This window comes from Brachypodium distachyon, chromosome 5, assembly GCF_000005505.3.
Source record: "Brachypodium distachyon strain Bd21 chromosome 5, Brachypodium_distachyon_v3.0, whole genome shotgun sequence".
NCBI classification, from domain to species: domain Eukaryota; kingdom Viridiplantae; phylum Streptophyta; class Magnoliopsida; order Poales; family Poaceae; genus Brachypodium; species Brachypodium distachyon.
This window is the reverse complement of record NC_016135.3, coordinates 3186575-3328931: the sequence shown is the minus strand read 5'-3', so window position 1 is coordinate 3328931 and position 142357 is coordinate 3186575. Positions and strand designations below refer to the sequence as shown.

At 44.9% G+C, this 142357-nt stretch overlaps 10 protein-coding genes, 4 long non-coding RNA genes and 1 pseudogene across 16 annotated transcripts; 5 read left to right on the top strand and 10 right to left on the bottom strand.

Moving 5' to 3' along the window:
- Positions 1–8180: 8180 nt before the first annotated feature.
- On the bottom strand, positions 8181–8576 carry LOC100825883 (putative cysteine proteinase inhibitor 7). Its single transcript, XM_003580977.1, has one exon. The coding sequence runs from the start codon at positions 8574–8576 to the stop codon at positions 8181–8183; it is 396 nt and encodes a 131-aa protein (XP_003581025.1).
- A 648-nt stretch (positions 8577–9224) lies between these two features.
- Positions 9225–9623, bottom strand: LOC100825568 (putative cysteine proteinase inhibitor 7). Its single transcript, XM_003580976.1, has one exon. It carries the CDS (start codon positions 9621–9623, stop codon positions 9225–9227), a length of 399 nt encoding a protein of 132 aa, XP_003581024.1.
- A 2926-nt stretch (positions 9624–12549) lies between these two features.
- Positions 12550–12906, bottom strand: LOC100825261 (cysteine proteinase inhibitor 8). Its single transcript, XM_003580975.2, has one exon. It carries the CDS (start codon positions 12904–12906, stop codon positions 12550–12552), a length of 357 nt encoding a protein of 118 aa, XP_003581023.2.
- A 1594-nt stretch (positions 12907–14500) lies between these two features.
- On the bottom strand, positions 14501–17393 carry LOC100837042 (peptidyl-prolyl cis-trans isomerase FKBP19, chloroplastic). Of its 2 annotated transcripts, none has more exons than XM_014895855.2 (10): positions 17165–17393; positions 16726–16836; positions 16228–16313; positions 16092–16142; positions 15859–15939; positions 15677–15721; positions 15220–15275; positions 15062–15137; positions 14859–14980; positions 14501–14787 (listed from the first exon to the last, which is right to left on the bottom strand). In XM_014895855.2, exons 1-9 carry the CDS (start codon positions 17367–17369, stop codon positions 14882–14884), a joined length of 810 nt encoding a protein of 269 aa, XP_014751341.2. In that variant the 5' UTR covers positions 17370–17393; the 3' UTR covers positions 14501–14787; positions 14859–14881. The 2 variants fall into 2 exon arrangements, with proteins under 2 accessions (XP_014751341.2, XP_003581090.2); XM_003581042.3 differs by having other exon boundaries at positions 14522–14769.
- Positions 17394–26110: 8717 nt separating this feature from the next.
- On the top strand, positions 26111–29179 carry LOC100835184 (G-type lectin S-receptor-like serine/threonine-protein kinase LECRK2). The gene has a single exon (XM_003581039.4). It carries the CDS (start codon positions 26519–26521, stop codon positions 29048–29050), a length of 2532 nt encoding a protein of 843 aa, XP_003581087.4. The 5' UTR covers positions 26111–26518; the 3' UTR covers positions 29051–29179.
- Positions 29180–29444: 265 nt separating this feature from the next.
- On the bottom strand, positions 29445–30108 carry LOC112269417. Its single transcript, XR_002961265.1, has 2 exons — positions 29874–30108; positions 29445–29781 (listed from the first exon to the last, which is right to left on the bottom strand). It is a non-coding gene; the product is annotated as an uncharacterized LOC112269417 (long non-coding RNA).
- Positions 30109–51391: 21283 nt separating this feature from the next.
- LOC112269477 lies at positions 51392–55206 on the bottom strand. Its single transcript, XR_002961321.1, has 3 exons — positions 55047–55206; positions 52703–52782; positions 51392–51445 (listed from the first exon to the last, which is right to left on the bottom strand). It is a non-coding gene; the product is annotated as an uncharacterized LOC112269477 (long non-coding RNA).
- Positions 55207–58098: 2892 nt separating this feature from the next.
- On the top strand, positions 58099–59661 carry LOC100824657 (berberine bridge enzyme-like 27). Its single transcript, XM_003580974.1, has one exon. The coding sequence runs from the start codon at positions 58099–58101 to the stop codon at positions 59659–59661; it is 1563 nt and encodes a 520-aa protein (XP_003581022.1).
- A 2330-nt stretch (positions 59662–61991) lies between these two features.
- LOC112269224 lies at positions 61992–63407 on the bottom strand. The gene is made up of 2 exons (XR_002960736.1): positions 62694–63407; positions 61992–62385 (listed from the first exon to the last, which is right to left on the bottom strand). It is a non-coding gene; the product is annotated as an uncharacterized LOC112269224 (long non-coding RNA).
- Positions 63408–66335: 2928 nt separating this feature from the next.
- Positions 66336–69989, bottom strand: LOC112269223. Its single transcript, XR_002960735.1, has 2 exons — positions 68840–69989; positions 66336–68253 (listed from the first exon to the last, which is right to left on the bottom strand). It is a non-coding gene; the product is annotated as an uncharacterized LOC112269223 (long non-coding RNA).
- Positions 69990–71975: 1986 nt separating this feature from the next.
- LOC100828162 lies at positions 71976–73556 on the bottom strand (annotated as a pseudogene).
- Positions 73557–76754: 3198 nt separating this feature from the next.
- LOC100826316 (NAD-dependent protein deacetylase SRT1) lies at positions 76755–89511 on the top strand. 2 transcript variants are annotated; one of them, XR_002961262.1, is made up of 16 exons: positions 76755–76942; positions 79050–79159; positions 80041–80070; positions 80161–80253; positions 80643–80762; positions 81254–81354; positions 81577–81685; positions 83489–83568; positions 83931–84009; positions 84479–84532; positions 84607–84700; positions 85729–85808; positions 86855–86922; positions 87059–87161; positions 87322–87509; positions 88841–88978. XR_002961262.1 is itself a non-coding variant. In XM_003581030.4 (15 exons), the coding sequence occupies exons 2-15, from the start codon at positions 79061–79063 to the stop codon at positions 89126–89128; spliced, it is 1398 nt and encodes a 465-aa protein (XP_003581078.1). In that variant the 5' UTR covers positions 76755–76942; positions 79050–79060; the 3' UTR covers positions 89129–89511. The 2 variants fall into 2 exon arrangements, 1 of the variants encoding a protein (XP_003581078.1); XM_003581030.4 differs by lacking the exon at positions 87322–87509 and having other exon boundaries at positions 88841–89511.
- Positions 89512–90774: 1263 nt separating this feature from the next.
- LOC100824042 (flavin-containing monooxygenase FMO GS-OX-like 9) lies at positions 90775–92535 on the bottom strand. The gene has a single exon (XM_003580972.2). It carries the CDS (start codon positions 92392–92394, stop codon positions 90775–90777), a length of 1620 nt encoding a protein of 539 aa, XP_003581020.2. The 5' UTR covers positions 92395–92535.
- A 9150-nt stretch (positions 92536–101685) lies between these two features.
- Positions 101686–107048, top strand: LOC100823848 (amino acid transporter AVT1B). The gene is made up of 11 exons (XM_003581026.3): positions 101686–101964; positions 102957–103327; positions 104306–104520; positions 104624–104647; positions 104955–105135; positions 105221–105443; positions 105528–105663; positions 105835–105997; positions 106107–106150; positions 106227–106289; positions 106593–107048. The coding sequence occupies exons 1-11, from the start codon at positions 101774–101776 to the stop codon at positions 106686–106688; spliced, it is 1707 nt and encodes a 568-aa protein (XP_003581074.2). The 5' UTR covers positions 101686–101773; the 3' UTR covers positions 106689–107048.
- A 1237-nt stretch (positions 107049–108285) lies between these two features.
- LOC100822613 (pumilio homolog 2) lies at positions 108286–115876 on the top strand. The gene is made up of 9 exons (XM_003581022.4): positions 108286–108811; positions 110792–111828; positions 111906–112047; positions 112144–112251; positions 113447–113659; positions 113746–113856; positions 114597–114782; positions 115237–115411; positions 115491–115876. The coding sequence occupies exons 1-9, from the start codon at positions 108572–108574 to the stop codon at positions 115571–115573; spliced, it is 2295 nt and encodes a 764-aa protein (XP_003581070.1). The 5' UTR covers positions 108286–108571; the 3' UTR covers positions 115574–115876.
- The last annotated feature ends 26481 nt before the right edge of the window (positions 115877–142357 follow it).

Below are 142357 nucleotides of genomic sequence, written 5' to 3'. Positions count from 1 at the left end.
TGGCATGAAGTTTCATGACTGCCACGTGATTCTCACGCAGCTACTTCCGGTTGCAATAAGAGGCTACATGGAGCCATGGGTGAGAGAGACGGTCATGAAGCTCTGTGACTTCTTCGACACGATCGGCCAGAAGTCCATCACGGTGGACCATTGCCTGCAACTGAGGGACGCAATGATACAGATATTGTGCGAATGTGAGATGTTCTTTCCCCCATCGTTCTTCGACATTATGGTCCATCTGATGGTCCACGTCACCGATGAGATCTTGTTGTTACGGCCATCGTTCCTGCACAACATGTTTGGGCCTGAACCATACAACGGGGTGCTGAAGCGATATGTTCGTAACAGAGGGCGTCCCGAAGAAAGCATCATGGAAGGCTATCCCATAGGGTGGCGTTGAGTTCTGCACTGATTTGTTGGCAGACCGCAAACCCATAGGGGTCCCCGAATCACGACATAAGGGGAAGCTAGAAGGTGAAGGTTGGCTTGGCCGGAAGGATCTTGATGTGCATGCCCGCCAAAGAATGGACGACTTTATAAGAGCACACACAACACGCCAGAGGTCGAGCCGTTCATCGACATGCACATCGAAGAACTTCGAAACCTCAACCCTAACAGGAATGATGATTGGATCCAGCGAAAACACACTTCTACATTTGCCATGTGGCTCAAGGATCTTTGGTATCCGAGGGCTGCGACGAATGAAGATGAGAAGATTGTCCAGAAGTTGTCACGGCTTCCCGACCGCAACGTCGTGACATACCAGCCGTACGCAATGAATGGGTATACGTACTACACCAAGGCTCAAGACCGTAAGAGTACGTACCAAAACAGTAGTATAGTTCTCGTAGCTGAGACGGGGACCGACAGCGAAGGCCAGACTAAAGCGTACTACGGCGTGGTTGAAGAGATCTGGGAGCTTGACTAAACCTTCACCGCCATCGCAATGTTTCGCATCAGATGGGCACGCGATGTCAGGCATGAAGATAATAGGTTCACAACAATGATTCTGCCAAAAGAGGTTCCCCGTCATCAGGTGAACGTCAAAAGAATCTCGGCACTCCAAATGCAAACAAGTCTTCTTCATAGAAGACCCGATAGCGAAAAACCGCGTAGTCGTGAGGAGAGGTAAAAGGAGCATTGTTGGGGTCGACGGAGTAACTTCACAACAAGACTATGAAGGTTTCCCCGATCCCACGACCAGGCAAGAAGAAGAGGTGGCAAGACGGATGATCCAGACAAGAAAGAAGTCAAAATTACCCACACAAGACGGGGCCTACGCCAGAAGCAGCCACGATGAGCTCCAAACGTATAAGAGGAAAGAGAAGACAACTAAGAAAAAAGACAAGATTGTCCAATAGTACACTATTTGTGTAATTTTGATCAATTATGCTCGTTGATGATTTTCAATGTAATTTGAATTCTAACGAGGTTTGAATTTTAACTTGTTCAAATTTGAAAACAAATGCGTAAATTTGTTCGAAATATTTTTCTAGTGTGAATGCATATTTTATTTGCTTGTTTCGATTTCGAAAACAATTAAGAGATATGGATTTTTTTTTAAATCTTATTACATGTTATTTTCATTATAAAGGAGAAAACAAAAAAGTTTTTAAGCCCGTTCGGGTCAACTGAGCGTTTCGAGTTCGGGCCCAGCCAGGAGAACCTGGGAGCAGCCTACTAGCTACTAGGCTAGAGCAGACCCGGGCCCACGAGACTGCAATCCGAGCCCACAAAGAACAGTACAGGTACCCAGCCCACGGGCCAGGCGAGGAGCAAAGGAGACAGGCCAGTGAATATTCGTAGCTGATGGGAGAAGGGAGGAATGCCTTATATGCTGGTTGAATCGCCTGTAAACTAGCGAGGTGGGACTAAACTCCCACCTCGCCTCGAGCGGCAGCCCGTAAAAGGCCACCAGTGGCGGTGATTCCCTGAAACCCGCCACTGGTTCCAGTGGCGGTGATTTTCCTGAAACCCGCCACTGGTGAGTGCTAGAGGACTTAGGGATTTTCCAAATCTTGTCCAACTCACGAGTGGCGGTGAGTTGTATGAAACCCGCCACTGGTAATGATTTCAGAATGCACTATTGTTTGTTCTCTGCGTTCCTAAAAAATATAGCAGTTGTACCTTTGGGTGTATAATAATATTGTTTGTTCCCAATACAAGTTTTAGATATTAATTCATAATATTTCATACAAATTTCTGTGATAATGTGTGGCTTTGGTGCTAATTTAATTCCATAAAATTCAATTTTCATCAAAATGAGCTGAAACTTGGCATGGGAACACCTCTCGGTCTAATGAAGCCACATGGAAAAAATCAAGCCCAAAGTTGTTATAATGTTACAATTTAGATGTTGGCTTAGAGGTATCAGAGATATCTACCTAGATGATCCCAATATGGTATTCTTATGGGTTTTATTTGGAATTTTGACACCAAACTTCATATACAGGCATATTGTTGTGTGAGAAGCCTCCATGCCAAATATCAGACTGTTCTAAGCAATTTTGTAATTTATAACAATTTTTAATGACAGTAAACACTACAAAAGCATAAATATTTCATTTTCAGCAATATATTTAGCATTGAAATCTTTAGTGAGACAAGAAATAATTATTATGCACTTGAAAGTACAGGTGCTATAATTTTCAGAGAGACACAGAATATAATTAGAATATAATACTAGAACCAAAATATTAACCAGTGGCGGGTATATACAATATCACCGCCACGGGTGCGTGGAACAGGCATGTGGTGAACCCTCACTGTTGTTCCAATTACCAGTGGCGGGTTTTTCATATACCCGCCACTGGTGGGTCACCAATGGCGGGTATCCGGATATCCCCGCCACCGGTGGTCTCTTGTACCAGTAATCCTAGGAGGGGTCGCCAGTGACGGGTATCCACGAAATACCCGCCACTGGTGATGTTCCTTATATATATTACAGAGCGGGACTTGGCGAAAAATTTCGTATCCGAAGCGCGCGTCTTCTCGACCCGCAGCGCTTCCTCGAGCTCCCCGACGGCGAAGCGCTGCCCAACTCGCGCCGTCGCCGCCCTTCTCCCTCGCCTCCCAAACCCTAACCCTAGCCGCCGCCGCCATGTCATCGCAGGACCCGAGCGGGGGGTCGCAACGGACGACGAGGAGCGGGAAGCCCCTCGCCCCGCAGGCCCCGCCGCCGGCCGCCGGATCCGGATCCGGCGGCCCCGCCTTGCCGCCGCCCGGCCCGCATCGTCAGGGGCGCGGCCGGGCCTCCTCAACGCCGCCGCCTCCGCCGGCCGCCCCGGCCGTTGCCACCCCGACCGCCGTGGCCGCCCCAACCCTGTCCACGACCCCGACCCCCGCCGCCGCCGCCCCGACTCCGGCGACGGTATGGCCTCTCTCTCCCTTGCTATTAATTAAATTAGGTTTAATTAGGGTCAAATTAGGTTCAATTATGGTTAAATTAGGTTTAATTAGGGTCCAATTAGATTGTTGTGTAGTGTTAGGGTTTATAATTTTTGAATTTTGAAGTTAATTAGGCTTTTTAATGTTTAGTTCTAGCTATTTAGGGTTTAAATCTTGTTGTTTATGTTTAGTTCTAGTTACTTAGGCTTTTTAATGTTTAGTTCTAGCTATTTAGGTTTAAATCTTGATGTTTATGTTTAGTTCTAGTTACTTAGGCTTTTTAATGTTTAGTTCTAGCTATGTGGTTGCTGTTTATGTTCGTTGTTGCTGCTCTTGGTGGAAAGATTGATACATGCATGTGATCCCGACCATCGTGTCGGTTGATATGAGGAATGTGGGCCCGGCAATCGTGTCGGGTCGTTGAGAAGGGTCCGGCCATTGTGCCGAGGGGGTATATGTGGGTGGGAATATTTTTTATGCGGGTATAAAATTCGGGTAGACTCATTTGTTGTTTTACAGCAATGGTCATGCCGAAATTTTCTTGTTTTACAGCATAGGTCATGCCGAATTTTTTTGTTTTTTAAATTACTTTCATAAGTGTTGGATAGGAACCTCAGGCTCGCGTTGAAGAGGTGCCTGAGCAGCCACCGGTTGTGGAGGGAGAAGTCGAAGAAGAAGCGGGGGCATCTTCCTCGGGCTCAGAAATTGCCATGAGCGATGGCTTCGAGCATGGCGAAGGAGTCGAGGAGTAGTTGTTCCTTGAAGGAGCCGAGGAGTAGCTGCTCCTTGAAGGAGCAGCTAACGAGGAAGAAGCCCAGGGTGCGACGTCTCAGGCTACGGAGTCGACTACTCAGTTGAAGTCCAAGTGGGGTGCGAACAAGGTGCCGACGGAGTCGTGGGTCGTCACCAAGCTCAATAAAGAAAGCTACCCGGAGGAACCAGTGGAGACTGCAGAAAGATTCTCGAACACATGCAACACCATCGTACGGGTACGCGCTCGGATCTATCAAAGATAGAGCGACGTCCTGGAAGCTGTGAAGCAGGACTGTTACGAGGCGGCATGGAAGCGGTTCGTGCCTGCCAATGATGAGATCAGGAGATGCTTGGAGTGGCGGATGCACCAAGTCATGAGGAAGGGGCCAGAGCACGTGGCAATATAATGCAGGAAGCTCATTGGCAAAGACTGGAAGACAGTGGTTAACAAGCACTGGAAGGGGATCTCGGAGGAGGACTGGGAGAGGTTCAAGGTGTGGGTTAGGTCAGATGAATTCAAGGCCAGCCAAAAATGGTACAAGGAGCTTCGTGAGAAAAGGACCTTCGACCACCGCCTCGGCAGTCGTGGACGCCCCGGAAATGAGAAGGTGTGGGCGAAAGAGGACGCCACATTGGACCAAGCCGGTATATAGTCGAGGGTCCCAACTTTGCTTCGTGGTGAGCGCTCCAGCAAATGATTGCGGTCGTCCATGACCGCAAATCAGTGGACGGGCCTGGAGCCTATGTCAGAGAAGCAAGAGGCTGCACTCGTAAGGCCTCGTCCAGACATCTTCTTTTATCGGTTGGGCTTCTTATACTCACATATCAGATTAACACCGAGCATGTTGCTTTTTGTATACAGGGTGCAATGGCAGAGTGGGAATCGGATGGCTCACACTTGTCTATCAACCAACAGCGGGATGATGCCATCAGCTACGCTCTGCAATGAAATGAGCACGGGGGCCATATGCGAGGTGTTGGTTCCGGGCCCTTTCGCAGGCAGATGGCGAAAGAGCAAGGTTCCCGGAAACGCAAAAGGGCGTCCAGCAAAGAACAGAGCTCAGATGAATTAGATGAGAAGATCTGAGTGTTGGCTAGGGAGGAGCTCAGGAAGCTCATGCGGCATGCAAGGGACCAGCGTGACGTTGACAACTTCATTGATCACGGTGTTTTCCCGCCGGCGCCCATCCAACCAACCCCACCCACACCGGATCTGTCCCCACTACCCAATAAGAACACCTCATGCTCCGGCACCGAGTGCCAGCTTGACCCTCTTGGGCCACCCGACGAGAACCTCACGGTAAGCGTCTTCCCGCGCTACGAAAAATAGTGAAATACCACTATCATGCTCCAATTTATTAATGATGTTGCCATGTTTGTCATGCGCAGAAGGGCGTCAAATGCCGGCTACCCATATTGACGGTGGGGAATCCTCTGGGCGCGTACGGCCGTGGTGCACCACGTGACCCTGCGAGACGACCTGGTCAGGGTGCAGGTGGACTCCGTGCTCAAGGGCTTCGAGATGAACCGGTCCGTTATCCTCCGCACGAAAAGGCGACGACCCTAAGGGATTGCGTCAACTCCTACCTCATCTGGCCTAGGAGGTTGGTGGTCCTCGCTACGGAGCCTTCTCCGTCTCCATCTCCGTCGCCCCGCCTCGGTCCGTCTCCACCCGCCCGGCGCCTGACGTCTCCGTCACCGCTTGGCGCCTCACTCGGTCCTTTGGACTACGAGCCCGCGGAACGAGACTTCTCACCTGCGGCGGAGTGCAGTGTCGACAATGCAGGCCAAAATCCTCCGTCGCCCCCAAACCCGAAGCCTCGAAGCCATCCGCACCAAGACCCGTCCCCCGGAGAGCCGCAGCACAATCGGCCCCGTTGGAGCCCCGTCGAAGTGCCCCATCTGGGATGCAGGTCCCCCATAAACTGGACAGTTCCGATTTCCTGAGATGCAAGAAAAACACGAGGGGGATAGGCGGCAAGGCAAGCAAGGGCTCTTCCAAGGAGGGGAAAGAGTCGTCTTCTACGGGAAGAAAACCAAAGACCGCACCGCAGATAGAAGGGATTTGGAAAGAGTGACCAGACATTCTGAAGATGCCCACCCACCCCCGTGTTGGAGATAGATTGCCTGATGGATCTTATTTCGTGGTCAAGCGATTCTCCCAATTTTTGTTTTTCCACCCCGGACAACCGATGGTGTCCCCGGATGACCTGTATCGCCTGCCACAGGAGATGCAAGAGCTCCATGAAAAATGCATGAATGTGTCATCATCAGGCACAGACCTAACAAATTTGGAAATTAGGGTTCGAGTGCCAAAGCATTATGGCTTCTTCAACTCCAATACGGGGGAAATCAAGAGAGAAAACGACGTTACCTTCGGCATTGACTTCCTCGACTTGTTTCACCTCTTCAACCACAAGTGCCTCGACAACACCATATTAAGACTGTGGTGTGTACACTACACGAGGGATGCCTATAGGGTGAAGCAATATGGGATGGCCGTCGCCGACCCCCTTCTCTTCAACGCCACTTTGCTTGGTCCAGACCCATTGTTGGCCGAAAGTAGAAGGTTGGCCATTGAATACCTCATTCAATTCATGTTGAAGCACAAAGACCGCCGTTTTGTATTGATATTGTACCATCTACAGTAAGTTGTTTTCAATTCGCGTGAATACATAAATCTTTTTCCGTCGGAAGACTTGCTTGTTATATTATTTGGCTAATACAATGTGCGTCCTTTTGTGAAACAGTGGCCATTGGGTGACAATCGTCATCTGCCTTGATCTTGGAGGGGTCACATATTTTGATCCACTACGACGCATGGAGAATGAACCACAATGCGACTTTGAGCCGATCAAATATGTCATTGACGCAGCCTATCGCGACGCGGTGAAATGGTACGGGATGGCAAGCTTCAGCCGCAATCATGACGCTCCCCTCAGGCACACTTTCAAGTTCCCCTGCGAGCAATAGCCTGAAGGATACGTCTACTGTGGTTACTACTGCGCGCACACTATTCAGCAGTTCATCAACGACTTCCAGCCGAAGGGGAAGAAGACCTTCGAAGAAGTGAGGAATTGGTTTTTAGCCAACGCCGGGTTAGGGCACAACTCAGAAATTCTCGTGTACGAGATCCAGAAGGACATCGGCGAAATCCTCAATAAGGAGGTCCTCAAATCGAGCAGGGATTACTACAGCGGCGGGATTGTCGCCAAAAGTGGCTAAATTGTGTGGAACACTTCTATTTGTGGCTCATTCTTTCAAACACTTTGTATACATGCATTTGACTTGAATGTTTAGTTCATGTGGAACTTTGTAATATATTTGTTGCTATTCTGTCTCTTTGGTGATGTATACTGTGCTGCTGTATTCCTGCTATGTGTTGTATTCCTACTATTTCTGTGCTACGGGAATATTTATTTTTATAAATAATTCATTTATTTATTTTCGGGAAAAAACAGTACCCGTGGTGGTTATACACCACCGCCACCGGAAAAGGTTACAGTGGCGGTGGTCAAAGACCGCCACTGGAAATGTCCAGTGGCGGGTAATTTGCCCGCCACTGATGTACTCTACGCACTTTTCTGGTGGTGCCGAAGCGATTTACAGTGGCGGTTTGTAGGTCTTCGGTGGCGGGTATTTTACCCGCCACCGGTGCTAAAACCTCCAATGACACAGAGTTGGTGGCGGGCGTGATCACCGCCACCAACCCCATTTTTTAACCGCCACTGGAGGGGATATCTATATAGATATACATCTATATTTTTGTTAGCCAGTCGTGTCTTTTTACCATATACAGTAATAGATAAAGATTCATGTATAAAAGATTCACATAGTTCACATATTTGTTTTTAATTATGTTATGCCATTATGCAATAATCACTTTCGAATTAATGAAGACTTGTAACTACTAGCTATCGTTTCCACAAGACATATGACAATACCAAAGGATGGGTCAATTTTGTTTGACAGCAATATATTATTATTGGATTAAACAGCCAAAGAGATTACCCATAATCTTCAAAACACAATTATCACTCCTAGGCCCTGCTGAAGGAGACGAGGTTGCGAACGTTGGACCAGCCCTGCTCATAAACCACGACCTTGTACCTGCCCTCTTTCCCTCCTCCCAGCTCCGGCGACGCATCGATGATGAGCTCGTGGTCCGCCCCGGACACGTACTGCTGCCTGCCCCTCACCACCCTGTGGAACTTCAGCCTGCAGTTGGCGCCGTTGCCGTATTCCAACACCGCCCAGCCGCCCAGCATCTGGATGTGTGGATCATTCACGTTCCCAATTGGCTCCCATGCGCTGACAGTCCCAGCTGTCCTAAATTGGTCCCTAAATGGGACAACGCAGCCTGTGGCGGCTGGAGCAGCAGCAATGGCGTAGATGATCCCGGCAGCGGCGACGAGGAAGAAGCTAGAGATCCTCATCTTTGTTTCTTTGGATCGGTTTGAGGTAGTCAAGGTCAGGTGTCCAACACAAGTGGGATGATGGCTCTAAATTTTTTTTTGTCTGGGTCGCTTGTTGTTCAAAAGAATATCCAAATCATATGCGTACGCAAATAGGCATTTAGAAGGGTATTAGTTTTTTTTTTACAGTGAAGGCAATGTGGCGGTGTCCATTACGTTGATGCCGGCTACCAAGCAACCTAGGAAGGTGAATGGTCTTGGACTTCTGGCTATGAGAGTTGGGTGTTTCTTGGATTTGGGGAACCGAGCTCTCTCTCTCGCTTTCTCTCTCTCTCAGCTGCTTTTGGGGTCGTTTTGACGAGTACTGAGGTGTTAGGCTAGGAGGAATATGTTTTATTCTCATCTTATATGTTGTCACTTTGAGTTGTAATAACTGAGATCTCTTCAATTTTTGAGACTTCAATAATATTATGGCTGTGTGCAGCTATTGATGCAAGGACAAAAAACGTCCTCTTTTTAGAGAGAAAAAATAGTGAAAGACGGGTAGCTACAAGCTAGCCAGCGTTTCCACAAAACACATGACAAACGAAAGGATGGATCAATTATTATTGTCATTGGACTAAACATCAAAAGAGATTATTCATAATTTCCAGAACACAATTATAACTCCTAGGCCCTGCTGAATGAAACGAGGTTGCGAACATTGGACCAGCCCTGCTCATAAACCACCGCCTTGTACCTACCATCTTTCCCTCCTCCCAGCTCCGGCGACGCATCGATGATGAGCTCATAGTTCGTCCCAGACACGACCTGCCGCCTGCCGCTCACCACCCTGTGGAACTTCAGCCTGCAGTTGGCGCGGTTGCCGTACTCCGACACCGCCCAGCCGCCCAGCATCTGGATGTGTGGATCATTCACGTTCCCGATTGGCACCCATGCGCCTACAAGCCCAGCTGTCCTAGATTGGTCCTCAAATGGGACGTCGCAGCCTGTGGCGGCTGGCACGGCAGCAATGGCGTAGATGATCCCGGCAGCGGCGACGAGGAGGAAGCTAGTAGAGATCCTCATCTTTCTTTGGGTCAGTTTGAGGTAGGCAAGGTCAGTTGGTTTATGTGGGGATGTCTGGTGTCCAACGAAAATGAGATGAGGGCGCTTAAATAGATGCATAGCACTATGACTTTTGTCACCATGATTAGAAGGACATTGATTGCAACCTTCTTTTTCCGGGTCATCTGTTACTCTGCAGTTAATTGCATACCTATCTAAATTGGCATTTTAGAAGGAAATTATTCAACAGTTATTGACTGGGTGCAAGAATTAATTGTATGCAGTATCCAAATATAGTAGGCATTGAGCAGGTCCCGGCAATTGAATTATTATTTTTGCGGAGAAATTAACATCGAAAGTTCTGGAATTGAAAGATCTAGAGAGTTTTCGAAGATAGAAGTCAGTCGAAGGAACCGTAAAGGGAATACATAATATTTCATCGGCTTGAGAAACTTTCAACTGAAACATGCCCTACAAGGTTGTGGAATTGCAATACCCGAAGAGCTTTCAATTTTTTTTTCGAAAAAGAGGGAGACCCCCCGGCCTCTGTATCAATCGATGCAAACAACCATACCCGAAGAGCTTTCATGTATGGTAGTCAGTGGAAGGAGAAGAAATAATGTTTCCTCAGCTTGAGAAGTTGTTTATTATTGACTGCAGAAAATTGACAGCGTTGTCAATCGACCTTCCCTAACCTCCACAATGCTTTCGTTTTGGGGGTGCTTGGGTGTCTGCACATGTAAAGGTTTTTCCATTTGCTAAAATTTCAAAGAGAAACATTTGATTCTTCAAATGAGTCACACATGAGGTATTTCAATGCTTTCGTTTTGGGGGTGCTTGGGTGTCTGCACTGCATCTAGTCCACACCCGCAATGCAAATTTGGAGGTGTTTGATTTCCTGAGCCTTGGCAAGCAGGGGCGGAACCACACCTAGGGTAACTAGGGATAGCTAATACATGTACAAATCATTAGTGATTTGGCAAAAAAAATTTAGCTAGCAAAGGATTAGCCCTAGGTTTTCATGCTTGATCTAGTTTAGCCCCACGCATTGGACAATCCTAGATCTGCCACTGTTAGCTAGTACCTGCAGCCCAGAGGTAAAAAGAGGCCACTCAGCCTGCATGGCTGATGTGACCGTTTTTCTTGTGCAACCTCTTTCACTTCGTTGATTCTTCTTCCCTCCCCATTGTTCTCCTCAGCTGCCACATCCACATTCCGCCCCAGCCCCACCGCCGCCTCTACATCCCACCCAGCCGGCCTAGTACCTCCGTTTGTAAATATAAGATGCCGTTGCTTTGTCCTAAGTCAAACATTTTAAAGATTGGTCAAATATATAAAAAAAAGGTACTAATATTTACAATATCAGATACGTATACTATGAAGATATACACCATATAATAGATTTAATAAAACTAATTTAGAGTTGCAGGTGTTGACAGATTTTCTATAAAACTTGGGCAAACTTTAAGAAAATTGACTTTAGAATAAAGATAGAGCAACTTATATTTACAAACAGATGAATATTATACGAATGATCATATATTCAATGCTTACAGCTGTAAACCTAAACTTAATTAGGCCCTGCCTGTTTGAAAGCCCAGTTTTGACTCTTAGCCGAAACAACCCTCTTTTGCATCACCTTCCTGCCCAATTGCTCTAGCTCTCTCCTCCATACGACTACCGAGGTACGGCTCCATTTATGCACCCGCATTTCTTGCATTGTTCTTTATCATCGCTATATATCGCTTGCTCCTGCATCGCCTATATATGTTTCACGGTGAACGGTTCGGATCTCAAGCGATTTAGACCGGTGACAGGCGAATGGCACGCGGCTAATTCGGTATTTTTGACATTCATCCATGATCCATGCGCTTGACAAGTTTGTTATTCTCAGCATTTTTTGGTCGATGTAGAATCACCTTTGTATGTATACCGCGATTGGGCAGATCAATAGGTTTGATTCGTGCAATTCAGGTAGCTAACGGGTTGTGGTGGGTTTGGTGATGATTTATGTTGGTTTTGTTCGCAACTTCTACTGAATTTCGGTGGCATATTTGGTCTGGTTAATTGATGTTTTTTGGTGGATTGGTAGATTTCGGATGTGATTTTTGTTATTATTTTGTGTGCGATTCCGGTGGTATTTTTGTTTCAGTTTGGTTGTTGATTCCCATCGAAATGCGGTGGCTATTTTGGTTGATTTTGGGACGGGACTTTTAGAACTCGTTTGGCACTCATCATTTGGAACTAGAATTCTTGATTCATTTTAAATTCCAGAAACGAACTTGTTTGGTTAGCACAGAATTGGCCAGAGAAATTCAATCTCAAATTCCATACAATTGCACCATAACTAACTCCAATTCCTCTTCAAAAGCCATCATTTTTCTGGAATTGTCTATCACTCTACAAATTCATGTGGTAGACAAACATGATTTCTGAACAGGGAATTCAAATTCAACCAAATGAAGTCCTCCTATCAAGAATTGGATTTCATTTCATTTATGGTGGTGGCCAAACGGGCTGGTAGTGCTTTTGGTTGGCAAATTTGCTGCTATTAGGGCAGATTTTCTACGTGTTTGTGGTGGAAGCTAAGTGATTCCCGATTGAGAGCAACGTTTGTGTTAGGGCAGGTGATTGGGTGCCCAATTTTCGCCCTTTGGGTGATCGGTTTTTTGGTTTATTTGGTTGCACGGTGTCCCCTTTTTTGGTCATTTTGTGCCCCTTTTGTGGATATCTTTTTTTAACCCATCGTATGTTTTTAGCATATAATAGATAAAAGATTCACATAGTTCCCATATTTGTTTTTTTAATTATATTTCACTTTCTAAAGACTTGTAGCCACTAGCTAGCGTTTCCACAGAACATGTGACAAACGAAAGGATCGATCAATTATTATTATTATTGTTATTGGATTAAACAGCCAAAGAGATCCAAAACACAATTATCATTCCTAGGCCCTGCTGAAGGAGACGAGGTGGCGAACGTTGGACCAACCCTGCTCATAAACCACCGCCTTGTACCAGCCCTCTTTCCTTCCTACCAGCTCCGGCGACGCATCGATGATGAGCTCGTATTCCGCCCCGGACACGTACTGCTGCCTGCCCCTCACCACCCTGTGGAACTTCAGCCTGCAGTTGGCGTGGTTGCCATACTCCGACACCGCCCAGCCGCCTAGCATCTGGATGTGTGGGTCATTCACGTTCTTGATTGGCTCCCATGCGCCGACAATCCCGGCTGTCCTAGATTGGTCCCCAAATGGGACATCACAGCCTGTGGCGGCTGGCGTGGCAGCAATGGCGTAGATCATCCCAACAGCGGCAACGAGGAAGAAGCTAGTAGAGATCCTCATATTTATTTCTTTGGATTGGTTTTAGATAGTCAAGATAAGGTGTCCAAGACAAGTGGGATGAGGGCGCTTAAATAGATGTTGCACTCTCACTTTTGGCAACATGGGCAGGAAAGTATTAATTGGAATGATGCTTATCCAAATTATACGCATTTAGTAGGACATTGATTAAACCTTTTTTTTGTCCGGGTCACCTGTTGTTCAAAAGTATATCAAAATCATATGCCTATCCAAATAGGTATTTAGAAGGATATTAGTTTTTTTTTTTTGCGGGTTAGAAGGATATTAGTTAATACTCTACTAACTGGGTGCAACCTTGCAAGAATTCATTGGACGCAGTATCCAAATATAATAGGGATTAGGTGTTCCCTCAGTTGAAGGTTTTGGAATTGAAATATCTTGAGAGTTTTCAAATAGGCGAAGTATCCGGTGAAAACCTCATTCGGTGCAAACCGTTCAAACTCCATAAAAACCACGTTTAGAAGTTTCAAAAAAATTCTAAAAAAATACTATATGTTGGGACTGTGATGTTCTACGAAACCCGAAGTGAATTCATGATATTTCCTCGGCTTGAGAAGCTTTCAATTGAAACGTACCCCACGAGGTTATCGATTTGCAATACCCGAAGAGCTTTCAGGCATGGGAGTCAAAATCTCTAGCTTAGTAAAAATGCTGCTAAACTCGAGCTATTTTGGTCCATTTTCTTCTGTATCTCGTACTCCCTCCGTCCTGAATTAACTGACGTGGATTTGTATAAGTTCATTCGGGACGGAGGGAGTATGTTAGAATGAACGGACAACTCAGTTCTTTTTAGGGAAACACAGTAGATCAATTGATCTCCTGACAGCCCTATACAAATCCACGTCAGTTCATTCTGGACGGAGGGAGTATGTTAAAATGCATGGACAGCTCAGTTTTTTTTGAAGGGAAAGACAGTAGATCAAGTAGATCAATTGATCTACTGACAGCTCAGTTATTACACGAGCGGAATAACATTACAAGGTGGTCAAGCTAAGGTTCCTTTATTTACTCAAATAGTTCAATTCTTGCTTAACATTGGTGTTAACGACATTATCTTAATGTTTCTTTATCACTCCCAATACTTATTGGAGTCCGATACTTATTTAGGAGATCTGGAGACACTATTATTCCTCATGCAGGCTTTGCAGCCTGGGATTAGATAGACTGGTTTAATTGCACCTTCATCCTGTTTTACCAAACACTGGACAGAAGGTCGTGTAGTAAATTTTACAAGAGAGTTATCGGGTTTCTTTTTTTTTTGCAGATGAGTTGTCGGATAATTATAGGGCGTATGTACAGTCCTGTATAACGATAAGCTACAAAAGCTCAAGTTATATTATACGGCGCTAGGTATAATACATCTTCCTTATTCCAATATCTACTACTCCGTACTCAACATTAGATATACTGTGGCACTGAAAAAAAGCAGCTTGTACTTTACAAGAAGAGAGTTATCACCACTATAGTTAGCATTCAAAATACAATAAAAAAAAGCAGGAATTGCCACATCAGTTTCAGAAGAGAATTGTTACTGTGATGAAACCTGCGCAGAATAAGTATTAAGCCAATTGGCTCCACTTATAAACGATTCATTCAAAATATGCTTTTATTAGTGTAGAAAAATGCTACAAAGAGAAAGATGAAACTGTGGATATCCTAGAAAAAAAATCGCAGTTGGATGTACATATGTTTTTTTTGGTACTAAAATAAATGGTATATATTTACATATCGGTCGATGTTCCAAAGATTTCTTTCGATTCTGAAAAGTTGTACTCCTCTCCTCGAAATATTCATCAAAATACCCTGCAACAATACATGCTCCTGACAATTTATTGAGTTGAACAGGACAAACGAGAGAATAAAAATTGCACATTTGTGCAACACATACTCACTTTCCAAGGAAGGAACCTTGTATTTATTGTGTTGGAATTATCCTGATAAGCTCGATGTCAAACAGGAGAGTTTTATCTATTAACCCTTGATTTCTCAGAACAAAATCAAGTGCCCTTTGTCCCTGTAAAAAAGAAAAGAACTGTTATGTGATCTAATCATCAAAATTATAGAAAAACTAGTATATTCAGGGATAAACTATTACCGAGAATGTTGTTGGTTTTGGTCCTAACTTGTTCAAGTCATTATCTGGGTAACCGATATCCGGTGGTACTATTATCCTGAAGTGTGAACCATCCATAGTACGTTTAGAAGTGTGTTAATACATCGAAATTGTGGTTACAGAAATTGGGGACAGCTTACCTTCTAACTCCACCTGGACGCATGCCTGTCATAGCCTCCTCAAAAGCTGGTATGACCTAATTGACGTTGTTAAGAATGCTATTTGTCAGAAAGTAACTAAGTCAAACGGTGTAGCTCAGCGTACACAGTACCGCAGCAAAGAATGGAAACATCCTCCGATCCTAAATTCTTGTCGTTGTTACGACGAGAATTTAGGATTGGAGGAATAAATTGTAATTACAGGTAGGAACGTTTGTCAGTGAATAAGAATTACTTACTATGCACAAGCATGGTAATGTTATTCAAGAACCAGTATCAGTCAGACAACATGGATATGGAAACACAAATATGGATTATGAACATGGCAATAAAGCATTCTACCAAAAATTATATTATGAAGTACCAGAATTTGCCTAGTGGGAGCATAAGAAAACTAGTTGAGTACTTGAGTGCTACCAGTGCCTAATTAGAAAATCACCTGTCCTGATCCAACCTTAAACTTGAAGAATTCCTTATCACCGCCCTGTAATTTGAATACAAAATGCGGGCGTTGGTCAAACTGAAGGAATAACTCAGTTTATATTTAAAAGGATGTCTATTTTATAGTTCTAAGGGAGCTGAGGACTCATCTTTTTATCATCTAAAGGCAGCATTTTGTACCTCAAAAGAACCCCCTTTTGTCTTGTTTCGAGCTTCGAAAATGCGACCATAGTATCCAATTGTATACCCGTCCCAATCAATCTGATGCGCATTCAAAAACCCAAATCCACATCATGGTTGGCACACCTCAACAAATAACAAAAAAAGAACATGCTACATAAAGTACAGATGAAACAAAATAAAACTAGCTACAGGTCCAGTGCAAAGGCCATGCTTGACTGCTTGTAACTCACCACTACTGTCTCTCCCTTCTTTGGGGATGGGCCATCCCCTACCCGCAAATCCTGTAATTTGTTATGAGAATTATGAACTTAACAAGTCTGATCATGTGAACATTGTGTCCAAATCATTGAATGGCCGTGTAAGCACCTTGTACTGGAGGCCTGATTCTGTTTCAGTGTAATCTGGATAACTCATTTTCGTCTTCCCATAATCCTTCCCACGAAGCGCTGGCACTAAAATTGTAATACCAAAGAGTAAGGCATGATTGCATTTTTTAAAGTGCTTCTATGAGTTCTGATTGGAAATTTTGATATACTTAAACACAATTCACCGAGCAGCAGTTAGGTATATATACCAGCCTCGCTGTTGCTGTTACACTTGAAAGATTTTTCTGTTCTGCAAAGAGACCAACTAAAAAATTGTATACAAATATGCAAAGAAAAGATTTGAGGATGAGATCCTTGAGGTAAAATCATTTTAGTCTAACAACTGGCCTCTCTTCTACAATGTCAACATGGCAGATCGGAATCCAACATTAATTATGTCAGCAGAGCATTCGGGATAACTATAGCTTCAAAGCATATCTGTTATGGTAGAGAAGAACCTGTCTATATTAAACAGGGTGGATACTGGTTGAAGACTTACTATCAGTAAATTCAGCTTTTGCTGACCCCTTCTCAAGACTGTACTGAAAGGAACCAATGGCGATACTAATTGCAGGAACCAACAGCAGTCTCCTTCTTTTTGCCATACCACCTGTACGCATGTAATAAACGTGTCAAACATCTTTGGTACTGCATCCATTGTCCTAGCCGGCCTAGTTGTAAGAAAGTAGTAATCCATTAGTTTTGTATTTCCAACATTCAGACAAACTGCATTCTACTTCTAAATCCTACCACCTGAATGCATTATCACATCTTGCGTGGACAATGTGTTTCAGTTGGACGCCCAATTTTCTGGAAGGAAAAATGCTACTCCCTCCGACCCATACTGTACAAGTTTATACTAAATCAACAAGAAGTAATATGGGTCGGAGCAAGGGCGGAGGACCCGGTAGGGCAAGGTAGGGCGACGAGATAGATACCTGCGGTGGAGGCGCTCGCACGAGGAGGAAGACGAGAGACGGAGCGAGGGGGCTGGGGCGCTGCTCGGCAGCGGGATGGGAAGGCAGGGGCGGCGGCGCTCGCTCGAAGACGAATACAAGCGACGGGGTTCATGCTTCCAAGTCTGTCTGACCTCTCGTCCGAAGGGCACATTTCGAATTCCACGTTATCCTCTTCCTTTCCCATTTCACGTCTTTTTTTTTAGCGAAAATTTCCCATTTCACATCTTGTTCGGTTGTTCCCCACTGATCCTGGCCAACGGACCGACCCGGCACGGCCCGGGCACGAGACGGAGACGGCCCGGTACGGTGGGACGAAATGAAATCGTGCCGTGTCATGGTCCACGAGTTTGATAAAAAAATAAGGCCTGGTATGTAGTCATTTCGGATCTGGCCTACAGCCTGAAAGCACGAAGGCCTGAGCTGTGTACGTTCGGGCTGTTTCGGCCCGTTCGGGGCATTTTTAAACGAAAAATTCTGTAAAGATTAAAAAAACACTTGAAAACACATATAAAATATTTTAAAAAATTAAAATCGGCTTGTTTTCGTGTCGTGCTTTTCGTGCCGTGCCAGGCTCGTCTCGGTGCTTTGCGTACCGTGCTCGTGCCGGCCCATGGGCTGGAATCCCTAAAAAATGCCTGGCACGTGGTAGGCTTCGTGCCTGGCCCGGCACGATTTGGTCCGGGCCGTGCTTTTTTCACGTGCCTCGGGCCGGCCTAAAAAAACTCGGCCTAATGGCCATGACTATTCCCCACACCCACCCCAAATCATCTATGTGGCGACGGTTCTCTCGCTGGCCATGTTCTTCTCCCCTCTAGTGCCGTCACTGCCAGCAATCACGAGCCAACGTCGTTTCTTTTTCCTCTATGAACCTCACATCTCTCTCCCTCTCTACTAGTGTGGCTGCCGCTAGCAACCGCCGTCGTCGACGATCACCTCTCCAAGCATGTCCCACCCTCTCAGCGTGTGGCGCGCCAACAAGTAGAGGAGGAGGTAGAAGGCGCCGCCAGCAAAGATCGTCTGAGGTCTCGGAGTCTTCACCGATCCCCTCGGGCCTGACCCCTCCTCGTTCGCTCGACCTGGTGACTAGGGTGCCAAATATCTATGGGTGTGTCCATATCTGAAGTGCCTGATTTTTTAAGCAACATGTTTTCTTCTTAGTCGATAGTATCGGAGCCACTCCCTTCTGTTTGTTATGAATCTTAACGATCAATGTACATCCAACGGGTGAACAATCAACTTATCCCTAACTATAGTGATGTGATTTAGATACAGCAAATCCAAATATCTTTTTTTTAAGTATTTAAGTATGGAGATGTTTCTGGAAACAAAAAATATAAATATATATTTACTCTTATAAAGAACTAATTTGATAATCCATTTCCATGTGTTCTATCATTCCGTGAAACATTGGATTATTAGAAAGATATATATAGCATTAAGATTATTACACATTTGACGGTCTATACTTATATGAGTTCGGATACTACAAATATTAAATGTAAAATTAGTTCAATATTAAAGTGGATAAAAAAAAGCACCCATACAAATATTGAATGTAAAATACAAAACATTATAAGAATTATTAAAATATAGAAACTAAACACATTAGAATACATTTTTGCAATCATAAAATATACATTTAGTGTTATATGTCTTATATACGAATTCGCCCTACCTCGACGTATTTTTGTGCTTCGCTTATGAGTCGGAGGGAGGTAGGACGCCCAAATGAAGGCAGAAGGCACACCCAGAGCAAAAGGAAACGCTTGTATTGGTGGCTCCGTGTGCGGGAAGTGACCTTAGCGAGCCAAAAAAATCATTGGAAGGTAGATCTGCTTATGAAGGCAAGAAGAGATGAGACGAGAATGATGACGGCGGAGAAGAACTGGAAGGTGAGGCGCGCAGATCTTGTTCGATGAATCGCTGGCTTCAAGACCGACGGGGGAGCCGCCGGGAGGAGGAGGTTCGCCTGGTGGTGATGTGTCAGGAGGCCGGGATGGCATGCCGGGGATGACATGGGGACGGACGGACGGACAGCGGGAAATCACGGGTTTGGGTTGCGGATAAGGTGTCAGGCTTGCCTACAAGAAACCATTTGCAAAGCATCCGTCTATCCGCGCGGGCATCCGACGGTGCTAGTACATGCTACATCGCGGCATCACCTTGGAGTTCAAACCAGCCTAGCGCTCGCAAAGTGGTCTCTTGTATGTATTGCCTCCCTCCAACAATAAGAGGCATATTAGCTTTCCTTTAATCTATGGTTTGATCACAAATTGCTCTAATAATATATAATTATAGGACATAAGTTGATATCCATTATATTCCTATTCAATGATATTTGCTTATGGTTATGATTTTGATCACATTAATCACATATTATGAAGTAATTTTTGGTCAAAGGATTGGTCAACGCAAACCTAATATGCTTCTTGTTGTTGGACGGAGGGAGTACTAGCTGACAAATTTTATCAAATTTGACGACATTTATGAGGTTTTTCCATTCTTTAAAATTCCAAAGAGAAACTTAATGTTGATTTTTCAAATGAATCACTCATGAGTTATTTAAATGCTTTCGCTTTAGGGGTCTTTGGTTGTCTGCAGTCACTGCATCTGGTCCGCTGTCCGCGCCATGATGCCAATTTTGAGGTGTTTGGTTTCCTGAGCTTTGGCTTGTACTTGCAGCCCAGACGTGAAAAAGAGGCCACTCAGCCTGCATTTGTCGATTCTTCTTCCCTCCCTATCGTTCTCGAGCGACCGGCCCTCGCCGCCTACACATCCCCAGTGCCACGCCCCTCCCTCAGCGGAGATGCAAGGCTCGGCGAGGCGACGGCTACATGTGGTGAGCGACGGCCACCCATGGATCGATGAGGGTGAATGCGAGACGCTGACCCGTGGTAACAACGCACGGGCTCGGATATGGGCGGCGGCAGGCGTGGTTAGCACCGACGAGCGGGGCTGGAGGCGGAAAAAAATTGAAATGGGCTACATGCAAAACATTGAAACCGTCAACTTATATCCCAGGTTCAAGCTCCCTCGTATGATGTAAACCAGATACCTGCACGCAACCAAACACACCATTTGTTCCACTCAGTCAATAGGTTTGAGCGAACGGTTCGGCCGAACGACCATGAATCTTTAAATGAAATCATAGTAACAATGCTACTTTTATAACTATTAAAATTGCATGGTTGGTACATGAACTTGATCTATGGGTAGGCTTAGCCATAAAGCTCGAGTTCGTCGAGATTTAATGAGCACTCGTTTGCTCAACTAGTTTAACTTCGGTGTTCGTTTTTCAATGAGCAACAAATTTATCTCATTAACACTAACAAATGAGTATTGTGTGTTGCTTGTTAGGGCATCTCCAAGGGAGAATAGCCAAATGGACAAGCCATCCGTCCGTTTGTCCATTGTCCGCACAATTTGGCAAATATCCATTTACCACATCACTCAATGGACACAAACTAAATGTCTACCTTTTAAATTGTCCACACATATTTCTCAATGAATTCTACTATCAAACAATCATGTGTTCAACAATATCAATTCAAAAATAAATAGTAGAGTGCAAATTAATTAAAATGACAAAGTTCAAATATCTCAAATCACAAAGTTCAAATATCTCAAATGACATAGTACCAAAATAAGCACAAATCATGCGGTACATCATCACAAGATCAAATGCCATTTCGTGCCAAGATTTTGTCACGAAGATTTTCATGCCACAATTTTGTCTTAGCATCCATCAAGCTTGTGTTGGCCATCATGATCCTCGACTCCTCGTTGAATTTAGTGAGCCCAACTTGTTCGGCCTCGGTCGCCACCCTCATTGCTTCAACATTAAGCCTCTTCTCCTCCCTCTTTGCTTCAATGTCAAGCCTCTTTGGCTCCCTCATTGCTTCAATGTCAAGCCACTTTGGCTCCCTCGTTGCTTCAATTTCAAGCCTCTTCGCCTCAAGTGCCACCTTGTCCTTCTCAATCGCAAGCTTCTCATTTGTCATCTCCATGAACCACTTGTGGTGTTCATCCTTCTTTTCTTCCTTCTTTTCATCCCCCTTCTCAATTACTTGACTTTTGTTGGCCATAATCTCCGTCCAAATATCTTTCAACGTACTCGCACTAGCACGCTTTGCCTTCTCTTTTTCCCACTTCCTTCCCCTCGGCCTTGTTGTGGTTGACGCGGGCCCAAAACCCTCCCCATTCTCATCCATTTGGCTTTCATGTGAACTTAAACTCGTTCATATTGTCAGCAGAAGCAGGAAGTAGTCAAAAAAAAAATCAAGCTTCCATCATGTTAACCTAGCTGGAACAGGAAATGATATGGTAGCTGGACGGGATGAGGCGGCGGTGGTCTAGCGGTGGAGACGGGTCCGGTGTGAAAGCTAAGGCGGTCGCCGTCCGGCCGCCGTGGCCAACCTTGGCGAGTCTGATTCCCGCCGCAGTCGCAGCCCGCGCAGAACATAGAGCACGTGAGCCCCAACGACGGGTAGCAGGACCGTGCCCTAGAAGCTGCAGTCCCTCACGCAGAAAGAATCGAGCCGCCACGCTGTGTTTCACCGGCGCTGTGCTTGTCTTCTCCAAGTCCGGCGGGACCGCTCTGGCGCACCGATCTCCTCCAACGGCGAGCTCCGGTCTTCTTTGTCGAGGTCGGGAGCTCCACGCCACCGAGAGGAGCGCGCCAGTGCCCTCCTCACGTGGCCGTCCCCTCGTCGACGCTCAGCTTTGGCCGCCGCCGGCCACCGTTGAGCTCCACACATCGCCGAGCTTCTATGCCTTCCATGACCTCCTCTGTGAACTCACGGCGAGTCCCCAGTTTTTTTGCCCCTGGTCTCGAGATTCGTCAGACCCTGTAGCCCTTCTAGCCGCCGCCGCGTGTACCACCAGCTGGTTTGGGAAGTATAAAAGGCAAGAGATTGTCCAGGTGGCAGCCACATTGGATCCGACATGTGGGTCATATCGTCAAGTTTGCCGTCAATTTGTACTCAGTCCAGAGATTAGTGGTCGGAGTAACCAGTACTAGATGTGTACGCGCACGTTGCTGCGTGTTTGTACCATTCAAGCGGAACTTAGTTATTGCTAAATATATCGTATAAATGTTTTTTTGTCGAATTATTTAGTGAGAGACAAAATTGATGATGTGGCTTGAGCTGGGCTGCATTTTTTTTTCTGTCCGTGTTATCAGCCTTGTACCTACACTAATTAAGTTTGGTTAGTTTAGATTTATAGTTTTCTCAAAAGAGAACAAAAATTTGTAGTTACCTAAACTGTGATAATTGTATTTCGCGTTGCGATATTGATGGTCTCGTTTGAATTACATATTTAATTATAGTTGGGCTGGGCCGGATGTATACTTTGTTTATATTTACAAAAGATAGGCATCTGTTGATTTCCTAGAAGAAAGGAAACCAACATTCATGTTTCGGCCCGTTTAAATTTACGCCCGGCTGGGCCGTGGCTTGTATCGTCTGGTGATCATTTGTAGTTGTCTACCAGTGAAACTTTCTTTGGGTTATTAGCAAGTAAAAAAATAAAGTTCCTGGAAGGATGGATAGTCCAAGAGGGAACTATTAACCACGTGGTAGTTTACAGCAGCGAGGCCCACGGATGGATAGTTCTGGACTGAGCAAACTTGGGCCGGAGCCCGTAGCTAGAGTTGGCCCGTTTACGTCCCGACGGCCCGTCTGCTTCCCTCTGTGCTCCAAGCCGTCGGATTGAATGAAAATAAGGGAGCCTGAACCCTAACTCCCTCATTCCCTTCCCTTGTCCAGCATACATGGCGGCACCAGCGCGCGGGTGATGCTCGAAGGGGTGAGCATCTGTCGAAGGGGCGAGCATCTCTGTCCAGCATCCATGGTGGCGCGGGGGCTGCGCTCGCCGGAGCAGAGACTCTGTCCCCCGCGCTGCTTCGTCAAGTGTGGCGGCCGACGCCTCGACTTCATGCGCATCCATTTGTATGGGTGGTGCAACGGCGGGGACCGGCGCTGGAGTTCATGATCAGGCAACGGCGGCGCGCACGGCATGAGGCCATGCTCTTTGTCGTCTGAAGTGCGGCGCCGGCCGTGTAAGTACCAAAATTCCTTCTTTACGGTTCATCAAGATTGTGGATTTTTAGGGTTCGTCAAAATTGGGGATTTTTTTCAGGGTTTCGAAGTTGACTCCCCTCCTTCTACTCCTTCTATCTTGCTGCCCTGAGACATTTTGGCCCATTATACCCACGGCATTGAATAGACTTCATCACCGAATTCACGAAAGAAACTAAACAAAAATGTGGGTAAAACTTACGTTTCGGAAATATGCTTATTTAGTTCTAACAAAGCACGTCCAACATCAGGAGAAACCACCTCGTCCCATGTCTCTCAGAAGGCACGTCCATGAGGACGACCCAACCAAGCAAACAACAACAAAAGAACGAAACCTGACAGACCGCAAATCAGGAATCAAAGATAAAAAAAACAAAAAAATAATGGTACACACAAAAGAGAAAACGAAAAGAAAAAAACATCAGCGAAAACCAAACGCGAAAAAGAAGACAGCAAAATAAAAATCAAAAAAGAAAAAGATAAACGCAACAACGACGGAATGAACAAACCAAAAAGTAGAGACAAAAACTAACAGAACAAACCACGCAGCAGCACCCGAAGCAGAACACCACAGCAGCACCAACCCCACCTTAACGAAAGCGAGCAAACGGAAAGCAGGCGCACGGAAAACCACGACCAGCAGCTACACCGCAGAGCCAAGAGCCAGACGTAACGCTCGAATTTATAGTAACGAGAAGAATTCTCCAGAACATAGTCCAACGACACGTCATAGGGACACCTCAGGCTCTCCAGAGGACACCCGCCAGCCTGCATGTAGCACTTCTCAACCACTCTCGCTGACGGTGGGCCATATCAACCGACCAAAAATAAATCGTGAAACCATAAAGTCCTTCATGGAGCAACCAGGAGCCGAATAAGTCTTCGGCTTTAAGTTTGTAGAGTTATACTGAAAACTAGTGGTACTTTGTAAAAAATAAAAAATAAAAGGTAGTTTTCCTAGAAGGTTGCATCAATTGTGGTGGTTTTGCGTAATTTTCTCAAGTAAACCAACATGTGCCATTCTTATCTGTTAAATCATCACAGCAAAAACATGTCCATAGGCTTCCTGCAAATCAGAAGTAAAAAACAGCAACACATATGGAATTTCAAAATGATTAGCCATGCAGCAGTTTATAAAAAATAACATGATTTGTACAAAAAGAAATAAAAGAAAAGCATGATTGGCATAAAAAAGAGTATAGTGGAGTACTTCAGCTAAGAGCCTTACTACTAGAGCTCTTTTACGGTACCCCGGAATAGATATGGACCGTTGATTGATCCTAATCTAATGGTTGACCTTAAATAGTACTCCAACATAGATGGATAGGAGTACGACCTTCAAATACTATGGAGTACCTTGGTTTTAGGGGTAAAACCGTAATCAGCATGTACTAATTCCTCCCGTAGGCGTATTTTGTAATCTGCAACCAGCACGTGATTAAACAAACTGGTTAATTTAGAAATTATTTGCTCGTATATGAACGAATCCAGATTGATTTGGAGATGCAGCGATCTAATAGAATTACTTTAGACTTCTCTAGAACCCTAATCCCCAAATTCAGAGATGCAGTGTCTACGAATGCCTCTTAGGGTAGGCTCTACACGCCCCCACACGCCCACAATCTGCTTATTTTCGCAACGCTTGCCGGCAGGGAGGGTCACACATCAAGGACGCGACGCCTCCTCTGAATGGCAGCACGGGATACGTACGAACTCATCACGGATTCTGAGAAGAAATACTTCATCCCCGTACAACACCCATCTTGATACGTACTACTTAGATTGAATCTGTAGTTGATCTGGATTTACACAGATAGCACATAGCAGCACAAATTGGTATGTGCGTTGCTGTCGTAAGAAAACTCGATGCCATTTGTGTGATTGAATTCACTAGGAGGTCGGACCGCCGTTGGGGAAGTAACAGTTGCGCGATGGCCGCCGCATGATACGCAATCACGGTCAAATTCCAACCGAAACACAAGACAAAATTGGTTTATACGGACTACAAAAAGTCTAATCTACCCCTAAAGATGTATGGTCAGATTTGATTGGTACTCCACTTCTCATTTGGGAGTACCGGGTACCGTAAAAACTCTCTACTAACAGAGCAAATTAATAACACAACAATTTGTGCTCTAGGACATAATGATTCCCTAGAAGTACACATGTCGCCGTAATCAAGGCTCGAGTATAAGTACAAGAGAGCAGATTCCACGAAACTCATTTCTTAACAAAAGCTACTCGTTTTGAACTTATGTCCATTAGAAAAGAGAGGAGAGAAAATAAAAAAAAGAGAGGAGAGAAAATGGCTGGGTCCTTCCTCGGATAAAATCCAAATAAGCATGAAGTAAACTTAATTTATAAAGTAATTCAAATTAAACCCTTCCTGTATAAATTCAGTGGTTGACATTGTCGTAGTATCTGTAGCGTTGTTTACTCCAACCATAAGTCCATAGTCATTCTTTGGCCAGACCAATGGATTGAAGCTATCCTCCCACAAAAAAGGTCCCAAGTTTCTGATGTACTACTGGTCACGGTTGACTAGTCCAAAGATGCTAACCTGTTGCTGGGATCAAAATTTCGAGTGGATGATAGCAAGGACAGCTAAGGCATTAGCTGACTGTTACTGGTCCCCATGAAGTGTTTGATGGGTGACCAATTGTGCCAGGTCAAGTCAAGTCAACGAAAACTGTTGAACGTAAGGATCTGCATAAAGTGAGCAGCCATAACTCATTCTAGAAAGCTCACAACACTAGCAGCAACTTGTGCCGTGTGAAAATCAAAGCACGTTTCTCACTTGCCAGAAAGAGGCTATGCGGATCAGTTAATCAGAGTTTAACCAATCAAGCTTTATTAATACAACACCGCAAGAGAATGTCATGCACATATCCAGGCTGCTTTAACAGCTAATGGCTATTTTTCTGAACAATGATTTAATAGGCAAGCAGGATAGAGAGGAAACAGTAAATTAAAAGGATGGGAATATATACCTTTTTCATGCTTCAAATTCAACAGTCAACATATCAAAAGCATGTCTTTCCCTGAAGTGAAGGCTAACGATTGAACTGTACATATGCGTGTTAAAAGCAATTGACCAATTCAATCTCAGCCTCACAAGCTGCTCCACACAAAATTCAATTCACAGGCAAACATTTTCCGCGTACAGTATTGGCACCATAAGATGGGTCCTCCTAGAAGTTGCAGTGTGCCTAACTGCCTATACTCCAAGGCAAGGGCGAGCGTAGACTGTTAAATGCCTTCTCCAATGGGCAATAAGGCATATAAGCTTGTCATCATCAGTAGGAGGAACAAGGAACAAGCAAAAGCAATGGCACCTCTCCTCCTATTGTGCTTCCTCCAATTCTTGCTGCTACTGGGCACATCATCAGCTCAGGCAGAAATAAACATTACGTTGGGCTCCTCTTTGACACCCCAGGGACCAAACACCTCGTGGCTCTCGCCCTCCGGCGACTTCGCGTTCGGTTTCCGACCACTAGAAGGTAACCCCTCCTCCTACCTCCTTGCCGTCTGGTTCAACAAGATCCCTGACAAGACCGTCGCTTGGTACGCCAAGACCAGCTCTGTTGGAGAAGATACACCAACACCAGTCGAAGTCCCATCCAGCTCTGTGCTCCGGCTCACTGCTGGGCTGCTTTCGCTCCGGGACTCCTCAGGAGATGAGGTCTGGAGTCCCCGAGTCCCTGCTGTGGCCTACGCCAGAATGCTCGACACTGGTGACTTTGTGCTTGTTGGTGCAGATGGTGCAAAAAAGTGGGAGACCTTTGGTGACCCGGCTGATACCATCCTGCCAACACAGGTGCTCCCTCTGGGGACGGCACTCAGCAGTCGCCTCATATCCACGGACTACTCTAATGGCCGGTTTCTCCTAGCTGTGCAACGTGATGGTAATCTCGTGATGTATCCGATTGCCGTGCCTTCCACACATCAGTATGATGCATACTGGGCCAGTGGTACAGTTGGCAACGGCTCACAGTTGGTGTTCAATGAAACCGGCAGGGTATACTTCACTCTGAAAAACGGGACACAGATCAATATCACTTCAGCAGAGGTGAGCCCAATTGGTGAATTCTTCTACCGTGCCACCCTTGATCCAGACGGTATGTTTCGTCAATATGTTTACCCGAAGAGCACGAAGACGAGAAATCTGTGGGAATCGCAATGGACATTGGTGGGCTCAATTCCCCAGAACATCTGCAATGCAATAAACAATGCAAAAGGTGCACAGGCAGGCAGTGGCGCATGCGGCTTCAACAGTTACTGTTCCTTCGATGGCACCCACAACCAGACAACAAAATGCGAATGCCCGCAGCATTACAAGTTCTTTGACGAGAAGAGAACATACAAAGGGTGCAAGCCAGACTTTGAACCACAGAGTTGTGACCTTGATGAGGCAGCCGCAATGGCACAGTTTGAGATGAGTTCCATTGATCGTGTCGATTGGCCTCAATCTGACTATGAGGAGTACAGCCCCATAGACTTGACAGAGTGCCGGAGGCTGTGTGTGATTGATTGCTTCTGTGCCACAGCCGTCTTTCACGCAGATACAAGAACCTGCTGGAAGAAAAAGCTCCCTTTATCATATGGGAATATGGCAGAAAGTGTCCAGAGGACAGTTCTTATCAAGGTGCCTAGGAGCAACAATTCCCAGTCCCAGCTCAGCAACGACTCCAGCAAATGGAAGAAGGACAAGAAGTATTGGATTCTTGGGAGTTCCATACTTTTTGGAAGTTCAGTATTGGTAAATGTTCTTTTTATCTCCATTCTGCTCTGTGGCACTTATTGTGGTGTCTGGATCATCTCCAAGAAGAAACTCCAGTCATCACAATCATCGGGTAGTTCTGTATTGCCCCCGAAGATTTTCACTTACAACGATCTGGATAAGGCAACCTGTGGTTTCCGTGAGGTGCTCGGCAGCGGTGCCTCTGGTACAGTGTACAAAGGACAGCTGCAAGATGAGCATGCGACCAGCATTGCAGTCAAGAAAATTGAAAAGCTCCAGCAAGAGACTGAGAAGGAGTTTATGGTGGAAGTGCAAACAATCGGGCAGACGTTTCACAAGAACTTGGTCAGGCTGCTTGGTATCTGCAATGAGGGTACTGACAGACTGCTAGTGTATGAGTTCATGACCAATGGCTCCCTAAATGAATTCCTCTTCAGTGATACTCGGCCACATTGGAGCCTACGTGTTCAAGTAGCACTTGGAGTAGCACGAGGGCTGCTCTACTTGCACGAGGAGTGTAGCACACAGATTATCCACTGCGACATAAAACCACCGAACATTCTTCTCGACGAAAACTTTGTGGCGAAGATTGCAGACTTTGGCCTAGCGAAGCTTCTTCGTGCCAATCAGACACAGACAAACACCGGCATTCGGGGTACTCGAGGTTATGTTGCCCCGGAGTGGTTCAAGAACATAGCGATCACTTCCAAAGTTGATGTTTACAGCTTTGGGGTGATCCTGCTGGAGCTTGTGTGCTGCAGGCGGAATGTGGAGCTCGAGATCGCTGACGAAGAGCAGTCAATACTCACTTACTGGGCAAATGATTGTTACAGGTGTGGGAGGATCGACTTGCTAGTGGAGGGCGATGACGAGGCAAACTTCAACATTAAAAAGGTGGAGCGCTTTGTGGCTGTAGCACTGTGGTGCCTCCAGGAGGAGCCGACGATGCGGCCAACCATGCTTAAAGTGACACAAATGCTTGATGGAGCAGTCCAAATCCCCACGCCTCCAGATCCCTCTTCCTTCATCAGTTCACTTCAGTAGTGCCCTGCTTCAGTATGAAGCAATAAGTTCCAGTATGAAGCAATATTATGCCATAGTGCCATACACTGAGGATATGATACAGTTGTCTATTAGAGCTTTAAGAATAATGACAACATGGTATTTCAAGCACATTATAGGGCTAGCAGCAACAAATAGCACAACTAATGCATTTGTATCTCTTTTTTTTTCAGATAACAGATCGGTATCTGTATAACTGTATTCATATACCTATTTACATTTAACTCTGAATCCATTTGTCAAACATTTTCTAGAATACCCAAAGAAAAAAAAGGCATTCCCAACACTAGAGAAGAGGCAGAGGTGAAAACATGGGCTACTAACTAATATCAATTTTCTGCAAGTACAAGGTTTTCGCAATCGGCATAAAAAATTCCTTAAAAGTGGCGTTAATATGTAGTCAGTGCAAGGAAATTGTTCTTGACTTCTTGCCAGCATAGGTTACCACCTTCAAGAGTTACACCGACAGAAAACAACCAGCTCACGGTAAAAAACAACTCAAGCAGTAACTTGGCCACTGATGCATTTCGACAGTGAACAAACTAAAAACCTCCTTTCAGACCAATTTAGTACTACTTCCATTCCACTAGTAAATAAATTTACATAAAAGCGAGATGGGGAATCCCTCCACCGCCAAGATTGACAGGCCCTCTACATCCCAGGTTCCCCCAATAGTGGGGGTAAAACGAACCAAGATGAGACAGCAGCTTCACCTACATCGACACAGGCATTCGATTTGACACTGGGAAAAGTGGAATCTAGCCCTCAGAACTCAGAATGGGAGCGGAAAGATTTGGGAGCGTACGGATTTGGGGAGAAGCACCAGGAGATGACAATCCGGCGACGCGCCGCCGCCTGCGCGGGGATAGTGTTCCCACTTTGACGCTGTGTGTACGTGAACAACAAATCGCGGTGGATCCACCCACCGGAAGCGGAGAGCGCGAGAAATCGCGGTCCTGAGAGCAAACATCGGTGTCTTTCAGGATTTTCAGATATGTTTCTCTCGTTTGCCAGGGAAATGGTTTCCTAACCCTCCGTCTCTTTACAGTCGGCACATAGGCATTCTAATTACAGTAGTTTATATTCAAAAAATTACAATGACATAATTTCTATTCACATTTATATTGCTGAATTGATGATTAAAGTGAAAATTTGAAATGTCGAGTACATTTTTATGATAATTCAGAGTTATGGCGGACGACCGCCCATATCAAAGGTAGCGAACGAATTCCAACAGCCCATGTTTGGACCGTCGGAATTTTTTATTTTTGCCTTTTTTGGAAACATTTTAATAAAAAGTTAGCTTATAATATTTTTGAATTTTCATTTTTATATTTTGCTTTCCGGCTTTGAGAATCTTTGAGCTTTTTATTTTTATTTCTTTATTTAGCTTCTTATTTTTATTTATAGAGAAAAAAAACTCACCTTGCTTCTGCCACGCGGTGCGAGTGGCGCGGCCGGATCCGGCCGTAGGAGGACGTGGTGGCCCGGATCCGGACGCGGCGGCAGTGCGCGTGAGAGGCGGAAGCGGCGTCGGCGAGCGGAGGAGGAAGGGGGAGGAGGCGGCGGCGGCGCGCGAGGAGGATAAGGTGGGGGCGGCAGGGGTACGTGGGGGACGCGCGGGATGGGGGAGAAGACGAAGGGGATCGGGATAATCTAAGAGGAAAGTGAGCGAAAGAGGGAACCACCTCCTCGCTCATTTACTCCCTCCTTTTTCGGAAAAATAGATATTGGTAGTTTTTTTATGACTTTTTCAAAAAAAAATGATGGACAGCTTGGTCAAATTTTAAGAATTTTGACTTACGACAATGATAGAACACCTTTATCTAGGAACGAAGGGAATAAATGAGAGTTATTTATTCCATAATTCTTGTCTCAAATTTACCTAAAAATGGATGTGTCTATTCTTAGAAAACATTTAGATACATGTAATATTTCGACAAAAATTGTGAAACGGATGTTGTAGTACACAAACACTCAGCATGGGAAAATATAAGTAAAAGATATTTCTGCTTTTCTTTTCTTGTCCTGGATTTTAGATTTGAAAACGCTTGTCCCTTTGTGCTCCGCAAGCCAATCACAAGGTCACACCAACTGGCCAGTCAGGCTTGCCTAGTGCCTACTTCGAGAAATTTCTTATTAGTCAGTCATCCCGATGGTGCACTAACTTGTGATTTTGACATGACAAATTCCCGTGTACGCGTGGAAAACCTCAGGCAAACACATGATTTGTCTGGAGTGGCATAACTACATAATTAAGTTGGGCATCACTCATCACTTCATCAGCGATAGGAAGAATTTGTGTTTGGCTTCCGTACCGTTGAGGGCAATACCTGCGTACCACCGTCTGGTTCAACGAGACGAGTGACAGGACAGTCGATTGATATGCCAAGGCAACGGACCAGCAAGTGTGTGGGACCAATCGATGGAAACCAGATATAAATCACCACGACAAACTAGAAATTCTTCTTTTTCAGTTCAGGTTGAAGTTACATACTCCCTCTGTGACGAATTAACTGACATGGATTTGTATAAGAACCTATACAAATTCACGTCAGTTAATTTGGAACGACGGAGTATTAGTTTTTCTTCGGAAGGAGATTGAACCACTGAGTTTTGATGCACACAGCCATTTTGAATGTATTGTTCAACAAAAGCAAAGAACACATATTAGTGCTTATTGTGTAGGACTTGACGGAAAGATCAAACCCCAACGAACCTAACAAAAGTTCGTTCGCTCGGTTTATCGAATCGAACTGGACAAGCACTTCAGATCGTTAAGCATAACGATCTTAGATCCTTTGAAAAAAAAAACAAGATTGAGGAGTGGATTGATCTTATTAAAGTTTGTGAGTGCAACTTTGAAAACAAAAGGATGATATATATATATATATATATATGTATATATATATATATAAAGATCAACCCACTCCTTAATATATATATATATACAGAGGGAGAGCGCGCTGCGATGATGAGCAGTGTTAATCATAATTAAAGCAAAAGCAGGCAAAAAGATTGCAGGAAATGAGCACTGCCCCATCAAGCTATGCTGCTTTATTATGCCGCGGAGAGAGCTTCTTGTGAACTAATAATAGCAGCAGCTCCGATCAAGATATAGAGGCAGGGTTGGATCCGTCGCCGCAGTTCCTGGAGCAGATGCACGTAAAGTACGATCTGCAGGTGCCGTTGTCGAAGCCCTCCTTCCTGCAGGGCACGTTGCAGGTACCGCGGTTGATACACGTTTCGTTTAACCATGTGCTGCTCCTCTGGTGTTCGCAGCCGTACGATCCCAAATCTTCTGCATCCAACCGCAAACATTTTAGACAAATCAACTAAATTATTAACTTGGATTTGAGTCTGATCTAGAGAGATGACAAGAGACATCATACCAGATGACAAGAGAAGCATCGTCACCAGCCACAAGCATATCAAAGCCGTGCAGCTGGTTCCCAGTAGTCCTTTCCCGGTCCTTTCCATGTCGATGAGGTGAGTGTATGAGTACATCCACGATTTGTATTTATAGTGAAGACATGACATGGTTATTTTAGAAGATATTAATGTTTTGCATCATACAATCGCTTGTCCTAACGTCTTGTTTTAATTCCATTTCTAAACGGGCTGATGCCTTATCCTTATCCTAACGCCTAATTTAGCCTAATTTTAATGCCTGCTAGACATGGTTGATATGGCCTATGTTTAATGAATCAGTAGCTAAACATACCTTATGCTGATGTTTAAGTTTAGGCGAAGATAATGATTTGCTGGTTTATTACTATATGGGCAATTCTTTTATCCTTTTTCCGTTAGATTTGTTTTAAGCATTTATTCCATTCCTCGGTTGGTATAGGAAAATTTAAAAATTGCCTCCCGAACCTTTCAGGATAACCAAAGACTTCAAAGGATATAAATTACTTATGAATGGATGACAGACAAATTTTTTTTTAGAGAACAATTTTTTTGTTAGGTGTTAAGATCGAAATTGCTTCCCTCTATGGGCCGGTTCTAGGTAATTGAGGCCCCGAGGCAAAATGCAAAACAAGGCCCAATTTTTTAAAAAAAAAATCATATAACTACATCATACTTTCATAGACATAGACAAATGGGTCACGAGCAACAAGGGTCTGTTTATCTGGAGCATGTAAATGGGCATGAACGATCAGAGATATGGCCCAACCCCATACTAAGAAAAATGAGAAATTAAAAAAATGCGCAATGTTGGCCCATCTATACGATTCCATATGCTGGGCCAATTCAAACTGTCCCCAGATGAACCCCACAAACTAGCCTCAAACCTCAAAGATAATGAGCTTCGTAAATCTTAAGATTTTTTTTTAGCGCAAGAATTGTAGTTTTCTTTTGTGTTACTTTTGGGTTACCGGCGGAATGCCCGTGCATTGCAACGGAATGATATACTCAAAAGACATATGAATCAAACTATTTTGTTTATTTTTTTATTTTTTTATGACCACCAAACATCACTTTCAAAAAGGTAACAAAAGCAATGGTAGTGATCGATAATAAGTAAATACTATAGTCTACATCTCGACAATATATGAACATAGGCCATTCACCGCGGCACATTCATAAAATTTCTTGTGAATATGTATTAAAAAAAAGAAAAAAGCACAAAAAATACTCGAGTTATGTATAATAGAATCATGCTATCAAATCCACCTCATTGGAGATGATGGGCTTGAGTAGCTCGCACCGTTTTTTCCATGAACCTGATAGCACAATACATTTGCATGTGCTCATTAATTGTAGTACTCTTCTTCCTGCTTCTCACATAATGAATTGATTGTATAGCTGGTTCATGCTTTATATCATACATCAACTTGTGCAAGATCATACATTTTCTCAATGTAAAATCTAAATAACTTCCACACTCCATGCTCTTGTGAATTTATTTCAAATACAAGTTCAACTGATGTCCCCATATTTCACAGAAACCTAAATATTCTGGAGTTTGTTTTCAGATATGTACGAAAAGACAACTTCAAATACTGTTGCGGCAAGTCTGAGCCTTCTCACTCCTGCAACCCATCCTCCAGATCCTTGTGTGGGTTGCTGCCTTGATCCAAAGCCTACAGCAACGCTGTTGAAATCCTCTCCCCCGCCTAGATCAGCTTATCTTGATGCGACATCTTTCTGAAAACACATCGTCCTTCCAAGTAGCAGCATACCCTCTCTGTTACCCGTTGACTTCCACGTATGGAAAAACAAAGGCATCAATTGCAATAAGCATATCTCGATTCGAGTATTCTCTAGTTGCAATTGCAGAATCCAGCTCCGAGGTCTCCTCTGAAACTTCAAATTGTACGAACATATCAGAACTATCAGGCAAAATCTTGTCAGAACTCTTTGCAACATAATTGATCATATTTTCTTTTCACAGCAAATCTTATCAAGAATATTTTTCCTCGTATAGAAACAATAACAAGCTTCTATAATAACAATCACAGGCTCCAAGTGAAAGACGTATCCTTTTCATGAATCCTAAACATTTCTAAGCTAGAAACAATGCACTGGTTATTTATAGATTGATAAAATATCTTAACCTGTCATGAAATGAGTGAGAGATACCAGCACTAACCTCCTGATGAAAACAGCGACCCAGATTGAATTTAAGCTCCGTGCAATCTCCAAAAAACTTCTTGACATGTTTATCCAAATGGCACTTTTGGAACTCTTCAATAATTTAGAACAATCCTGGATGTCCTTTTTATTTGATTCTGGATGTCCTTTTCATTTGAACTTGTAGTGAGCAATCAAGATGATGTATAATATACAGAAAACTACTTTAGCCAAAGGACTCTTTGAAAATTATCAGTGTGTTCTATATTGAAAATTGTCCTAGTCCAATCAAAAATTGTTGAATCAATATTGAGACATCCTAATAGTTCTAAACTATCAAAAGTAACTCAAGGCGAGATCTTGCAGTGCAGCACCACGCTCTCGGGAGAACTCGCCTTAGAACATGGCGCCTGTATCCAGCCCCTTGCCAAAGAAGCACCGACGACAACACGGCTGCGCGGAGCACGAGAGCCGCTGGCGTTGTAGCCACCACTCCCCGCAGCAGCAGCATCCCTTCCTTCTTCCGCCTCCTCCCCTGGAGTCCGCCACGTCCGCAGGCCACCGCAGCAGCAGCATCCCTTCCTTCTAGGTTGTGCAATTCCTTTAGCCACGGGCACAGGAGAAGTCGACGGCATGGAGTGCGAGATCTCATAGCGATGGATGGCCAGATCCCTTTCCTGGAGGTGGTCAAGCAGTCAAGCGGGGGCAGAAGCGGCGGAATCAGGAGGGAGAGAAGGAGGGGGCAGGGGCGCATCGCTAGCGGCAGCGTCGATGGGGGGAGGATACGGAGGTGTGGTGGGGGGTTCGATTCGGTACGGTGTCTCAGGAACGCGTGGAGTGTGGGTTAATGCCAGAAAATTCATGGGTGAAAATGAAAAAAGGCCGACAACGCGTGGGTCGGGTTGGGACGACGTATGATGGACTAAGTAACTCTAAATTAAGGAATAGTAAAGATTTTGAATCGTGGTGGGCCATCTCAGGAATGAAAATCGTGTAAATGCACAATACAGACCCATGGAAATTCAAGTTCAGCCCAAGACTTCAGTTAGTTTCTCGCTTCCCCATGGAAACTCAGGTTCAGCCCATAGAGGGTCTAGGAGCAGGGACTTGTGGCCCAAGAGCGACGCGCAATGTGTGGTCAACATGGGCCGATTCGAAAACAAAAACTTCAGTCAGTCTCTCGCTTCCCAAAATAATCCCCGTTCGTGCCTTTCTCGTCCACCTTCGGTCGCCGGAGCTCCGGCACCGACGAATTTGCTGATGTCAAGTGATCTTGCTTTCATCTTCCACCTCCACCGCACAGATCTGATCCACAAATTCGCGTAGCTCATAGTGTCCCTGGAGAAGGCGCTGGACCTCGAGCAGAGCTTCGATCTCATCTCCCCGATTTGGTTTCAGGTGGACCAAGGTGGAAATATATTAATCAACCGCCACAGTTATTACACTCCAACTCAAGAATTCGCCCCACGCAGGGGGAATAGCACCACCTAACACCTCGCCTCTAGAATGACTTAAACAGAACTTTGCTAATTCATGAGCAACACAACTGTTCGAACGTCTGTTAGACTAAACTGAACATGCTTAGATTAAAAACTAATGATAGGATCTTATAACCTTAGTCTAAAACATGATCACAGATGCGGAATTCAACTAACCATTCGTTGGAGCAGCCATGGACGCCTCTGGTGTTGTCGTAGGAGATGATGTTGTAGACGTCGGTGTTCGTGCAGGGTAGCGGCGACCCTCGGGGTGCCACCTGCACTAGCCGGGAATGGGATCGATCCTTCAGTTGCCCTCCAGCGCCGCTAAGTGATCGGGTAGTATTTCGGTGGAACGTTGGGAATGAACCCGTGGGGGGTCCCTTTATATTGGCGCTGTGGGTCCAGGGCCGATCTCAAATCGCTGAGATTGTGCTACCGATCATTGCACGTTTATGGCTAATTGCTTAATTAGGGGCGTGATTAGCGGCCGGCTAATTAGGCATGTTTATGGCTAATTGCATAATTAGCGTCGTGATTAGCAACTGCCTAATTAGCGCTGTTATTAGATGAGATCATTTCTAACATTCTTCCACCTGATCGAACGACTAATAACTGATAACTAATGTTCATCTTATACTTAAAACTATTGAACAACTAATGCTTACGTTCGTACTTAAACTTATGTTCACACTCAATACAACAATAAGACTAGACCAATGCGTCGTCGGCAGCACATATCGCTACTGGGACCCCATTGCCCATAGTTCACTGTAGTACCGTGTTAGAACGCTTATTCTTAAACTTATTGGGAGTTAAATGGCCCTATTGCCAGAATCAAGTTTGAAGACTGTTCACCAAACCCATACTTACTGCATGCATACTAAATAGGTTAGGTGGTAAGCCTTTGGTAAGTGGATCCGCGAGCATAGACTTAATACTTATGTGCTCAATCTTAATTGTTTGATCCTGGACTCTTTCTTTCACAACAAGATACTTAATGTCGATGTGCTTGGCAGCACCACTTGTTTTGTTGTTACTCGAAAGGAATACTGCAGCTTGATTATCACAGTATATAGTAATTGGCTTAGAAATGCTGTCAATAATTCTTAGGCCTGGGACAAAATTCTTTAGCCACACAGCCTGCGCTGTTGCCTCAAAACATGCTACAAACTCAGCTTGCATTGTCGACGATGCAACTAAACTTTTTTTGGAGCTTTTTCATGATATTGCTCCTCCTGCGAGGGTGAATACATAACCTGATGTGGATTTTCTAGTGTCCACACACCCTGCAAAATCAGCGTCTGAATAACCAACAATTGTGAGATTATCCGACTTCTTATATGTGAGCATGATTTCTTTGGTGCCTTGCACATAGCGTAAAGCTTTCTTAGCACCTCTCCAGTGGACCTTTCCTGGATTAGACTGATATCTGCCAAGCATCCCGGTCACGAATGCCAAGTCAGGACGCGTATTGACTTGTGCATACATGAGACTTCCAACGACGGAAGCATATGGAATTGATTCCATCTCTTCTGATTATAACTTATTCTTAGGACAATCTTTTAAACTGAACTTGTCACCTTTTGCAAATGGCACAGGTGTGGCAGCACACTTATCCATATTATATCTCTTAAGCATTTTCTCAAGATATGTCTTTTGAGATAATCCTAATACTCCTTCGGTCCTATCTCGGTGTATCTCGATGCCCAAAACATAAGAGGCTTCACCAAGATCTTTCATATCAAAGTGAGATGATAAAAAAGCTTTTATCTCATGCAGTATGTTCTTATCACTGCTTGCTAATAATATATCATCCACATAGAGTACTAGGATAATAACTTTTCCACCTTTAATCTTAATATAGATACAATTAGCCACCTCATTTTCTATGAACCCAAATTTCTTAATTACTTCATCAAATTTAAGGTTCCATTGCCTAGACGCATGTTTAAGTCCATAAATAGATTTCTTAAGTCTGCAAGCCATATGCTCCTTGCCTTTTATGACAAAACCTTCCGGTTGCACCACGTATACAGCCTCATGCAAGTCGCCATTTAGGAATGCAGTTTTAACATCCATCTGATGAAGATCTAAATCATAATGAGCCACAAGTGCAATGACAATTCTAAATGAATCTTTCTTTGACACCGGGGAAAATGTCTCATTATAGTCAACCCCTTCCTTTTGCGTAAAGCATTTTGCTACCAGTCTTGCCTTAACTCTTTCAACTTTCCCTTTGGAGTCACGCTTAGTTTTGTAGACCCACATACAGCCTACTGGCTTGACTCCGCTAGGAATTTCAACTAACTCCCATACATCATTTGTGCTCATAGACTTAAGCTCATCCTCCATAGCCTCAAACCACTTAGTGGAATTATTATTTGATACTGCCTCTTTAAAGGAGGAAGGATCATCTAATTTTCCAACATCATAGAGATCTTCACTTAAATAAGTTTCATAATAATCTGGAATAGCAGATCTCCTTTGCCGCTGTGATCTTCTTAGTGAATCATCAGGAACCACGGCAGGTTGAGGAATGGGTTGAGCCACTTCTTCTTGTGCCTGATCATCTGTTGCCACAGGTTCCTGCTGAGACTCATTAGATGATTCATTAGGATTTTCAGCAGGAATTGTAGCTCCAGAAGTCTGAGGTGGAGGTACTATTATTTCAGGCACAAACTGAGGTGTAATGGGAATTGTCTCTTGGATCACTGGTACAGGTATATTAGCCTGTATCCCTCAAGATTAATTTCTTTTCTTGGTAAGCTCCCACTGATGTCTGCATTCTCTAAAAACACGGCGTGTCTTGTCTCAACAAATTTAGTGAGACAATCAGGACAATAAAAACGATATCCTTAGACTTATCAGGGTATCCAATAAAGTGGCAGCTCACCGTCTTAGGATCTAATATCTTTTGTTGTGGATTAAATAACTTAGCTTCAGCTGGACAGCCCCACACTCGTAAATAATTAAGTGTAGGCTTTCTCCCGGTCCACAATTCATACGGTGTTTTGGGCACCGATTTACTGGGAACCTTATTAAGTATGTGGGCAGCTGTCTTTAATGCTTCCAACCACAACTTCACCGGCAGACTAGAATAACTGAGCATACTGCGCACCATATCCATAAGTGAGCGATTACGCCGCTCAGCCACTCCATTCTGTTGTGGTTCGCCCGGCATTGAATATTGGGCAATTATACCACTTTCCTCAAGGTACTTAGCAAATGGACCAGGAATTTGGCCACATGGAGCGTGCCTCCCATAATATTCACCACCGCGGTCTGATCTTACAACTTTGATCTTAGCATTATGCTGATTTTCAACTTCAGCCTTATATATCTTAAATTTATCTAATGATTCTGAGCGATCGCGAATGGGATAAATAAGTCCGTAATGGGAGAAATCATCGGTGAACGTAATGAATGAATCAAAACCATCCACTGATGTTATCGGAAAGGGTCCACAAATATCTGTGTGAATTATTTCTAAGAGACCCGTGCTCCTAGTAGCTCCTTTCTTAATTTTCTTAGGGCGTGTACAATGGGGTGACGTTAGCCTTCTCTTAGCGATGCCACATAGGATAAAATCTGATGTGGATACAGCTCAAAGAGCATCATTGTAAGAGCTTGCCTATCTCGGCTAATACAACAAAACAGGAGTAGGAGTCTTACCTCGGCAAGAGGGCTCCGAACCTGGGTAAATCCGTGTGTGCTTATGTGTTTGTGCGTGTTTCCCTTCACGTCCTCCCTCCTCCGGATCCTCCATCGTCCATCGGCCCCAAGTTAAGCCATCCCATGGCATCTGCCGTGACACCACCACGACACTTTTCTTAGCATTTATTTAGTTAATTTTATTCATCTAAGTAATAATTTTAAGATATAACAATAACATATAACCTATTGTGCAACATGTTTTGTTGTCTTTTCTAATTGGCGTGTCACACCTAAGATAAGGCAGTCTTATTAACCATTGTACATGACTTAGTAAATTTTCCCTTAATACAGTCGATGCACTGTTCTAATTCTGAGAAATCTAATGGTTGGATTATCTCTTCTCTAATGAGACGTTCCATTCTCCCCTTCTAAATGTGGCCTAAACGACAACGCCACAATTTCGACGAGGTCTCATTATCACGCTTACGTTTATTCACATTATCGCATACATGCATCACAGGATTTGAATCAAGAGAGAGCATATAAAGTTTTCCTTGCCGACCAGCAAGGCCAACATCAACATTATTATACTTAATGATGCACTTCTTATTCCCAAAAATACATAAATATTCGGAATCATCTAATGAAGAAACAAAAATTAAGTTCCTCTTTAAACCGGGTACATAAAGAACATCATTAAGTAAAAGTTTGAAGCCTCCATCAAGATCTAATGGGAAGCTCTCGATGCCTTGGACTTCAACTTCTGAGCCATCAGCCACTCTTAGGCTTCGCTCCCCCTTTCTTAAAGTTCTCTTCCACTGAACACCTGTAATGAATTTGAAATGTGCACAGTTGCACCTGAGTCAATCCACCAAGTATTAGGGGGAAAATTTGCTAAGAATGATTCATCAACAAATGAGACAAAATCCTTACCCCTTTTCTTGGACCAATCCTTAAAACCAGGACAATCATACTGACGGTGCTGAGGTGACTTGCAAAATTTGCAGAGCCTGGCCGCAGGAAGACCATTATTCTGAGCATTGTTATTATCAGCATGGAACTTAGGAGCATTATTCTTAGGCTCTTGCTTAGTGAACTTAAGCTTCTTCCTTGGCTGCTTTGAACTTCCAGACTCAGCCTGATGCTTACCCTTGCCAAAATTAACAAAGTTGGCAGGGTCCTACATTTTCTCCGCCTTATGCCTTTCTTCCTCCTCAACACAATGACTTATGAGGTCAGAAATAGTCCAAGTCTCCTTCCTAATATTGTAACTAATTTGAAGGGACTATACTGAGCAGGCAGTGAAGTCATAATAAAATGCACAAGAAAGCCATCAGAAATTGACATCTCAAGTGCCTTAAGTTTTGCAGCCATATCACATGTGCCCATTATGTGCTCTCTAATGCCACTCTACCCATCATAATGTGAGGTAAGCATCTTCATGATCAGGGTGCTTGCATAAGTTTTGGAAGAGCTCTTGAAATTCTCCACTACAGCCATAAGATATTCCTTAGCATCAAGATCCCTGCCATCTTTCTTTTCTGGGATTGCTCCCCTTATGCCAACAGAAATTGAATTCTTAATGACCATGGTGGACATTCTGTTGGACTTCTCCCACTTAGCGGAATGGGTGGTGTATTCCTTATGCTTACGCTGATGATTTTCCACACCTTCCTCGGGAGCCTCACGCTTATCCTCACGCAGGGCATAGTCCAAGTCAAGGACTCCAAGGACCATAAGCACCTTCTCTTTCCATGCTGGAAAGTTGGTGCCGTTCAGGGGATCAATGGAATTAAGGTAGCCCGCAATATTGCTAACTGAAATTATGCCAAAAAATAAATAAATGTCTCAATTAGTCATAGTACAACAAGGTAAATAATAAAACATGAAATTAACCCTCACTACTACAAAACGGTCTATATGCAACGGAACATCAGAAACGGGTCCGGCGCGACCGTTACTGATGAACAGAGTGGGCTTTGCCCATCCCCGCCCAGCCACACATCAGCGGCGGTCACGCGAGGCGACCGCCCCTAATCAATAATCATAGCTTGCGAGTTACATCAGTGGCGGTCGGCTAAGAAGCGACCGCCACTGATGAACAATTCATCAGTAACGATCGGCCTAGCGCGACCGTTACTGATGTGCCAACGATTATCAGTAACGGTCGCGCAAACCCCGACCGACACTGATAATCGACGCGGTTTAAAACGCTGGTCGCGCCGCGCGTCGTAACGGACCAGCTGCGGCGAGGTGCTGCCCGACGGCGCCATGGCCGCCGGCGAGCCCCCCAGGTAGCCCCTCCTCCCTACCCCTTCCTCCTCTCCCCCCCCCCCCCCCCCCGCCGGCGGCGTCGCCTCCATCGCCGGCGGGCGGCCGGCGAGCTCCGATTCTCGACCCCGAACTTCCCTCTCCCTCCCGATCTCTCTCGCCGGCCTCCAATTTCTCTCCGAAGTTTAGCAATTTCAAATTTTTGAGCTCCGCGGCCGCCGGCCAAAATGCGGCCTCCTCGTCGTCGCCCGGAGCTTTCCTCTCGCTTGCGAGCTCTCTCTCCCTCCCGATCTTTCTCGCCGGCCTCCAATTTCTCTCCGAATGTCTCTAATTTCAAACTATTAGTTAGCTCCGGTTAATTAACACCTTAATCCTCTTGTCAATGATTAGGCTAACTATTTTGCTTTGTTTGTTTTCTTGTGTATTGTGTTGTAGATCGAAGGACCGTTCTTGGATGAACGCCAAGGAAAGAATCAATGATCGATGGATAACCGAATGGACGGTCTTTTTTGGAGTCGCGAAAGGTGATATGGAAGGAAAAGGATTTTTGATGATGCGTTGTCCATGTCGCAAATGTGGAAACACATGCATGATGAAGCCTGAAGATGTTCAGATGCACGTGCTAGCATCGGGTTTTGTGGAAGGTTATTCTCGCTGGACTTGTCACGGGGAGGATGCGGTTGATGTCGGTAGCGGTAGCGAAGATGATGATGTCCTGCGGTATGATCTGGCGAATGATTCCGAGGAAGAAACAAGGGTCGATGAGGAGGCTAATGTGGAAGGTGAAGGAGCTCCATGTGGCAGGATTGCCGAAATGCTAGATGACCCGTACCTACGGGACCAGCTGGAGGACCCCGAATATGAGGCAGAGTCTACTCAATTCAAAAAATTGTTGGAGGACGCAAACACACCCTTGTATGATGGAGCTGGCGAAGAAAACAACGTGTTCGAAGTGACGCTCGAACTTTTGAGGCTGAAGGCAGCATCATGCTGGTCAGACAAGGGCTTCACGACTTGTTGAGTTACCTTGCTTCGGTTTTTCCAAAGCCAAACAAGTTGCCCAAGAGCACATACGAGGCAAAAAAGATTACATGCCCGCTCGGATTAAATTGCATGAAACATCATTCATGTCCAAACGACTGCATTGAGCACATAACAGTATACATTGGAGAGTACTAGAACCATGAGAGCTGCCACATATGCGGTGCATCGAGATACAAGAAGAAAAACACCAAAGCTGGCGAAGACGATGGGGAAGAAGTGATGAAGGGCAGGCCGGGAAAGACTATCTGGTATCTTACGGCAGGTGGCCGAGTTGAACGTTGGATGCAGAACGTTAAGGATGCGAGGTATCTCGTCCATCACGATCCGGCGCAGGCTGCATTCAATCCTGACGGGCACTACCGTGTGGAGGAACCTAGGGTCCGAAGACACCCTGCCGATGGGACTCAGTGGAGGAACTTCGACATAGCATTCCGGGTTTTGGGGCAGAGCCCAGAAACCTGAGGCTGGGTCTCAGCACTGACGGGATAAATCCTTTCGGAAACATGAACAACAAGCACAGCACATGGCCAGTGATCTTGTTTGTCTACAACCTTTCTCCATGGTTCATTATGAAGATAAAGTACATCCACATGTGCATGCTCATACAGGGTCCAAAGCAGCCGGGAGCTGATCTAAATGTGTATCTGCAGCTAGTGAAGGATGAGCTGAAGCAGCTTTGGAACCCTGGAAGAGTGGTTTGGGACGCAAACAGGAGGGAGTACTTCACGATGAGAGCAGCGCTTCTAACCTGCGTGCATGACTACCCCGCGAATGGAAATACTTCATGCCAGGTGACACATGGGTACAAGGCATGTACAAAGTGCGGGGAAAACACGACATCGGAGAAGTTGCCCGCTTCATCCAAAATTGTTTACATGGGCCACCGGAAGTGGTTGGATGCTAAAGACCCTTGGAGTGATGACAAGGAAAGGTTCAATGGGAAGACGGAGCACGGGACAGCGCCGAAGGAGAAGTCTGGTATGCAAATCCTCGAAATTGTGAACGATCTTGAGGTTGTCCCCGGAAAGATTGTTGCAAAAAAATATAAGGAACCTGAAGGCGTCGTGTGGAAAAGGAGGTCCGTATTCTGGGACCTGGAGCACTGAGCACATTTAGAATGTCGCCACAGCATAGATGTCATGCACGTGGAGAAAAATGTATGCGACAGCGTGCTGGGGTTGCTAATGAACATTCCAAAGAAGACGAAAGATGGACCCAATGCACGGAAGGACCTGGAACTCATGTCTATCAGAAAAGAGTTGTGGGGCAAAGATCAAGTGTCGGCAGCCAACAAGAATGGTTTCGTGACGCTGACCACGCGGTGTCGTCTTGCATGTTACAACCTGTACAAAGACGAGTTGCACAGGATGTGCCAGTGCCTGCAGGGCATTAAAAGTCCCATCGAACTACTCGTCGAGCATCAAGCATCTAGTTGACATGAAGAGTCACAAGCTATCTGGCATGAAGTCTCACGACAACCATGTCATACTCACTCAGTTACTTCCAGTCGCAATCAGAGGTATCATGGAGCCGCACGTAAGGGAGACAATCATGAAGCTTTCTGACTTCTTTGACAGCATCTCGCAGAAGTCAATCACCGTTAGACGATGCTAGACACTGAAGGATAGTATGATACAGATTCTGTGCGAGGTCGAGATGTTCTTCCCTCCATCATTCTTCGATATCATGGTCCATCTAATGATCCTCCTCTGCTGCCCCGAGCCCGACGCCGCCGAGCCGCGACGCCCCCGAGCCCGACACCCCTGACCCGACTTCCTCCGGCCGCCGCTGCCGCCAAGCCCGATGCCCCCACGTCGTCACTGAGCCCGCGCCCGCGCCGTCTCCGTCCTCCCCACAGGTGCGCGCATCCTCTGCCTCCTGTGCCTCCTTCTCCTCTGCCTCCCTCCCTCTCCTCTGATTTAGCTTGATTTAGGGTTAGGGTTAGGGTTAGGATTTGTTCCTGTTAATTTAGGGTTAGGATTTGTTCCTGTTAATTTAGGGTTAGGGTTAGGATTTGTGAATTTGATAATTGAGTTAGATGGGCATGTTAATTTAGGATTAGCATTGTAGTTTGTAGTTTGTAGGATTAGGATTTATACAAGTGTTAGCTTGCTGATTTATACAAGTGTTAGGGTTAGGGTTACAAGTGTTAGGGTTCACTGAAATTAAAGAGCATGATTTATACAAGTGTTAGCTTGCTGATTTGAATTAAAGAGCATGATTTGAATTATGTAGCTATATAATTTATATGCTGCAATATACATGTTTGCATAGTGTTCCCCAAGCCATAAAAGTATGTTAATTTGATAATTGAATTGTAGTTGGTCGTAGTGGATAATTGAGTTAGATGGGCACACATATTGTGAATTTGATATAGGGTTAGTACATTGTAGGGTTAATTTTTTATATATACCACACATGAGTAATTTTGTGGGCCCGACCATCGTGTCGGGTCACTGGAGAAGGGGCCGGCCATTGTGCCGAGGGGTACATATGCGGGTGGGTTTTTATGCAGGTTTCGAGCTCCCAGTAGAGAAAAATTGCTAGTTTTTTAGTATAGGTCATGTTGAAATTTTCGGCCGATATATATTTGATGGTTTTGATTGCATAGGTACGAAATGGGCAAGAGTAGTCAGAAACCAGTTCTTGATCGGGAGGAGGTAGATCGTGTCGATGAAGAGTCTTCATCGGAAGAGCAAATTGCCAGCTCTGGCTCAAGTAGCTCTCGTTCAGAAGAGCGCCACAACGAGCGACGGGTAGAAGAGAGTAACCCGCAGCCTTCTGAAACTCCCGTTAAGAAGCAAAGGAACAAGACGCCGAGGGGGAGCCACAACTTGAAGGAATTCTGTTACGTGGTCACCCGGGACTCTGAGAGAGGCCGCCCGGAGTCGCCTGAGAGGGCACAAAAGGCCTTCGCAACGACCTGTGGAGCCGTTGCACGCAAGTATTGCAAGATCACCAACGAGTGGAGTGATATCTCCCAAGTCGTTAGAGACACGTGCATCGCGGACGTTGCAAGGAGGTTCCAAGTCACCGACGAGTGGCGCGAGCGATTCCTAACAGCCGTCAACATAGCAGTCCTCAATGCACTTGCTAATTGGAAAACCACTGCTAGAAAGTGGATGGACAAACCCTACGAGATCAACAAGAAGAAATGGCCGTCGGTAGCTGATGAGGCCGAATGGGAAAAGTTCAAGAAGGAATCGTCTAGCCCTGCCTTCATTGCGAAGAGTGAACACATGAGAGCGTTGCGCGCGAGGAAGTCCTTGAACCACAGACTAGGGAGTGCAGGGAAAGAGGGGAAGAAGAAGGTCTGGCACAAGCAGAACCGAATTCTCGAGGCGGCAGGCAGGGTGCCTCCAGTGCATGACATGCTGGAGGACCAACGTGCTAGAGAATATGCACGTCAGCACATGACACCCGAGGAGTGGGCGGGCATTGAGCCAATGTAGCCGCGCCTGTTAAAAATTTTACGGTAAGGGTTCACGTGCATTTAGTTGTTTTCGGCGTTAATTATGACACTCCTGATCCATATAGACTCACGTTATGTCTTATATGATAACAAGAAAATGCCCACAAATGGGAAGAGAGCAAGAGGTCAGAAACCTCCGACAACTCCGTGTAGAGCAAGAGGTGGGAGTCGGCTGTGACCACCGGCTTGCAAAAGGCGGAACACATGGGCCGTGTTCTAGGAGAAGGCGAAGGGGCCTGCTGGGATGATTATTTCCCGCCTACTCCAAAGCGAAGCAGGGTCCAGAAAAAGCTCCCCACTTCTTTTGAGATAAAAGAACAAGCTAAGGCGGAGACGCGAAAGCAGGCATCTATCGTGTCTCAAGAGGTGTCGCAGGAATATGCAGTGCAAGCCGTCCATCATTTGGTGTCGGCATTGGCCAAAGACCACCCCGCCCTTGGCGCCATACTCGGGGGAGGAGTGGAAGGTTTGAGGAACCTCCTTCCTCCTCTTCCTCCTCTTCCCCCACGAAAGAGCACCCCGCTGAAGAGCAGCGCCGCCTCCGACACACGTATGGAGGACGAAGACACCTAACACCCTAGGTTACAGCCCGGCTCCTAGCATGGACAACCCCCCCGCTAGCCAACCTTCCCCAAGAGAGGGCAGCCGGGATAACGATCCGGGTCCGAGCGACAACATCCTTGTAAGCAATCTTTTCAAACTCTTTTTCACTCCTTACCTTCATGAATAAAGATCTTACACACATATGCCTTCTTCTTGTTACGCGTAGGCACCAGTGAAGTGTCGTATCCACGTTGACAAGCCTGGAAAGCCTGTAGGCACCATTGGTCGCCTGATGCCCAGACAATCACCGCCACTGGTGCATGGCATTCTCATGAACGACGCACAAGTGAGTGTGATGGTGGACTCCGTCGTCGAGGAGCATCGGGATTATGCTATCCCGCTACCTCCGGAGAAAGGCGTGGATATCCTACGCGGTTGTCCAAACTATCGAATTATGTGGCCTAAGAGCTTGGTATCTCTCTACAACCAGCATCGTCCCTCTATGACTCCATCTCCCTCCGCCCACAAAAGTAGTTCTCATTCGCCGCTCGGCCATTCCCCTAGGATACTTCCTCCTGTCGATGCCGACGGAGATGAAGAGCGGGCAATGTCGATGCCTGCACAACTCAAAGATAGCCAGACCACAGGGTCGGCACAGGCTGGAAGCGTCCCTCCCATCTTCTCGCTCTTGGGTGCCGCTGAGTCCATGAGAGGCCACAAGATCGATGACAAGTACAAGGCAGAGGAGCAGAAGGCATGGGACAGTAAGAGGAGGCATAAAAAGAGGGGGCGCGGCGACAAGACCATCAAGGAGTCCTCCAATGTCACTCAAGATGAGATGCACCATGTGCCTGACATAACTAGAGTCTGGGAGGACAGTAGGCCTGACATTCTCATCAAGAACCCATATCAAGGCCAGAGATTCGAAGACGGATCCTATTTCGTGGCTAGGGAGTTCGACCGGGTGCTTATTTACTATCCTGGAAAACCGATGGTCAACAAAGATCCCCTGCGTGCCGTGTCCAGAGAGATGCAAGAGCTTCATCAGTTCTACATGCAAGCATCAGCTGGTTCTCAACAGCATGCCCAACAGATCAATGTTAGAATCCCAAAAGACTATGGCTTCTTTGACCAAGAAACCGGGTACATTTAGGAACGTCCTATCACCTTTGGTGTGGAGTTCAACGAACTGTTCCACCTCTTCAACCGCCAAAAGCTTGATATCAACCTCTTAAGGCTGTGTTTTGCCTACCAAATAAGAGAACTACGGCGATTGGAGGTCAAAAAAGTAGCCATTCTAGACCCCGCGATGTTCAACTACGATGACATCGGTCTTGAGCCTAAAAAGGATGCCTCAAGAACCATGGCATCTAAATACTTGGTGGCATGTCTCGAGAAATACGCGGACCACGACTTCATCCTCTTCTTCCTTAATTTGGAGTAAGTTGAATTTTATATGTGGAACCGTTTTTTTTTGTAAATCAGTCTTTCTTATACACATTTAGATACTAAAGTTTGTTTCTTTTGAAAACAGAGACCATTGTGTGACACTACTCATTTGTTTGCCTTGGTCCGCGGTGTACTACTTTGATTCACTACTTCCGAAAAAGGGTGTTCGAGGTAGGTTCTAAAAAGTGGCGACCAAGGAAAAACTAGTTGGTAAAGGCTATAAAGACGAGCCTCACCACAACCACAGGTTCCCTTGCCAGCAACAGCCGCCAGACAGTATGTTCTGTGGCTACTACTGCTGTCACATCCTTATGAAGAATGCCAGCATGTTCAAGCCTGAGTGGAAGGGGTCAGTCGCGGTGATGGAAGAGCACTAGCGGCCCCGAATGACAATGGGACACCGACCTAAATGGCTCGTCTATAACATTCAAAGGGAGTTCGTCCATCGCATCAACAATGAGGTCATCATGCCTAGTGGAGACTTCTACGAACGCGTGCAACAAGTGGTGTCTAAGATTCACCCACAACATTAGGATCTAGCTTGAAATGCGATACATTTGTATGAAATTTTGAAACTTTGTAATTATGCTTTTATGAAATTTTGACACTTTGTAATCAATGTCGTGAAGTGAGATACATTTGTATTCTTTATATGCTTTATATGATGCGGCTTATATACATTTGTATGCTTTAAATGATGTGATGTGATGTGATGCGATGTGATGCGGCTTTATATGTATTTTTCTGTGATGAGATACATTCTGTGCTGTGCTGTATATAATTTTCTGTGTATTTCCTGTGCATCTACTGTGGTTTTAATTATTTTTTTAAATACCGAAAATGTATCAGTGTCGGTCCCTCGACCGACACTGATGTGGCAACACGACCGTTACTGATGTACATATACATCAGTAACGATCGATCGATCGGGTATCGATCGTTACTGATGTATATGTACATCAGTAACGGTCGTTCCGACCGTTACTGATGATGCTCCTACAGTAACGGTCGGAGCGATCGTTACTGATGATGGATATCATCAGTAACACGAAGTTAGTAACGGCGGCCCGACCGTTACTGATGTTGTTTTTCAACCGTTACTGATAAACCTTTATGTATTAGTGGCTACGTTGTTCTGATTAATAACATGCACTGATAGTCTCAATTTGCATCACCGTTGGGCAGAAGCAAAATGAGACTCTGCTTAGAAAGCTCACAATTACAGTCAACGTGAGCAAAACTCTAATTAAATTTCCCGTTGGTTCCATTTAATTAGAGCTTATCTTAGTTGTACATGTGGTGGGAATAGCATAATTCAGCTTAAAATTGCATCCAAAGTAATCTCAGTATCACATATCACAGATGCAGTAAAATAAATATGTTAATTTCTTACGTAACTGAAACTAATTGGGATTAACAGAACGTAAATACACAAAAAGCTGAACTGAACTGAACATATACGTCTAACAAAAATCTGATGCTAGCCAACGTTTTGGGCCTGCCATCTGCGTCATTCACTGGGCCTCTAACGGCCCAAAAAATAAAATGGCCCATTCATGGCGTTGCTTATGCCAGGAACAGAGGCCGTCGGATGTACATGTGTGGCTGTGATTTGCACGGAGCAAGTACGAGGGCATCTACAATGGGGTGACGTCAGCCTTCTCTTAGCGATGTCACATAGGATAAAATCTGATGTGGAAGAGAGAGAAACGAAGAAAAGGCACAAGCCTTCTCTTAATTAAGAGATGATCTCTTCACAAGAATGATAAGGTAAAAATAAGGCAAATTTATCATTATACTAGATTTCACCTTTTCTTAGCATTTATTTAGTTAATTTTATTCATGTAAACATTAATTCTAAGATAGAACACTAAGAGATAACCCATTGTACAACATGTTTTGTTGTCTTTTCTAATTGACGTGGAATGCCTAATATAAGACAATCTTATCTACCACTGTACATGCCCTAATCCCTAATCGATCAGCTCTCCACCCAGCTCAGCCGCAATGCTCCTTCTCTCCCATGTTCCTCCCGACGGCCACAACTGCAGCCTAGCGCGGCGCGGTGCGACGGGCCTCCTCGTCGGCGCGGCGTGCCGCGGACTCATGCCGCGCGCCGCTCCGTCGAGGTGGCCTCACGCAGCTGCTTTAGCCCACGAGTAAGGAGACAGCTGCGCACGCTCACGGTGAACTTAGGTGGCGGCGCAGGCATGGAGCGGAGGAGGTCCTTTTGCTGCCACGAGCGACACGGCGACTCCGGCGAGCGGCATGGCGGCGATCTGATGCCGCTCATGCCCCGACAGATACCGAGCGTCGGGTCCGGCTGTGCCGATGCATGCGCCGCTGATGGACTGATGCGGTGCACAACGGACGAAAACAGCGGTTGGAGACCCTCACCGACGACCATGCATGACGGCCATGATGCCATGCACAGGCGACGGCCACAGCCCAGGTGTAAGACCTCGGGACCGGAATTATACAATTTAGCCCCAAATTGCTAACCTTTGTGTAATTCAAGCCTCAGGTTCTTAACCTACGATAAACACCTCAATACATACACGCATTAATGTGCTCCTCGCAGGATTTTGCAACATGAATATCATTGCCAAAACTCTATAGAAGAGAGTAATTACAAAGCTCATACAAGGAGCAGAATAACAATTATTACAAAGAGAGGGCACATGTCTCAACATTACATCATTACATCAGCAGAAGTCGAATTATGCCCGAGTACGGACAAGAATACAGCATGGCCTGAAGAGGCTGGAAGCTGGAAGGAAACCCGCCACGAGTCTCAGAACCCTGATCTGGATCTCCTGGCTAAACATCGAATCCAAGGTCGTGCTCCACGAAGAAGCTAGCGGCTCACCTGCTCTGCTGGAACTTCTGAAGAAAACAACGTTGCAAAGCAACTGAGTACAAAGTACTCGCAAGACTTACGGGGAGATCTATGCTAGTATGCAACATGTCTCAAAGGAGAGTAAAGTGCGGTTATGGAGCAGCAGATATATCTGGAGAGACACTCTATTAACAACGACTAAGTAGAGGATGAGAAGCGTCTACTAAGTGAGGTGATTAACCTATTTACTAAACACCAAACAACACAATCCTCATATCACCCCCTCAACACCCTGTGAGGAAGCAATCCAAAGGAAACTCACACTTAAGCAGTTTTAAGCATATCCATGATTAAGGCTAATTACTACTCAAGTTTTTGAGATTAAGTTGGTTAAGTTCTCTATGATCAATTAATGACCAACCAAGTCATCCATAACCGCGGGCACGGCTTTCCGCAAGATTTATCCTTGCAGGGTGTGCCAATTTACCCGTACACGTTCGTCCAACCCTTATTGCCACTCGAGTAGGAACACACAAAGGCGTGTGTCGGCAGGATTGGGCGACACGACGTTTGCAAGCCCCACAACTAATCCAGGGGACCACCCAACTAAGTCTAATCCGAAACGAGAGCCCGGCCGAAGCGCCGTACGGACTCAAGAGTTGCGAGGACAGCTGGTAGTGGTTCAGGGCCCGCAGGATGACCACTCCAGACTAGTGCCGCAATCCTATATGAATGCAAAGTCACCAACAAGTCTCCACGAATCTCTGTGTGCATGCAATGCAAATGCCAAATGGAACGCCCGAACTAGGTGGCCCCTGGAAGAGCTATGAAACAAGTACTAAGCCGAGGGGGAACCCATATATTCTCCCACGAGCGGTTAGCGCGAAATTTCTTGGATCGGCGAAAACGAGAACTCGGCCCTCAGGTCGGCGCAAATGGAACAAATCACCAACGCGTTAAAGCAAGGCCTCCCATCGTTGCCTTGTTACAGTTTAATATCATATCATAGTTTTAAGAATTGCAATTAAACATAAAGTAGCATGTGGATATAGCAATTGTGGAACCCCAGATATAAGGACACTAGACTCGCAACTAAGCATGACATCTAATGACCAAGAACTAGGGCAACAAGCAAACAGGTGACATGGTAATAGGACAAGTAACAAGACAAAGGCATTTGAATAGAGTTGACTAAAAGCTATGCAATTCTAATGGCATCGTGACAAGACTGAGATCGTAACTTAATGCAAGATTAAGGGAGAGGCAATAAGTATGAACAATATGGTCAAGAAATGGCTCCTTACCTGGAGTACTCAATTGCCCGGAATTGAGCAAGAATCCTGAAGAAGAACACAAGCGTAGTCATCATCGTAGGAACCGGAGACTAACGAGGAAAAAGCAAATACACCACATAAAAAGAAAGTATAAGCATACAAAATACACTAATCATATTTTAAATGCGCAATCAAAGGATGATGCATGAAATCTTAACAGCAAGTGAGTAGATGATACACTAATCATATTAAATGGATTGGAATTCCTAAAGCAATGGAATTCCAACTCCAACCCGTTAGGTTGACAACGGGCCCGGGAGGGGACGTGGCGCTGACTGGGCGAGACTAGCCGAGCTGGCTGCCCGCGGTCACTGACCAGCGGGTCCCACCTGTCAGTTTGGCTTAAGAGAGAAAAAGGTTGGGGTTTTCTTGCAGGCGCCGGAACCGAACTCGGGTCGGCCTCGACCTGAGAATTCGGACGAGGGAGCAAGCCACTCGGGTGGAACGATGGATCTTGCTAGTTAGCAGGTGCAGAGCGAAATAAACCGAGAGGAAAAGGCGGAGCCTTTAGGACGCACGGTGGCCATGGCGTTGCGATGGCGCCAGCGACCAACAGAGGCGGCGGAGGGCAGACTAGCTGCGGAAGAGCGGCGGTGCGCGGAGAGGATCTAGTTGACGCGAAGGTCAACACAGGGCCCTTAGAGGAGCGCGCAACGGCGAACAGCGGCTCGCCGGCGGCGGCAAAACGCGTGCACGTGGCTACGAGGCTACGGAGCACTAAATCACGCACGGAAAGAAGTAGAAGGAAGAGGAGCTCACTACGAAACTGTAGGAGGAAGCTGACGAGGTTTCGGTGGACAACTCACCAGAATTTTGTCGGAGAAGCAGCAGTGGCCGAAGTCGGGGAAGAGGAGCTAGGCGTCGACGTAGGCGATCCCGGTTCAATTCCTCGCGCGTGTGCGTAGAGGACGACGAGGCGCAACTTGTGACGCGCGAGGTTCGTCGCGGTTCAGTTGGAGACGGTGGCTCGACGCGGCGGCGCCCACGGCTCAGGAAGAAGGCGACGGCGGCGCGCAGAAAGGGAGGGAGGAGAGCCCACCTAGGGTTTCTCCTTGAGCTAGGGTTGAGAGGAGGCCGTGGCGGCGCTTAAATAGGGGCGCGGATGCTCCTGTCACTGTCGACGTCGACGTGGCGCGAGGGGGCTCCATCGGTCGGGAGGACGAAAGCAGAGGAGGAGGATGATGCTGTGAGACGTGGCGCCTTCGGGAGGAATGCGTTTTCGCTGCGGGGAAACGGAACGCGGGCACACGCGGGTGAAGATGGGCCGCGGGGCTGCGTTGCTGGGCTGTGGGCGCTGCTGGGCCGAGTTGGCTGCGGGGCGCGTGGGAGACTGGGCCGAGGCGGCTGGGCCGACTCGGGCCTGAGGTAAGAAGGTGAGTTTTCTTTTCTTTTTCCTTTTTCCTTTTTTTGTTTTCTCTTTTGCAAATAATTTCTTGATTTAAATTTCAAATACCATTTTGAAAAGCTGAGAAGTAGGAGAATTCAACTATGGCACTAATATTTGGAAGTATTCAAATGGGATTAAAGGTTTAAAACAAAACCCATTTGAATATCATTTGTAAAATATAGGAAAAGGATTTTAAAACCCAAAGAGAAGGAAGGAAGATTCATATTTGAATCTTCTAGCAAATTCTAATAACAATAATTCAAACAACAAGTTGAATTGTAAATTTCAAATTTATGGGAAGCAAAAGCAGATATGACATGGCATGGATGCAAATGTAAATGTCATGCAACATTAATTAAATTACAAACAGGTCCAACAAGGGCTTAAATGGAAAAGGATTGCTCTCGGGCTGTTACACCAGGTAAGTAATTTTCTTAATTTCAGGGTTAGGGTTCCACTGATTTGGGCTTTTCCTCATATGAATCGAGATTCGTTTCCCCTCCTTCTCAATGCTTAATAACGAACTAACTTGCGGAATTCATAAACTAATTTCGACGATTTGACTAAACAAAGATCAGCCATAATCCTAATAACTTAATCACTTAGATTAATCACTTAATTAGCCACTAAGTTACATTACTTGATACGAACAGATAGGAATTAGACTAAAACATGTGACAAACTTATCTAATCTAGTGTTCATCAGGATAAACTGATCTAATCTTAGACTAACAACAAGTAGAACATGATGAACAGATCTAATTACAACTATACAGAGGCACAAAAAACTAAACAGGATCATGCTAAGACTAAGCACGCTCTGATACCAAATGTTAGACTAAACTGAACATGCTTAGATTAAAAAGTAATGATAGGATCTTATAACCTTAGTCTAAAACATGATCACAGATGCGGAATTAAACTAACCATTGGTTGGAGCAGCCATGGACGCCTCTGGTGTCGTCGTAAGAGATGATGTTGTAGACGTAGGTGTTCATGTAGGGTAGCGGCGACCATCAAGGCGCCACCTGCACTGGCCGGGAACGGGATCGATCCTTCGGTTGCCCTCCAGCGCCGCTAAGTGATTGAGTAGTATTTCGGTGGAACGTTGGGAATGAACCCGTGGGGGTTCCCTTTATATTGGTGTTGTGGGTCCAGGGCCGATCTCAAATCGCTGAGATTGTGCTACCGATCATTGCACGTTTATGGCTAATTGCTTAATTAGGGCCGTGATTAGCGGACGGCTAATTAGGCATGTTTATGACTAATTGCATAATTAGCGTGTTTAGCGACTGCCTAATTAGCACTGTTATTAGGTGAGATGATTTCTAACATAGTGCACCTAAACCGGATTCGTGGATCAAAAGGAATGAGGTGTCTAATTTCCTCAATGATTGGCCGAATAGAAGATCTCAGGATAGAAGGGTCCGAGAGCTGAACTATAAGATTCTGGCAATCGCTCTCTACAACAATTGGCCTCGTACTGAATTTTCTTGCACACTTGATGCCCTCTAGACACGCACACCTTCCGCCATTTCAGCGGCCTGACAATTGGAAATTAAGTTCCAACCAGAAGCGATGACCAGGCCATTCTCATCCCGGATTATTCCTCCCCAAGCAGCCGCACCTGAGTTCGGAATGAAAGTTGCGTCAACATTCAGTTTCACCCATCCTGCATCCGGCTTCTTCCACTATGAAGCTTTGGGGCACAATACAGTAGGTGGGCAGTAAGAAGGGTCCCAAATCAGGAGCCGGATTTTTCTACTGCAGCGGCAGTACCCAAGTTGGATTTGGATCCGGTCAGTAAACGTGGGTGCAGATCCGGTCAGTCACCTCGCTCCGCCTGCCGCCATTCCTCCCCACGACGGGGACATGTACACAGCAGCATCCTCTTCCTCCCGTCCCGGCCGCTGCGCGGAAGCTTACCGCCAAGGACAGCTTCTCGGTGTCCAAGATCTGCATTGTACCGCCGTGGGGCGACGACGTGGAGGACGCTGGAAGCTGCGGGGGAACAACGTCGTGTCCGCGACGGCTTCTCTCGTTGGGGATTAGTGCCCGTAGTTCGCGTGGAGGACCCTGCTTTGTGTCATGGGCGAACCAGAAACCGAGTCGAAGCTGTTCCTGACGAATGTTTCAATCCGAACAAATCTTTCTTTCTCCCTTTTTCTTCTACTCGCTGATCGGAAAATTTGCATTTCTCCGTCACTGCTGATTAGTGTTTCAGAGCTTGCTTTGGTTGTTAGTGATCTGAAAATCACTGAGCTGGACCTGATGGACCGGAACAGGATGGGGGAGGGGCCAAAATGACTAGTGAGCCAGTTATTGTTGGTCCACGAAGATCGTATTGGTCCAGGACGGACTGGTTCGTCCAAGTGCCGAAATTCCGATCCAAGTAAAAAAAACACATAATTCAGTCCATCTTTGTTTGTGAACCCAACAACATGGGCCTAATGACATATGCGCGTAGCCCAACTTTGATTGGGTTAATTACAGAGCGATTGGGTTTTTTTCAGGGGTACAGCGCGATTAGTTTTTTTTTTAATTTGAGGGCAACGGATTGCTTTATTTAGGAAACAAACGCTAGTTATACAAAGACCATCGGGCGTACGGGAGAACCACACACGACGTCCAACATCAAGTGATGAGGAGCTTCTAGCTAACTTAGGTGACAAAGAATCGATTGTGATAGTCCTAAAGGGGTCACATGGCCCATCTCGGTACGCCTCAGTTCTCGGACCAAGATTGGCACAAATGTTAGTCTAACGGTCAGATGGGGTACGCCTCAGTTCTCGGACCAAGATCGGCACAAATGTTAATCTAACGGTCAAATGGTCCATCCGGGCAGCCGTCTCCGAATACGGGCTGGGCCGGAGAAATACAAACGCGTGGAACGAGAGCTGGCTGGATCTCGATGTGGATCCGGCGCCCAAGATAGCGTGATGAATGTAGCTCGGGACCTGATTAGCATTTTTGTTGCACACATTCCTATGTCATAAATTTGACAAAAGAAGATAAGTTATATGACAAAAATATTATTAAAAAGGTCTTTCTTGTATGAATATAATTGTATATCTTTTGTGCACTGTAATACTCCCTTTGTTCCTAAATTCTTGTAGTTGTTTTAGTTCAAATTTGTACTAAAACAGCAACAAGAATTTAGGAACGGTGGGAGTACATATTTAGTTGATCAAATTGATGATTAGAAGACTAGAAATACGTGTTGGCCTTCTAAACTTAGTATATGTGGGTTATTGATAAAATACATAAAAGTAATAATGAAACGGTTTTGCATGTTATTCTAGGTTTGACGGAAATTTGTTTTGTTTTGATCGCAGTGGAATGTGAGGCGATGTACAATGGTTGATAAGCCTGTCTTCTTTCGTATGCTCCATGTCATTTAGAAATGCTTGGATGAATAAAGTTAATAAACTAAATGTTAAGAAAAGGTAAATCATCTAGTAAAATGAAAGCTACATGGCATCACTAAGAATATCATCACTAAGAAAATGTTGACATCATCCCATTATACATTTCCTGATCCGTCCGGTTTTGAATAATAATGAAGATTCACTCAGGTTTTAGGACAGGTTTTAGGATGGACCTTCGCACGTCTAAATAATATTTCCGACGACATGCACACATCAGGACTTGATTATAGAAAATTGTTACTCACTATTGCGCGAATTTTCTGTCTTCCAAAACAATAAATGATTTGCCATCGTTACTGAAGAATCTTAAATCTCTTTTATGGTGACCTTTCATTTCTTTGTTTAATGGTTACCCTTCGTTTCCGAGCGGCTGCGTTATGATCTGATGGCGACGAAGGCGGTAAATAATTAGTTTGGCCCCATATAATATGTAATAATCGTATAATGCTTGCCACATTCAGCACTTCCTACGAGCCTATATATATGACGACCGAGCGAAGAGATCAACATAAGCAGGCAGACAGTGAGTGTAGGAGCTCAATCGATCGAAAATGGCACCCATTGGCCGGCTAGCAGCGCTACTCGTTTGCTTCTTCCTCCTATACGTGGCCGCCCCGTCGTCGGCGTCCGGCCACGGCTTCCTCCAGTGCCTCACCACGAGCATCCCCAGCGATCTCGTGCTCACGCAGAAATCTCCCTCGTTCGAGCCGGTCCTGGTGTCCTCCATCAGGAACGCCAGGCAGCTGGGTCCGGCGAAGGCGAGCCCTCCGCTGGCCATCGTGACCCCGACCACCGCCTCCCACGTCCGCTCCTCCGTGCTCTGCTCCGTCCGCCACGGCGTGCGGATCCGGGTGCGCAGCGGCGGCCACGACTACGAGGGCGTCTCCTACCGCTCCACGTTCTCCCACGAGCCCTTCGCCGTGCTCGACCTCTTCAACCTCCACTCCGTCCGCGTCGACGCGGCCGCGGCCACCGCCTGGGTCGACTCTGGCGCGTCCATCGGGGAGCTCTACTACGCCATCGCCAAGGCGGCCCCGGGGCTCGCGTTCCCGGCCGGCGTGTGCCCGACCATCGGCGTGGGCGGGCACTTCAGCGGCGGGGGCATCGGGCTCATGATGCGCAAGTACGGGCTCTCCGCCGACAACGTCATCGACGCCACCATTGTCGACGCCACCGGGAACCTGCTTGAAGGCAAGGCGGCCATTGGAGAGGACCTGTTCTGGGCCATCCGCGGCGGCGGCGGCGGGAGCTTCGGCATCGTGTTATCATGGAAGGTGAGACTAGTGCCGGTCCCACCCAAGATCACCTTCTTCGACGTCGGCAAGACCATCGAGCAGGGCGCCGCCGGCGTGCTCACAAAGTGGCAGACGGTGGCCCCGGCGCTCCCCGACGACCTCAGCATCCGGGCGGTCGTCCTGAACCGGACGGTCAGATTCCAGGGCCTCTACCTCGGACCCCAACACGAGGCCCTCAGGATAACCAACGACAAGCTCCCGGAGCTCGGAGCCACGGCCAAGGACTCCCGGGAGCTGAGCTGGGTGCAGTACACGGCGTACATCTACTTCGGCGACACGGCCACGCCTCTGGAGGCGCTGCTGAACCGGACGTTCCCCGTGGGCTCGTTCCTCAAGCACAAGTCGGACTACGTGAAGACGCCCATCCCGGAAGCCACGTGGGAGAAGATCCTCTCCTGGCCCTTCGGCGGCGCCACGGACGGGCAGATCATCCTGGAGCCGCACGGCGGGAGGGTCGGCGCCGCCGTCCCCGATGACGAGACGCCGTTCCCGCACCGGGCCGGCGTGCTCTACAACATCCAGTACGTGGAGGTGTACCCGGCGAACCTCAGCACGAGCCCGCCGAGCTGGGTCTCAGGGCTGTATGATTTCGTGGAGCCGCTGGTGAGCAGCAATCCGAGGAGTGCCTACGTCAACTACCGGGATCTCGACATCGGCGTCAACAAGGACGGCGTGGCGAGCTACGAGAGCGCCAAGGTTTGGGGGGAGAGGTACTTTGGGGCGGCCAACTTCTTGAGGCTCGCCAGAATCAAAGCCAAGGTGGATCCTGAGAACCATTTCCGCCACGAGCAGAGCGTGCCGCCGCTGCTCAATTATTAGAGCCTTTTTAGCCTCTCTTTTTTACCATGTGCATCACTTGGTCACGTATAAATGAATGAAAAATGATTATGTAAATCTAGAAAAATGCCGTTGGATATATTGGCCGTATTCCGATGTGTCTTCGAATACACCAAATTCACTCGGCCAGTGTTACGGAGAAGAAAAGGAGAAAGATATCAGTACCACATACCAAAGGGAACGGAGAAAAATAGAGTGAAATGGGTATTTGATATGTACTTGTATGCAGAACCCAAATAAAGTTGATAAGAATATTAGTATTAAAGTTTTTTTAGATCAACAGGGACTCTCTTCCCGGCTCCATTCTATTAAAATGAAACCAAACCACGCCAAAGCGTTCACAGTACATGCAGTGTTGGAAAAACGAAAGGAAAGAAACTTCACTCGTTACCTATGGCACCATCCCGACGTCAAGGACGCTGGTCTTTGCCGGCTCTGGGCCTGTCGTCGTCGCCGGGCAGAGGAGGTATGCGGTGAATGGCGTGTCGTTTGTCGTCCCCGACACGCCGTTGAAGCTCTTGGACAACTACAGCATCGCCGACCTGATTGAGTGGGATAGCGTCCCGGCGGGGCTCCCCGGCAGGGGACGCCGGTGGTCAGGCTCAACCTGCATGAGTTTATCGAGGTCGTGTTCCAGAACACAGAGGATGAAGTCCAGGCATGGCATCTTGATGGATATGATTTCTGGGTTGTCAGGTAAGCTACAGCAGTTTCTTTCCATTACCATCTGAAATCTTTGTCATGCTCCAAAATATCTCTGGCAGGAACTCATTCATTGGTCATGGCTGACGATCTTGTCTCTGGATTCAGGTACGGCATGGCAATGGCCAGTGGACCGAGAATGAGCGACCAAACTACAACTTGGTCGACGCGCAAGCGAGACATACAGTTCAGGTATATGTATAGCAATACCAGTTTCAGAGTAAATCAAGAACCAATTCTGAAGACTGAACTCTGAATATTTGCAATTGGTTTCATCAGGTGTACCCGAACGGATGGTCGGCGATCTTGGTGTCGCTGGATAACCAAGGGATGTGGAACCTGAGGTCCGCGAACTGGGACCGGCAGTACCTAGACCAGCAGCTCTACCTGAGCCCTGAGGGTCTAAATGAACACCATACTCTGCAGCAAATCAAATAATCAATACTACATTGCTACTATATATATAGCTGGAATGGAGATGGTGATTACGATTTTCGGGAAATATTTATTCTAGCTAAAACTGTTGTACTACTATTCTTTGATGATGTCAGTACTTTTCATCTCCTTGTTTTTGGCCTGTGAACAAGGCCTCAAGCTCTGTGAATGCTGCTCAATGCTCTTGCTTCTGAAATGAAAACAGATGTGTTGTGTCACCGTGACTTCTCAGTTCAGTTCAAGTTCAAGCTTTGTTTCCGAAAGACAGTTGGGATATCTTCAGTTGCAACTTTCAAGTGGCCTACTCAAGCATTCCATGACCAGTAACTCCATTAAGCAAGCCACAATGCAGACCCTTCACCAGACATAAAGGTTCAAGTTGAAGATGCAAAAAAAAGTAAGCCACAACACCGAATCCTTACTATGACAAACAAATAAAGAAAAACTTCACAGATTCACATAGCTTACCAATGCTAGTTCTCAGTCATTAGCTTGTCAGGTTTTGCAGTACTTGACAAACCATGCTTATACAAACATGGAAGTAACTTCAATACCTCTAATCCAAGTGTATGCCATAAAAGGCTGGCACTGCTATCCAGGATAACCTTTTTAAGAAATGGAACTTGAGCTAGACAGGATAACATTTCCGAAAGAAAAGGAAAAAGAAAAGGAGAGCAGATTAAATATATCTTCACCTCCAAATTGCCTTGACAGGCATAAAAGGAACATCAGCTCACATAAAGTGAAATTCAAATCAGAAACAGAGATCAGATCTCAAGGTCACAGATATTTCCAAAGAACATACAGTTACCATGATGACTTGCTAATAGCAGACCTTAAAAAAAACTCAAAGCTCCAAAGATGATAACAAAGCAGACTCAAGTAAACGGATATACATACTGTATGCTCATTGGCTGTAGCAATCTACCAGTAGCAAACCCTAACAAGATACAGTACATAGAGCTTAGGAACATGCATTTTCAACAACCATACAAGAATCAGGTATCTGGTTTTGCAGATTTACAAGGTTGGGGTTTGGTCTGCAATGTTTGCTCCAGATTGGCCATAAAGGACCATGGTAATAAATTAATAGATTTCAAGTTATACACAGCCATTTCCAAGGAACAACAAATTAAGCAAAACCAAATTAGGTAGGAGTGACTCAGAGAATATGAAATGCGCTGTTAAGAAGTGTAAACTTCCTGCAGTTATTTTCACAAGCATAGATAATTTTAGTCAAAAGGAAGCTTTAATTTACAATTTTTTATTCCAAAATTCAAACTGACATTTTGAGCTCCAGAGGCGAGTCATGCTAGGGCTACCAGCTTACATAGAAGCACTTGTCGAACTAAACAAGCAAGGTACCAAATCAACCTCTTAAACAGAGCTCCATAAAGCAAGACTAAGATCAGCAGTAATTTTACATATTCAAATACGCACTTGTGTCGTATCTAACATCACTACCAGGACCTCTTCTTCATTCAGAAACTTCTGCTCTAGCAATGAGAGGCTGCCAAACACTTGAAACACTGACTCATTGCCCCTGGCCTGTAGAAGCTGCTTCCATTGCTGTAAGAATTTAGAAAATAAAAATAAGCTGATTTGATTGCTCCGAACCACAACGACCCAAGTCAATCTAACCCAACAGCACTAGGTAAATCCAGAAATGCACAAAACCATGAAAAGAAGATGAACATGTAATCCATTGCTGTAAGAATTTAGAACATAAAATAAGCTGATTTGATTACTCGAACCACAACGACACAAGTCAATCTATTGATCACATTGCCAACTGCCATATTTGTTTTAATGTTGTTAAGTTCCATAGATAGATCGCAACAAAGGATTGCACATGGCTACATGCACGAAAGTGTTACCTGGAATGCAGAAGCTCGCATAGGGAAATACTCGACAACATTCGAGCTTCTCGAGCAACTTCTTGGCTCTCCCTGACTTAATGTCAATCATGTAGACACCAACAGGTGTGCCACGAAAATTACTTGGGTGCCACTCAAGAAGCCATACTCACGCGTAATGTACAGCCTACTAGACGATGTTGCGGTAGAGCGAGCACCATCAGGGAGTAGCATCACGAGATCGATTTCCCTTTGTTTTGACCATCCCACGGCTCCATCAGGGCTGGTCTCCCTTGACCACAGGGTTAAGGCTTTGCAATTTAGGGAAGCAAATCCCAACCCACCGTCTTCCGTTGTAATGAGTTCCCCACAGCACCTGATCGGCTTCTTAAACAGTGACAAGTCAAGTGTGGCTAGTTGGTACTTGACAATGTGATTTCCAATGCTGTTGAAGTAGAGCGCATTATCCACAATGATGCTCGTCACAATCGGATTCTGGCCCGAGGCTTCAAGATTGTCAACAGTGGTGAGCTCGCTCCACAAGCCAGTCTCTGATGAGTATAAGCAGGCAGATGCGGTTTTGGTCAGCCGTGTCCGTGTGGTAGAAATGACGGAAATGACGGCCACACGGAACGCCCCACCTTGTCCTTGGCAGCCATGGTGGTCACAGCCTTCCGCGGCGCAGAGCACCGTGGCCGCGAAGCTAATGAGGTTCATGTCCGGAAAGGGCACGCGGCGTTCGACGCCCGTCATAGGGTCCCAGACGACGAACTCAAAACGCGCCTTGCTGTCCAGGCTGTTGGCGCGGAAGAGGACGCGGCCGTGGCGGCAGTCCATCGCAACCCAGCTGGAAAAGTCAGACCCGGCAGGCCGAAAGGCGGAGACAGGGAGGAATCGGCAGTCCCGTCGAATGTTCTGGAAGAATCCAAGGACGGGAGGCGTCCCGTGGAGCTCGCGGTAGCGGCGGCGAGGATGCCGCGCCACGGCTTGCAGACGGAGGAGGCGCGGACGAGGTGCTCTGGCTCATCCGGAGGAAGGCGGAAGAAGACCTCCTCGAGGAGCTCTTTCAGCAGCACCGGCGGCGGCGGCGGCATGGTGCGGCGGCGGAGACGAGGGTTTTGGGCGGGTTGGGGATCAAGGAAAGAGCGCGAGCAGAGAGCAGAGTGGCTGGGTGTGGTTTCCTGTGCTGGCTGCTACGGGGAGAGCTCTTCGATGAGTCCGCCCATCATCACCGGCGGCAGCATGCTGCGACGGCTACGGCGGCGGCGGCGAGGGTTTGGGGAGGAGAGCGCAAGGTGTGCGAGGAACAGAGTGGGCTTGGTTGGGTGGAACAGAGCGCAAGGAGCAAAGCAGCTCTCGATCGGGGAGGGCCTGCGGGTGGGCCCCAAAGCCAGTGAGAGAGGCAGTCCAATTCATTTTCCTCTTTCTTTTCGGAATACGTGTTAAACGCGGAGTCGCGACGATGTGTGATAACGATGACATTAGTAGACAACTTTAACAACGGTCTTCTTCTCGTCAGTTTTGTCTCAAACGTGTGTTGGTAAGTTAGGTCTGACAATGGTGTCACAGGAATTTTGTGGACACGTTGTAATTGTGTTTGCCGATTTACACTAATTAATTAGACAATTCTCTTCTTTTATTAATTGATGGTGGCCGTGGGACTCCGGTTTCAAAAAACAGATACTCCACTATCTCGCAAGTCAGCAGTTTAAAACCAATATAATATCTTTTTTTTATTCATGAACCAATATAACATCGGCTGTTCTTGACTAAAGCTCGGACAAAAGATCCGTTGGGGACAAAAGGATATTTATATGGAGTCCCCAAAATAGAGCCGTTATGCACGGCGTAGAGATAGGCGGAACTTTCGGTTAGGAGCCGGAGCTTCCGACCGCAAATTACCGGAAGTTCCGCAAATTCTTGCGGTCCTAACCGAGAGCGACCAGAGTGGAGCTTCCACCGCATGTACTGCATGCAGAACACAACAAATGCTGAATTTAGTTTCTTTTCCCTCACTTTTTGGGGTAGGCTATTTAGTGGGTGCAATATGTGTAGATGTGTGCGTGAAAGTGATTCATCCATTACCTTTCCTTGTGAATTCTCTCTTCATGGTACGGATGCCCTACGACTCAAATCAAACCGGAAAATCCACTAACACCGTTACGCTTCTTAACATCTTGAGGACCCACTTCATTGTTTTGTGCCAACTTCTTTATAAAATCTGAAATACTTGACCACGATTAGATACGCAACATGTTGTCGTCACCACCAAAACCACTTAGGAGAGAAATGCCCTTTCACCACCTCGCATTTCTGAGTGAAACGCATCCACGGCCATTGAAGTTGGTGGCACGGTCTGATTTAGTTCTCGAAGTTGCAAATTGCCCCTTTTGGGTCCTCAAACTTGAATGACACAATGTTCTCATTTATATATATTACTGAGATTAGCAGTCGAATTTATCTAGTTAACCTCTGCTGCAACGAACAAGAGATTAGCCCTAACGGTGGGCAGATTGCCATTTCAGTAAGATTGAGGCATTGTGTTTGTGTAATGGGTCTAGCTGTAGTATGAGTGGTCCTGGCAAAAGTTTTCGGCAAACATGCATGATTTGTTAGAGATATAATATGGTTGGAATTAGAGATAAGATATAAATCAGTTTAAACAAGATTACTTGTCTTGTACTCCAAATCTATCCCCTCCTTCGTATCTCTGTATATATCTCCATGTGAGGGTCAACAACAACGATTGTGCATTTGGCCTAGCTAGTTGTGTAGCCTACATGCTCAGTATATCATTGTGCGTAACTATTCCTTCCGTTCGGGACGGAGAGAGTACATGAAAAACCTTTTTCTCATATGAACTATGTACTCCAAATGATCGATTTTTTTACAGTATAAATGTGTTTCTTTTCCTTCAGAAGATGTCCTCGGATGAACATGGCAACGTTATTGCAGAGCGAGGTAAATTCTCTCTGTTTTTGTGACTGCATTTGCTATGGGGCCAATCTGGTCCAGTCGCCCAACGCCGTATGGCTTGTGTTTTTCTAATATCGAGTAGCCAAAAAGCTTCCGGTCCCAACTCCCAAGTCGTAGGCCGGAAAACCAAATACACATCCACACAAACCCAAGCAAAAAGCTGCACAGCGGATTCTGAAACGGTAATTTCTCAGTGGACCGAGAGACTTGTGTGTCCATATTTTATTTGGTTTTGCTAAATCTCAGGCGACTGAGAAATAGTAATTTCTCAGTCGATTTTTGTAGCCGTCAGATGCTACGTCAAGATCTGTGATGGATTTGTTTTTCTTTTGCCCAGTCCGTGACTTGTAACAGGCCAGCAAGGTGTTTTGGGCCATACATGGGCCACATGGCTGATGGCTGTCTGTCTGCCAACCCGGTTGTTGTTTTTTACGATCAAGGCTTCAGTTGTGCTAGCTACGTATGTGGTTTTCTTTTTTACTATATCAGTGAGTTTGCACGTGCAACGCACGTATTCACATGTGACAACTCAAATTCTACCTTTTTTATACGATGACTTGTTCTTTCTACAGTTTTTTTGTCTCTCTTATTTATTTTTAAGCCAAAATGCTAAAGTTGCCCCCCCTCCCCCCCCCACACACACACTGCCCAAACTTTGTTCATAAAATCATCAAATCTGAACCATGATGACCATTTAAAAAAATGCACCATTATACACCGAAGTCAAATCAATCTCATTTGAACATAGACAATATCCAAAATCATCAAATCTGAACCAATAAGGATACAAGATTAAGGTTTACAGCGGAATTTCCAAGAAAAAGTTGCATAACATGAACCCAAGGCCTGAATTACGCTCTGCTGAAACTACCAATGTACTCCGTAAGACCATATTTTAAAAATAAGTAGTCTTCCTTACTTGACTCGGGATGGGAAACAACGGGAAGCATTTGGAATTCCCAAGTCACCATTACCAATAACACATCTTGGTACAAAGATATTTTCAGATATTAGAAATCCAAACCTCCTAACAATTTATGTCGGTATCATAAACAATTATGATACAAACACCACGTCATCCCTTATTTTACACCAACTCTAAACTCAGAAAATGTAGAACTTAATGACATGAGTTTCAGAAACATTTTGTATGGATTGATTTTCAGGATAAAAAAAGCAACTATCCTGGTCAGCTAATGGGAGTTTTGACAGAACTATAGAAAGCTAACACGTATCTCCAAAAAGAAATAGCTACAAGTTTTTTCGTTCCCTCTTTCCAGATGAACATGAAGGAGTTCACTATGCATTGCCAATTCATAGATGCATTCAACTCTCAGAATTTAGAAGCAGCTAGCAAGCTAAGACAGAAAAATAAAGGGACTGCACACATTTAAGATAGCTATTAGGTCCTTACTCAGGTACTGAATGACCGCAAGCACAAAATTGCTAATTCTCTATATGCCAGTTAGCCTCGAATGATGTGATTTTTTGGCAACTGAAAGTCTGAAGCCAACAGTGATAATATATGAACAGTCAAAACAGGATTCAGACAGAGCAGAGGGGTCCTTATCCAAGTCAGATTTTTCTCAATAAGCAGTTATTGCCGAATCAAATCAATGAACTCTTCCCTAAAAAATTAAGCAAGCTAAATTACTTGAAGCAGTGGGGGTGATATTTCATCAGGCTTTAAATATTTACCTTTATCCATATTCATTTTTTCTGTTGGAATACGTATTGTTGAATATAATGTGCATGTACTCTCTGATCTCCTTTTGTTGAATATAATGTGCATGTACTCTCTCTTACTCCAATAGCTGGCTGCAGATTAATTAAATACAAAATAAGAGAAGCAAAAACATTAGTCTTAGTTCAATTATAAGGAGATGAACTGTGTTCTCCCTATTCTGAATGCGGAATACCTGTTTGAAAACTCCAAGACATCTTGGTACACAATGTCACTCTTAGGGAAACACAAAAAAGAATTCACAACAAAAGCATTCGTGTTGATAGTCATATTGTTGTAGTGGCATCAAAAGCATTGATCAACCATAGGAAAATGATTTGTTTAGAATCAAGGAGCCTTTCAATTAACTTAGAGAAATAAATACAATTGTGTTGTATATAGGAAGTATTCATATAAAAGGACTCGGAGAAGAAACATTACGGAAATATTACAATGACATGGAGTCCCATGGAGGAAGATGCCCATCTCACCATTGGCCACTCTAGTTGATTTGTTATGCAGATTATGGTTAGTATACTTTGGGCATGCAGACGGGCTGCAAACCTCCCTAGGTTCTATAATGATATTGCCTTGTGCGTCGAACAGAGAAGTTATAGCATATGATATAATTTTGGGAGACTACCGAGCAATTAATGAAGCTGAAGCATTTTTCAGTTTTAAGGATGCACAATTGCATAGCTGAAGCTCAACCAATTTTCAAATTTTGGGAATCAAACAAGACAATAAGTTTATTGCAGTAGTGCAGCTTAGAAGATCCAATGAGGCACGAACCTTGGTAGAGTAATAATGTCCAACCTGGTTCTTTTCAGCAATAAACCTTACTCCCTTCTCCACATATGTCATTTTAGCTATAGTAAGTCCCTGTAATCAGGCACAACAGCATAGGTTACCAAAAAAACAATAAGTCAGGTAAAAAAATATTGCTCAACCATCAATCAGGATCCCTATTGACATACAAAATGGAAATTGTGCAAATCAGAACTTCTACAACTCAACTACCCCAGCCAACTCTTTTTAATAATGAGTAATATAAAATAGGCTGATCTGACACTGAACAAAAGCACTCGTATGCAGATGGTTCGGTATCTATCTTGATAGTTACAAAACTAAGGATTCAGCAAACAGTGCAGATGTTTTACAGTTGACACATATTTTTTCATACGGTTGTCATTGAGAACAGAGGTTGAGCATTACCAAGTTTCAAATGGTGACATGCACCCTCATTTGATAATTGAAATTTGGCACACTGAACTTTCTATATATGGTGGATAGGTTACCAAAAAACTTCTTCCACCATCAGATACTTCCTAGTAGTACTAATACAATAAGGCCAGGAGTAAATCTTTTCTTTATATAAGAAATATGGAAGAGTTTGTGGATGGTAAACACAGGTATACAACACAGGGTATGGTCATTTAACCAATCACACAATGTAAGCATAGTTTACCTTTATTGTTAAGGCTTCATAGTTGGATCAGCAGCCCTTGTCCACCTTGTCAAATACAACATCATTCACACAAAATGGCAGAGCTTAAAACTGGTTGCTATGAACAAAGATCGATCGGGCATCCGACTGCATCAAATTCAGAATATTACCTTCAGAGTTAGTAACAATTTCATGATCAGCCTTAGAAAAAAAAAGCACTCCTGATTTGTAGAAGAAAGAATGGGAGAGTCAGGTCCATTTTATTTGCACTGCTTGTATGGATAAGAGCATGATGGATGTTGAATACCTAGGTTCTAAAATTTCTAAAATTGCACAAAGTCTGTCTCCCAGTGAAAAGCATGTAAATACCTATTAACGAACAACTCCAAAAGGCTAGTACTTCCTAACTTATGCAGCATCATGATTTTAAATAGCGGGCTATGCAGTACAGCGACATTTTTCAAACAGCTAAACAGCTACAGCGGAGCTATAGCGCAGCTATGTCAGATAGCGGCTTTGTGAAAAATAAAAATTATGGCAGCAGTAAATACATAAATTGGAGAGAGACAACAGTAGTGTATCAATAGTTCAGTACATAGGACATGAGACATGGATCCATAGAAGGCTGCTGCTCTATGCAACAGAAATATTGGGGTCAAAATCAGAAGAATGGTCGCTTGGCTGCTGCTGCTCCATGTCAACATCCTGATCGTCTCCATGTAACAAACATAGCAGTAAAAAGAATAAGATTACAATTTCTGTTTTCTAAACAATCCTCGGTGCAACAAACTATCCTGCCTCCTTCTGTATTAAGAACACAAACCACGCACGCCACCACAGGGCAATCGTAGAACAAAGCACTACAGATAGGGAGATTAGAATTTTAGAACTTGCATGCCTGGAGGTGGCTGGGGATCAGACATTTCGAGGTGACAGGGAGATTAGAATTTCAGAACAAAACACTGCAGCAGCTGATCACCAATTGCATAGGAGCCACCGATCAGAGCCAGCCAAACGCGGCAGATCTGGGCGAGGGCGCGAAGTGTCCATTAATTCCCTACCAGGTAGGATTGGAGGCCTATGTAGGAGCGGAAGACGATGATGCGCAGGGGCCGGGCCGGAGCGGTGAGCCGGCGACCGCGCCATCGGGACACGCGGCGGGGTGGGGGGGGGGGGGGGGGGAGTGGGGGTGGACCGGAGTGACGACGGCGTCGAGGCCTGGGACCTCGCGGCGTTTGGGTCCCGACGGGATGAGACGGCGGCGTGTCGCGAGCGACTCGGCTGGTCTCGTGCGGGGATCGGCAGCGGCGTCGGGTCGCGATTGGAATGCGTGGTCGCGTGGTGGGGATCGGCGGTGGCGGTGCCTGGTCACGTGGGGGGTCGGCGGCGGCGGCTCGCGGCGGCGGCCGCAGGGGAAGGGAAGGAGGAGGAGGCGGCGTCCGAGACTGGCGGGTTGAGGAAAAAAAAGTAAAGAAAAAACGTTTCGGGATGAAAACGGGGGCCGAAAGATTCTCCTCGCGATGGAATTTCAGCCGCAATCGGTAATCACCGAGCGCACACGGTTAGCAAGTATCCGTGTTTAGTTAGTATAATTGTGGGACTATTAGTACTACGTGTACGTTTAGTGAGATGGACGTTAGGATGAATATGTTGGTGCATTTATAAGTAATAGAAATAGAGATAGAGATATTTGTTACACGGGAATTCTTTTACATGCTATGTACGTGTCAGTGTCAATGGTACATGTATTTGTTGATAGCAACATGTAGTTTTGTGCCCATAATATTTTTTTAACTTATTCGATGAATAATTTCCTATCCACAAAAAAAGATGAATAATTTTCTAGTAACTTATTATTCCTAACTTTTTTATTTTTATACCATGTCTCGTATTGATGTGCCATTTAGTTTTTTTCTAGAGTGGGTTGCACTTTTTTTAAACGATCTTTCGATAGGATTCCACTATCAGAAGATAACGGAATATAGGGTGGGTTGTACATTAATACTTTGTGCAATTGGGTTTTTTGGGCGAGTTTCACATCGACTCTCTTGATGTTGATGTTCAATTAAGTTATTTTTGAAAGGTTAGTTGCACATTAAGACTTTTGATGTGCAATTGACATTTTTCGGTGAGTTGAACATCATATCTCTTAATGTGAAATTTAGTTTTTTTAGAATGAGTTGCACATTAAAAACTTTGATATGCAATTGAGTTTTTCGGTGAATTGCACATCATCTCTCTTAATGTGCAATTTAGGTTTTTTTATGGTGAGTTGCACATTAAGACCTTTTGACGTGCAATTGAGTTTTTTGGTGAGTTGCACATCATTTCTCTTGTTGTGCAATTTATATATTTTAGGATGAGTTGCACATTAAGACTTTTGATGTGCAATTGAGTTTTTTCGGTGAGTTTCACATCATTTTCCTGATGTACTTCCTCCGATTCATAATAAGTGTCTCAGATTTTGTACTAACTTAGTCCAAAATTGTACTAAATCTGAGACACTTATTATGAATCGGAGAAGTACAATTCAGTTTTTTAGGGTGACTTGCACATTAATACTCTTAATGTGCAATTTAGTTATTTTAAGGATGAGTTGCACATTAAGACGCTTGATGTGCAATTGAGTTTTTTTAGGATGAGTTGCACATTAAGACCTTCGACGTGTGATTAAGCTTTTTTCGGTGAGTTTCATATCATCTCCCCGATGTAAAAATTTAGCTTTTTAGGATGAGTTGCCCGTTAAAACTCTTAATGTGCTATTTAATTATTTTTAGGCTGAGTTGCACACTAAAACACTTAATGTGCAATTGATTATTTTTTTGTGATTTGAAATTTAAGAGATTTATTTATTTCTACTACACCTACCCTACCCATAGAGTCAGTAATTTCGAAATAAGCTATATCCAAACAACCAAACAAAAAAGCCAAAACTTTGCCAGCCCAAATACTTCTCAAGTTACGGATCGATCTAGTTTGTCAGTCGCCTGAGACATAGTCGTCCCTATTTTATTATCTATTATAACAACACGGTGTTAAAAAGAAATGAAAAAATTTGCATGGGCTGTGGTGATTTCAGGATCGAGCTAGCATCGTTCACATGCTGACACGTAAATAAACACATGCTCTGAGATCGATCGATGATATGATCTCACTACTACTTCCCGGAGACAAGCGGCGGCACGCTCTGCGCGTGGCGGAAGAAGTCGTGCGGATCCACCTTGGCCTTTGTCAAGGCGAGCCTCCTAAAGTTGTCTGCCCCGAAGTACTTCTCCCCCCCACGCCCTGGCGCTCTCGTAGTCGCCGACCCCGTTGCGTCCCACCTTGATAACCCCCATGTCCAAATCCCTGTAATTGGCGTACGCGCCCCTCGGGTTGCTGCTCACCCACGGCTCCATGAACTTGTAGAGCCCCGTGACCCATCCCTCCGGGTTGCTCTTCAGGCTCCCCGGGTAGAACTCCACGTACTGGATGTTGTACAGCACGCCGCTCCGGTGCGGGAACGGCGTGGCGGCGTCGGGCACGCTGCCGACCTGCCCGCCGTGCGGCTCCATCACCAGCTGCTCGTCCATGGCGCCGCCGTAGGGCCAGGTAAAGATCTTCTCCCATACCGACTTCGGGATGGGCTTCTTGACATAGTCCGACTTGTTCTTCACGAAGGGGCCAAGTGTCATGCTCCGGTTGTTCAGGAGGTTCCCCAGCTGCTGGCCGTTCTTCCCGGCGCGTGCGGCGTCGCCGAAGTAGATGTACGCCGTGTACTCCACCCAGCTCATCTCCCGGCAGTCGGCCTTCGTCATCCCCAGCTCCGGCAGCCGGCCGCCGACCAATGGCACCACGGCGCTGCAGCTGCTGAGAGAGAGGCCCTGGAAGTTGGCCTTCTTGTTCTCCACCACGACGCGCAGGCCGAGGTCCTCGGGGAGCGCCGGGGCCACCGTCTGCCACTTGGTCACGGCGTCCACCGCGCCTTGCGCCATGGTCTTGGTGATGTCGAAGTATGTCACCGTGGCCGGGACCGGCACGAGCTTGATCTTCCATGACAGCACGATGCCGAAGCTCCCGCCGCCGCCCCCGCGGATGGCCCAGAAGAGGTCCTTCCCCATGGCTTTCTTGCCCGACAGCAAGTTCCCGTTGGCGTCCACCATGGTGGCGTCCAGGACGTTGTCGGCGGAGAGGCCGTACTTGCGCATCATGAGGCCCATGCCGCCGCCGCTGAAGAGCCCGCCCAAGCCCACCGTGGCACACGCCGGCCGGGAACCCGAGACCCGGCGCAGCCTTGCCGATGCCGTAGTAGAGCTTCCCGATCGTCGCGCCGGAGTCGACCCACGCCGTGCTCTGGCGCCGGTTCACGCGCACGCCGCGCATGTTGGCGAGGTCGAGCACCGCGAACGCCGGCTCGTCCGCGCCGGACGAGAGATACGAGAGGCCCTCGCAGTCGTGGCCGCCGCTGCGCACGCTGACGCGCACGCCGTGGCGCCGCCCGCAGTGCACGGCGGCCTGCACGTGCGACGCGTTCGTCGGCTTCACGATGCACGCCGGGGGACGCGCCGTGGCCGGCGCCACGAACTTGGCGTTCCGGATGGACGAAACGAGCTCCGGTTGGAACGACGGGGAACCGTGCGCGATCAGGAGGTTGCTGAGGACGCTCGCCGACAGGCACCGGAGGAAGTCGTTGCTCGGGGAGGGGAAAGCGACCCAAGAAGCAGACTGTGAGCACCAGGGCTACTATGCGGCGAGCCATGGCTTTGATCGAGACTACAGACACTATGCTAGCTGCTTATGTTCTTGTGCTAGTAAGCTAAGCTCTCGTTGTGTATTATATAGCCGACGCGGCCATGATGTCATTCAGCTTCGAAGCTAAGCTTCCGGTTTGATTCCCTATTAATTGGAAGTATTTACTCATTGCCGTGTTTTGATCAAACGATATCTCATGCATGACTCTAAAGATTGTCTAGTGATTTTTCGGCAATGCGTTGGAAAGGAAGGGTTTTAAATGTTGTTTGTTTTGATCGATCAGACGGTATGTCATGCATGATTCTAACGATTGTATTGTGAGTTATCGGCAATGTGTTAGATCGCGCTACGCAGTTCTGACCGTCTGATGGACGATGCAGTTTTCAGGCTGCGTATGCTCCCTCAGCGTGCTTGTTCGGGATGCTGAGTTGAGCGTCACGTACGGCGCTGTATTTTTGCATCCTTGTTGTATCGATTTAGCAATGGTAAGCTCCATGCGTACGTACAACAAATCATTGTGAAGGCATTACTCTTTTTTTTACAAGTTCAAGGTTTTGCTACGACACTTCGGGACTAGAAACAACACAACGAAATACTAAATGAGAAAATAAGTAATACGCGGTTTCTATGCATATGGCTACCTGACAGTGTAAAATCTAACATTGTTTGCGAGAAGTCAAAGCACAATCTACCTCCAACAATGTGTACACACCTCTCGTAACCACTACCAATGTCTAATTGGCATCAGGCAGCAATGGAGGTATCACCTCGTGGTTATGTTTAAAGAAAGAGATAATAACTCTAGCCATACAAGAATTAACTTGTGTCACGCGAACAATTAAGTATAACATCTTGCAAAATGCGGTCAAGTGGTACATCAACTTGTTAATCGTTTGACGGGTGGATGATTTAGTCCCAGTCTGCTCTGCCATGTGGCTGCCACACAAGTTGATGTACCACTTGACCCCATTTTGCAAGATGTTGTCTTAAACAAGGCACGTCGTACAAGTTGTTATATGGCCAGTGTTATTACCTCGATAACAAAATATACTCATGAAAGAAAGAGGACGGCCCATTTTGCTTGTTGTAAACGCCAAGAGAAACGAGCGCCGCTCCTTCGAATATGTTTCATGGAAACAACGACTTTCCTAATCCAGAGAGGCACTGTGTAAGCTAAATAGTGCCCGCACACTCTATACACATACCCTCATACCTCGTTAGCCCGCTCAATTTGGAAGATAAAGCCAACTGAGGCTCCGTTCGGCATCCAAATCCGAAGGGATTGGTGGGGTGATAGGAGACATTGATGGGAAAATGAACTGCAATCCCCTCTATCCCCTTGGATCAAAGGTAGGGATGAGTTGAAACGAACAAGGCATGAAGGAGAATTTACTGCACCTCCTGCTGCATTCGACATTCTCCCTCCCCACGTGTGAACAAATCATTATCCGAGCCTTTAGATGGCAATCGGGCCCGGGCCGAACAAAAAGCCCGAGAGCCTTGCAGGCCCGGCCCAACTCGGGCTGGGCCTGATACATATCTAATTTGGCGGGGCTGGCACGTGGCCCGGCCAGTGCCGCACCTGCCCCTCAACATCAAGCCCGCGGGCTGGCTCGGCACGACCCGATTAACTTTTTTATTTTTTTCCTTCATTTGGCCCACCAACTCTTAAAAAGTTGGCCCAATCTAACTGAGTTTTACCCTTGATCCATCAACTTAACTTGTTTTGGCCCATCAACTTCACTAACTAGATTGTGCTCCACACGTTGTTATGAAAATTTTTAGTTAACACACGTGGGTGAAATTGTAGCAACCAAAGAGTACCCGAAATTGAAAACATATAGTGAAGTTGTATGATAGCTTGATGGAAAGTTGCATGCATGTGCAAAAAATATGAGTCACTAAATAAGTGTGAACAAATTAACGATACGATGATGTGACATGCTTGTACGTTGGTAGTGTGTTTTCATATTTAGATATAGAACATAGAAGATTTTGGCCCAAATTTTTTATCTTTTGTACTTGTGGCCTGCCGGCACGACAACCCGAAGGAGGCGTTTTGGGACCGGCCCGACCCTTATGGGTGTGTTTGGTTTAGCGAGTCGGGCCGCCCCGCGCGGATCCAATCGGCCCACGAGCGAATATTCAGGCGTTTGGTTTCCGAGCAATGCCACCCATGAGCGGATATTCCCTCAAAACAGAGGTTCGCGTGAGTCGTTATTTTCGGTCGGCTCACGCGGGTCGCCTCTCTCTGGCTGCTCTCTTGTTCGTCTCTCTCTGACTGCTCTCGTCTCTCTCTCGCACCCCTCGCGCCGGAGCGTGTCCTCGCCGCTGGAGCCCGCGCCCTAGCCGCAGGAGCCCGCCCACTCGCCGTTGGAGCTCCTCCCGTCCCCGCCGGAGCCTGCGCCCTACCTGCAGGAGCACGCCCACTCGCCGCTAGAGCTCCTCCCGTCGCCGTCGGAGCCCGCCCACTCGCCGCTGGAGTTCCTCCCGTCGCCGCCGGAGCCCGTCCCCTCACCGATGCGCCAGCCGCGGAGACCGTGCACTTCCTCGACGTCCGCTATGACACGCTAGACGACGACCTCCCGCCCCCGCACGTCGCGCTCGAGCTCGCTCGGTCAGCCGGCGCTGCCGCGGTCAAGTTCTACGACTCCAACGCCACGCTCCTAGCCGCGGCAGCCTCCTCCGGCCTCGCCTTCATCCTGAGCGTCCCCAACGAGCTCATCCCTTCCCTCGCCGCGTCCCGGCGCGTGGGCCACGTCCCCGCTCCTCCCCTCGCCGCCAGTAGAGGGCCCTGCGACGGCAGCCTGCGAGGCGGCAGTGGCAACGATGGCCTGCGCGCGACGCAGTCGCGGCGGCAGAAGCGGAGGGAGGGTGGCGTGGAGTAGGTGGATGCCGTGGTGTGGTGGAGGGCATTGGGGCAATGGCTGGGACGGTGTAGAGGAGAGCATTGGGGCGGTGGTCTGGGCCGGCCAGGACGACGGCCAGAGAAAAAAAAAAGCCAACCAACCGATTGGACATGAAATTTGGTTGGCTCCACCCCTAAAATTTGGTTGGGGCCAACCCATCCTTCTATACTCACCAACCAAACGCACCCTATATTGCCGGGATTGTCCGGGCCGAGCTCAGGCCAGGCCCGTTTATTCCGTAACCGGCCGGGCCGGCCCGTTGGCCATCTATACCCCATCTATACCCGAGCCCCTAGCGCTCGGCTGCTGAAATTTTACGTTCGGGTAACTGGTGAACAGGGGAAGTAAAGGAAAACCAGGCGACCGAGCGCTGCCGAGGCTACGAGAACCGGCGGCGACCGGCGAGAGCCACCATCGGAGGCAACCGGAGGCGGAGGGGTTTTTTGGACGCCTCACTCGTCCTTCTCTCGTTTCTCCTCTCCAGGTATGGCGCCCACGCCGCCCGCCACCACCCCCTTCCTCATAACCCCTGGTTGAGGAATATTTTCGTTCCTCCCGTCCAGATTCCTCCGCCCCCCTCTCCCTCTCTAATTCGACGGATTCAAACCAAGATTGTATGTTCTGGCACTAGTAGGGAAGCTTGTTTTTCTTCTGAGTAGTGTACGTAGATGCCAAATTTTGCCCAATTTTTTGTGTGTGTCTGTATCCTTCAACCATGTAGGAGCTCCGGAGGCAAGGGGCCCTTGTCGGCCGCTTATTGAATCAGAAGATTCTATTCAATGAATATCAAAAACTGTAGTAAATGGAAGCAACTACTCTGTGGGACTTGGGAGTGGAGCTAAAAACTTACTCGGATACTCAGATAGTTCCTGTGCTCCAATGTGGCTGAATTGGAGCTATTGATGTACTTTTGACCGTTTAAACCTAAGGACTTTTAAGAGGACCTTCGGTGTATGGAGGATGAAATGGAGAATTCTTGCCCAATGTATGATCTGAAGATAACTGTTGTGGCAACCATGGCTTTGCCCAACTTCCATGATTATTATGCAAAGGCTATTGCCGAATATGGAAGATAGAAACAATACTAAGATTTTTTTTAGGGTGATTTGTGCATCTTATTTGCCCACTTGATTATAGTTGGAACATTTTTTTAATGATTCAATTAGAGAACGATAATTTTCATTTAATAGCTGGAAAAATTGCTAAATGTTGAACAACGATTAGTACATACATGCAACACTCGATTATTGCATGTTATCCATGACAACATTTTGGAAAGTTCAACATGTGTACAAACACTGCTAGCGTGATGGTTGAGAAGTGCAATCGCTATGAAAAGTTAAACTCATGCATGCGGTTAAATGTAATATTTACGAAAATTGGAGAAGTTTATGTATAGATAGATAGCCAGAAGTACGACATAATTATGTGTAAATTGTCGCAACCAGGGGTAGCATTGTCTATTTACCCTCAACCTTCCTTTTATTGATCTTAGAGTCAACCTGGTGGCTGAACACTTTTATGAGATGGATCCAGATTCTTAATGGAGTGAATCCTTTGAGGATCAGGAGCAGGGAGCTGCGAAACGAGAATATGGTGATCTACCAAACACCGGCAGAGCTACCTTAGGACCAACCTGGGCAATGGCCCGCCCTAGATTTTTGCAAAAAAGCAAATTACTACTATTAATCAGACTTCAGCCCAGCAGAAAGCTCACGAACGTAATCCTGTCTGGCGTCGCTAACTCACCAAGCCCTTGAGGACGACGGACGTTAGCCAGGGCCGCACGCACGCCGCTGCTGCTCGCCCCGCAGGTTATCCTGAGAGGCTACGCCCCCTGCCCTGCACCAAGGAGCCTTGCTGAGCCCGTAGCCCCTGCTGCTCCGCACGCTGCCCTGCGACCGGCACGGTGGCACACCTCCTCTTCCCCAATATGCCCATTGCTCGAATTGGAACAACAGCAACGGAGCCATGACGAAGAACAATCAAATGAACATCTTATTTTTTAAGGTATCGAGTTCTTACAACGCTGGATTGCGTCCTCAAATTTGGCAAATATTCACTGAAGCAAAGAGATACCGTGAGAGCATATTTGTCGCTAGGTCCTATGCAACCCCATCTTCAAAATTATGAGCTTTCAAGTGAATAAGGGCATCGACGCCGCTTCTAGTATGATTGAGGACAAAACTTTGTGTTTCTATTTAGCCTGGCCCGCCTATGAATTCCTCTCTAGCTCCGTGGCTGCTACCAAACAAGACCTTAGTTCACAAGCTCTGTGAATTGTTTCATTTCAAAACATTTTACTTTGTTATTTTTTCGTTCCGGCAAAGTAGAATAGATAAATTGTATTAGTTTTTAACATCTAGGAAGAATCAGATATGTGAGATTGATTAAATGTCATAGAACTTACCAGTAGGGAGGATCGTCTTGCGTAAAGTCACGTAAGTTTAACATGCAAAGCTGTAAAAGATGGGGAGAACAATTGTTAGGCTACATATCAAGTTCTATTGGCCACAAAATAGTTATTGGAATAAAAAAATTGGGTCTCTTTGATCAAGAAGTCAGTGATGGGTTAATTGAAGCTTGAACAGGGCCAAAAGGGATGTCGCTGGGCTATGCTAAGAAGCTGTCGTACCGGGAGGATGTGGGCAGTGTGGGCATGCCTGAGATGTTTGATTCCCCCGAACTCCTCCAGAAGAAGGTTGATTTTTTGCCTACTTATATATATTTTTCCCTTTAAGTCTGTGGGTGTGGTGCTTCAACAATTTAATGTGGAAAAGTTAGAAGATAATTAATCTTGTGAACTAAATCATGATTGTAAATTGGAGCTTCCTGTTGCTTTTCCTTCCAAAACGTTTTACAGTTGGTACACCTTAGTTTCTATTTTCGAACTAGTACTTTCTATTGTTTGCTCAGGCTGTAAGTGACCTATTGTCCATGCTTATTTTGTTAGAACTTTGGTGGAATCACCGATCACATCATTGTTACTTAAGTGTAAAACTTTGTGCATTTTTACAATTAGCTAAGAATATATACTAAACATGATGAACTCAGAAAAAGAAAAATATTTGTTTGTTTCTTTGAGTTTTTTGTGGTTTGTGTAATCAAGACCCACGCTCTTATAAAATCAATAGTGTTCGGAAAGGTTTGGTTAGTTAAGTTGTAAGAAAGAATATCAAATTTGAAATGGTTATAGAGTTAAATAAATGAAGGAACCAATTTTGTGGATGTATAAAACTCATGTGGCCTATGATTAGGTTGGTTGCTTGGTTTCCAACTTCATGTTGCAATTTAAGGCAGAACATCTGAACATGCCTCCAGTATGGTCTGTTCTGCATGATAGCAGGTCCTCATGCTGAATAGTTGTTTTTAGGCAAATTCAGGAGTCTAAGCAAACCTTACATCTTGTTGTTATTTTGACAAGTGAATTTTGTGATGTAGGGCTAGTTGTGGCGATCAGTAGATTTGCAGGCATTTATCCTGTTCAATTGTAAAACTCGGAGGCAGTTATTTTACTACTTAACATTATTTCCTGAAGAAAAACATTGTTTAAATGTTCCTTTTGTTGGATGAATGGTGCAGATAGAAGAGCTTGCGGTTATGATCCGAAAGGTTTGGCTACCATCCTGGATGTCAATTAAATTTCTACTCATGTTTTATATGTTTCAGTTTTCAGTGAATAAGCCCTGATCGTTGTTGCAGAGTAAGCATTTAGTGGTGTTTACCGGAGCAGGGATATCAACTTCATCAGGCATACCTGATTTCCGAGGGCCAAAGGGTGTGTGGACTCTGCAGGTAGGATATCTATATTGCTTCTGCTTTCTTGCTTGGTATGATTCTCTGGCGTGCATTAATCTGTTGCTTTTGAATTATATGCTGTATGCTTGATTGCAAATAAGCCATGTTTCAGTCTACTTTATGTCATGCAATTCATGCTTAAGTGCACCAGTTGTCGAAAAGTTATGTTCCAATATGGTTATTAGCTTATTTTGTTGGAATTAGGTACCCCAAAAGTTATGCTTTATGAAATTCTGCAATTTTACTATGTTAATGAACCGTACTTATTCACATATTAGTTCTCATTTCCTATAAGAAGATGCTACATGAACATTTCATGATAAATCATTTTTTAATAAATAATGCCAGCTGTATAACTTTATGCATACGTCGCATGCGTTTTGTAGCGTTCAGGAAAAGGTGTTCCTGATGCTTCACTACCATTTCACCGAGCAGTTCCAACCTTGACCCATATGGCACTAGTTGAATTGGAAAGAGCAGGAGTCCTAAAGTTTGTCATAAGCCAGGTGCGCACAACTCAACCGAGTCTAATGTATATTGCGCTTTATATTTGTGTCTATGTCCAGTACCGATACTTACTTAGGGAGCATTTGCTCCAAGTCACTATTATAAGGTTAACTCCTAGGGAATGTTGCTCCAAGTCTATTATAAGGTTAACTCTCAGGGAATTTTCGCTCCATTGCAAATCAGTTTATAGATATTTATTATTCTACTGATTAACATTCTAAAACAAATTTATGATATACCAATTTGAATACACGAGTATTTCACAAATATTACTACTAAGTATTCATTATTCTACCGATTAACATTCTAAAACAAATTTGTAATATACCAATTTGAATACACGAACTCCATTTTTGCATTTCACAAATATTACTGCTAAGTATGTTCTTTCTTCTCTGTGGTGAGCAAAATGCTTCACCTATCACAATCATATTTATTTTATCCATGTAATTTAAGCGTGTGCAATGCTAATGGAGGTTGTGTTTGCCAGAATGTTGACAGCCTACATCTGCGTTCTGGACTCCCAAGGGAGAAGCTGGCCGAATTGCATGGGAATTCTTTCATGGAAATCTGCCCATGCTGTAAAGCGGAGTATGCTTTAGCTTGCTCTGTTTATATCATACTCCCTCCGATCCTAAATTGTTGTCGAAATATTACATGTATCTAGACGCTTTTTAAGAATAGATACATTCATATTTGGACAAATTTGGGTCAAGAATTTAGGATCGGAGGGAGTACAACACGAAAGTAGTTCTTTTTTCTTGTCTTGATTTATTCAATTAGCACTTTGCTGAGATCCTTCTCTGTATGAAGGTACCTTCGGGATTTTGAAATCGAGACAATAGGACTGAAGGATACTCCGAGGCGTTGTTCTGATAAGAACTGTGGAACTAGATTAAAAGATACAGTTCTTGATTGGGAGGTACACACCATATTTAAGAGCTGCAAAATTTTCTTTCTTGGCCTGCTTTACCAGCAAAATGCTTCAGCTGGAAGTTCTGTTGGACAATACATGGTTTAGCATTGCACTTGCATATTCTCTATTTCTATTATAATGCTATTGACAGTTGCCTCCAGCTATTTAGAAATCCATCACTAAAGGCATCAGTATCTCAAAATGACTTTTTTGATTCATAGCTAACATTATGCTTGGTGAACTTACTTGATTATTTTAGTTTTTTTTTTGCTACAAACACTTTTTATTTAGGTATTTTGTTCACTAATGAAATGTTTGGCAGTTATGCTGTCTAGATTATTTAGGTATTTTAGTATTGTTGGCTAGAAACACCATATTCTACTGTTTTTGTTACTGGCACATAGTACATGGATGGATACAAAGAATGTCCTAAACTGCTTGGACAGTACAGTCGGAGGCCCAGGAATGTACTCCCCACTTCCCCTTCCACTCCCCATCACACTTTCCTCAAATCCATCACCTTGCCAGCTTCCCACCTCCTGCCCACGGGATAGATAGGATTTGGTCTGGAAGAGTGCTTCATGGCAGCCGATCCTGGAAAAGTGGCGCCACCAGATCCTCCTTCCCAATGGCATCACACCTCGGTGGAGCCAAAGGATTGCATCGAATAACAGACGACGCCCAGGCGACACCTACCAGTAGTTCCGTAGTTGTACCAGGGTTCTCATTGAGAGGATGGGGGTTGTCGATGGCTCGACGCGAGGAGGATGCATCCACGGGTGTGGATATGAAACACTATCTCGATTCGTTAGATAGCTGCTCTGGCCGCTCCCTATGGCTGGAGCGTGCGGTAGGAGGCTGATCTGTGTGCTGCAGAGGAAGGGTCACCAACACTGGTGTCGATGTCCCTGGAGGGTGTGGTGGCATAGTGGGCCGCGTTCTGCTTTTCCCAGGTCGAGGATTTCCCTTGACAACACCAACCCTGAAGATGGTCGTCTGGAACGTCCTTGGACTTCATTCATGTGCTCATGTGGAGACTCGATCACCTGTCTTGAAGAAAGACGGAGGTGATTCCTCAGTATTACATTGCAAATGCTTGGAATTGAATTCAAAGGTTTCTGTTTTGTTCCTGCATCCCACACTAGGGGGGGAATTCTGTTGGCCTGAATAAGCTCTGAAGTCGCAATCTCGGATGTGGATATTAGGCAGTTTTCTGTCACAGATATGGGCACCAACTCTTTAGTCTCAAAGAGTTAACATTGATGCTGATCAAACCCACTTCCTGGAGTAGCTGAATGCAGTCAGGGACAACCACGCTAGGGGATGGCTCTTGACACTTGACAGGGGCCAGGCTGTTGTCACTTCAATGCTTCTACTAAGCCCATGTGTGCCAGCTCACTGGTGCCAAGGCGCTGGACCGGCTTCTGCTGCATGCCAGGCCTCCTGATGGCGCTCCTGTAGGGAACCTTTTTGCTAGTTAGCTTCTTCTTTGGTTCTTAGCTTAGCTTTTTGTTCTACCTTTTAGACTAGCTGTTTTTCTTGTGTTTTTGTTCAGTTTTTGCTTGTCTTGCTGTACAAAATGGCACACACTTCTATGCGTGTTTGACAAAAATCTTTTTACAATATGCGGCCTACTGGGAGCATGTATATATTTCCAAATGGCTCACACTTCGATGCATGTTCGAGGAAAAAAAAACTGCGTGTACTCTATGCCCCACTTGGAGCATATATACAAAGAATCCCCTAATCTAAATGGAGGAAAGAGAGGGAGGGAGCTAGTTCACTAATAATTCGATTGATTTTTTTCAGGATGCTTTACCACCTGAGGAGATGAATTCTGCCAAGGAGCAATGTCTAGCAGCTGACCTTGTCCTATGTCTTGGAACTAGGTTGTTCATGCTACCCCATGTAATAGCTGTAACATTTTTTCGCGGTTTCCTTCTCCATTACCGAAATTAGTGTGATTTATATACACGCTCACTTGGCAATAAATGGCATTTGCTTAATTGTATAATCCTCTGAACTCTTTCCCATGTTGATGTAGTAATGGAGCAAATAAAGAGGGTTGCGTGCTTACTGTAGTTGGTTGATTGACATACCTTTTTAATTTGGGTCCATGTACCATCCAGTTCAAACAATTTTCCATTAGACAAGAAAGGAAGTCTGCTAAACTGTTCTTGTTTTTGAACTTTTTTTATGATAATGATGAGCCATGCTTCTATTTTTTTGTCTAATATCCAATACTGTGCAGCTTGCAGATTACTCCTGCATGTAATATGCCTCTTATGTCAATCAAGAATGGGGGGAAAGTGGCTATTGTTAATCTTCAGGTGCGTGCAACTAAATACTAGCATCTTGTTGTTTGTCTTAAAGTATTGACATGCATGCGTATCTCAGGTCAAGAGGACATCTTTAAATTTTACTCCCTCTGATCCTAAATTCTTGACTCAAATTTGCCCAGATATGGATGTATCTATTCTTAAAAAGCGTCTAGATACATGTAATATTTCGACAATAATTTAGGATCGGAGGGAGTAACAAATAAAGGTGAAAACAACCAGTTAAATATTTAAAATTAAACTAAAGGACGGCTTATCTAAATTTTAACAAATAAATGGTCTGGAATGGAATATAATGAAACAATACTTGCTTTGGCATATACAGAACATGAGAGTAATATATCCATCTTTGGGATGGTAGATCAAAATACAGGAACTTTCTAATGGCATGTGATAAACCCACAATAGGTATGCAATCTGATTCTCTTAACATGTTCTTATCTTTCTGTTTCACTGTCAGGCAACTCCAAAGGATAAAAAGGCAAGCCTTGTCATCCATGGACTTGTGGACAAGGTAGCTATTTCTGTTGAGATTCCTTTGTTGCCATTATATTTCCTTGCTATAGTAATTTAACCGTGTCAACACAGGTCATTGCTGGAGTCATGTGCATTCTGAATCTGCGCATCCCGCCATATGTGCGTATCGACTTCATTCAGCTTAGTCTTCGACACACAGTCAAAAGTAGGGACTCTCACCATTTCTTGAATGTTCATTCTTATGTGTAGCTCTGGAATATTCCTGTAGATAAATACGATCAATCAAGGTTAGTGAACAAAACTGAATGCAATCACCGAAACTGCCTCATTAACTGGACGGGCTGGGAAAATCCTAGGCCCTGTGCCAAACTGTAAATTGGGCCTCCTACTTCACTAGAAAAATAGAACTAATGAACTACAAAAATTAAGCAGATTGCGGCACTCACGTGTGACCCTATGTCCTGATCGGATTCATGAATTGCTGCTGGTAGTCTCCCGGCGAGACCGATACGAGATGAGGAGCAGGGCCGTCAGCGATTGGTACCAGGCGAGGGCAATCATCCGTCAGCGATTGGGACCAGGCGAGGGCCAACGTCTCGCGCGATTGTCTGATCTGGCCTTCTGGCTACATGAGTTCGTCTGTTCGTTTCTTCGTGTCTTGTCGTGGGAGACAAATAGATGATCTGCACAAGAAGACGGATAGACGACTATATGAGGGATAGTGGCGTAGTGTAAAAAAATGACAAGGAATAGCGGCGTTGCGTAAAAAAGAAGACGAGGAATAGCTCCCGTTGGCGCTGGATGGCTGGAGTTACGAGAGCAGCAAGGACAGGCCTGCGTGAGGGAGTTAGAGAATGAGAAGACCAGGCAGGCTGGCTAATGCCTAATGGGCTGCTGGCCTGGCAATGCACAGTAGGAAATTTGGGGCCCCTCTAAATTTGGGGCCCTGTTCCACCGAACAGGCCGCACTCACATCGGCCCGGGCCTGCTCATTAACAAGATTTTGAGCGACTGAAAATGATAAAATTCTTTGGAAACCTTAGTCTCCATACAAACAGTGAAACTACCAAGTGTGGTGTATAAATTCATAAATTGGAAATTATATTTTATTTTGTATTGAGTATTTTCTGTGTACTGGGACAGCTAAATGGTTTAACTGGCTTTATGTTATGTTATGAAAATGGGTTTAATCACCTGTCCTCTCATATTGCATTATCTCTTCTATCTATTCAGAGAAATGTGTAAGATGGACTCTGCGAGTAACAAGCATTCATGGTCTGAGAGCACCATTATCATTTCTTCGTTCAATTGAGGTCTTGCAACTGTGACTAATAATGTACCCGCATTTTTGTGTTAGTATGCTTTATGTACCTTCTTTTTTTGTTAAATGCTCCAGTAAGGAAATAATATTACATTGAAAAGAAATTACAAATACTTATTCGTTTAGAATCAATTGCATAGAAGTCATAGTGTCTTTGTTGGCTGTAATTGAGATATTTGCAAGATATGGGTCATAATTTGCATCGACTTCCTTAATACTCCCTCCTATTCCTAGAACAGTTATGAACAGTTATTTTGGACAGTAACACGATCTCAAAAACATAACAGTGACCACTAATTTCTATTATAGTATAATATTTAGAACCCAAAGTATGGCATTATCAATATTTTCCGAGACAGATGTACACATCAGACAACAGCTTTTTGAGAACTGAAATACCCAAAATGGCATGCTCTGAAGAGCTATATACTTTTTTGCTGATCAAGCAACCTTGTCATATATTTGATCCTGTCAAGATATCTTGGTTAGGTACTCCCTCCATTTCACAATACAACGTGTATAGATTTTTCTTATTTGTTCCATAATACACCTCATTTTTCTCTTGGTACCCACACCCGGCCAATAACTACTCACATCCATTTATTATTAACCCAATATGAGTGGTCAGGCACTAGAAACGAGAGCTGTCTTGGTTCAAGTGCACAAATCTATATGAGGTGTATTTTGGAATAGAGAGAGTAGATAATTCTCTACGTCATTGATATATCTCTTGTAGGGGACGGTGGCATTGTGCTATATTTATTCTGCTCTAGTCTCTAAACTTGGAAACTCTAGTTTCTGTAACCAATCAATTCATTAACATAGCACAGAATCACTTTTTAATATCGTAATGGCAACAAGCCTTATTGCAGCTGAGTAATAGGATTGTATGTTTTCTTCTAGCGATATTGAAGTTAGAAGCTAAGTCAAGATTATTGAAAGCTGGTCCTAAAGTAGTATTTCTTCATATAGGCCTGTGTCATCTAATTTAAATCTTCAGTTACTGACGTCTGGTCAAAATTTTCTTATTGTCAACAGGTTTCCTTTCCCGAAAGACCTGACATGAAGCCTGTAGTGCTTATGGAGCAACCATTTTCTTTGCAGAGGTATGTCGGGGTTTGGCAGATTGCAAAGTCCCCCAATCAATGTGTGCTAACTGATCACATAGAAAAAAAAATAGATGTTTCAATCTTCAAGTATCATGTGGCATGTTTCACATTGTCGAACTGCTTACTTCTGTAGGGAAACATCAATGGCTAGAGCATTCTTCATGTTGTTGACATTGAACTTCAGTGATGGTTGTGGCTGCTCAAGCTCGTCAATTGAATGTCATGTTGATTTTCAGGTTAGGAGCATCTGGGCACTCCTTTATCTTCCAATTTTGGTTTCCAGAGATGATACTGGAGTTGAACACTTACCAAACCAACTTCTTTATATATGGCCTACATTAACTGATCGAAACCTGGCTCTGATACCAAATTGTTATGGACCTTGGTCCACAACAGGGTAAATTGGATAGGATAAAGATCTGATGACCGGGATGGGGCACTCACCCAATACTGTCTGGCGACAGGGTTTGTCCCTGACATGGAAGAGAGGCTCTGAGGCTTACTGGAAGTTTTCTCTATTGATTGATGATTGATTAGCTGTTACACGCTAGTACTTTATATAGGACGACTAACCTGATCCACAGGTCAGATATTAATTCAAACTCAAGACATTCCAACGATAATTAAGACCTAATGCCTCTTCACTGCTAATTGTATCCAAAAGGGATGCTAGGCGTATCCAAATAGTTAGGAAGCTAACTTCTCTCCTAATGGCTATCCTATTCCTTCCCTAGTTTCTTTGACGTTCATGTATAACTTAGGTGTTCCTCCCACTTTACTCGGTATGGCTGGCCGCAGGGCCTGGGCCCACAACCATAACAGGGGAAGATCCTACGTGGTGTTGGTTAATGTGACAGTGCCTTCGTTGTATGTTTATGTATGTTCTGAACTTCTGATGCGAAATGGATTTTGAATTCCTGGTGTCTATATGAGCAGCTTTCCATGTAGACCGAAGACTTGTGTTGAGGCAACCAGGGCAACTAAAATACCCTGCTTTCCTGGATAGTATTACCTCCCGGGTGAGGTCAGGAAGACCAATAACCGGTGGATTTTATTCCTGCATCTGTGTGTAATACACCTAAACAAATGAAAGAAGAAACTAAGGTTGGTGCTGTCGTAAAGAGGTTTATTGTAGAAATATCATTGCAATTATACTTGACTGACCATAGTCGTCATGGAAAATACCCTCGCCGCCTATTTTCTGGAAAGCTGCTTCTAATAATGGTCAAAATGGACCTTTTGCCATTGTTTATTTCTCCCTAATCATGTGTTTTTCTTCTGTCGCTCTGGCTGGTAATGCCATGCCTTCATCTATTTCTCCACCCAAGCTCTCTGCATTGTCTTCTTTCACTCCAGCTGGCAATGCTGGTGCATTTTTATCAGTTCACTCTGGGCAGCAATGGTGGTGAGCCCAGTGGCATTCACAGCAGCCATATGTCCAGCTAGCCAGAGCTATGGCAACTGGAGGTCGGAGTACACATCACTGTGCGAGCCGTGGATGTTACTGTGACTCTGTGAGATCTGATTGTGGCAGTATTTCTTTTCGAACCATGATTGCGATAGCATTTCCATTAATTGCACCTCTTTGCAATCAGACAAGCCAAATCTTCTGATAAAAAAAAAATCCAATTTGCGTATATTTATGCACTGCGAAATTTCAAGATTAAAAAAAGTTACTGAGTAGCACGATCTTGGCCACATCTTTTTTTCTTCTTCTTGTACCTGTGGATGAATTTGACCTTAGAATTGTGTATGTTTGCACTATGTGTGAAGCAGTGCATCCCTGATAGTTCACAGTTATGTACTGCATATTATTATTGTTTTCTAGAGTGGATAATACCTTGTGAACATGTTGGTTAACATCAAGTGGATCCATTGTTTTGCTTACCATACAGTCTAAATTTGATTCGTGTAGAAGCAAAAGGAGAACTTTTTTCGAGATAGAAGCCTAGTGCTGCAGGAGCTGAAGTGCGCCGCAGAGCGCCAGTGCCGTGCCGGTCAGCAATCTATTCTTGAAAGGCAAAGTCTGGCAAGAGCTGAGACATCTATGCATGCATTTGTGACCAACATGGTCAGTTACGACGCTGAAGATCTCAAGGTGGCCAAGCCCAGGGGTACCTGGATGGACAGCAGCAGCAACCTTACAAAACGGCACCTGGAAGTCCCTACTGGCGGCTCGCCGCCACCAAAGAAGCTAAAGTGAACTGTCATGTCTGCATCAGGTTATTTGACCCTTTTTTGGTTTGAGGGAGTTACCTGATCTGGCAGTGGCAAGAGTGAGGTTTAGAGTTAGATGTAGTGAACTGTGAAGGAAAGGTAGAACAACTTTTGTTGCATAGCGCAGGGACTGGTCAGATGAAGTCACAAAGGTAGAACAACTTTTTGTTGCATAGCGCAGGGACTGGTCGATGTAGTGCTCTCTTTTTTAGATGTCGATGTAGTACTTTGTTGTACTCCGTATCGAAGTTGAGAAACTTCTCAAATGTTGATATTATCTTATCCAATGGAGAGCTGGCGGTCGAGTTAATGATACTGAATGAAAAAATAATTATAATAAAAAGGCCTCAGTGAGTACCATGTCGTGAACGCTCTGTTGCTTCTTTATTTTTATTTTTATTTGTTTCTTTCTTTCTCTTTTTCATCACTTTTTTATGACTTTTCTAATAGTAAAATGATAAGTAAATATGTTGATTTTATTATAGCACAGGACAGTCCCTGCGCTATGCAACAAAAGTTGTTCTACCTTTCCTTCACAGTTCACTACATCTAAAAGAGTAGTGATAGAGTTATTTTGCACTGAAATAATTATTATGAAATGCATAAACATTTTTATTCACAGCAGTGAACAAGCTATTACCAAGTGAAAGTGATGAAGAATTTTTGGGGGGCTTGCTAGTTCATGGATGACAGCATCGGACAACCTTCCAAAATTCCAATGGAATTATTTATAGATGAGTTTCCAGTTTTGAAGAAAAAGTGCTAACCAATTCCAAAAATTCTAGAGATGAGCCTCTAGTTGTTTGCAGAAAGAAATTTAGAATCTTTATAGATGAGCTTTTTAAGTTTTTCTGAAGACTTTTGAATTTGAGATGGACTTTCAGATAAATTGAAGAAGAGTGAAGTTACGTAATTTGTAGATGAGCTTTCAACAAATGCTGACAAACTTTTAGATTTCAGGGAGAAGCTTTCAGAATGGCAGCAATGAACTTTCATTTTTTTTAACAAACTTTACAATTTTCTAGAAAGAAACTTTCAAAAAAAAAACTTCTAAAAAATCAAATGTACTTCTTTCTTTGACTTTCAAATTTTTAGACAGATTTCCTAATATAGTTTGACAAACTTTTAAATTTCTGAAACGGACTTAGCTAGGCCGCATTTGAAAAATTGGGCTAGGGCGCTTTGCCTCACAAACTTTCAAATTTCTGGGATGGACTAAGCTAGGTTGCATCGTGCTAGCCTACTTTGCATTGACTGCCAGCGACCGCGTACTCCATCTGTTTCGATCGGTTAGGCACCAACCGAGGGATCTCGCGGTTTGTTTTTACTACATACAATACTATGTTTTTGAACAATGAGAACAGCGAAGTGGAAGGTTCCACCGTCCATATCCAAATACTGCTCCAATTCATAAAAAGCGTCTCTCACTTGGTATAAAATTTGTACAAAACGAACAACAATTTTTATTGATCGGAGGGAGTATGATTATATGAATGCCAATGCAGGTTTTGACGCGTACCAAAACCGTCCACTCCGAAGCCCAAACTCAAGCATCTAGCGAACTCCTGTTAATTATTCAGCGAATCGAACAAGCTCACACCACAAATATGCACTGCTGATCAGTGATCACCACTAAAGTTGATCGGCCGTGGTTCCAGGAGCAGCAGCACCACCACCACCCAAGTCTTGATCTTGATGAGCCTGAGCGGACAGGCCGTACCATCTCTGGAGGCCCATCCGAACATTCTCGCTGAGGCTGTCGTCGTCATCGGCGCGGTCGCGGAAGGTCTCCATGTCGTCCTCAAAGTCCCGGCTGACGGCCTCCATAAGCTCGCTCTTCCACTCCTCCACCGGCGGCAAGTCGCCACAGTACTTCTCCCAGAACTCCAACACTTCCTGAGGCTGGAGGTGATAGGCACGGTCCACGGGCACGCCTTGGAGCTCCATGGCGCGGCGCCGCTCCTGGACACGGCGCGTCATCTCGGGCTCCGGCGGCAGCGGTGTCCTCCCGGACAGCGCCCGCGCGATCCACCGCCCCTGCGCCTCGAAGAACCACGGCACGGGCACCTTCCTCGGGACCCCCACGAAGGAGAGCCAGGGCGCCATGGACGGCGGGAACGTGTGCTCGAACAGCGGGGCCACGGCTCCGCCTTCCTCGTCCACGGCGATCTGATGGTCCGCGTCCAGGAACGGGAACGAGTAGCGGTACCCGGTGCAGTAGACCACGCTGTCGGCCAGCACCACCACGCTGTCTTCTTCCCCGCCGGCGCCGGAGAAGACCACCTGCCCGTCGGCGCACAGGCGGCGCACCTGCGGGTGCAGGTGCAGGTGCGGGTGCCTGGCCAGCGTCTTGCGCATCGCCATGGTGGCTGCTGCTTCCGTGGATTTCGCGGCGATGTGCACTTCCTTGGCCACGGCGAGGATGTCCAGCGCGATGTCCCGGCCGCTGTCGCCGGAGCCGACGATCACGACCGTTTCGCCCCGGAACGGCTCCGGCACTCGGTACCAGTGGCTGTGCAGCTGCCTCCGCCCCCACTCCGCCATGCCGTCGATGCGTGGCAGCCTTGGGTGCGAGTAGTGACCCGTGGCCACGACGACGGCGTCGAACACCTCCTCCTCCACGACGCCGGCCGCCTGATCCTCCGCCTTGACGACCCATTTCGGCGGCTCCTCCTGGCCGTGCCGTGGCGGTGCCATGGTCATGGAGGAGACGCGCAGGACCCTGGTGCGGAACCTGATGGAGTCGAGGAGCCCAGACGCGTCGCAGAAGTCCCGGAGGAACCGCTGCACCTCGCGGTGGCCCGGGAAGCGGCGCGCGTCACGGCCGCCATTGCTGCTGTTCCTGGGCAGGAACTGGAAGCCCGAGAAGCCCATGAGCTCGCGGGGGCTCAGCACCCGGAGCGAGGCGTAGATGCTGCTGTGGCCGTTGGGATCGTGGTCGTAGAGCCACTGGCCGCCCACGTCGGCGCTTTGTTCAAGCACTGTCACGGCGTGGCCTTCCTGCCGCAGCTCGCGCGCCGCCGCCAGCCCGGCGTACCCCGCGCCGATCAAGCATACCTTCCTCGACGCCGGCTTGACCTCAGAGGAGGCAGGGGCCGTGACCGCCGTCGACATGGATGATGGATCCTGCATTGTTTGATCCAGCAGGAGAAGCATGCTACTCCACTGTATACCCGCAACGCATCGATCGGTTATCGGTTGCTGCTCTGCACTACTCCGCACTTCAGTTATGCTAGTAATGGAGCAAAACATGGACGAAAAGTTTCTTTTCTTCCGGGAAAGAGGGATTTGTATTACCGTTGTATTACTCAGATAATTGTGTTGTTGCTTCACATGGACAACAGCTCGACAAAACCTCAACACTGCAACACAGCAGGCAAGGGGGGCCACGGGCTGGGGCTTGAATATTTTTTTCTTTGCTAAATTGTGATAATTTGAAGTTTGGTCTCGGTCTTTTCCTCCTAAATTACCTTTTCTTACTCATATACAATCTAATGGTCTTGGTCTAAGCTACTTCCTCCGTTCCATAATATAAAACACGCACGCATTTCAAGATTTTGCTTTGACCACCAATTAGACCAATTCTTTCATATATGAATCTACTTGTGTAATTTTTATAATTTTTATAACACATCATTCACATTTTGTTAGTCTAATTGATGGTCAAAGTTGGACCTTAAAATGCGTGGGCGCCTTATATCATGAAACGGAGGGATTATTTCTTGGTTCCGCCATGCTCATAGACATCGGCTAAAGTGTGAGTCCAACTATTTCGAGATCGCTCAGTTTTTGACAACTTAAAAGCTCTCCTCTCTCGTGATAATCCATGTCGCCATGATCATGAACGGATATGGTGACTTGTTCATTTCACGGATATGGCGACGTTTTTTAATTTTGCTTGGGAGGGCTGTTTTGGATAGTTCTTTTTTTTCTCTAATGAATATTTTGGCCTTTTCGGTCAGTACGTTTCTGCCAATTTAAACATTTATTTAATCGCAGATTGGAAATTGAAGTTTGAAAAATTGAAATGTATAAATGGGCTTCACATCCTGGCCTATTCCGAATTGTATTTAGCTTCCATTGTGCTGTTATAGCGAAATATGATTTATTCCTACTAGGGACCATGTGCTTCTATTTCACTCTTATTCTTCATGTTGACTAAATGCACCATACTAATTCATGGCTAGGATGCCGACGTGATGCAGAAACTTCCGTGACGCAAAATGAATTACCGCCAATGCTATGAGAATAAGTATCCAAAACAGCCCTCCCATGAAAAAAAAAAAGTCATGAGCAACCCAAAAGGTCAATTTTCCGTGTTTGGACCGGCGGTGTGTTTCAGCAAATGGCCATATAATTGTAATGGTACCTGACAAATTCACATTCGGACGGTGTGTTTGGACAAAAATCACAAAATAACGAAATAACGGTGTCCCCGACCAATTTCCGCTTGGTAAAACGATCGGCCGTGGACACTAGCCTAGTAGCCTGGCTATTCCATTCCATCGCGGCAGGCAGCTTGACCAGCGCGGCCCCAATGGCCGAGCCATGGGAGACTCGCGAGCCGCACGGTCCTCCGGTGGCCTGGCCACGGTGACGACGGGAGACTCGCGGTGCATCCGACGAGGAAGACGGTCGCCGGAGTCGAAGGAGACGAAGCACGCGCCGGAGCTCTAGGGGTCGAGGTGGCGCTCCAGGCTGCTTTCCTCGTGCGCGCCAGCACGGGGAGACAGATGGCGGCGACGTCGGGTCGAATTGGGCGCCGGAGCGGTCCAACGGCGGCGAGGTGGAGGCGGCCGGCGGCGAGCTCCGACGCTGGGGAGATTGGGGGCGCGGGAAAACTAGGAGAGCGCACCGGCGGACTCGCAGAGACTCCGTGGTGCTCTCCATGCAGGCGATGGGGTCGGTGGAGTGCCGCAATGGCCGGATTTGGGCGGCGGGGCTTGCCGGCAGTAGGGAAGATGACAGCAGGGGAGGCGGTGCTGGGGGGCTTCGGGTCCGCGGTCGATGGCGCGGAGCGGCCGGGGTGGCGCGCGCAGGGCCGGAGGGCAGCGTGAGCACTCGCCGGACTTGGGGAGGAAACGGCTCGGGAAGAGGAGAAACAAGAGAGAGCAGGGGAAGAAAATGCAGGGCGGGTTGTATTTGCGTCCGACGTGGCAACTGTCAGCAGGCCCCGCATGTAAGGAAAACTGTTAAAACGGTTTAATCCTCAAATTTGGGCAATGTGAGACAATTAATTCGAAGAAGTGTGGTTCTCCGGACAAATTAGCAAAATGTGTGACTCCGTGAGAAGGCTGCACCACAAAGTGTGGTTCTTTGAAATTGAAAACCAAATGACAAGAGAATAACACAATTATTTTTGTAAATAAAAATGGAAAGAGGAAAATGTGGGAACCGTTGGAGGAGAGCAATGGAAAGAGGAAGTTGTGGGAACAGCTCAACGAGTTCTTACCCACGTGAATATATTAACTCAGAGGTCCCGACTACACAGGGATATATAGTCACACCGTAGATCCTCAATAATATTAGTACAAAAGATGGAGATGGGTTAAGATCTGCAGTAGATTTCTAAAAACTTTCGCATTTCAGGCGTCTCAAATCAGCACGGGCAGCCAATGAATTGAAGAGGGAGCCAAGATGCATGTCCCAAATGTGGCATCAGTTGAGAGAAGAAGGTTGGAACCGAATGTGTCGCCGGAAAGCTATGGAGAAGGGACAATTGAAGAATAGATGGTATCTCTCTTCGGCTGCGCTTGAGCATCGTGGGCATAGATCATCAATTCATCATCCGCGATGTGCTTGTGGAATAAATTTTTCTATGAACGGCTAAGAAAGGAAAAAAATGAAGTATTTAAATTCTAAGAATTTCTTTTAAATCGAGAAAGCCCAACAGAATGGTCACACTATTACGGGATAGAGCACGGAGATCTTTATTCCGGACATGCAGGTTCTGTGGCATATGCTCCTGCGACACCTTCGGCGATGGAAAATATTATGCTCAAACGCAAATTCGGCCACATGGGAATGCACTATGCGAAGTCTAGAGAACAAGGCGATGGAGACACCAAGACTGTCCTGGCGATGAAGAAGAAGAAGGCAATTTCAAGATTGACGCTGTGTGCCTGTCAAGGGATCCAGGCTATGTCCCTGCTGGAAGCTGCTCCTCTGTCATGATGCGTTTTTCGCTCGCTCTGTCCGATCTCTGGTCCCCTGGTGGAGCGTCTACCCGTCTTTCTCCTGTGTTCTGCATCTATGTGCTGTAATAGAGCCGTTTTGTGCAATCGTTTTGCTTTGGGTTGGTTTGACCTGTAGGTCTTGAGAGATGCGCCGGCTGCTGAGGCAGATAACATAAATGAACTTGTGTTTCATTTGTCTGCTGATGAATGGAACAGGGGAGTGGCCCTATTTTTCTAAAAAAAAATATTTATTCCGGATGATATCATCCCCACCACTGGGATGGCATGCTAACTGACACCCTAATCTCACAATGAAGATACTTAAGAGTTAAGACTCATTTTGACATTGCTGAACTGTGCTATGCTGAACTTATTTTATAATTCACTGTGGAAAAATACACACAAAAATAAAAAAAATTGGTTAACCAAACAGGAAAATAGTAAAAAACGGATGGAAAAAATATAAAATTATGAGAATTCACTATAATGCCAAACGGAGCATAAGACTTGGACCGGATGTCAATCCATGATTTTTCTAATCTTTCTGGCGCTGAATCGGCTACCCAAGCCCGAATGCCGGAGAGACGCAGAGATCGATCGGCCGACGGCTACGGTTCACCTGCGGCTGTCCTCTCGGGTTTTCTTTTTTGACACATCAAGTTTGTCTCTCGTTCTATCTTTCTTTTTTCCCCCCAAAAGTGTCGTTCTATCTGCCTGCGCTGCGGGTTTTTCTTTTGTGGGCCCCGTTGGCTGCAAGAGGTGATGTGCTTTCACGGTTTCACCTGAGCATGAGCTTTGGGCCGCACAACAACAGCATTTAGCAGCATACTCCTATTGGTTGGGCTTTGTTAGGTGGGCCTCCGCGTCTTTTGACATTTACAAATCACTCTCAGATTCCTGTAAAAAAAAATCACACTCGGATTTTCTGTAATCTGTGCATAACTTATCTGCATTCCTACCGAATCAATAAATCCAGATAAGTGTTTCGAGAAAAAAAAAACTCTTATTATTCACTTGTGTTATTTTCTGCTGGTACGCTCATTTCTGGACTAGAGTTTTAATTTTTTTTCTTCTAGAATACATTTCTGGATTAGAGTGAATCAGTGAAATGCATATATACGGCCACACATTGCCACACCGTACAGTGCTTGATTGTGAAAGGTTAATTTGTGGATCCAAAAAAACATACTCAGGGCAAACCCCAAAGCCCAAATGTTGCTAGCTATCTTTGCCTACCTGACAGTGCGCGCGCAAGCAAAACTCAGGGTCAGGAACTCCCCAGGCCATGGCCTGTCGCATCTCATCAGAAATGGAATTGAGTGCCGATGGAGCTTTCGTGAGTAATCCACATGCAGGGTAGCTGGGATTTGAGTGAGCCGAAAAGCTGATGTTTGGCACCGCCAGGAGGCACGATGTTTGGCGCCGCCAGGAGGCACCAAATTTGGAGGGGGTGACTCACACTCACAGCTCAGATCCAAGTAGGACACGTCCAGCCAAGTAAGTTGTCAGCGCTATGATGTGGCATAACTTGACAAAGGCCGTGAGCCGCCAAAGCAAGGATTGTGTTGTGGCGCGACTGGTTGCGCTGGTGTAGGGGCACGCGTACAGTCTCACGCCATGCATGCGCTCCAAAACAAATACACGTGGAGCCTGTTACCTCACGACCGCGTACAGGCAAAGTCAAGAACAAAGCAGGTAGAGTAGAGTGTCCATGTAGGCTGACTTTTGCAAAATTAAATTTTAAAATCTTATAACTCTTAAACCGTCTAATCAATTCACAGTCTGTTTTCACTATTAGCTTTGTCTCGATGAGATCTTCGAAATTAGATCCCATATTAGTATGTTTTGAAAAAAAAAACCACCTTACAAGTTACTACTCACAGATATATGAAGTTGCCATCATGTTAGCAATAAGTTACCACATGGTAACTTCCTACAAAGTATAATGATAACTTGCGCATAATTACCATCCAATAATATATGAATTGCACTCCATTAATAATACAATTATCATCCAATAATATATGAATTGCACTCTATTAGTAATAAATACCATCTACTAATATATGAATTGCCAGCCTGTTAGTAATAAAATTACCATGCACTAAATAAGGATTGTCACTTTAATAACAATAAAATTATCATATGGCAACTTCTTACAGATTAGGATGGTAACTTGTGTATTAACTCATGGTATTCATGGAACAGTTAACACTATTGGTAAGGCATGTGACCTGAGCAATGGAGGCATGCATGTGTGTAAGAGAATGAAATATGCTCGTGCATGCATATACTTTTGCCAAAATTTAGAACTTTAAAATGTTTTAACTTCTAAACCTTGTATACACAAGATCTTGGAAGCTAGATCCTATATTAAAAGTTGACACCCTATTCATAACAAGTTACCACGTGACAACCTGATGCAAGGTATGGTGGTAACTTGTGAAGCGAAGTTACCATCCTGTAAGATATGAGTTATCATTGTTTATCAGCAATAGTTGCCACATGGCAACTTCTTTTCAAGTACATTGGTAACTCGTGCATTATCCCTTGGTAGCAAAGAGTCTAAGAAAAAGTTTACCCAAACGTACCAAAGTAAGATCTAGATTTGAAGCACTCGTCGATACGATACCAATTGTGAAAACAGATTATGAATCAGGCAGACGGTTTGAGCTACAAAAAGTTTTGAATTTCTATAAGCAATTAGTACAAGAAAATGATTCAATATATTTAGCACGTGCATGCATGCTTGCCTGCTTTGCATGTTGTCCTACTGAACTCCATACTAGAGCAATACCCACTCCTACTTTTCTGCATGAATACAGTGACTTATCTTTCGCTAAAATCGTACGCGCGTGGAGACCAATCTCCGAACGTTCGCACAGCTGGACAACACGGGACACTCTGGACTACACGGGCCAATGAAAACAGTGCGCGCGAGACAACAAAATAAAGAATGTCAGCTCCTTATAATTTAGGATTAATCTTTAAGCTTCAAAAGGTTCCAGAGAATCCAACATTATATCTAAAAATTGATGTGCACGTGGGAGTGCACTGGATTTGTGGTTTGCGGCGAATAAACACGTTATTAATTTTTTGGCTCCTGAATTTTTTTAGAAAGAAAAAAACACTTTATTAATCTTTAAGCTTCAAAAGGTTTCCTGGCACGGGAAGAACTACAAGCCTTGGAAGGAACCACCCTTCACCGAGAATCATTTGCAGCCGGGAGGACGAGGCCACAAACATAAATGAATACTCTTTGCATAATGTTTAAAAAAAGATTGTTTCCAGAAATTAAGCTCAATCTGTGCAAGTTGATAAATAAACAAATTAACATGACGATAGAATGCAGACATTATTGGTCAGATACTCCAAAACAAGAGTCCTCATCCACGATGCATCCACGATCCTACTAACTCAAATACATGGTGCTAATACAGTGGGAAGTGGAACCACGGGACCGTGTCGGAGCAGGTGGCACGTGTCGCTGACCAGTGGGTCCATTACCCAAATTAACGCAAATTGCCACGCATACATTCTGCCCACTGTATTATCCATGTGCTAAGTGGCATCTTTGTGTCAGAGACAGTATGATGTTGTGTAGTATCACGTGAAGGCATATGTGCAGCTTCATCCCGGCCGGCCGGCCGCAGATCTAAGCCAGATGGTTCTCTGACTCTGAGTGGCCGACCTGTGGACTTCGATCAAAACAAGGAACACCTCAGGGAATTTGGGACTTTTGGCACTATTAGGGTAAAAATTGACTGTGAATGTATCAAGGCTGCGCTTCATTGATATTGATAGGGAATGATTTTATATAAAAGCTTTTTGTCTCATTTGCCTCAATCTAGTGGTCAATATTATTTGGTACTCCATTCTTAATTTCATGAAATACCAAATCGAAAACCACCAGAGTAGCTCGATTTAAAGGACAAAATCATAATTTAACGATAGTTTGGTCTTTTCCCGTGCCGAACTTGATCTTGTTTTGATTTATTTATTTTAGTTTACAACGCCGCAATTGGGCTGTTGCATCCAGCGGAGCGGACGAAGCTGCGAATCGGCCGCCGCGCCGGCGAATGAAGAGATGGAGCAGCCATCGCCTGAATGATCGAAGCGGCGTCGCCGGTGGGAAGGCCGGTGAGACGGAGCAGCAGCCCACGACACTGAAGTTGGGCTCGACAGGTGACCGAAGATGATAGGTGGAGCATGGCGACGACTGCGCGACGGTTGCCGGAGATGGAGAATTGAAATGGCTACCGAACAAATGGTGGCGCGACGAGTAGCCAGAGAGTGGAGCAGGGCCGGAGATCGATGAGAGAGGTGCTCGATTGGGGCGGTGCCTCCGATTCGATCAGGAGGACTTATCGTCGTCACTCGAGTCCGCATCCCAAATCGACAATTGATTGCGTATTTTTTTAGTAATTCTATTTTTTTACCCCTAAGTTTCAATTCTTTTTTACAATGTGATCTCGTTTAGTGGGATTTCTGTTTTTTACCCCATCTTAGCAAAAATTATGCCAATGACCCCATTTAAGCTTTTGACCTGAATCCCTCTTTGATCTGACAGGTGGGACCCACTTTCTACGCCGACGTGGCAAGCCAACTAAAACGCATACTCGAGCTAGGGTGCCCCCTCCCGATGCTGGTTAAACCAAACCAAAAATCCCACATGGCACGCCATGCGGGGCAGCTGCGTGACGAACAGCACGGCCTACCATGTCGTCGTCCTAGAAAGTGCCCTATCTCGAGCAGAGACGACGGCGTGACGACGATGGCAACCACGGGCTGTACGGACACCGCAGCGGCACCCACGTGACAGGTTGCCCAGGCCAGCAGCATCGGAAGAAAGCGCCCTACATCGAGTACACGTCTGAGTTGACTTGCCACGTCAACATGTAAAATGGGTCCCACCTGTCAGGATGGAGGGGATTCGGGTCAAAAACTAAATTATGGTCATTAGTGGCAGAACTTCTGTTAAGTGAGGTCAACAAACAGAAATTTCACTAAATGGGGTCTACACCGCCAAAAAATAGAACTTGGAGGTCAAAGATGGAATTCACTCTTTTCTTTTTTTCTCGTCTCTAACTATCTAACAGCAGATCGGGAGATAATCAATCGTGTTTCTATTTTTGTTCTCGGGTGTAACTAACGGCGGTAGATAAAAGACCCATTATACATTTGACATGTGTCTAATTTACCCATTAAAGTGGATGGCCAGATCTATTTGGTACTCCTGAATTTGTTTTTGAGTGCCGAGGCATCGTAAAAATACTCTTATATAAAAAAAGTCAGTTACAACCTTTTAACAATAACAACTTTGTTTGGAGAGACAGAGAGAGGGGAACTCCAGCCTCTATGTATGTGTGTTTTGCTTGATGTGGTGCATCGTCCGTTTAGCGGGTTGGACTTCTTTTTGAAGGACTTACAACTAATCGGAGGAAACCATGAACCACCTCCTCCTCGTTTGACGGCTTGATCTTCTTTTTCCTTTTTGAAGAACTTTTGGACGTATGACCAATGGAAGGAAACCATGAACCACCTGCTCCTCGGCTGCTCTTTTTCATGTGTGCCTATGTAATTTCTTGGTGATCAACCTCATGCATGTCATGATGGATCTAGAAACACTATCTGTGCAACCCAACATTTCAAGCCTACTCGATACAAATCAAGGCCGAGCCTAATTTAGGAGCGAAAGCGGGGTAGTGGGACTCGAGCAGTTGCTCCGTGCGGGGTATAGAAATTGTTGGGTGTACTTGTATATTTGGAGCGTTGGCCTTCCTTACGCTCTGGTACATCATCCTTCCCTCTATCAATGCATGGACACAACAAATTCTCTTGTGTTTTCTTGGACATAACTAGAGTATCTCCTAAATTGTACTCCTCGGTTTCATGAAGGTTGATCAAAATTGACGAACTTTGACTTAGAACAACTTGCATGTGCATATTTAGAAAGAAAGAGAATACTAGAAATCTGATCATTTCATCTTTCTTATCATTCCATACAAACATGCAACCGCGAGTCCGCGTTTCCTTCCATTTTGGTCCCGCCACTAACCTAACACACAGAAAACTACATCGCCATCGGTATTTCATCTCTCTTTTCATTCTATATAATATATCAGGTCTGCATTTCCTTCCAACTCCATCTCTGCTCCTCCAATAAACACACCAAATTGATGATTTCCGTTCTTCAACCGGGGTTAAAAAACTCTCCTCATATGCCCTTGAACATTTGGTAGACGACAATGCTATGTGGACCCGGTATCGCATTTATATATATGGAAAAAAACAATTAATCCAGATGGATCTGTATTGCCACGGCGGAGTCGCCCCATCGCCGTTGTATATATAAACCACGTATGTACCAGAGTCTCCTCTCGCTCCATCTCCTCCTCACACTTTACCATCTCGTACGTATCTCGTTTCTGTCGTCTCTTTAGCCGTCCGGAGCCATGATGAGGAACTCCATGTCTGACCGGAGCTTCGTCGTCGAGAGCGACGACGATGACGACGAGACGAAGCACCACGGCGGGGAGGAATCGGACGGGTCTGACTCCTCGTCGTCGTGCGGCAGCCCGCGGGTCGCCGGCGTGCTGCCCGTGAGCTCCTACAACAGTACCCACCAATGGCCGCAAAGCTACAGGTGCGTCCATATTAGCAGGCTCGCTCCATTGTCTAAGACTAATTTAATTTCCCTGTCAATTGCGCATGCAAACACTAATGGAGAATTGGAGATATTGCAACATTTTCCATCAAACTACTGTAACTTTTATGCAAATATAAGTATGCTCGTGTATGATACGGAGTATACTAATACATAGAAATAAGAAGTTTGAATTTGTTTTTGTAATAAAGAAAACTCTTAGTGCAAAAAGGATTTTTTTCCTGGACTGCAGTAATTAGGATTAAAAAAGGGAACTCTTTTTTCAGAAGGAGAAAAAGAGATCCAAAAAGAAACTGATCCATGCATGTTTTTTTTTCCGGAAGAAAAGAAATTGCGTTTTGTTTTCTTGGGGAGGCCCACGTGCATGAACATGTGGATGGGCTGTACGGGTCAAAGTCTAGTTCTGCAGTACTCATTTACAGGTGGGACCTCCTGCTCTCTGTGCATGTGGACCTGTGAGGTCCATTGGTTCGCCGACGTGGCAAATTCAGCTGGTCATCAGTCACTCGACTCGTCCGTTCTGCTTTGTTCAAAGTTTCAAACTTTCAAAAAACTTTATTTTTACTTATTTTTCTCAAAGGAAGGTGTGTTCAGACATTAAGCAACGGGGGATAAATTTGGTCATCGTGGGACATCAGATGAGCCTGAGGGCTCAATATTCCAGCATAATTTCTTTAATTTATTGGGCACCGATTTATTTTTTCACTAAACTTGAGAATCTAAATTCAAATTTAGTACTCCCTTTATTGACAGGTGGGCCCTACTGCTCTCTGTGCATGTGGGACCCATTTACAGAAATTTGGTCATCTTGGGACATCAGAATCAAATGAGGGCTCAATATTCCAGCATAATTTCTGTAATTTATCGGGCACAGATTTGTTTTTCACCTAAACTTCAGAATCTAAATTTAGTACTCGGACAAAAAAAGATCAAAATTCAATGATACTCCCTTTATATAAAATGAACTGCAGGCAGTCGATGGACATGTACAGCAGCGTGCAGTCCCCGAGCCTGAGCGGGTTCCTGCATCAGGGCACGCCCAGGCTGAGCAGGCTGTCCAGCTCCTTCCTCAGCTCCTTCCGGGGCAAGCCGCCCGCGCCACCGGAGATCGCCGTCTCCGGTGGCCTCATCAAGCCGCTCCTTCCGCCGGACGACCATTATAACGACGAGGAGGAAGGAGGCGTTCGGAAGAGCTCTCATCAACATTTGCCACCACCGAGGAAGGCGTCGTCTCTGTTCAAGATCCCCGAGGACCAGCAGAAGAAGAATCCTCTGCCCGGGGGGGCTGGCCATGAGGTGGGGCCCTACCGTCAGTGCTCCTACACCCAAGGGGTCTTGAACGGTACATAATAAACATACGGTTTTGCTATTGATAAGTCGTCCGTTTTTTAATTAGAGAGCAATCGACATGTTAGCCCTTAGCCATTGGATCTTAATCCAACGATAGCAAGTGAGAGATTAGAGAATGGAGAGATGATCCTCAGATCTTAATCCAACGGTTTTGAAACGTCGATTGATATTTAAAGCTCATTTCTTAAAAAACATGTAACATCGTATCATGAAAAAATGACTAGTACATGATGATGATTAATTAGTACACCATGCAACTTAAGATATTCCTGTGGAACCTAGGGTTAGACCGGCTACATGTTAGTACTAACAAGACAAATTATGCTGTGTGCTCCACATGCTGATATTGACGCCATGGTTCAGTGTACATACCATTTCCCTCAATTAAGCAATGTCAGTTAACTAGCAGATTCTGGTCATGCAGACATGCAGTCATGTGATAGGAACATGCTCTGTTGGTGGTATTGATTAAGATCTGTCCTTCTCCAGGAGGAAGAGAAACCTTGTCCTAATCAACTATCAGTTCATGCCATTTATTAAACTCATGTGACTTGAGCATCTATCTATCTATCTATCTGCTCCCTCCATGTGGACTTGAGCATCTATCTATCTGCTTTCACAAGACGTCTATGTCCATAATTTTTTAAAGACTTCTCTTGTTTCCATTTAATTACCAATTTTGTAAGACTTATTTTCTTTTCGTTGCCTTAGCCCCTGAACAGGCGTTGTGAACTTTTGAAGACACTGAAACCCAGCAACTACAACTAAACGAAAGTTGCATAAAATTTCGAGTTTAAAGTTTGAATTTTTAACTGTAAGTTGAAAATTTGTGTTGGAAATCTCCTCTAGTAATGCAAAGTACACAATCGATCTGGACACCATGCCCGCTGTTTTCATCAGTTTACAAACCTGCAACTCTCAGAAGTTTTTGGATCTCCATTTCAAAAGATCCCTGTTATCGCATTTGCAGGAGTGAATGTTTTGTGTGGTGTGGGAATCCTCTCAACACCATATGCTGTCAGGCAGGGTGGCTGGCTTGGGCTGGTCATACTAGCCGTGCTCGCCGTACTGGCATGGTACACCGGCGTGCTCCTCCGGCGCTGCCTGGATAGCAAAGAAGGCCTCGAGACCTACCCGGACATCGGCCACGCTGCCTTTGGCACTCCTGGCCGCATCATCATCTCCGTAAAATTCTGCCAATTCTGATATTTGTTTTCAGTTCAGTATTTAGTATAATGGAGGATGGTCTTGTGCTAACTCTTGACTCCTTTGTTTTTGCCACCTGCAGATAATCCTGTACATGGAGCTGTATGTAAGTACTTATGAACCATTTGGACTATTGAGTCCTAAATCCTAATCACTATCTTAACATAATGCTTCATGCTGTAGAAACATTACTGTGACAAATACTAGGTTGCTATATGCTGTGTTAATACAGTGAAATCTAATCAATATGATAAAAAGCACGAAAGTTTCACAATGCTTGCAAGTTGCAAAGTGACTACCTGGAGTGTATTGTTTTTGTGAACTCTTTGCTCCCTAAAAGTGTAGTAATTTCGGTATGACAGATGCTTGAACAATGTTGCCACATAGTAATATGTCCTAATCTTTCCCTGCAGGCATGTTGCGTTGAGTATCTGATATTAGAGAGTGACAATCTATCAAAGTTGTTCCCCAATGCACACCTAACCATAGGGGGATTCACCCTGGATTCCCATGTGTTGTTCGCAATCCTGACCGCTCTTATTGTCATGCCGACAACTTGGCTCCGTGACCTCAGTTGTCTGAGCTTCATTTCAGGCATAAATTACATTCACTTTTTGCTCCTTTATTTCATTTCATCTGACAAATGTATGATCTCATCTTGCAATTGTGAATTTTGTAGCCGGAGGAGTCATTGCGTCGATCGTCATTGTCTCATGCCTCTTCTGGGCAGGGCTTGTTGATCATGTTGGTATCGACAAGAGCGAAGGGACGGCACTGAATCTCCCTGGGATCCCCATTGCCATTGGCCTGTATGGGTACTGTTACTCAGGGCATGGAGTGTTCCCTAACATATACTCTTCTCTGAAGAAAAGCAACCAGTTCAATGCTGTCGTTTTCACCTGGTAATAACAACAGAACAATATTTTATACAGGGTAAATTTTCAGGCGATTTTGTGATCTCATCCTGGATTTATGCTTGTTGTCAGCATCACGCTGTCTACTATTTTGTTCGCCGGTGCTGCAATTATGGGGTACATAATGTTTGGTGAATCCGCAGAGTCTCAGTTCACTCTAAATTTACCACCTAATCTCGTGTCTTCCAAGATTGCCGTCTGGACTACGGTAATTGTTCTTGTCTAAAGATTATTAAAGTATGCTCACATGGTGCATTTTTTTGATAGAGATAATATTATGCTCTTTATACAGGTTCATACGAAATAATACTGTATTCCATTTCTCTGCATTTCCTAAGTACTCTCCATGCTGACAAATGTATTCTGGATTTTTTTTCAGGTGACAAATCCAATAACAAAATATGCCCTTACCATGACTCCTCTTGCCCTCAGTTTGGAAGAGCTACTTCCCTCAAATCGACAGACGTACCTGAACATAATTCTGCTCAGATCAGCTCTTGTGTTATCTTCCCTTGTTGTTGCTCTATCTGTTCCATTCTTCGGTAGGTTAATATTTCTCCTCATTTAAAGAAACAAAAAGATCCATAAAAATAAAGAAACAAAAGATGTTTACTAGGGATGACAGTGAAATTTTCTTACTGACTTTTTCAGGACTTGTGATGTCCCTAGTTGGGTCTCTTCTCACCATGTTTGTGGTTAGTTTTTCCTTCTGAATCTTACTGCCATTTGTTTGTTCATATTTGTGGCTAATATACGGTGCTCTAATTTCAGGCGTATATTCTGCCATGTGCTTGCTTTTTGGCCATCCTTCGGAGTACGGTGACTTGGTATCAGGTATAAATTTTTTTGAGGATTTAAATGCAAATATATTGATTCAGAAATTAAAATCCACACTCGTTTTTCTACTTCAAACAAATAAACAGTTGTTTTGCGTGACATTTCACCCATTTAACCACTGAGCCTTTCAGGTGGTGCTCATGATCCTTCATTTCTGCAAATTCAAATGTTTTGACCAACTTTATTTATTTACTTGTAGTATTCTTGATCAGGCATATTCGCAGAATGGTACTGCTCAGATGTTAAGCTAGTATTTGAAGATGACATTTAACAAACTAGGCATGTTTTTTTTTCTTTCAGGTAGTACTATGTGTGTTCATCATTGCTGTCGGTCTCTGCTGTGCTGGTATTGGCACATATTCCTCCCTTTCTAAGATAATACAAAGTTACCAGTGAATCGCTTGGAAGCACTATGGTTTCTATGTACTAAAAGATGATTCTTTCACTTGACCGAATTTCTTTTCACAAGACATCTTTGTGAAAAATGTCTTATTAGATAGGAGGTACTGAAGAAGAATAATTTGTGGTTGCTCGATGGGAGTACCTATTTCACCTCATTCTTCATTCATAATTTTTTTGTTAGCAATGATGAGGTTGGCATCTTCTGTAGAGAAAAAAAGTTGGGTTTGGTCCCACGTGGCTGTGGGGGAAATGTAAGGGGTCGACTTGTAAGAGTAGAGTAACCTTTCTTATCAAGCTGTCCTTTTTAGGGAGAGGGTCCAAGCCCTTTTATAAGCTCTTGTTTCTCTCTGGTCATTTCTACCAGATGCATATGGGCCTTTAGGGAGGGTGGGATCACGATCAAATGCTCCGTTTTAGTTTCCCTATGGCCTCACTTGTCAGTGGCACGTGGGGGCATTTTATTGAAGGACAAATCAGGACGGGACACTCTCTAGTCTATAGACCACTTTTACTGTAACCTTTTTTAATCAAACATTACTTATGAATTTTTTAAATACAATTGTGATTCTTTTTAACTCTCCCTATTCCATCCCATGGAATTATCTCTTAATGAGAAGAAATGATACAGTCAAAGAACAAATATAAGGGGTGAAATAGAACATGTGAGCTCTTCATGCACCTCTATCGTGACGGCTCATGTAACCCTTTTCATAAACATTGTCATTTTCCCTTGTCAACCATTAGCTATGTATCCGCGAGGACCTTAACCACCGCTGCATCTCATGTAGGTACAAGGGGGTCCAAGGAAGTTTAGATACCATGCTAAATTACTCTGCAATTCAATCTTTATCGAATCTAAAATGTCCGAGAATAAGGACCATAAACATTGGATTTGTCGGTACATGAGACATATGCCGATATACGTGCACGTCACATGCATGCTAATTAGTATCTCTCATCGATGAAGGAGAGACGTATACGTGCATGGCGCTTGCATGCCAACATTCAATCCGTGCATGTACACGTCATGCACGACTCAAGCCTAATGGCATGTGCACGACGTAGATATCTCAGGAAGTCCTTTTTAATAAGGAACTTCTGTTTTACTCCCGGTGCCCTGAAGCAAACAGGCCCCCCTACTCTAATAGTACCAAATTAAGAAGTACGGAAGAACCCAAAACAACAAACACAAAAGAACCCAAAACATCAAACAAAATATGATACGCTTGTTACCAATTTCTCGATTTTATTTTTGAAGGTTGAACAAATCGTCAATCAGTTGTTTGAAAGGAAAGTGCAACAGTAGTTCGATTGGGATTGAAACACAAAACATAGTACTCCTGCCTGTCAACATCACAACAAGATCTTCCCCTTCCATTTCGGGGCCAGGCACAAACACCCCGTTTACGACCACCGCCCATCGCACGCCTTCACTGACAGTGGGCCCGTGCCATCATTACGAGATCCCTCCTGGCCCACACCCAGCGGCACACGCCCGTGGATTAAGCACGTGGCGCCCCGAAAGCGGAAACCCCCCGCGGCGCTTTTTGTTTTGTTTCGTTTCCGAGATTTGCTTGCTATCTATCCATTCCATCCTCGTTCAAACGAAAGCGGAAGATTCATCACGGAATCGCATTCCCGGCCTCCCCCCTCTGCCCTCTGCTCTATATAAGCGGCCCCTAGTCCCCATTCCCGGCGGCTCGAAAATTTCGCATTCCCCGCTCCTCCTTCTCCCCGGCTCTTAAACCCAAAACCCTAACCCTAACAAAGGCGCCGCCGCCCCTCCGCACATTTCGGCGCGACCCGTTCGTTCAAAACCGTCAACCGAAAATATTCGCCGTTGGGGGGCGAGCGAGAGAGAGGAGGAGGACGAGGAGATGGCTCCGTTCGGCGATGGCGGCGACGGCGAGGAGGGGGAGGTGGAGGAGGCGCAGTGGGGGTGGGACCCGCTGCGCAGCGGCAGCGCGCCGCCGGCAATGGGCTGCGCGGCGGCGGCGGAGGGGGTGTTCGGTGGCGGCGGCGGTGGCGGCGGCGGCGGGGGTTCCTTCTTCTCCGGGGCTGGCGGGCTTGGCGCGAGGCTGGACGAGGTCAGCAGGCGGCGCGGGGCCGTCGCGCAGGTGAGACTCGTTGATGCTGTTTTAGATTAGTTTTGATGTTCTATGGATGCTGTTTGATGCCCCGGATAGTGTCAAGTGTTTGAGGGTGGCGTGGTGCGTGCTGTAGATTGCACCGTCTCGGCACGATCTAGATAGCGTGATTTGTTTCCCTCGATTTCTTTTTATCTGTGCATGTTGGTTCCCACTAGCGTGATGGTTGCTGTGAATTTGGTGACTAGATTAGTCTAATTTAACAGATGCAGGTGAGGGTTTCGGTTGTTTTCGGTTGACTACCTCATGCTACGAGGTTTGTTCTTGGACGGGGATTGGATTAGATTGTTCAGGTCTGCATGTGTGTAATGAAGTTGTCAAAAGCCTGGTTTTTCTCCCATTATTTTTGCGTATTTGGGCTCTAGTGTTGCACAAGTAGGCGCGGATCACTGTTTCAGCTCCTTTATGTGTTTTTATACTCTCCGGAGCGTTTGCTGTTGACCGGGTGACAGTGTCTTTTGGCTGGATGTCTGGCCTGTGGTTTTATTGGTTGATTCGGTTGGTATGCTCAGAATTATTACATTACAATCTCCATTGCAGATTTAGAGGTTACAACTCCTTTGTTAACCTGCATACTGTAATACTAGAAGGATCCGATTTAAAATTTGTTTCCCAACCTTTTCTAGCATAATGTTGGGGTGTGTGCGGTGCATGGTTTTAAAGCCGTTGTTGTATTGATGCTATAGCGTCGGTGTATTTCTGTGGCGCCCCTCCAGGCCATGGCGTCAGGCCTCGTGATAGAAATGGGCCTGCAGGGTCCGTTTTGGGGCCATGGCGCTGTCATGGGGTCCAAAAGGCGATGTGTCGGGTCGCTTTAAACGATTTTTTATGCCATAGGCTGGCTCATCAGCGACTCCTGTCGTGCCTTCCCATACAGTTTCAGCGCGACCTTCTGCTACCCCCATCCAGCTCCAGATCTGTGTGCTTTCCGGCTGCCCGCATCTCCAGATCTAAGCAGGGGCAGTGCGCCGCCACTTCCTTCACTCCCCCCTCCTTCCTCTGCACTGTGCTCTGTTCTCTGCTCTTTTCTGCTGAGAGTTAGCCACGTGCTATCAATCAAGGGTTATGTAGTACTGGCTTAGGATGTGTGCTGCGATCTATTTTGCTGTCATAATAAGTTAGTAATGAGATTCAATTTGTCGTCATACTAAGTTCATATATGGGCAAATTTCAGTCACTTAATATGGGACGGAGGGAGTAGTATAATTCCAGCAAGGTTGGCAGAAAGTTGACCCACGGTCCTTCCACTCACTTCTCTCTGGATGAGGTAGAGGCGTTGAGAGGAAGGTATGTATCGATACCGAGATTGAGAGACGGGGATTTTGGGATAGGAAGGTGAGTGCTCGTTTGGGTCAAGTAGAGAGCAATAGGGTTTGGTGGGGTTGCAGCTGGCCCCATGATCATCTGAATCAAAGGCACAACATGACATATCACTTTCTTCCTTTTGTATATTTAAATTTGATTTTGTGGAAGAGTTGGCTTCTTCTTGGAACACAAGAGTTTTCTTAATTGTTGTCGTGTGTCCTGTCTATGCATCCAGGCCCCTGTGAAATGACTTGCCTTGCCGAGGCCGACAACCCTGGCTAGGCACCCTCGCTTATCCTTTTTTTGTACTTTGTCAATCATGCTAATGCATTTGGGCAGTCAATTTTGGGCAGCATAACTTCCTTCCATTCTTTTATGTTTTTGTACTCTGTTAGAAAATATGTTGCGATCTCAGATTGCTTGTGGCAACATAACTTGCTTCATTATTATAGTACAGATTTAGTATTTTTTTAATATGACTCTGCACCTGGCTCACAAAAATATTATTGGAAAAAGCTTTGACATTTATCCTGGTTCACTAAATACAACTCATACAGAGATAGTAACTTCAGGTTTATTTATGTAGTTCTGTTATTGTTTATTCTTTCATAATACATCACTTAAGCCATATGTTCTTTATTTTAGGACCACTATGGCAATTCTGTATTACTCTCTAAAGGTTTATCAGGCCTCCAGCTTAATGATGCTGGAGAGTTTGACGGGCAGCAATTTGGACCGAGCAGAATTCGAAATGTTGGTGTAATGCCAAACCACTCAACTTTTGATATGGGTTCCTCATGGACAGAACCAGAAACAGACAACTCTGAGTTTCATAGGCATCGTAATCGCTTTGTGTCAAACATGGGAAAGATGAATACTTTTGGCAGAAGGAACCTTGATTCTGATCTTTCAGATAGATTCTCTGGTTTGAGGCTATCTAATAGTACATCATTTGATGGAAGGAGTCATGAGGATGAGCTGCTTGATGAAATGCTCAGACATACAACCGGTGATAGCCAATCTCCTTCAGCTTGTAATATATTCTGCAGATCTAGGTCCGACCACTTGGATTTTCGATTGCCAGCCACATATGGTGATGTTTTAGGCAGACAGAACAGTGCAATTGATGGCCGCAATGTTCCAAGGATGAGTAACCATCACATGAATAATGTTGATCGCCTATCTTTTGCTGAAAAGCTAACATTGATGCAGTCGTGCAATTCGCATGGAGAAGCTAATTATCTCCGTGATGCGGCTACTACAAATATGATAAACCCCTTGCGCAATAGAAACAACACCATTCTTGACCTGGATTTGGCTAGGAATCATGGGGCATACCTTGAGGATCATTATGCTTGGCAGAGTCAGCAGAATGAAAATAATTATCTTCTTAACTCTGGTCCCTCATATAATGATAACAGGATCTATCATGACAAGCCTCGCTTTCCCTATCCAAGAGTGCAAAGATCAGGGTCCCAGTTTCATCCTAATTTGGGGAGCATTCCGTGTCATGGTGAGCAGCTATCACGTCTTTTCTCCTTCAGTCGAAGGGCAGCTGGCAGAAATATGGCCCTACAGAGCAATCAAGATAATGTAGCGGCACACTCAGTTGATTCTTTGGATATAAATGATGGTGGTCGCTTGGAGCTACTTGATGCACTGGGAAATGTCATGAAAGTCAGGTATATTATTCTGTCATTTTGCAGTTGTCTTTTTTATCTCGCATTTCTGCAGTCATTTCATTCACATCTTCTTGCAGTGTTGATCAATATGGAAGCCGGTTTATTCAACAAAAGCTAGAAGAAGCATCTGCTGCTGACAGAGAAAAAATCTTTCCAGAGATACTATCTAATGCTATTCCTCTAACAACTGATGTGTTCGGTAATTATGTGATCCAGAAGGTACATCTATCTTTCCTAGTAATTTGATTTTCTGTAGTTTTTTTTTCTGGAAATACTGACATTTGTGATGTACTACTTGTGATGTACTACTTGCAGTTTTTCGAGTTTGCTACAGAAAGCCAGCTAAACCAATTAGCAGATAAACTTAACGGTCGAATTTTCGAGCTTAGCTTCCATATGTATGGCTGCAGAGTTGTTCAAAAGGTTAGTTTGGTGTTAATACTTTGTTTCTGTTGCATGTCATGCCTTTTAAATATGTAATCCCTCCAAAATTTGTCCTTTCAATCTCTTTTGAGTACCCCAAATGTATTGAATCCTCCCCTTTTTCAGAATCCGATCTTACTTAAGTACTCCCTCCGATCCATAATAAGTGTCTTGGATCTAGTACAATGCTAGTACAACTTTGTACTAGATCCAAGACACTTATATGGATCTGAGGGAGTATTATATACTGCACCAAGTATAATAAAGCAGAAAAGCTGCAAGTTATTAATACTTGATACTATTTGTTTGGAGAAATCATCACTTTATTCTTTATGATTTTCATGATAGTCGTGTAGCAGTTTTTTGTGACAATGTTATGAGGCGCTGTGTATTTGTGTACTGCCAAAAACAGAACATTTGTCTTTGAATTCTAATTAGTGTCCTGACCTTTGTTATGGGTGCAGCAACTGTTTATACAATACATGAGATGTTCGCCTTGCACCAATTTTTAGTTCACTAGGTCGCTACTATTGGTAACTTAGCAGGACACCACCCATAGCCATACTTACAGCACCCAAAAGGCCTACTTGACTTTGAGCCTGATCGATCTGATGAATGAGATATCTTGGTTGATCATGAGGCCAATCTAATTTTAATTATATAATGTCCTAATTCCCTGTCTTCCATTGACATTTGACATTGTGCTGATGACCAACTCGCTGACATGCTATACTGAACAGCAATGTTAGGCTCTGGCAGAGTATTGTATGCCGTTCTTTACTTCTTTTGATACACAATTTACTGATTGGGGAGTGCCTTACCCTTACTAGAACAATGTGAATTTCAAATCGAGATTATCATGCTCCTTCTGCTCATTTTGGAGCCTGTAAATGTATTTGCATGAAAGAATCATATGATGTAGCTTTCTGATGATGTGCCCAGCAGCCATAGTTATCATTGGTTTACTCACTTATATTAATTAATCATAAAATGTGTATACTTGATTATCCATCAACCTGATATTTACATCTAATCAGAAAAATATTATTGCATTGAATTGAGTTTATCCTGTAAAGTCTAAAGTCAGTAATTTTAGGGTGCGCTGGATTGTGATGGACCTGGTACAATTGCAATGGAGTTTGATATATCTCTGTCATGCTCTTAAGAAGTAAATTCTAATATCCAGTATTGTCAGGTTATTGAGGTTGTTGATATGGACAGAAAGATCGATATTGTTCAAGAGCTCAAGAATTATGTTCTCAAATGTATTGGTGATCAAAATGGCAACCATGTAATCCAGAAGTGCATTGAGTGTGTTCCTGAAGAACGCATTCCATTTGTTATAGAGGCTATACTATCACAAATTTTTATGCTTTGTACTCACCAGTATGGCTGCAGAGTTATTCAGGTATAATTATCACACCATTTTTTTTTCTTTTCGTAAGTGTTAGTTTTGATTCCCTTTTTGAACTAAATTGCAATATGATCTTGCAGAGAGTATTGGAGCATTGCCATGATCCAGCAACTCAAAGTGCTGTGATGAATGAAATTGTGCAACATGCTTGTGGTCTGACAGAAGATAAATTTGGGAACTATGTTGTTCAAGTATGTCAACGATGTCTATCTGTATACGTATCTATATTTAGTAGACTTTTTGCTTTTGTCTTGGCCCGTATGATACGACACATTCACAAGCCACTAATGCAGCCCAATAAACTATATTTGTTGCTAACAAAAGAAATTGTTTCTATTAAATTCTGAGTGACATGCTAACTTGAACGGTTGTGTTGCATCTATCATGTGCACTGATACATTTCCCTGAACTTGTTGCCTAGTTATTTTTCTCATAATGGACTATTTCTTATTAGCCTCTTTTGTGGTGTGACATCTATTTGATCCAGTAAGGAAATGCATTGCATTGTAATGTTCTGTATTAGGAGGACTTGAAAAATGGATGTGTTTTGAGCAAGACTTTAACAAAATGCAGCACAATCAATTAACTATCTAGTTTCCCCATCATCTGATAAATCTTACTTAAATATATATATCTAATTCAATAGTCTCTGTCTGCAAGGAATTTGAATTATCAATTTCGAAAGAATAGAGTAGAGGTTTATTCGGTCAGTAGTCATTCCAATTTTCTATGTTCTGTTAGCAATCTATAATCCTAATCTAATTGAGTGGTAGTGTTATACTTATATTTAATTTATGGATTAATAATCAAGACTGAAGCATACCAAAGCTCATGTTTTTTGTTGCATTTGTTTTTGTTGAATCCATTTTATTGCTTCTTTCCTTGAGGTGTTGAGTTATTAGTTATTGATGAACCTTTGAACATTCTTCAGCATGTCTTGCAACATGGAAAGCCAGAGGAGCGGTCGTCCATTATACAGAAGCTCTCTGGGCAAGTGCTGTTCTTGAGTCAGCAGAAATATGCATCTAATGTCATTGAAAAATGTTTGGTCTATGGAACTCCTGAAGAACGTGATGGCCTTATAAGGGAGATTGTTTCTTCTGGCCAAACATTTCAGGTTTGTTCTATTTCACCAAGACGTTATTTGACTGTATACCTTTTAATAAAAATGTTCCAACTTTTGAGACCATATATTAACTTTTCACAACACAAGTGTTAAAAGGCTACATGGCACTAAGCATGTGTCCTCCACATGAATATCAATACTGCCGTTAATTGTGCGATCTGAACTGTGGTGTCATACACTCTGATTTGGTTAGATACCCAAATAAATAAACCATTTTGGGGCTGTGGGTAGGCGTCGAATGGGTCAACAGTGTGCAAAAAGCCTGGCAGATTTAATGTGTGCTAGACTTGGCTTGCAGATGAACTTTTCACTTGATGCTATGCACTTCATGTGTTCATACACTTGCCACTTGGTTTTAATCTGGCCTGACAAATGCCGGGATGCACATAAATTCTTGAGTGACTTTCATGCACTTCATTCATGATTTTGCTCTCTTGTTTTGCAGGCACTGATGAAGGATCAGTTTGGCAACTATGTTGTACAGAAAGTCCTTCAGACCTGTGATGACAGACACCTTGAGATGATCCTGTCAAGCATCAAGTTGCACCTGAATGAATTGAAGACCTACACATACGGGAAGCATATTGTCTCACGTATTGAGAAGCTAATCATCACAGGAGGTAAGAAGACAACAAACCTGTGTATCCCGTGGTAAGGGTTTTTCCTTGTGTATTCTTAATATTTTGCACTTGATGTCAGAAAATCGGGTGCGAAAGGGTTCCAAGACCTGCCAATGCCAACAGTCACTAAAGTGTACAGATGTTGACGGTAATTCTTTTTAGGCATTGGCATGAATTCTGGCGAAACAGGACGGGATCATGCATGTAATATCTCTACTTATGTAGAGAAACAAGATGTTCTCTTCCTTTGCTGTGTTCTGTATAGAGCTTAGAGAGGGTTGTGGGAACTTCCGAGTAACTAGACGAGCATTAGGTTTTGCCGCTGTATATCTTTTTTGGCCATGTACAAGTTTACAGGTGGATATATAGCTGTAAATTCCATGGAGCTGTTATTAGTTGGTGAATTGTACCGTTTTAATACATTTATGTTAGAGCTGGTAAATGTGGGCGGCTTTCTTTGGAAAATTGATGTACAGTATTCCAGTTCTAGTTTCTCTTTGTTTTCCCGTCGCTCTTGAATTTTATTTAGTGTAAGCAAAATAAATCATTCTCGTGGGACGTTCGCTAAGGATGTCTGACGAAGCACCTGTGTTAAACAAGTGCATGGAGAGCAGTTTTTTTTTCCCTTCACGTTGCCGGTGGAGAGGCAAATTGTTTGTGCAGTCGTGCGATTACCGGTTCCCTCCGTCCCTAGGCTCCTACGCGCATCCTTCGTAAAGTACTCTGCATGCTAGGCGTTACTAGCTTCATCTAGCAATTATTTTTTGATATGAAATTTTGAAATACAACTTGAGGATTGAAATTATAATCTGTTTTAAATATTGGACTTCATGCGGCAAGATCTTAAAAAATAGACCAACTTTTGATACGTTTTAACAATATTTTTTGGGAAGCAACTTGTGTGAAAAAGGCAGTTCATGTACCGTGTTGCCCATCCTTGCCTCTATAGTTGCTTCTTATTTCTGTGTACATGTTTCACTATGAATAGGTAGAAGTTGGTATTACATAATAAGCAGTCATTGCTATGGATCCATAACCATATAAATACCCCGTTGATTTGTGCACACATGCCGTCGTCACATGAAAAACTTCATTTGGAGAACCCCTAGCTCCAAGAGACCTTGTAGGGCTTGGGGGGATTGTTCGGCTACCCAGGAACCTCACGAGGACCAAGGCGATGAAAGTGTATTGAGAGATTTACACTCTCCTCTTGACTCAGTGTTAAGAGCAAAGGGACTTGGCAATCGTACAGTCCATGCCAAGAACATCCCATGGAGGAGCCTCCTTGGCGCCTCCCGTGGGTCAAGAATCCCTAAAGAAAGATTATGTGACTCCCACAAATCTTGTGGCCACAGAACAAGCGAGTTATGAGATATTGATCAAGAGCTATAAGGAAATCGAGTGCAGCTGGTTCCATCCTGAGATCTACCACACGGAATTGGGATTCTCCCTCCAAGGATTGTGCCTCTAGAGAGGGGTGCTCGTCGCAGAACTAGCACCAATGAATGAAGACCTCCTATTTCAACGGCATGATCACCCACGTCAGAGTTATATTGATAGTTTTGGTATTGGCGTTTTCCAACCCAAGGATAGTTTTGGTATTTCTTACAAAAATTTGGCTCGCCATGGTTCATTGATATCTTGCACACCACTATATATAGCGCAACGGTGGCGTTTTAGGGTTATGGCACAACTGTCGCACCTTTATTTTCCCGTGCCGCCTTTCATATGCGGCCAATGCTGCCCTCCCCCTCCCCCCCTCTTTGTCTCTGTCATGCCACCACTCTCCTTCGCCCCTTTGTGCCTTCCTCTAGCTCTTTTTTTTTTTGCTTCTCGGGTAGCTCGCCACACTCCTCTTCGGATCCACTGCCACATCCCGATTAGGTGGACATTCCTTACTCGCCGGTCGCGGGTCATCCCTTGTAAGGACCGCTTCTAACCTTCCTCTTTTATTCGTCTTCATCTCGTCCTCCATCCTCCTCCGGCAACTCCGAGAAGTCGAATTCATGTCTGTTGCTTCATCTTCTTCCTTACTTCCTTTAGAGGTATTGCCAATTCTTCATTACAAAAGTTTGCAAATGCAGAAGAATAGGCGAGAATTTTCCTCTGCAACAAATAAAGGAATCAAATGACATAGCACAGCTCCACAGCAAAGTAGAGAAGGTAATCAGTTTTTTTTCTTCCAAGAAAAGGTGGTCAAACCTCCAGCTAGCCTCTCCCTCCGCAGGAAGGTAATCAATGTAGTGGAAATGAATGGCTTTTGTCTCACATATGCCGCTCCGGCCGCAGCATTAATCCACTCCTTCCTCCCTCCTCCCCCCGTCACGTTTTACGCACATCCGTTTCTTCCTCGTTGGACCGACGACGCCACAGCAACCAAGCACCGTTCCCCGGTTTGACTGACCTTCTTCCGCCAGATTCAGATTGTTTATCCGGTGAGTTCTTTATCTATCTGTCTATCCGGCGAGTTCTTATATATCTATTTGCCTTTGCATTGCACTCAATCCCGGCAGTCCCCTTTGTCTTTGAACCGCAGAAGACTCCGGAACACGGCCGTGCCACCAACGCCCACGGAGATGCCTCCGCCATAGCTCTCCCCGGCGGTCTTTCCTTTTCCTCCTCTCTCCGCTGATCCAGTACGTCATCCAGGGTATGTAAATCATTATTTTCTTGCCTTGTTTCCTTTCAAGCCGCGGGATCACCCGAGCAGTTCTCACTGACCAAGTTGTTGAATCTTGTTAGCTAGGAAGGAGAGCAGAAGCGAGCGAGATGCCGGACAGCAGTGGCAAGACGGTCCTGGACGACTTGCCCGAGCCGGTCGTCACCAACGAGATCCTGCTGAGGCTGTCGGCGGAGGACATCGTCCGCTGCCGCGCCGTCCGCAAGTCGTGGCGCCACGACACGTCCACCCAAGAGTTCCTCGTCGCGCACCGCCTTCGCCAGCGCTCTCTGCCGCTCATCAAGATCGCCAGTCTTGAAGACGAGATCTACGACCGCCATATGGTCGTCTTCTCCGGCGCCGATGATGGCTGCCGGCCCGTGCTCACGCTGCCCGACTCCCACAGGGACGACATCGACGACGCCTTCCTGATCCACGCCGCCTGCGACGGCCTCTTCGTCGTCTCCTTCCATGGCCACGAGATGGTCATGGACATCTGCAACCCGGCCACTCGCCGGCGTGCGCCCCTGCCTCTGATTCCTCATGTGGTTGAGCCAATGCAAAGCAGCTTTTGGGATCCGATCATCCAAATCGGCATTGCCGGCTTCTACCGGCACTGCCCAACCCAAGAGTACCGGCTGGTCTACTGGACCAGGGAGTGGGAGGAAGAAGGCAGTGAGTTCTACACCGAAGCCTTCTACGTCTTTGCAGTGGGCTCAGAAAACGAGCCCAGGCCCATCCCAGAGCCGCCATTACTGCAACATGCGGTAATGGACCAACTCGTCTGCCATCAAAATGCACCCACCCTCCACCGGGGAAGGCTGCATTGGGAGCTCGGAAGGCAGTACTACCCCATCACCGGCATAATGGTGTTCGACACCACCGCCGAGACGTTCCGGTGGATGTGCCGCCCCGCCTGGATTCTTCCTTGGGCTTGGACAGCACTGTTCGAGATGGGCGACTCCCTTGCCATGTCCGGCAGTCTTGACGGCACCATCGTCAATATCTTCATGATGACGGACTATGCGGCGCAGCACTGGACCTTCAGGTCCAGGATCGACCTGTCGCCGTTCCCGCGGCTCGATCCATTGGTGAGGCGTGAGCTCAACATTGCTGCGCTCAATGAGCGCGAGCTGCTGATCGAGGGTGATGGAGCTGTTTTTCACTATGACAATGATGGCAAGTTTCTCCGAAAGGTGGGATGCGACGAGGACGAAGATAAGTACACCATGGAACTAACTCACTATCGCTTCCTAGAGAATATTATCCCATTTCCCTTCTTTGAGAAGCAGGAAGATTATAGGTACAACGACAGGATGACGAAAAATGAAGATATATGACCTCTATATATGCAGGGCCATATCAGGGAGTTATGCTAGCTGCTAGTATATCAAACATCACAATTCTGTTATGAAACTATTGAAATTTGCAAACTATGGCTTATGTATGCTATGGAACTATTGCTTTCATTCTGGTAATCTGCCAGTTTTCAATCGTGTTGTGTTTAGTTTGTTCATTTGTGAATTTGTCTTCATATTTTTTGTTATAGAATTGTGAATACATGCCAGATTGAATATAGTTAATATATTCCTGTCAGGTTGGGAGGGTCCAGAATTACATATCAGGAACTTATTAGATAAACAAAGAAGAACATGGTAGGGTTTTTACTTTCAAATGTGCCTGGAGGAATTCACCAGATGAACATAGCATGTAGAATTCTTGCCTTGAAAGACAACAGAATGGGTTAGAGCTGATCCAACCGTTACATCATGGAAGATTGCATCTCATTTCGATTTATAGAAGACTATTAGAACAAGACTAGTACAGTGACTACTTAATCAGGTTATAGCTGTGTGCATCGATCGATGCAGAGGCCGGATGGGCTTCCCTCTTTTTCGAGAAAAAAAGTTTAATGCTTGTAGTGACAGCAATGAAGCCACAATTGGTATGTTTTGTCTGAACATCCTTTCTCACACGTATGTTTACACTGTATATATATCCTGCTGAAATGGCAATCTGCCCACCATAAGGGCTGAGCTAGGCTCTTGCTTGTTGCAGCAGATGTTCAGTGCATATATTGGACTCCCCATCTTAATGATATAAAAATTAGAACTTTGTGTCATTTCTGTTCTTTGAGATTACACAGCGAGATTACGGTAGCATTTCTGTTGCAGCAGATGTTCAGTGCATGTAAATTCACGACGCTCCTGTTAACTGAAGTAGATATCCTAACTGTGTTAGGTATAGGCATATAGGCAGGGCTGTTGCCGTATCCTACTGTAGCTTATCCGGCAACAGCCTAAAAAACCTTGTACTTATCTCTTGTAAAGCTTATCAGCTAATGTCTATATATATGAGCCCTGGCCGGTGAGAGTAATCATGGCACACACGATCTGTACTGTCTTTATGACTTGGTATCAAAGCCTAAGTCTATTATCTACCTTTAATCTCGCTCATCACCTTCCCATGGCTCCCCAACACGGTGATCGACGCTGCCAATAATTCTTGCCCTGGAAGACAACAGAAGGAGTTACACGGCTGGTCTGATGCATTCTGTAAAAAAAAATCATGTTAATGTAAAAATATTAGATTACTATGTTTGGAGACAACAGAATGGGTTACACCTAATGGGACTATTACATTATGGAAGATCACATCTCATTTCTGGACATTTTCCATGTTTATGCTTGAGCTGACAGCATAAACAGGACTGGTATTACTCTACTTAATTAGGGTTTATGCTTGAGCTGACAGCAATCAAGCCACATTTTCCATGTTTTGTCTGGACATCTATTCTTTCTCTCTTAAATTTGCACTGCATATATCCTGCTGAAATGCCAGTCTGCCCGCCATAGGGTTCTGTGCATAAAATATATAGTCTGCTAATCTTAATGATATATACTCCCTCCATTTCACAAAGGTTGGCGTATTTTGTTTCGTTAAGACAAGACTTTGACCAATGAAAACTCTATTGATATGTGTTTTTTCATACATGAAATTTATATCGATGGATTAGTCTTTAAAAGTTCTTACTAAGGATCATGGTTTGGTATCATATAACCTACATATTAATAGAGTAATTTTTAGTCAAAGGCTTGTCTTAACGAAACGAAATACCCCAACCTTTGTGAAATGGAGGGAGTAAATGAGAACATTGTGTCATTTCTGTTCTGTTCTTTGAGATGCAACAAGATTATAGGAACAACCAAATGCAGGAAGATGACGATGATTAAATGCATGTATTTTTATGATGCTCCAAATGATGAGCGAGCTCGGTGGCCCGTCAGTGACGTTTATTAATTGCGCGCAGTGGCGGATTTATGGCGGTCACGACTGGCATGCTTTTTCGCAGTCCATCGGCCGGTGGTGACTAGGCCAATCTAATCTCTACATAATGTGGACGCCAGTGGGAACCCTAACCACTTTCCTTTTTCTCAATCCGACAATTGTCGCTACTAGATCCGCCGCCCGGCACTGAACCCCCCTCCTCCCCCCATGTACGCTGTTGTCTACAGGCGCATGCTCTTTCTCTCTCCTGTATTGGTTCCATCGCACTGTCGCGCTTCCCCTCCTTATTTTCGTCCAACCTCCCCTCCTCCATGGGGCCGAGGAGCTAAGTGGTCGCCCCAAGCCGTTGGGATGAAAAGAAGTAACAACGGCCAACCACCCTTCAGGGCCAGCGGTTTGGCTGCACCACAACCACAAAGGTGGCCATTCCTCCTAGCCTTGACCTATACGATTAATCCAATGGCTTATCCCCCTATTTCTCATTTTCCTAAAATTATCTCTTAAATTAACCCTGATATAAACGGAGGCACCATTTGTTGTTAGCTAAACACCCCAATGATGATTTTGAGTTAATCATGAGAGCTAATTTGCATCCAATGATACGAATAGACGCTAGACAATTGGCTTGTACTCGATGATGAACCATTTTCTAAGAGACATTTTGCCCTCTTCTTATTGGTTTCTCTCTCTTTCCATTAGTTCTTAGTTCTTACCTAACTTAAGTTAGCATGCTACTATGCTATATGTGCCTGCATCGCCCATTCGAAGAATACTGGCCACAGCTGCTCTACTTGACCTGGACATGAAACGCGGATGTGTGAGATCGAGATAGGCAATCAGAGAGGGGGGGGGGGGGTGTGAATGATTGCGCGGAAGCAAATTAAAACTTTTTCTGAAAGTTCAAACCCTAAATCACCTTTCTATCCGTAAAATACGTACGAGTATGCAAAAGAAAGGTATTGAAATTATCTAACCAACGCAACAAGAATCAGCTCAATCGGACGTACCAATTAAAAGATATGATCAAAACAGTAACAGCTGACAGAAAGTTACGAGAATTAATCTATAATCGATTTCGAGGAATAACAAAAAAGATAAATTAATCGCGATCTTTCCTTGATCTCGTGATAAACCTGCAGCAAAGTATTATGAACTCATGATAAATCTGCAGCAAAGTGTTAGAGATCCATGAAAATCCGAGAAGAACAAAGATAACACCGCCAACGAATCTCTTAATTGCAACGAAATCGATCGATTACAAAAGATGCAACCATGCATCCAAGAACTCTCCAAGAATTGATCTAGATCCAAACCTCTGAGTTCCCTCACATCCTTGCTAAAACCTTAACTAGGACGCTCTCTATTTATAAGGGAAAATTTGCGACACTAAACCGAGTCCGAATCCAACACGAACTCTTCTGTCCCGGTCGTTATTCTGCCATGGGGCCCACAGACGACCTCAGATTGAGACGACTCCAAAAGCAAAGTTGTTCTTCTCGACGACGCGCACAACTTCCATGTGGACTAAGTTTCCATCAGACGCCATCTTGATGACACTACCGTTTAATCTTTAAACAGTTCTCATCCAACCACGGCTGGACCTACATGTCTTCACGTAGATGCCACTCCATGCCATCAATTCTTCTTGTGATGTCTTCAAAACTCGACCATCTCCAATACCGTACATCTCCAGTATAAACAACGTACGACAAACCGGTGCCCTCCCGGATCATCGTAGTCTTCACTTTCATTGTTCCTTCGTACGAACGTCCCGCATGACATTGATCCCTCGACCTCAGCTTCTCCCAAGCTTCGTCCCTCGATCCCGTCATCGACCACGTTCCTCTAGCTCCGGCAATACCTAAAAGCGAACATACAAATAATCAGTACGAGCACAAGTCCACGACTTGACTCAGAAGTTCCACACAACTCACGCCATGTTTTTCACATAAGAAACTAATGGATCAACACACCACTAGCAAAGCACTAAGTCCAAACAAGATACAAGTCATCATATAAGTATCCATATTATCCAAATTATCCACATCAATGTTTCACCTAAAACACTTGCCAATGTTACACATCACCTATGATTTCACAGGATGGTTCCAAAAACACATTTTCCTTTCTTCAGGTGGTACCTTCTGACCAATTTCTTCATCATATCCCTTTTCGATGGAGCACTCCCCTTGGTCCATTTGTTTTAAAAAACACGCTTGCAAACCATTTGTAAACCAATTAACCAAATAATAACCAAGTGCGACTGTGTCAAGCTCATCCATGACCGTGTACATGGCTATTTGAATGGAATTAACACTCTGTAGAGGTTGCCCACTTTACCTACAAGATATAATATGCACATCATGTCAAATGTCTTGCCATACATGGCATGCATGCAATTTGAGCATCCGTACATGAATTTTCTCATGCACAGTCCTAACAAAAAGGAACCTACCGGATGAATGTACGGTAGAGCAGGGTTAACAAGACCCTTGCACTACATCATGTACTTGGGCTGGCCCATCGACTTCATCGACGAGCGCCTTTTTCGCTGCGTCGTCTCTCGATTCGGTGTCCCCCTCAACTGGGTCGCCAGGGAAAAGAAGCAAGCCTTTATCCTCCTGTGTTGTCTGGTTAAGGATAATCTCATGGTGCCTCGCAGTACCATTGTGGAGCAGGTGAATCCTGTTGGCGGGCGTGGTCGTTCATGGACTGTTCCTACGATGGTGCTGCATGGAGATTTTGACGCTTTGGTGCCGTTTGAGGAGGATTTGCTGCCTGGCGCTCACAACCGCCATGCCTTGCCGCCACCTTCCCGTCCTCAGGATCTGGGGTGGGTGCCTGGCACCAGCAGATCGACCAGGGGGGCGATGGGGCTGCTGCCTGGCCTGCTAATCCGGATGATGATGCAGCTCCGGCTCAGGAGGCGCTTCTTCTGGCGTAGTAGTTCCCAGACCCTCCCCCTGACCGTCATGCTCCGGCTCGCCCGCATGGCTGTGACCTCAACCACATCCCGGCGGCCTCCGATAGCCCTGGCTCGTCCTCGTTCGTGGTTATCCCTTGTGCCTAGCTGGTGATGTGCCGGCCTTCTGCTTCGACTGGTGTTTGCATCTGGGATGGTCGGTCCACGCCGGTCTATGATGACGATGATGGCATCCTTCAGGTGATCGACAATCCCTCCAAGTTTGTAGTTGGCCTGCAACTGGCGCTATTGGAGCAGCACCTTCAAGCGCGTGGCTCTCTCTCGACCTCCGTCCCGGTGGATCTGTTCGACCACAAGGGCAAGGGTCTTGTTAACCCTACTCTGCTGGTGTCGCACGAGCTCCCTTATGCTGGCCAATGCTCGGCGATTCGCGGTGGCGTGTGGGCTTCCACGACGTGCATTCCGGGGCTCAGCCTCGCCACTGCGCCTGTTGCCGCCCCACCAAGCTCACAAGGGCATCTTATGGACAACCTTCTCAAGCTGTAGGACGTCAACACCTACTCTAGTGGGAAGAAACGCCTCCTGCGTCGCTTCATCGACAATGCCCTCGACTCTAATCAGGTTCAAGCTCCTTGTGCTGCCATTGCTTCTTCATCTCCTGTCATGGCTTCGCCTTCTGCTCCGGCCCTGATCGAATGAAGAACTGTTCTCCCCTATTCGTCCTTGCCCTCTGCTCTCGACGCGTCTGGCACCCATTGTCCACGGGACCTCTAGCTCGCCAGTTCTTGCTAGGTCTCCCATGGGTGCCTATCGCCCCACTCGTAGCTTTGGGATCACGTACTCTCGTCGCTGCATGGATCATGTTCAGGATGATGCTTCTTCCCGCCTCCAATCTCCACCGACCGTGGGTCGTCGTCCCCGAGCTGTCCGGCCCACGCCGGTCTCGGCATCTGAGGTGCGTCACAGCCCCAGACTTTAGGAGCTGTCCAAAGGCTTCAAAAGAGATTACAAGGCCATGGCTACTGGTTCTGCTTCTGCCTCTGCTTCTTCTGGGCCACCTTTGGATCTTTCCTCACTTGGCCCAGCTGTTGCGGTGCTCCGGGATCCCCTCCAGCGTCATCTTCAACTCGCTCCTCTGCCACCGCCTTTACCTCTGGATCTCGCCGCTTCTATCACCAAGGACTTATGTGGGCTACCTCCTGAGGAGGTGAATGCTCTAATGGGTGCTGATCAGAAGATGGCTCCTAATGATAACTAGATCCTTTGTGGTTATGGGCGTGCTGGGCGCCTCTCAAGACCCAGGCTCGTGGAACTGCTATTTCCTCTCTGTCTCGTGGCACTTGTATTTTGTCTTAGCCTGTTATTGCCTATGTTGGCCTGGACCTTGTATTTTGTTTAAGCTACTTTCAGTCAAAATTGTGTTTTGGACTGCCTTGTTCTCCGGCTTTTGTTGTTTTAATGAATAGCTCTTCCTCTGTTAAATTTTGCTCATGGAATATCCTGATCTAGAACATTAGGGGAATTAGCGCGCTTGACAAGCGTGATGCAGTCAAGGCACATGCTTCCTCCTCTGCTTGTGCGATCCTGTGTCTTCAGGAAACTAAACGGGCTAGCTTTGATCCCTTTTTCCTTCGATCTCTGGCTCCTCGCAATTTGGACTTCTATGCGTTCTCTCCTTCTCTGGGCCTGGTGGGCAATTCTGGCGGCCTGCTTACAGCCTGGGATGGGGCCTGCTTCAGCGGATCGACTATTCAGGCTCTTCCCTTTGGACTGTATGTCAAACTCGTTTCCAGGCTCTCTCCTATTACCATTCATGTTGTTAACATTTATGGGCCTTGTGCGGAGCCGGCCCGTTCAGAATTTGTGGATTGGCTCTTGGGCCTTGACGTGGATGGAGATGAGAATTGGATTTTTTTTTGTGGGATTTCAACTTTTATCGCTCCCTTGATAACCGCAATCGTCCCGGTGGAAATGTGAACGACATTTTGTTATTTAACAACATCATCGCCTCTCTCGGTCTTAATGAACTTCCCATTAACGGCAGATCCTTTACCTGGAGCAACATGCAAGCGAATCCTCTATTGGAGTAGGTTGATTGGTCATCATCGCCTCTCTCGGTCTTAATGAACTTCCCATTAACGGCAGATCCTTTACCTGGAGCAACATGCAAGCGAATCCTCTATTGGAGCAGGTTGATTGGTTTTTAACTTCTAATTCTTGGATGACTAATCTTCCGGGGACTAGGATGCTCCCTCTGACCAGATCCACATCGGATCATGTGCCTTGAGTTGTGCTCATCTCTTCCTCTGTCCCCAAGGCTGCTGTTTTCCGTTTTGAAAATTATTAGGTGCACCAACCTGGATTCATGGAGGTGGTCAGCGCGTATTGGAATCTCCCTATTCATCGTGGCTCGTTTGCTACGGTCATCAGCTCTAAACTCAAGAATGTTCGCCGTGGGCTCAAAATTTGGAGTCGCAAGATCTCTCGATTCGATTTGTGGATTAGTCACTACGAGATTATCATCTCTCTGATCGACCTCATTGAAGAAAGAAGGCCCACTGCTACTTCGGAATGGAACCTTCGGCTTCCGCTCAAGATTCACCTGGCTATACTTCGTGAGATCAAACGTCAGCATTGGCAGAAGCGCTGCACTATTCGTTGCACAAAATTTGGGGACGAAAATTCGAAGTTCTTTCATGCTCTTGCTACTAAAGCGATTTGAAGAAACGCGGTCCCTCAGCTCAGGCGTCCCGATCGCTCCTTTGCTGAGACTCATGCCGAGAAGGCCGACGTGCTCTGGATTTCTTTTCAGGATAGGCTTGGGGTTTCTGAGGGTATTTAGATGCCTTTCAACCTTGCTAGTATTCTTGTGAGACATGACCAGGCTGGCCTTTCCGCACCTTTCTCTGCTGAAGAGATTTCTGCCGTCATTCGGAGTTTGCCCAATGATCGCTCTCCTGGCCCTGATGGTTTTAATGCTCTATTTTTCAAGTCTTGTTGGCCCATTATTTGGGAGGATGTGATTAGGCTCTACAATGATTTCTTTGCTCGCAACATTAGCCTCCAATGCCTCAATTCCTCCTTCATTGCTCTCATCCCGAAAGTGTCCACGCTTGAATCCATCAATGACTTCCGCGCTATTTCTCTGCTCAACTCTTGCCTCAAATCGATCACAAAACTGCTCGCTTCCAGACTTCAATCCATCATCCTTCAGATTGTGCATCTTTATCAATATGGATTTCTCAAGCAAAGTAAACAGTCACGTAGGGAGATTGTGGTCATCAAGCTGGATTTTGAAAAAGCGTTTGACCTCGTGGAGCATTCGGCCATCATCCTTATTCTCCAGTCTCTTGGTTTTGATGATACCTGGATTGGTTGGATTAAGAACATCCTGTCTTCGGCTACTTCGGCTGTCTTGCTTAATGCCGTCCCTGGGAAATTCTTCCATTGCAAGAGAGGGGTCAGGCAGGGGGATCACTGTCTCCCTTGTTATTTGTTTTAGTGGCAGATCTCCTTCAGGCCATCACTAACAGAGCTTTTCGAATGGATCTTCTCAAGCTTCCTCTGCCCAATGGCGACAATTCTTTCCCGATTGTTCAATACGCAGATGATACCTTAATCATCATGGAGGCCTCCTCTCGTCAGCTTCTTTGCCTTAAAGCCCTCTCAAATCTTTTGCTCAGGCCACGGGCTTGCGTGTCAATTTTCACAAGTCCTGCATTATGCCTATTAACGTCTCTGCCGACAGAATTTCGTCTCCGGCTGGTGTTCTAGGCTGCAAGGTGGGATCGTTTCCCTTCACTTACTTGGGGCTCCCTGTGGGCACTACTCGACCCCGCATCCGCGACCTCATGCCTGTTATCGATAGTATTGATAGGCGTTTGGCTTCCTGCTCTGCTTTTGTCTCCTTCGGAGGCAGGTTACAGGTGGTGAAATATGTGCTTTCCTCTCTGCCAGCGTACACTCTTAGCATTCTTAAAGTTTAGGATGGCTTCATTGAGGCGGTTGATAAGCGTTGAAGGGTCGCTATTTGGAATAAATTGGAATTACCGGTAAATGTAAATCTCTTATTGCCTGGAACAAGGTTTGTTAGCCTAAGAATAAGGGTGGTCTTGGGGTTCTTGACCTGAGATCATTCAACAATGCCCAGCTTGTTAAATATCTGTTCAAGTTCTACAACAGTCAGGATCTGCATTGGGTCAAGCTCATTTGGAATTCTTATTACAACCGTGCTCTCCCGAGCGGTTCTGATTTTAATGGTTCCTTCTGGTGGCGTGATTTGGTTTCCCTGATCCCTGATTTCAAAGTTGTTTCACGCTGCCTGGGTTGTAATGGTGCTTCCATCTCCTTCTGGCATGATTCTTGGGATAATGGTTGCCTCAGTGCACGATTTCCTTGCGCCTTTTCCTTTGCCTCCAACCCTACCATTTCCCTTCGGGCGGTTCTTCACTCCGAAGACCCTATGTGTCTGTTTGCTCTGCCACTTTCTGCTCAGGCCTTCGACGGATCTTTGGTTGTCCATCTGGGGCAATGGCCACTTCATGACGAAGCATTTCTATGCTAGCTGCTTTTCAGGCAACCGCTGTCCTAGGGCACTTCGCTGGATTTGGAAGTCCATTGTGTCTCCAAGATTAAGGGATTTGCTTGGCTTCTCTTCTATGATAGAATTAACACTCACGATCTTATGGACAGAAAGAAATGTAACAGGGATGGTGTTGTCTGCTGCCCTCTTTGCAACCTCTCGGCTCGGGAAACTAGAGATCACTTGCTCTTCCAATGTCCTTTCAGTCAGCGGTGCTGGTCTCTTATTGGGCAACCTGGTTCTCCTTCTGGATCCTTCTCGACAAGATTTCGTCAAGCTCGTGAGGTTTTGGATTCTTCCTTCTCGACTGAAGTTTTCCTCTCTGCCTGTTGGAATATCTGGAAGCAACGTAATGCCTTCATCTTCAGAAACTGCCCTGCTTCTGTTCCTGGTTGGCTTAATGGCTTCAAGATTGACCTGACTAACCAGAGCGCTCGTATGCCGGACGCCACAAAAGAGGCTATGCAAATATATTAAATATGAAAATGTATGTACAAAATGCTAACCAAGATGTTAACAAGAGTCTATCTAAGATTTTGAATCCAGTCTCTAAATCTGCCCTGTTTCTCTCTTTTTGCCCTGTGGAACACAAGGTTGAGCTTCTCCTTAAAGATCTTTCCACACTCTTAAGTTTTGAATGCATATATCCTACTGAAATGGCAATCTGCCCACCATAATTGGTTGAGCTCTTGCTTGTCACAAAAGAGCTTCAATGAATAAATTAGAATGCTAATCTTAATTTATATATAAAAACGACAAACATTGTGTCATTTCTTTTTTTTTTGAGATGCGGCGAGATTTTGGGAACAACCACGTGCAGAAAGACGATTAACATAAAAGGCATGTAAATTCATGATGCTTCAAAAGAGCCTGATGGTAGTCTTGAGGCCAACTGATGGGTTTAGCTTGGCGGCCCATCAATGATGTTATTGTGCGCCCATGGCTGAAGTGATGGTGGGTCACCACTGATGGGCTTCCTTGGTTATCTTCCCGTGGCCCATGTGTTGACTGGGCCACGCAAATCTCTATATAACACGTCCACCAACGGAAACCCTAAGCAAGTTCCTTTTTCTTGATCCCCAATTTCCGCCGCCGCCGCCATCGCCACCGGACCTTGCTTGCATCCGGTTGCCCTCATGCTTCCAACACTTATACCGGCGTGTGCTCTTCTCCTCCCCTATATCTAGGTTCCATGTGGTTCCAATGGGTGTTCCCTTGCGTCTCCCCTCTTCCGTGTGTAGTAGAAGCAGCCATGGAGGCGGGCAAATGAAGCAACACGCTAACCGTGGAGGTTCTTTCCACTGCATGCTCTAGCAGTGGTGGACGCTTCCTTCTCGACCTCCTCCTTCGCCACTACTTTGGCTCCTGCCGCCGTACAATGGTAATTGTTTGGCCATGCCACAACCACAGCGGTGGTTGCCACTTCTTCCTTGATCAAAGTTTAGGTATGTGCCATGGTCTCTGCCATTCTTTCCTTGTTAATCTATGGTGCCATGGCCATCGAGTTGTGGTTTTTCTATATGCATGGGTGCTTACTATTCAGTGCACTGGATTAATCATCACATGTTTCTGCTGCCATGTTTGCTTATTTAGTTAAGATGTTAAATTGGTGACAACAGATATGCTTGCTCTTTTCTTATTTAACATATTACATTTACAAGGACATATATGTTTTATTTTTTATTTTTTAAGATATTAACTTGACAATGATAGATAACTTGACAATGATTAACGCCTCCTGACGCCCCCCACCACCCCCCTAGTCCGTCCTGTTTACTACTATATATCATAGTACAAATATGCATAATCATATTTATAACATGAACATGAAACCAATGAGATCACCCTTTGTTTTTGTTCCATCAAACATTATCATGAGTGACTAACTATGTACAACATGCAATGATTGAAAACAAGAATTAGAAGCAGTGCAGCACATCTAACTATGCTCAATATGCAGCGATTAAAAATAAGAATCAGCAAGCAGTACAACCTACTCTTTACTTTTCAAAGGTCAAGTGATTACAGACTTAACAAATTGCGTCAACTCAAAACTCCCACTAATACACACTCCAATCAAACCTCCGAGGCTTGATTATGCAGAGATGCCACTATATATGCATCTGATTTCTACACACCTGGTGCTACTGTTGGCTAAAATAAGTCAGATCACTTAATTGCTTGCAGGCATTGTACGATCCACATGAACCTAGCACAAAATCAATAATCACGAGGTCAGATAAATGGGTAATACTTCCTCCAAAAGGGCAATGTGTCGCGGTTGTTTGAGATGAGTGGCGCCTCGATCTCCTCGGCAGATCCCTCGATCATCGGCTCAAACACCTGCGATCCCATTTGTATTACGCCAATTCGCCAAAGCAGAGCAAGGAGGTTAACCATTACCTCCTTGCTCTGCTTTATTGCTTTGGCGTATTCTAGATTCACAGGCGTTCGAGCCGGTCAGCGAGGGAAAGCTGGGGCTCTCTGCCGAGGAAATGGAGGCGACGCTCATCTCGGAGAACCGCCACCTCGGTCGCATACACATTGCCCTTTTGAAGATAGTATGACCCTTTTAGGCCAACTCGTAATTATTAGTTGGGCGCTAGGTTCGTGTGGATCGTGGATCTCACAGTACGTGCAAGAACTTAGGTGATCTGATTTTTTTTCGCCAAAACAGTGGCATCGTGTGTGTAGAAATCAGACGCATAGTGGCATGTCTGTGTTGCAAAGGCAGGGAGATCTTCGTTCTTCTTCCACCCGCAACAAAAGAAGGGGACAGATTTTTTCTGGAAAACTCTCTCACACCGATTCATTTTGTCTCACTCCAACATATACACTTTACATTTACATTTTACACCTTCTTTCTTCTCTATCCTGTAATTAACTAGGCCCCTACAACAGTTTGCATAGTCAAGCTTCAGAGGAAGGTTTGGCGAGTGTGTATTAGTGTGGGTGTTTGGAGTTGATGCGATCTATTGATTTTTTAATCACTTGATCATTAAAAAAGGGAGTAGGTGTGCTGCTTGTTAATTCTTATTTTCAATCACTGCATATTGAGCATAGTTAAATGTGCTGCCTTCTAATTCTTATATTTTCAATCATTGCATATTGTACATATAGTTAATATTAGTCACGATAATGTTTGATGAAACAAAAACAAAGGGTGACTAGTTACATATTTGCTTTTTCACCAAGCCAATGTGTTGTCTAATTCTATATAGAATCAATGATGTCCTTTCCCCACATGGTCTCTACCTTTAGTAGGTGATTTGTTTTGGTGGTGATATTTATCCTTTGATTTCACCATGTGTCGAGGAATAGTTATTCCATTGTACAAATATACAATAAGTGTCGTGTAACGAGGCCCGTTAGGCCCGTGAGTACACAGGTCCTAAGCCAGGCCAATTCAGGGACTCACCAACCTATCCAAGGTTATGGGGCTAGAAGGAAACCTCGTGAGATGCTTTGAATGAAATATACGGGTTTTACTCGTAGCTGGGAAGGAGACTTACCCCGCGTGACATGCAGTTTGCCTTGGTGGAGGGACGGTGAATTTTAAGAGCAGGCAAGTCCTCCTAGAAACGGACGTTGCATTAGTGGCTTCCCAATGGCCGCCATCGACTCTTCTTATCCCATTGTGAGGACGAACAAATAAACTGCAAAAGTTTTTTTCTTCTTCTAGAAAATGCCTAAGTAAGGCGTATCATCGATTGAAGAAGGAAGTTATGCTGCGAAGCATCTACATGCCCGAGGGCCAACACAAACATACAATGTCCCAGTATCCCCCCACTCTACACCAAAAACGCTAAACAAAGAATCTCCAAACAAAGTGAAGCCATCGTTGTTTCAGATCTAGATCGAGTAGAGCAGCTTTTTTTGAGGGAAAGCTTTTGGTCATAAGACCTATAGCAATTTTATTAAAATTGTAAGTAAATATTTACATATAATTACAAGAGATGGCTATCTAAAGTTCTCAATCCATGATTGCATAGCATGGTATTTCTTTCTTTTTGCTCTATGGAAGACCAAGTTGAGCTCATCTTTGAAGATGCGCCTGCATCTGTAGAGTGATGGACTGATTCCATTGAATATGTAGTCATTGCGTGTCCTCCAGATACTCCAGTTGACTGCAGTGATGATTTCCATATGAAAAGGGACTTGAAGTTCCTTTTTAATGCCCATGATGTTGTCATGAACAGATTGTTGGGGCATGAATGTCGGGCAAATATATTTCCAGCATGCCAATGCAAAGGGGCACGAGAAGAATAGGTGATCTCTGGTTTCCAGCCGATATTGGTTGCAAAGGATGCAATTGTAATCTTGTAGATGGAAGTTCTTCTTCTGGAGCATGGCCCGAGTGTTGAGTCTATCAATCAAAACGAGCCACATGAAGACTTTATGTTTGAGTTGGCAACAAGATGACCAGTTCCACTTGAGTGACATGAATGTCAATGCGTGCAATGAATGATTGGTAGGTCTTCGCAGTAGAATAGCCTGGATTGGCCCATGGGTATAGACATGTATGTTGTTCATCTGTTCTGTTCATGTTTGTCACAAGCTGTGTGAATTCCTGGAATTGTTGATGGGCTTCTGTAGACAGCGCCAGATGGAACAGATCAATGAGCTCTTGTTTTTTAGCAATGTCCCAGTTAGTGGAGGACTGGTTGATGACCAATGAGTGAAGTTGTGGCCAAGTGTCGGCAAGTGGAAAATCATTCCATCGATCCTGCCAAAAAAGTACAGTTTTCCCTATCTGGGCCTTGCAATGTGCAATATCCTTGAATGCAGATAGTTGCTTCAATGTGTCTTTCCACCATAATGAAGCCTCTGGTGTGGTATGCATGGGGAGATCATGTGAGTAGTATTGCTCCCACACCAGGTTAACCCATGGAAGATTAATTTTATTGTAAAATTTGTGCAGATTCTTCATGATCAGTGCTTTGTTTTGCAATTCAAGGTTGATGACACCAAGCCCACCTTCATCTTTCGGCCTACATACCATTTCCCATGTAGCAAGTGGTGGAGTTTTCTTGGTAAGGTCCTGTCCACGCCAGAGGCAGTGCCTTCTATTTTTATCAATCTATGCAATAACACCTTTAGGCAGAATGAATGTGCTCATATGGAATGTGGGCAGGGAAGATATAACAGAGTTAACTAACTGCAATTTCCCTCCATATAAAAGCATACCGGAGAAGCAAGAAAGTCTACTTTCAATTCTTTTGATCATAGGCATGAATTCCTCAATTTTTGGTTTGGTAGTTCCAAGTGGTAGGCCGAGATAAGTGAATGGGAGAGTACCCATCTAACAGGCAAGAAAATGTGCAAAGTATTGTCCCCTTTCAGCAGTCATGTTAAGTGGTGTAACATTCCAAAAATTCAAAACCTTTCATATGCATTGCATCCATAAGCATCATGCCACAATTGCATGTTTGAATTCAAATTTGAATCTCAAAAGTCTTTAAAAGATTTGGTTTACACCCATTTGAACTTTGGAATTTTCAAACCAATAGGGTTTATGAATAAAAGGGGTTTAATGCAAATATAAGCTATCCCATAATTTTTGGATAATTATTTGGAGTTGAAAAGGTATTTTATCTAAATAGATATATAGCCCTAGAGGCATTTATAGGGCAAATGTATTTTTATATATTTTATTTTGAGGGGAAACTACTTCCAAAAGTTGTATCATGGTAGAACATGATTTTACAAATTTTTTGGGATTTATTTGGACCAATTTGGAGTAAAAAATCAAAAGATATCAAAGGAATAAGAAAAACAGAAAAAGAAAAGGGTAAAAGAAAAAAAAAGGAGCAAACGGACCGGCCCGGCCGAATTGGGCCGAACCGGCCCAACTCCTCGCGTGCTCTGCAGCCCAGCCAGCCCAGCGCCCGCGCCCGCTGACAGGTGGGGCCCACCTGTCAGGGGCTTCTTCCCCGGAAGGAAAGCCCCGCGCCGCTGCCGCGATTCCCAGCCGCCGTCCCCGCGCACTCGCTGCCGCAATCTCCTCCTCCGCCCTTCCTTTTGCACGCCCGAGCGCGTCCTTTTAAGCCCCGCGGGCCCCTCCTCTTTTCCCCTCTGCCCTCCCCCTCAATTACGCCGCCAGGCCGCCGGAATCCCTCGCCAGAGCCGCACCCGCGCCGTCGCCGTCTTCGCGTCATGCCGACGAGCTCCGTGAGCAAAACTCGAAGCCGTCCCTCTCTCTCTTCTTCTCTCTCCCTCGCGGTCAAGATGATGCGCTTCTTTTTCCTTTTCGTGCGCTGCAGCTCCCCGCCGACGACACCCGAGACCGCGCCGCCGTCCGCCGACCGCGCCGACCGCCCGTCTTCGTCCTAGGCGCCGACCGCGCCGTCCCCGAGCGCCGCCGACCGCGCCCCCGTCTCCGCCGTGCCGCGCCGCGCCTCCTCGTGAACTCCCCGCATCGCCAGCCTCGCCGGAGAGCCCCGCGCCACCACGCCCGTGCCCGCGCCGCCATCTCCTCCGTCTCCGGTGACCGCCGCCGCCGCCGGTAAACCCTAGAACTCCCCTCGTCCGTCCGATCTCGATCCGAGGGCTAAGATTAGGTCCCGTTTTAATTTTTTAACCGAACCGGTACGCACCAATTAGATGCCGACACGTGGCACCCGGATTTATAAAATAAAAATGTAATTTTTAATCCCCGGAATTAATAAAAGGCACTTTTGCAGATAGGCCCCTGTAACTTCAAATGATCATAACTTTAAATCTGATTGGCCAAATTTAATAATCCACACCTTTTTGGAATCCTTAGGAAGTGTAGATTAGGGTTTTATGCCATTTAAATCATAACTAATTATTTAGAAGTCCTTTTTGAATGAAACCAGTGCCCAAATTTTTTTTTATTGTCCTCTGTCCAATGGGACAGAGAAATAAATATTTTGAATTAATCTATTTGGCTGATGCCAATAAAACCTCATTTTAGGGTTTAAATCCTAGCCATTGCAATTTATTTAAAAACCCTAATTGCATGTGCTTAATTATCAATGCCTTGGATCAGTAGATCACCCAAATAAAATAAACCAAACTCATGTCGCATGTTTTGCATTGCATCATGACATACATATTCTTTTGCTTGTATGGTGTGTTTATGTATGTGTATGTTTGTTGATTGTATAGTTTTATTGGAGAGCGAACCTTGCGATTGCGAAGAGTGTTTGAATACCAACTACTATCAAGACAAGTTCACTTTGACCATCATCGCATTATTTTATTATGCACTAGATTTTATTAGTTGCATTTATGGATTATTATTGTATCTATGCTAGCTGTGATCTGTCCTAGTAGTATAGGATACCTTTGCCATGACTTCGCCACCAATTGCCATCGTAGTAGTAAAATGCTATGCTATGATAATATATACGAGGGTGGTATTATCACAATGTGATACTATTGAATTACAATATGATTTTCCTAGTGTATGGCAAAACGAGTAATTCAATGAATCGTCCTGGGTGGGCCGCTTTGAGTATTCGGATGTCGTGACGTTAGGTCCATTTCTATGGGGCCCGCTGAGTCGTCTCTCCGTGCGATTCGGGAGCGTCCATGGTCGTCTCCCCGTGCGATTCGGGGAGCGCCTGCATCACAATGTGGGATGCCATCCGGGGTAACCAGAGACTGGACTAGTTTCCTGTTTAGTAGCTTCCAGTACAACCACATGGTATTATGGGCTTTGCCAGGATGGATGTAAGAAATATGAACCCGGATCCGAGGTGACATCGGTTTGTAGCAGTGTAGGTGGGGGCGCGTCCCTCAGGTGGTCTGGGGGATTATGTTCTGAAAATTCCTGTAGTCGATGCCGTTGCTACTCTACCCTGAGGACAGCAAGGGATTAACACGTCGATTTCTTGTGGGTAAAGTGTACCACCTCTCGAGAGTGTCAAACTAAGTACTTAGCCGTGTCCTCGGTTACGGACAATTATGAGCAACTAGATATCGGAGCTATAAGGAAGGTCTCACTCATTCAAATTTCCTAATAAAACGAATGGATTGAACTGGGTAGGAGCATTGATGTTTCTACTCAATGTGCCTAGGTTAATAGGAGCATGGGTGTTTCTACCCCGTGTCCAATAGAACTCAAAACTATTTGTTTAAAAATGATAGGGTTAAACAATGAGGCTTTTATGCAAATAGCCAAAACCCCACCTAGCCAAATACTACATATACTTGATAGGATCTGTTATATCTCTGGTGAACTTGCCAATACATTCAAATGTATTGACCATGTAGTGGCTGCAATTAACAATGCAGGTGGATCCGACGATGAGTGAGGTTCGTCGTTTTGTCGTGGGTCATGTGCTTACATTCCAACATGCTCTCACCTTGGAGTAGTGTGGCCCTTATGTTCTACCCTTTTCCGCTGCAGTATTTTGAAACATTGTTTTACGATGTTGAAACAGTATTGGTTTTATGCTGGCCCCAGAGGTCATGCGAGGTTGTAAGTACTATTTGAATTCTGGATGATGCGATGTAATAAAGTACTTTTGACCTTTGTTTCTGTATACTTCATCATGAAACTGTGTGTGCTAGTGAGTCGATCCAGGGACTAGCACAGTAAGCACAGAGATCGGTCCCTAGTAAGGGGGAGGACCGCTTCAAGTGGGATCAGGCTTGATTTTTGAAAGTTGACTTTGAGGCCAGTGGAAGCATGGAATTGTTGGAGGATATCTTGAAGAATGTGAAGTTGAGTTTCATCTCCCTTCATGATAATCAGAGTGTCATCAGCATATTGGATGATAGGGAAGTCTGGACAGGCAGTTGAGTTAACTGGTCTCTCAAGTTGTCCCTGGTGCATGGCTTCATTGAGGGTTGTTTGAAGGAGATCAGCAACGATGACAAATAATAGAGGGGAGAGTGGATCTCCCTGTCTAACTCCTCTCTTGCAGTGAATCATTTTACCAGGCACACCATTAAGAAGAATCTGTGATGTAGAAGAGTGAAGGATGCTAGTGATCCATTGACACCATTTGGCTCCAAAGCCCATAGCCTGCAATTGTCTCTTCTTTGCTTTTATGACAGGCATCAATGTATTCAAATGCCCAAGCCAAGCAATCTTGGGTAGTTCTGGTTTTGACGAAGCCATATTGGTTATGATGAATCAATTGCATGATAATAGCCTGAAGCCTGTTTGCAAGAAGTTTGTGGATGAGTTTGAGTGTGCAGTTGAGGAGTGAGATGGGTCTAAAGTCATTGACCTTGTCAGCAGCATCAGTCTTTGGGATGAGTGCAATCTGGCAGGTATTGATGCATGACAGTGAGAGCTTACCTTCATGGAATTGCTGACAGAGATCATAAAAATCCTCCTTGATGATAGGCCAGCATCTCTTAATGAAGTCAGTATTGAATCCATCAGGACCAGGGGATTTATTGGATGGAAGGTTTTTGACCACCATGTCAATTTCTTCATGGGTAAATGGTTCCTCTAGGGAGGAGAGATCAATGTTTTGCTGGAATAGGTCTTGCAGAGGAAATGTGAGATTCTGTCCCTCAGTAGTCCCAAGTCTCTCTTTGAATGCTTGCCAGAACATATTGGCTTTGATATCATGTTCATAAACAAGGGATCCATCTTCTCTCTTCAGACAAGCAACCTTATTCCTCCTGTGTTGGATAGTGGCCAGTGAGTGGGAAATTGATCGTCCAGCTGAGTGAAGTAAAACACCAATCAAGCTTCTCCAGGAGAGGTGAATCCTGCATATTGCTTCAGGTAAATTTCCTCCCTTTTAGGGGCAGTTCAATCCAGCCCAGTTGACTGATCGCCTCATTGAATTTCATCATGTCATTAATGTTTCCTCCAGGTTTATTCCTGTCATCTGGAGATCTAAGATAGTTAAAATATCCAATTACCATCCAGTTTTGTTCCTCTGGCATATCAATCTGATTCAGCCATTCAAGGAATTCTGTTCTCAGGTTATCTTGGCAGGGGCCATATATATTGGTAAGAAGCCATTGTTTGTGAGAGCTTAGACAAGTGAACTCCACAGTGAGAGAGTAAGCATTACTGAAGCTGAGCTGACCATCAAAGACTGATCCATTCCAGATGTTGAGAAGTCCACCAGATCTTCCATGAGATGGAAGAAATAAGAATTTGTTGAATCGCCTGGGGCAGAAGTTTTGAATGAATGATGAGTCTACCTCCTCCCGTTTGGTTTCCTGAAGGCAAATAATGGAGCATCCACTTTCTTCTATTTTCTTGCGACTTGTACCCATTTATCCTTACCATTAATACCTCTAATGTTCCAAGAAAGGATTTTCCATTCTTTGCAATTAATTCATATGGAAACTATGGGTTTAGTTATGGCAAGTCGTGCAATCAAAGTATTTGTTACATCACAGGCACAGAATATGCAAAGAGCATGCATATAGCAAAGTCATGTCCATGAGGTTCGGCAGATATATGGTGGGAGGATAATGCCATGAGATAATAATTATAGACTCGTTTATTGTTCTTCATTTGGATTTTGTTTGAGAGAGAAAGATTTTCTTGATGCGGTTTTCCCCCATGTTTGTCTCAATATTTTTTTTTCGGAAACCGCTTGCTTCATGTTATTCCAATTGTTTCTATGAATGAGATCCTTTGACTAATTGGAACCTCAAGAATCTATATCCAAGCATTGTGCTTAATTCTCATATCTTTTGATATGCTTTTATTGTGAAGTTGATCTTGCATATGTTTGCAATCTACCAATGAGTGATATTCCAAAATACCATATTGTTTTTTTACAATGGGTATTCTTTTGTGTGGTAGAATGTGTTGATCATCTTCACCTTGCCTTTTTTGTTTCATGTTATCTTATCTCTTGCCAAGAAAATGTTTTTTTTTACTCCCGTTTCTTCCTTGCCTTCTTGTGGATCTTTTTGAGTTCTTCTCTTTTTTATTCTTTTTTGTATTGAGGGAAGACAAACCTTTTCTTTTGGTACTTGGTGCCATCGTGAAAAATGTATGAGCTTATTTTGGTTTGTTTTAGGCAACCTTGCTCTTTTGGGAGTTTGTTATCTCATTGCTTGTACCATTCTTTATTATCTTCTTGAATGAGATAAGGCTATGAGCATGTATGCAATTTATATATCTCTTATGCTTATTGGTTTTGCTTAGTTCTCATATGTTGAACTTTGAGATCTATCATGTGTTGATTTGGTTCTTGGATATAATTTGGACACCACATTTTATTTGCCACATGTTTGTGATTATTTTGCTGTTTTGTCCAAATTGTGTCTCCTTTTGGATCTTGGAAGCTTTGTGCATGCATATTTAGTATTTGTTTATCATTATGATTTGCTTGCTTTATTTGATCCAATATATATAGGGGAAACTCCATCGACTACTTAATGGCTAATATGTGCATGAAATTCAAGTTAATATACATATGCACATATTTAAGTGGAGTTTGTCCTATGTATTGTAGTTGATTCTAACTACTTCAAACCCAATGAGTTTGGGGACCAAATGTACTTAAATGAGTTGTAGGTACGTTGGAGATGCATTGGAAGCTTGGCTCATACATAATGAAGATGAAGACATTGTCTGCAAATCGGAGCCAAGCTATTAATGATACATTGCTCTACTACATCATACCATTGCTCTCTCGGTAACAAGTATTTAATTTCATGCATGTTTAAAATTGTTTCAACCTTGTGTAGGTTGCATCATGGCATGAAAATTGTTTGCAAACTTTGAGTTTATTGCAAATTCTTAAAAATCTCTTTAGTGCAAATGAGAGCAATTTGTGAAGTTGCATATAGTGTGGGATCTATGAATCATGTTCATGATCTATTAATCCCAAATATGCAAAGTAGGAAATTTATTGCATATCAAATACCCAAAGTGCTCTCGTATGCAACATTGATGGAATTTGCAAAAGGTTTTATCCTCAATTGGCATCTTCAATTGGATTTGCAAAAGATTTTATTTTCATTTGGTATCTTAATTCTTTCTTTGATTTTAATCATCTCAACTATTGCTCAATTTTTTTTTCTTGCTAGTTGGGATGACTAGAATGCTCTCATGCTTTAAATTCATGATTATGCAAATGAGATTACAATTGTGCCATGGGACATGCTTTTATGCTAAGATCAAATTTGTATGATGAATACATTTCTTTTGCACATCTTAATCTTGTCTTAAATGGATCTTATGTGTACATGTTTCCTTGTGGATGGACATCATGATGACTATTGGCCACTTGGAAACTTATATATGTGAACAAGTGCATATCTCTATTTGAAGTTCACTTTTATGCAAATGAGATCAATGTGAGCCGTGGGCTATGCTTCTATGCCAAGATCAGATTTGTATAATTTTGTCATTGTTCTTGGATATCATGTTTCTTTCGTTTCTAACTATTTTGTGTGTACATGTTTCTTTGAGGATACATATATCATCTTGATTATTATCCACCTAGAAACTTATACATATGAGAAAGTTCATGCCTCTTATTGATATCATCATTCCTTGTCGGTCACCCATCTTATCCTTTTAATTCTTAGGTGACTCGGATAAGAATTTGATTTATGAGTGCTTGTATTGTGAATTACATATCTCTTTATGCTCTCATGTGTTTTTGGATGTAATTTGGACCCATGCTTTACTTGATGTCTTATTGAATATCTTTATTACATCTTGTCCAAAATATGTCCTTTGGATCTTGAATGCATGTTTTACATGTTTGATGCTTTTTATCTTATCATATTATCTTGTTCCATTCTTTGATCCTCAATATATTGTGAGCTCCTCCAATTGTTCGTAATTGGATATGTGCATTTGATTTCACTCACATTACAAGAAATGCACAATTTATGGGGGAACTCATACTATATTGGCCTTGAAGATTTCTTCATATTGATTTTCTAGATTTCTTCCATTTTGGCACTTGATGCCAATGGGGGAGAAGTTTAGAGGGTTTATGGAGGAGTTTAGATGGTTTGGGAAAGAAGTTTTTGTCATTCATGCATATCTATCTTTGATATTGAAATGCTTGTTGCTTGGATGACTATATAGAGGAAACTCCACAAAAGTTTTTGTTCACCAACATATGCAATGAAATTTAAGTTCATTCACACATGCATATATTGTGGGGGAGTTTACTCTATATTGTGGTTCTAGTTGTTTAAATTTCATATTATAAACTCTCTTGTTGTGATTGTCATCAATTACCAAAATGGGAGAGATTGAAATTGCATGTTGTCCCATGTGTGGTTTAGGTATTAATGACAATCCCTATGGACTAATGTTTTAGTTGAGATATATTTGAAGGAATGTTTCATAGGCAATGAATGAAGACCACTTGGTTAATTCAATGATAAATGTCATGAATATAAAGATATACATTGAGTTGTCGACAATTGAATGTGTGGTTTTGGTATCCGATGACAATCCTTTTGAATAAGTTGTTTGCATTGAGCTTTATTTCAAGGAATGCTAGTAAGAAAAGTATATTGAATTGAAGGCATGAAGTTATTGGATTTCAGTGAGTGAATCAAATATTA

What these genes read in the sequence shown, in the direction of transcription:
- LOC100824657 (XM_003580974.1), top strand. Translation starts at nt 58,099, where the DNA reads ATGGCACCCATTGGCCGGCTAGCAGCGCTACTCGTTTGCTTCTTCCTC.
- LOC100822613 (XM_003581022.4), top strand. Translation starts at nt 108,572, where the DNA reads ATGGCTCCGTTCGGCGATGGCGGCGACGGCGAGGAGGGGGAGGTGGAG. An exon ending in GGAAATGTCATGAAAGTCAG is followed by an intron (nt 111,829 to 111,905) that starts GTATATTATTCT and finishes ATCTTCTTGCAG; the next exon opens with TGTTGATCAATATGGAAGCC. An exon ending in ATGGCTGCAGAGTTATTCAG is followed by an intron (nt 113,660 to 113,745) that starts GTATAATTATCA and finishes ATGATCTTGCAG; the next exon opens with AGAGTATTGGAGCATTGCCA.
- LOC100823848 (XM_003581026.3), top strand. Translation starts at nt 101,774, where the DNA reads ATGATGAGGAACTCCATGTCTGACCGGAGCTTCGTCGTCGAGAGCGAC. An exon ending in CTGGCCGCATCATCATCTCC is followed by an intron (nt 104,521 to 104,623) that starts GTAAAATTCTGC and finishes TGCCACCTGCAG; the next exon opens with ATAATCCTGTACATGGAGCT. An exon ending in GTACGGTGACTTGGTATCAG is followed by an intron (nt 106,290 to 106,592) that starts GTATAAATTTTT and finishes TTTTTCTTTCAG; the next exon opens with GTAGTACTATGTGTGTTCAT.
- LOC100837042 (XM_014895855.2), bottom strand. Translation starts at nt 17,369, where the DNA reads ATGGGAAAGGAAGAGGATAACGTGGAATTCGAAATGTGCCCTTCGGAC. An exon ending in AAAAGCTGAATTTACTGATA is followed by an intron (nt 16,314 to 16,725) that starts GTAAGTCTTCAA and finishes TTACAATTTTAG; the next exon opens with TGCCAGCGCTTCGTGGGAAG. An exon ending in AATCAGGCCTCCAGTACAAG is followed by an intron (nt 16,143 to 16,227) that starts GTGCTTACACGG and finishes AACAAATTACAG; the next exon opens with GATTTGCGGGTAGGGGATGG.
- LOC100824042 (XM_003580972.2), bottom strand. Translation starts at nt 92,394, where the DNA reads ATGTTTTGCTCCATTACTAGCATAACTGAAGTGCGGAGTAGTGCAGAG.
- LOC100825883 (XM_003580977.1), bottom strand. Translation starts at nt 8,576, where the DNA reads ATGAGGATCTCTAGCTTCTTCCTCGTCGCCGCTGCCGGGATCATCTAC.
- LOC100835184 (XM_003581039.4), top strand. Translation starts at nt 26,519, where the DNA reads ATGCCTTCTCCAATGGGCAATAAGGCATATAAGCTTGTCATCATCAGT.
- LOC100825568 (XM_003580976.1), bottom strand. Translation starts at nt 9,623, where the DNA reads ATGAGGATCTCTACTAGCTTCCTCCTCGTCGCCGCTGCCGGGATCATC.
- LOC100826316 (XM_003581030.4), top strand. Translation starts at nt 79,061, where the DNA reads ATGTCGCTGGGCTATGCTAAGAAGCTGTCGTACCGGGAGGATGTGGGC. An exon ending in TAAAGTTTGTCATAAGCCAG is followed by an intron (nt 80,763 to 81,253) that starts GTGCGCACAACT and finishes TGTGTTTGCCAG; the next exon opens with AATGTTGACAGCCTACATCT. An exon ending in AATGTCATGTTGATTTTCAG is followed by an intron (nt 87,162 to 88,840) that starts GTTAGGAGCATC and finishes TGATTCGTGTAG; the next exon opens with AAGCAAAAGGAGAACTTTTT.
- LOC100825261 (XM_003580975.2), bottom strand. Translation starts at nt 12,906, where the DNA reads ATGATCTACGCCATTGCTGCCACGCCAGCCGCCACAGGCTGTGATGTC.